General features: G+C 39.2%; 2 protein-coding genes and 1 long non-coding RNA gene across 4 annotated transcripts; 1 reads left to right on the forward strand and 2 right to left on the reverse strand.

Annotated features, from left to right (window-relative positions):
* Nucleotides 1-21,965: 21,965 nt before the first annotated feature.
* Nucleotides 21,966-45,910, reverse strand: LOC141464175 (uncharacterized). Its single transcript, XR_012463248.1, has 4 exons — nucleotides 45,828-45,910; nucleotides 39,301-39,440; nucleotides 37,288-37,525; nucleotides 21,966-22,751 (listed from the first exon to the last, which is right to left on the reverse strand). It is a non-coding gene; the product is annotated as an uncharacterized lncRNA (long non-coding RNA).
* A 115-nt stretch (nucleotides 45,911-46,025) lies between these two features.
* Nucleotides 46,026-67,875, forward strand: PRP4K (pre-mRNA processing factor kinase PRP4K). Its single transcript, XM_074146958.1, has 15 exons — nucleotides 46,026-46,117; nucleotides 49,963-51,156; nucleotides 53,863-54,036; nucleotides 54,308-54,463; nucleotides 55,186-55,267; nucleotides 56,848-57,058; nucleotides 59,543-59,616; nucleotides 61,048-61,138; nucleotides 61,523-61,670; nucleotides 62,861-62,998; nucleotides 64,228-64,381; nucleotides 65,377-65,491; nucleotides 65,964-66,115; nucleotides 66,596-66,682; nucleotides 67,369-67,875. Exons 1-15 carry the CDS (start codon nucleotides 46,080-46,082, stop codon nucleotides 67,570-67,572), a joined length of 3,018 nt encoding a protein of 1,005 aa, XP_074003059.1. The 5' UTR covers nucleotides 46,026-46,079; the 3' UTR covers nucleotides 67,573-67,875.
* A 13,183-nt stretch (nucleotides 67,876-81,058) lies between these two features.
* On the reverse strand, nucleotides 81,059-112,223 carry ECI2 (enoyl-CoA delta isomerase 2). 2 transcript variants are annotated; one of them, XM_074146370.1, is made up of 10 exons: nucleotides 112,098-112,223; nucleotides 95,801-95,963; nucleotides 94,388-94,486; nucleotides 92,711-92,902; nucleotides 91,842-91,911; nucleotides 89,837-89,939; nucleotides 88,078-88,198; nucleotides 84,608-84,697; nucleotides 82,410-82,553; nucleotides 81,059-81,598 (listed from the first exon to the last, which is right to left on the reverse strand). In XM_074146370.1, the coding sequence occupies exons 1-10, from the start codon at nucleotides 112,157-112,159 to the stop codon at nucleotides 81,443-81,445; spliced, it is 1,200 nt and encodes a 399-aa protein (XP_074002471.1). In that variant the 5' UTR covers nucleotides 112,160-112,223; the 3' UTR covers nucleotides 81,059-81,442. The 2 variants fall into 2 exon arrangements, with proteins under 2 accessions (XP_074002471.1, XP_074002472.1); XM_074146371.1 differs by lacking the exon at nucleotides 112,098-112,223 and adding an exon at nucleotides 99,460-99,651.
* Between the last annotated feature and the right edge of the window lie 31,956 nt (nucleotides 112,224-144,179).

Consider the following 144,179-nt stretch of genomic DNA (forward strand, 5'->3'; position numbering starts at 1 on the left):
CAGGAGTCCCAGATGCACTACCCAAGCCCTGGAGAATATCTGGGGTTACAGTGGGTGGATTTTCACAGTTTCTCTCTGCCACGTTGTAAAGCCATCGTCTACTCTGAAACATACAGTACTTGCAAACCGCTTTTGCCAGGGGTTAAATACTTTTTATTCACAACACCACAATGACTTCTCTGTGCAGCAGTGCCAGAAAAGTCTAGGAATTCTGCTTGGCTTCATTTATATCTCTCTGGATGTCGTCCATACTATATTTTCATACATTAAGGATTTCTATAGAATTTATCATTGGCCATAATGGTTTCCAGGAGAATTGCTGGCTCAGCTTTAAGAGTGAATAGCTTCATCTTTAGTTTAGCACTTCTGTCAGGCTAGGATCAAATCCAGACACTTTCAATTTTTCTTTTAGTGGATCATCTACACTTAATCTTAGCCTCTGACAAACAGGATTAAGAAAACTCTCTATTTTTGTTCAAGATCCCAAACCCATATATAAACACTGTAATTTACTACATAATGGCAGCTCTTTCAAGGCATAAGTATAAGTAGCAATAACAATCATGCCTTTTTTGAGAAGTTCTTGTATCCAGAGATAAAAAACACACAGCTGAAGTGGGGTGTGCGTGACCTTCACATGCCTAATCTCCACAATGCACTGAAAATCCTGCTGCAGAACAGGGGGATCAACAGTCCCTTCTCATCTGGAAAATTGAATGAGATTACATAGAACAGCAACAATTTCTCACCTGATTCCTCCTGAAAATGAGGTTTGCTAAATTGCCTTGGAGATTTCAGAGGGCAAATTCACCCACTGAGTTGCAGGAGTTACAGCAGGGCTCAGTCCGGTTTCAGTACAGTAAATGGCTTTTGAGTACTGCTGAGGTTACGGTGTGTGCAGAGGTAATGAGATGAAATCACAGATTAGGGAAGGCTTCATTTGCTAAGGTATTTTAACAACAATAGAATATTCCTAAGAGTCTAGTACATTTTATTAGTTTAGCTGGTGAAAAAAACACCCCAAACCAAACCAACCTAAAAAACCCAAATTATTTTCCACGGAGACTTTAAACACGGCAAGGAAGGGGTTTCTGAAGTAAAATGGTTTGATTTTAATTTAACAAACAAAAATATTTTATGCTCTAAAGACTTTTGAATGAGACATTTTCATTTTTAGTGAAAATCCCTTTTTAGTCAAAATTAAAATTCCAGCTGAGAGAGGCGGGGGAAAAGGGGTTTTGAACGATTTCTGCAAATATTCTGGGGAAGCTTTGTTTTCTGGTACAGCCATGGCAGGCTAGAAGACAGTAAACATTGGATGTTTTAAAAAGCATACATTTAAATTTCCCTGTACTTACTTCCTTTACTGCTGAGGTTGCAGAAACAACAGGCTGAGGGGAGGAAAGACTCTGGTGAAACATGTCTGTGCTCCTCACAGGCTGGCTTAGTCCACACCTCCCCACTCAGTCCCTGACACAGACTGCAGCATCTCCAGAAAGATTCGTAGGCATGGCACTGTGGTGGCTTTTCCTCCATAGTGAAGTAACAACAATTTGTATAAATATTTTTTCTCTATTCCCCCACTGTTCCTGCAAAGAGCTGCAAACAGAACCTGTTTAGATGAGCACTGTGTTGGAAGGGTGAACACAGACATAAAGGAAAGGGGGCAAGGAAAGGGCAATATTTTTTTGTTTGCTTGAAAGGTTAGGTGAACTCTGAAATATAGAAAGTACTCGTTATAATGATTTCTTCAGTATGTGAGGTTTTATCCTAAGAAATTTTAAATAAATGAAGAGCTTTATGCAGGGATAATAAGCCTCTGAATAATATTCCAGCAGGGAATACTTGAGTGAGCCACACAGAAATGAGTATAATAAGAGTTAAATTGCTTCTGCTCCAACAGCAAATTTTTCTTAAAACTAAATGCAATGAAAGTGCCATCCCTTGAGTATCATTTGGTATGCTGGAGCCAAAATCCTCTCTTATTTACACATAAATCTAGGGGCCTTATTCACAGGGTACCAGTTGCCTTGACTCATTTCCCAAGGCATGCTCTTTCCATCACCCCAGGTACAACCCAACATCTGCAGTCAGAATGTGCATCTCAGTGGATATATTCCAGAGATGTATCAGGATAACAACGTTCAGAGCTTAATTCTCATACTTATGGCTAATGAAAGCCCGATGTTGCAGAAGTTTATGTACCAGCAGAGGCCAGCAATATCTGAACAGAGGTAACTTAAATTACCATGTTCAACAGTGTTCAGACTCCTTTTACAGCAATAAGGGAAAAAAAAAAAAACCACATTTGAATCTGACTCAAGAAAGGCAAGGTTATTACTCATATCCCAAGGAGATACGGTGTGTGTGATGAACTGAAAATGCTATTAGAGAAGAATAGATTCCTGTTATGATAGGCCAAGTAAGCGCTGGTTTCACTGGTACACTGTTAATTACACATTCACTCTTTCACATCATGAAAAAAAGTCTCATGTAGTGTCTACAAAAGGGGCTTGCACATTTGCATATAATGAAACCAGCAATGACAAATGTCAGCAGTACCATACACTGAAGCCATGAATAATGCATAACGCAGAATTGTGGAGCTAGAAGCAGAGAAATAATCAAAACCGTTGATCTTCCCCTACCTCCCCCTCCTCCCCTTCCAATCTCTCTCTACAGGCAGATAAAGTCTAATTTTCTGAGCACTTCAAACCCAAATGGTTTCAAGGATTCTGATTCAGACGGAGGAAACTGATGAATGGTCATGGTGGCTTTCACTTTTAGAGCATCAGTTCAGGGCTGGTCAGTCAAGCATTATCTGTCAGCTCATGTATCTGCCTGTGGCACTACCTGGGACACTATTTGGCCACCCTCAGCAGAGGCCAGGATTTACCTGGTCACTTCCCTCCAGGAGCAGTGTCTTCATAAAAATGGTGGGGCTGACGAGAGGAAACATGAAGAGTCACCACTCCCTGCTGTATTTACATTGGTTTCTAAGATTTTTCCATTTTTCAGCTGGAAGCCTCCTGAGAGGCTGGTTTAGAGCAATAACTGAGGACAGAGAATCAACCCTCATCTTCTGCTCGTATTTATCCATGCTATATCCTCAAAAACACTGGCCGGTTTACTGAGCTGTGCTTTCTGACAGCCTGGCTGGACAGATGGTACCCAAAAACTGCCAGGTCAGAAGTTAATGTTTCCGCACTGGCTATAGGAAGCATTGCAATTGCCCAAGATGCAGGTTTGCTTTGACAATCATTTGATTGTCAAATGATTTATTTAGCAGATGCCCACTGACTTCAGAAGGCATCAGCACATGCTCCTACAGAGAAGTCAGCATAACCAGCCCCAACAGGGGAGAAACAGAAACACCCCACGTGGCAGGTGGATACTGGCGGGAAGCTGGAGGAGAGAGGCATTACTGGTCTGCAAGGATGTCTAGAAAGAGACTTCAGGTTGAACAGTTCAGTAAAATGCTTTCCTTTGTTGCAACTAGTATTTAAACTGAAATTTGAATAAAGTCTGACCTGAACAAGGCAGCACTGATCTAATTCTCCACCGATAACACCTCACAGTATCACACAAACAAGGAAGGTCACCACTGCTCCACAGCTTCCTCTAGACTAGAACAGGAGGGAGACACCATTTCACTCACAGCCAAAGCACGTTCACTTCATGGGAAGCTGCAAACTTTGTATGATCTTACACTGCTGGTTATCTCCATCACCTATGTTCTCCACTACACAGTTTTTTAATATATGTGCTGGCCTGTATATATTATATAACTTTTAATTACTGGTTCACACTCCCAAGTACCACCCGCCTCTTCCTACACAGAAATCCACATTAAGAAATCCGATGGGATTTTTAATCATGTTTCCACTGCACTATACACTATGATAGACTTCTTAAGCATTTGATCATGTGCTGTTTAATTCATAATAACCTGATCTTGTTCCCTCCACAGAAAAGATGTTGTCTGCAAATGCAGTAATATTTTAAAACAATTTAATTTCTTTGTGGTTCTGGGTGTCACATTGATACCTATCTTGCAAACACTGTTTGCTGCACAGAGCTGTGTAATTTTATCCCACCTGGACACTTCTTTCTATAGAATTAAAACCATGGGCTTCAGTGAAAAACACTGAACTATAACACACATTGTAAAGGGAGCAAAAAAAAAATTTTTTTTTTTAAACAGGTAGGAAAGTCCAGGAAAGAAGATTATTTTTAATACAGAAATCCAATCATATCAAACAAGAGTATTGGGTCTGGAAAACCAAACCCCTGCCCAATGCAGATGAAAAGCGAGACAGGGTCATTGGCAGCATGAGACAGGACGTTCACTCCAGGAAGCTTGCTTACTTCCACAACCATCATCACAGACAACATTAGCAAGAGCCTTTATATATTAAAATGTAACATTCTTATGCATGCATGTGCAAACACAATGGGGTACTGAGGGATTGTCTATTCAATGAGCATTGCCATACTATTTATGTACGCATGCATGGGCAAAGCTAATGAAATGCAGAGACAACTTGGTTTATTGTATGACCAATAACAGTATATGCAAAAGAAACAGATTTTTAAGAGACTGTTAATTCAGTCCTTTGAGAACTTGTTTCTTCCTGGCACCAAAAGACATACCAGCTACCTAGAGACAGCAGCCCTGTAAAAAATTCAAGCCTATGCCTAATTTCAGGTTAATGCCAATATGCTGCAAGTAATTTTTTCTTTCTTCTTGAAAACCTGTTAAACTTTCAAAGAGAAAGAAAAAAAAACTGTTGACGTACCAAGAACAAGTGGGACAAGTATGAGCCAAAGAAGGAAATGCTGGATTAGACTATCTGAAGAGCGTGAAATGATGCTTAGCAACCAGCTGAGGACTTGCATCCTCCCAGATGCCAAAACAAACTGGCCCAGAACAGAATATTCATTTCCCACATTTCAGCAAATAACACTTTTACGATTCCTAGTTTTCAAATGGAGACTCTAAATTCCCTCCCCACTGCATATTTTTAAACAAATAAGTAATAGCAAAGAGCAAACACATCGCAAAAAAATCTGCATTAAGCCCAGAGAAGATGTAATTTAATATACACTGCATAGCACTAAGGATCTTGGGTAATTTGATCTTTTAGCATAGTTCTAGCATTCTGCTCTGCAGTAATTAAGTATTGGGCATATGCCTGCAAGGCAGAAAAAGCTTTGAAGAGAAGCTGAGGACTCATATACTTTGAGGACATGCTCATCACTTCAGAGGTTGGGATTTAATACTGTGTGGCTCAGTTTTGACCACTGTAAGTTGCAAACCAACTTTCTTTCCAGAAAATTTATTACTTGCAATGCGGTCCTCAAACTGTGCTATGTGTAGTACTGAAGGGACACAGGTCCCTTCAAAGTGGCAAACAGTCTGACAGTAGAGGCACCATCACCACTGATGATGTATTTACACATGTACCCCCCCTAGAAGCTGCTTGTTGCATACTCCAGAATTGTTTCTTAGCCAGACAGGTTGTTACGGGTTCAGCACAAATAAGCAAAAAGGGACTGACCGGAAATGAAACCCAAAATACTCAAAATTACCTTACATTGCATGTCCTTGCAACTGTACTTACGACATCAACATGAACAGAGAATTAAGCTGACAGAGAACAGAAGCAGAGCTGCAGCAGCTCCTAATCTCTGTGGGTCCCTCCAGGCTTTGCTATCTGGGGAGGTAGGTGTGTCTCGCTCCCAAAAGCTTTGGGTCAGAAAGCCTGAGCTTGAAACTGAACTACTTTAAATACCACTGTTCCAGGGTGATAATTCATACTGCATTTCAGGTCAGGAAGTCAACTGGTTGCTGTATGATGCTTAAAATTTATTTTTAAGATCAGGAGAAGAGTCAGTGAAGTGCTATTCATACAACCTCCTATTCTCATTAACCAAAAGTGAGAGCTGGGAAAACCAAAGACAGCCAAGGCCAGATTGCTGTTGCCCTGTGCTGCAGAGTCTTCTCCTGCACTGTTTTGCCTTGGTAGAACATTAGCTGCTTACACGGCGATAGATGCAGGTCAGCAAGGTCTCAAGAGTTGCACCTATCCTGGCTTTCTGTCCATCACCATACTTATCCCAGCGCATCAGCACCAGGGCAATTTCATCACATATACGTGGTGTGAAAATTGGTCTACTCTGATACAGCCTATCCTGCTGCCAGGACCTAACGGAGTCCAAGCTTGGCATCCTGCTTCACTGACTTTGAGAGCAAAGTTTGGAAGCAGGTCTGCTAGATTGACCATGAACACCTAGGAATATAGTTTTCCAAACGCAAACTTACAAAAGCTAACAAGAACCTCCAAGATATGTCTTCCATTTGGCCTACACAGCCACAGTGGATGCTCTCAAACTACTGCAGCTGGTTAGGTGAGTTATGATGCACCAGGAATAGCCCTCCATGGAGAAAGCCAGAAGAGCAATTATAACAAGCTTACTGAACATTATGAATGAACCATCAGGGGCCTTTCAGAGAGGTGGCCATTCCATGTCTGCCTCCGGCTTGCATTATGCATTTCTCAGGCTAATGAGAATGACAGAGTTCCTCCAACCAGAGTAATTCAGGACTACATTATACCTCTTAAGAAAATATGCACTTCCAAATGCTGCAAGAATAGCTCAAACATCTGGACAGATCTTGTACCTTCACAGTGAGTAAAATGGAGTGGCCTCCTGAACTTTCTTTTGGGGCGCCTTCCATTTCCAGGTGAGCTGGTCAGGTTTTTTCATCATGTCAGATCAGCACAAGCTTTGGCAGTTCTTTTTAAAAAAGCTTTTCTTGCTACTAGTTTTAAATCCTGTATCTTCTTTTGCTTGATGCAGTAAAATTTTTCATCTTCTTATCCTCACATAAAAGTCCCTTGTCAGTTCCAAGTAGCTAGTTATTCCTGCTCTATACTTTACATTTTCCAAGTGAACCTGTTTTTTAATTCCTCCATCAATAAGAAGGGGAGTAAGTTTGGTGACAAAAGGACTTACTAGGCTGCCATCTGGAAATCAGATTTTAGAGAATTCGATAGTAAATAAAGAGATCTGCAACTTGTATAGTTATTTGAATTAATAAAACTCACTTGGATATCAAAACACCCCTCTCCTTTGGAGGATTAAGCTTCCAAGCTCACTCCCCCACAAATCAGTGCTGTCTGGAGGCAAAGGGATGGTTCATTGGCTTTTCATGCCAGGAAGGAAGCAAATTCAACCTTGTACTTCCAGACATTTTCAGTTGTTTATGAGTAAACTGTGAATTAAAGCCATATTTGCAATGCAGGCCAAATCACATAATAACTATCGAAACTACTTTCTTTTCTCCAGGACTTACTAAACGTAGCATGACAACCACATTGACCCACTGGTAAGATTCAGGTGAAAGTCCAGAGTTGGCAAACACAAAAGCCCTTTCCTCAGTAAGCGTGTGGAGTTCTAACATTTTCTACAAAGCCCATCTGACATAATCAGAATTTGGTTTGTTTAAAGTGTAAAGATCTCCCTCACTCTCTGGAAGTCTGCATGTTCGTCTCCCACAACGAACATGCAAAACAGGGCAGTAGTGCCAATCTGAACAGCAACACAACAGATACCAAACAACTTCAAAATCACTTTCCATTGGCTCTCACAAGAGACACTGTAACAGCAAATAGAAAACTTGAAGGGTAAAACCAGAATTCATCCCCCCTGAAGGTCACCTCCTTAAGAGATGGCATTCTATAGAAGATTATTTTTAAAACATAGCAGAGATGACAGTTTTGGATCAGTGAGAGGACCTTATAATCTTGCTACTACTTACCCTGAATGTTATTAGCTGGTGTGTTTTCTTACTAAATATCTGGCTGTGCACTGGATGATCTGTGGGAGTCCATCTGGAAAAAGTTCACTTTTCTTGTCTGCTTTTACTGGATGATATTGGAGAATACTCACCACATTGCTGGATCAGGCCCTAGGATCATTTACTGTATTACACTGAAACGAATGGCTGAGCCTCATTTTCCATCCTTTTGCCTTAAAAAAAGGGTTTAAGTGTCCCAGATGTGTTGCAGAGCAACAGAGCCTAAAGGTTTCCGCATTTGCCTACCAGAACCAGTTGTTCCACCACAGCTCTTCCCAGCAGTGTTGACTGCAGCAGTTTTCCTGGTGGTACATCGCTTCACTAGTTCTCAGTCCCGTTTCGGATCACACAAACAGAAACTTCTTTCTCTTGCCCTTTGGCTTGAGAGGTTTTTTCCTTCTCTTCTGATATTTTTCTCTGCAATATCTTAATTAGGCAACATATTCAGGGAGATGCTTTAAGAAGCCAGAGTGAAGGGGCAGAATTAATAAAAGTAGCTTATGCAATAAGAGATATTAAAAATTCAAAGGTTGCTTTATTACACATTTCAGTAGAAGTCTGTTTCAAATTCTACTAGTAAGTGGCTACAGTCATGAGATACATGCCCTCGCTGAATAGTAAGAATCATTGCAACCTATCTAATAAGGATTTATGCCGCATTGACTGGAATGTAACAAATCCCAGACACATGGAGGCCATATTTGGAGGGGAGGGATGTGAAACCTTCCAGGCGCATATAAACCAGAGATTAATGCAAGTGTTAGTGCACATATAAAAACAAATTTGTCCCACTCTTCCCATTCTGCCATTGGTATCAGTGCCTCGATTGTCCAAAACAACAACAAATTACAGAGCAGAAGAATTATAACTCTCTAAGAATCCCTGCACTGAAAGCAAATTGTGTTGCTAGAATAAAGCAAATAGAGAAAAAAAAAAGAAAGAAAATCTAACTTTTTTCTAGCTAAGACAGCAACTTGCTTATTAAATATTATTATTAACCCTGTTTATTATTCATTTCTGGAACTCTATTTATTTTTAACTAGGCAAAAGATCACCGGTGCTTTTTCCAGACCAGGAGAAAGGCTCCATAAATAAGGAAGGGGAGAGAGAAAAGAGCTGTTAGATGTGAAGCATCTGCTGTTCCCAGGGAGGTATGTGGTTTTGGGATTGGGTTCATGGATGGGCTCCAAAAACACTGGGAGTTAGGCTGCAGCATAAACATCTATACCCAGATGAGATGCAGTATTGCTTCTTCATCACTCAAACCAAAACACTGTTATGCTTTTAAATTCCTGCAAAACATTTCTACTTCCCTTAGTATTATATGTCATGTATTTTGGTAACTCTTGACAACAATCACCACAAAAAAACTCCCAAAAACCTATTGGTTTATTAGTAAGCCATAAATTTTTCTTCCATGTTGTGCTTGTAAGGGGAGACTGCTGTTAGTCCTTCACAAGTGCCATGACACACAGGCTGGTTTTGGCAGCTTCAACCTGTCTTCCACAGTTTGCTGAAAAACTCGGATCCTCCGTTTGTGTAAAGCCTGCTAACCATTAACTGCTCTGATAAAGGTGGCAAGTCTTAGAAGATACGTATCTGATCTAAACTAATAGGACCTTTTCCTGGAGTAACTATTTCAGCCTGTGCTACCAGCAGAGCATCCCTACCATGGATGTAACCATGGCAGAACCACTGTATTTTGCAACCCTTCTGAAAGTCACCCTATAACTATATAATAGTTACACTGGCGTAACTGCATTTGTATTAGGAGATTTTCCTTGCCTGGCTCCACTAGCCAGAGATCACACCTTTTCATATCCCTGGCTGATACTGCTGTGCCAACAGAAGTCTGCAGCAGATCTCCCTGCTGTGTGGCTCTCCGAAGGGATTTTGTTCATGTCAAACAGCACACCTATATTTACAGCATATAAAGGGATTTATAAATTACCATCCTAACCTGACACCACCCCTTATTGGAGAGGGAATTGTGATTCTATAGAAGAGGCCCAGACACTCCAGTGGAGATCAGTCTCTTCACTTAACACAAGTGCAGAAAGAGTGCAAGCCCACTGATTTCTTCGGATATGACCCAAATTTACAGCAGTGCAAGAGCAGAAGACAACTTGGCTTTAAATCCAATGCTGCTGCAGTGTTTGGTGCCAGTGATGCTGAATTCTGAACTACTTTCCGCTAAAGTGATTGGGTTGGGTGGTTTGCAGCTGGACCTAAGCTGCAAGATGTGTTGGGTTTTTTTACTTAAATTATGCAAGTGTTTAGGATTTTTTGCCTCGTGCTAATGAAGACAAATTGCTTTGCAGTTTCCATGATTTAGAAAAATGAATTAAAGATTATGAGGGAAATCTGCATCAACATTTTTTTTCACTGTCATGATTTATACCAGCTGCAGACCTGACCTCAAAACCCCATACTGATGTACACAGTGCAAGTCAAACTGCACAACACAATGCCAAACAGTGTCACAGTCCCAAACCTCCTTCTAGCAGCGCTGTATTTCTCACACTCTCTTGGGAGACTCATCAGTGACAAAGTTTGGGGTATATATTAGTTTCTTCTGATTCTGTGGGCTTCTTACTACTTCTGCCATGGACACACAGTGCTAGGATGAAAATGGTCCCTTAACACTTGTTGTCAGCACTGAGGAAACCACCAAGCCACATGCCCCTCACGCTTCCCAGAATTGCTTAGTAGCTCCCAGGTTTTGTTTTCAGTTGTCACCGCTTGGCAAGGTGTTTAAATTGTTCTCTCCTTTCCTGGATGACAGCCAGCACAACACACAATTTCAGGCAGGGTCGATGCAGAGCCAATGCTCTGCCTAACAGTGTGAAAGCATTTAATGAAAAGAAAATAAAATAAGAAGGAAATGACTTATTGCTATTGGCTTAATCCCTTCTGCTTTTTAGCAAATGACATCATAACCAAACCTGGGAGTCTCTAAATCCAGGAAGGCAAAGCCAAAGAGAACCTGGGAGATTTACCTTCTACCTGACATGCACGTGCACTGCATTCTGCTACTCAGTATGCAGAGCACAGCACCAGAGCTAATAATACATGACCTGAAGGGAGCAGAGAAAGATCCCCAGGGTGAAAGACGGGGTTTGGGGATGGGGGGGAGAGGAGGGGTGTGATGAAGGGTGTAGAACTACTCTCACAGTCCGAGCAATTTGCTTCAGCGTATGACTGCACTGTCATTGTCTTACCCATGCCTGAGTCACAGCAGGGCTTATTTGTTTTTATCCCTGTTCTGATTTAGTTAGAGCACCACAACAAAGACAGTGGGATTTGTGAAAAGGCTGAGATTATACAACTGTCCTCCTATGGCAATTTACCAATTCAGGTGTGTACAGTCACTCATTATGGTCATGCGAATTGTAAAGCTGGAATGATATGCCTTTAAAAGATTTGGGGTTTTTTCTTGGTGAGGAGAAAAGCCACAGCCTTCCAGCAAATCTACCCGAGGGTGATTTGGCTCACTCACCACTTGCACACTCGAGTAACTGCCATTTCTACTAGACAGCTCTAAAGCACTAACAGCTAGGTCTTCAACCAGCACTTTTATTCAAACTCCATTCATCACCTCAAACTCCTCTCCCAGCCACAGAACAACGGAGTATTTCTTTCAAAAATCTCAAATGCTGTTAATGACACCCCCAAGTAGCCAGCAGGGAAGTGCAGAAATGGAGCTCTCAGTGAATAGCAAACATCTTGGTCTCACATCTAAGGATTTCTCTACAGTAAGAAGAAACATTGAAGAAGCATCACCCTTAGTTAACACATTGAAGAATCCCTTGCCTAGAGAAGATACAGGGAATGTGTTTTTCACCTTGATTTCTGCCAGATTGTGTAAAATCTGGACAAGACCCTAGATACTCGTACCCCAGGTCACACACAAATTGTGGAGTCAGATTTTAAGTGACTTAAATGGGAAAAGAGTAAAATGCAAATTTAACGGTATACTAAAATTAAGCTCCCATTAGTTTCAATATTAACATTCAAGTAAAATACCAGGGGCCGGCTTCTACCTTCTAGAGCAGGTTTTCAACATCCAGCAACACAGGCAGCCAGCGTTTCACCTGGGGACATTTTGGGACACAGATAACACACCTTACAGCCAGAATTTCCTCAATAAATTACACTGCATTCGAACAGCTGACTTAACAGTCACATTCATTCATATATTCATTTTCTGACACTGCACACCTATCCCTCCACCACCAGCAATGCTCTAGGGCAGACTTTAGAGTTTCAGAAAATCAACAAATCAGCTGCCACTTGCTGGCATCTGAACTTATACAGGGTTACAAGTAGCTGTCCTAGGCCTGGTACCTGGGTTTTCACTAAGCCAAGAGTCCCACAAAAGCCCACAGGCTGACACAATACATCCTCAGTGACAAGTCCCTCATTTCTTCTTTGCTGAATATCTCTTGCAGACCCACAACTTTTGATCTGAGTGTTCCCATTATTATTTTCCCTCACCATTATAATGACAATCTAAAAAATACTTTGAGAAGCCTAGAGGGAAACCACATGGTTCCAATCCAGAGGAATGTGTTTAAAGTTAATGTAAACATGTTCTTAAGACTGTGCTTTTCTTGAACTTATCATCATTTTTAAGGTGTCACGCACAGTTCATCAAGGAAGTCTCACCCAAAACAGTGGTCTACCAGACATCACAGAGAAGTGTTCCTGTTGCTTCTGGTTGCTTACAAGCTCTGCAGAAATGTGCTTTTCTAGAGAGTGTGCTTTCTCAAAAGAAGCACCAGAGAGAGAAAGAAGAGTTCTCAGAGCAAATGCAAACAGACATCAAAATATAGAAAATAGGTCTGTGACTAGAAAATGACTTCAAGGTAGGAAAGAATCAGAGCTCTTGAGCAGCCTTCCAATAGAGCAGGAAAATGACAACTCTCAAAATGAAATTTGATAAAGTAATCAGAATTCATATAATTCTTGGGAGAAGAGGGATGAGACTCAATGACCCAAGAGATCCTTTGCAGTCCTATGTTTCAGAAGTGATAGTTTTGTGGCGATTTTAGCTGACCATTTTAGAACTTAATTGCATATATAGTTGAAATACATCAGCAATGTCCACTCCTTTACATCAGGCGCGTTTTCCTAGTACATTTTGCTCTTGCATGCGACAGGCTGGGAGTGGCACTGGCTTCACTCCTAGCTGACTTTTAAAGGATAGAGGATGAGTACATTTCTTCTATGTAGGACTCCTGCCAGCAGTCCTGGAAGCTGGAGCTGTTGTCCTTATGCTTAGAAATACAGATATACACCATCACTTCATTTCACTGTAAGGAACATATGGTCTGTCTAGCATGTGCTTGAACCACTGCCATTTCATGCCAGCCTGGCTGTTTTGTAACAACAGAAGAATCTGACTTTCAACCCATCCATTTTGTCAGTAGCGTCGTCCTAAACCCGTACAACTCATCACCCAGCCAGAGGCACAGCCACAGCCAGCTAAGTTTAACTTTGCTCTGTGGCAGTACAGGAAAAAAATGACCTGCCAGCACTTGATCATTGAATGCATAAGGTTAAAGTGTTCCCAAAAAAAAGGACGCTAGTACACTCTGCATAATTAATGTTTAGCCATAAGGTGAAATGGTTAACTTGAATCTATTGATCACCCTCAGAGAATAAGGATTAAGCATATCACCATGTCTGCGTGAAGCAGTCGCTGTTCCACGAGCAACAGGCCTCAGCAGTCAACGAGATGACACTTCCATGTGTCAGACAGGGGCAAGCAAACAAAACCGGTGCAAGTATTTACCTAAGAAAAACACAAACAGGGTGACCATTCTGGATTAAACTGAGACAAACTGTAAACTTAATCACATTTGCTTATTATTGTACTTTAAAAATAAACAAATTACTACTTCAAAAGGCATTTTTAAAAAGAGCAAAATCTGGTCAAACACATACTCTATCTGCTTACAGCTTTAAATCTTTTGTGATGCTAGTTTGCCAGACGAGTTAACGTAACAGAACAGCCCTGATGTTTTCCCTGTGCAGGGCAAGGATTTGAATCAATCAGGATCGCTAACCGCATGTGAAGAAATACACCATAGAAAGAAACAGCTGGCAATAATAAATGTCAATTGATCTTCATAGAGAGAAAAATAGAAACACGTTGTGACAGGCCAACATCTTCATGAACGCACACACTGCTTGGCTTTGAGCAGGGCATTTGAGGATCTCAAAGGAAAAGCATGGTTCGACAAACCCTTCCTAATGAATGCAGGAGTTGTAAAAGAAAAACTAAAGATAAATATTATAAAAATGCAACTGCATAAGTTAGCTGGTTTTACAGCTTGCACTAAACTAGCATCTTCCCAGCCACATTGAAGAAAAGAAAAAAACCAACAAAACCAAACAGTTGATGTTGCCATCTTTACATTATCATGTTTTTATTATGCAAAGCAGATAGGAAATAGGGTATTACTCTCTTTCTCCAGGTTCTGTGCCAGCCAGAAATCATATTATAGACAGAATCTGACAAGTAATTTATAAATTGTTTTTTGACCACACTGATTGCAATTACAGAGTGAAGAGAAGAGCCAGAGTATAACGAAGACTACAGAAAATGCCCTACCATAGGGGCGTAGAGAGTCCCATGAGCTTCGTTTATCAAAAATGAAATAAAGAATGATACAATTACAGCACACACACACCCCTTCATAGTGAAAAACAGTTGGTTTCAGAGGGTTGTCTAACCTAGCACAGAAATGCATTGCAAGAAACAACAGTAAAAAAACTAAAGCTAAAAATAGCAACAAAAATTTAGAAATAAAATAAGCGACATTTTAACTATGACACATTACTGAGGTTATGAACAGAAGCAGTATATTTCTTTTTCGGTTTTAAGTGATATAGTATTTTCTTGCAACACAAGCCACCCCTTGTCTGGTGGAAGCTGGCACACAGAATTTCTGTGGAATGGACTACAGAGAACAGGCAAGGCAGATCTGACACAGGCACCTTTCTGTGCTTTTTGGGGCCAACCACACTTGAAATCAGTTATTTCTTAACACGTCACCACACCCCTCACTCTAAACTTGTTGCCAGGTTTCCTATGAAAATAAAACATGTGTCTTTGTGCTCTACATAGACATGGGTCTGTCCATGGCCTCTTAGTAATTCCAGAAACCAGTAGCAAATTTTAATCAACTTTAACAGAAAGGTAGGGGGTTTCTAAAATACTAAACCCTGAAATCATTTATGAGATCCTCTCTCTTGTCTATTTTCACATTCCCCACAGATGAACTGGCCACAGCATTAGACACCAGAATCCACATGGGAGCAGGCGACATGCATATGCACACTTTGGAAACAAGGCTTCATTAGTTTTCCTGTTCATGGAATTGCCTAAGTGAGAATATTACAAAAGCAGTTTTGTACTATGGCTACTGATAATTTATCTTCTGAGCTAAATAGTCTGTATGATATCTGGGAGATGTTGATCTGTTGATCTCTTTTGGCCTTAAAATCTATACTAGCATGTTACTTTTTCTTCAAATCTGTCATATAGTTAAGGGTCTTTCACCAATCTTAGTCTCAGGAGCTCTCTAAAACATAGTAGAGAAAAACACAATGAACAATTCTGCTTTTCTTATTCGTCTGAATTCCACATTCAGCACTAGGCTGCAGGGACTGGGGCTTTTTAAAATGCCATTGCAATTTTTGGACATCCCAAAGACAAGTTTTAATAACCAGTTTGAGTACTGACAGCACTTTATTTTATTGAAAATCTAATCTGGAAAGATCCCTCAGCAGATCCTGTTGCAACATCAGGTTCACAGAGAGCAGAGGTGCCAGCTGTTAGAACGCTTCCTGCTGTGGCTACATCTGGGAAGCAACCACCTTGCTATCCCACCATCCCCAGTCAGCGTGGGATTAATTACCCCCAGGAAATAAATACTGTCTCCATTGGCTCTAGAAGGAATCCAAGTGCCCAATTTTAGACAGAATGCATGACTTCTTAGGCTACTAAAGTTTGGAAAGATCAATCACACATCTAGCTCCAGGAAGAGTTCAAAGTTAATACAAGATGAGGTTGGGAAGTTTCTGCAGCAGCCAGCATGACCCCCTTCAACAGGGTGGAGAGTAAAGCCATTGCCTGCAGACATGGTGCATGAAATCCTGGCTTCACTCTCAATAACATGACTGGTACCAGCATTTAACCATATCTGTCATCTACAGGAAGTAAAATACAATAGAAGGAAGGCCATGCAAAGTCCATCCTTAGGAAGCACGTTTTTAGCCTGAAGAGATTTCCCCAAATCTTTAACAGGATGTGTTTGTCTGTTTTATTAGAGACAGTTTCTATTAAATGACCTGTTTCTGCCTGTTCCTCCAGCAGTGACTAAGGCAGGTGTAATTGCATCTTGTGAAAGGTGTGCTGCGTTGTTCACTTTCTTCTAAGGAAACAGAAATTAAAGCTGCTACATGAAAATGGAACTTCTGCACCTCCATGCAGCAGCTGGCAAGTGAAGAAAAGGCATTCCAATCACCAAGACGTCATTTCCGAAATTCAGACAACAATCAAACGCCTTGAGTCAGTCACACCAACTTACACTGTGGAAGTGATGCTTTCTGAGTGTGTAAAAAGTTTATATTAGGTTGTTGTTTCCTTGTATTTGTGTATGAACAAAGAGTAACGACAATAAACAGTAATGCAGCTATTTACCATTGCATGGCATTTTTCTAATCCTGTAACACTAACACTGGACACACACACCCGTAAAAACTAGGAGCCAGAGAGACACTGTCTCACAGTAAGTGTATCAGTAGCAAAAATCTGGGAACCTCCTGAGCAATCTCATTCTGGGCATGAGCTGCCAGCGCGCACACCCCGGTGGCAGGGCCACTGGAGAGATAGGAGGAACAGGGAGCCACGATTTCTTGCCAACCCACGCTGGCAAGAATAAAAAAAAATTCTGGCCAAAGTATTCCTCATGACACAAAAGAGCGCTACAGATTTCTTTCCCCAGGGATAAGAATTACTAATAATTGTAGCAGCACACTCTGTTCTCCAGCAAGACTTGAACTGACAAGGTTCTGAGCCCCACCTATAAAAGGAAAATTCCTCTGCTCCTGCTAACAGCTATTAATCAGTACAATTCAGACCAGAATAAATTAACAGCAATTAGATGCAGTCAGCACTTTCAGCAACAGCTTATGGGCATAACTTTGAATACGCCGGGTTAGGAAGACAAAAAGAGCTTCCTTCTCCCTGGGCTATAGTGGCTTGTCACCGCCATATGACTGTATTACTGACTGGGTGTGGAGTTATCTATGCAATGACCCAAAGGAATGCCGAGTATCAGTTCACGGCATGGAACTTTCACCTACCCCATGTCTGTTGGTTCATCTTCACATGCCATCTCTTGGCATGTGTTTTTTGTATCTAAAAGTCCACAGGCAGCTGCTTACTGTGAAAATAATCAATACGCTGTAAATGAGGAAACATAATACATAAATGTTTTTGAGATATTTTCTGCACGCTGCTGCTGTGTTTGTAGCCAATTTATTTCTGTTGGCCTTTTACATTTCCTGTTATATGCAGAATGACCTTTGAAAAGAAGAATGTCAAGTTAAAAATGTTGATTTAGATTTTCAATAAACTTGAAAAATTATCCAAGATGCTTTCTAGCCATGTAATCCAAGAATGTACATCATCATATACATCACTAAGGTCTGCTTAGTTATGATCAATAAATTAATAAATGTACTAATATAATGCATTACCTTGCAGTTAATCCTTTAACTACTGGTCTTCCAATAAAAAAATCAGGTTTTAACAATTCCATCTGGGTCAGACTTCTCCTTCCTACCTTTTTAGTTTTATTAGCTATCCTGAATTTGTTTTCAAGAATTTTTTTAGAAAGGAAGTTATCCTTCATCTCTTACTACTGTCCTACAAAGAGAAGGTATATTTGAAAAGACTGATACATAAGACAGAAGTGTTTGTCCCTGCCTAACTTCTGCCCCTGACTTGCTTTGTAACCTCAGTAAGAAAAAATTCAAAATAGCTCTTCTGCCTGATGATATCCCCATGACCCCTAAAGAAAGGGCCGGGACCATAAAGCTAGATTGCTAGTGAAACCGCTGCTTCAGACAGAAATTAATTCAGTCATCATTAGCCAACAGGAGAAGAAGAGAATGTCTGCACAACATCGCATTTAAGACGTGCTACACAGAATGATGAGACCTAATCCCTGTTCCATTTAACACAGAAGATTTAAATATTCTCTGTAATAGAAATTAGAAGCCTGGTTTCCTCATGCATAAATAACACTTTCATGGGATTGCTTGATAAACCTCATTTCCAGAAGTTTTTACCTTTCTGCACTCTCTTGGGAAAGACAGAATATGAAACCCTGTCCTCCTGTGCAAAGGAGTGATCTGAACCACCACGGGATATCTACACACGGGCAAATAAATTCAAGTAGGGGCTCCATGACTTTCCCTGGTTGTGGTTTGTCAGAGCAAACTCCAGCCATCAAACAAGGAGGTAAGAGTTTGTAAGTGAACCATGACCAGCCAGAGGTACCTAAGCCTGAAGATTAGTGATAAAACTCAAATCCTACATTCAGCCTTGCCTCTTAAGTGGAAGGCTCCCTTGCTCAATGTCAGCATCTTCTGGATTGGACTCTGAGGCACCCAGCTCACCTATAGCTCAATACACACCCATGGTGGGACACTGGGTTGCTCTAGGCGCTCAAAGGTTTGGATCTGGTGTTGCTACAGCTTTCTAAAATCAGCCTTCAGTCACTTCTGGAAGGATTGCACATCACTTAGGAGTACTACACATTTAAAACCTATTTTAATCCTAAATTCTACTTCTTGGATGCATTTTAAGTATCTGTTGCTCAGGCTTGCCCACAAACAGCAGAAGATTAGAATGCCCAAACTGGAAAGTAATAAAGTGACATAGGGGCAACCCTAACCTGTTTCCCCTTTTTTCTACAGTTCTGCGAGGGGAAAAGGGATCCATTTACTATTTTAATATATATAAGCTACTAAAAAAAAAGTGCAAGATTCATCTTGACACTGTTAAATGGGTTTAAAGCAAGCCTGGTGAATACACGCAAACAGAAATTATCCAAATTAAAGCAAAAATCAATCTAGCCCAAAGCAAACTACCACAAATCTGTGTCAAGGCTATTCACACATGCACCATTTAGGTAACTGTGGGACACCTTTACTGAAGTTGGTAGGATGTTATGCTTAGAAGAGGCCTTAAGGTGTGGTTTTAAACCAATTTAATTAAAATGGTACAAAAAGTTGTGCTCATCCTCTTAGATGTGATTAGCATTCCAGCTTCATGAATTAGCTAGGTATCATCATAGCCACAGTAATTGTACATGCAAGCCTAAACCTGTGGCTAACATCAGGTACAGTGTGATTAATCCCAGGGAAATCTGGCAAGAAATGTGCATGTTTATTATCGGCTTTTAAACTCATTCCCTACTAATAGTTAAATTTATTTTCAGTAGGTACGGTGCACAATCCTATTAATACTGACGAAGGGAAACAGAACCTAGAACACAACATCAGTGGGTACTCAGTCTTGTAGTAGTGTTTTAGGCAAATTTCAAAATATAGAGCAATAGAAGTTCTCAGATCATTAGCTAGATATGACATTTGTCTTAATTTATAGAAAGAAACTCACTAGCACAGGTAGTACTAATAAAAACAACCAACCACAAATTTGGGGAATGTGTTGTGTGTGCATGTAAGCACAATCCACCCCTAACAGATTATATTGAAATCAACGAGTCCGTAGAGACTGATATTTCCATTTGCAGTTTCCAATTAAAACATGCATTATTTATAGCAGTAGAACCTTTGCCTGAGACAAAGAGTCCTTTGTCAACACTGTTACAGCCCCTAACCTATGCTGAGGCTGCACTTTGTGGAACTACTGCTTGTCAGGAAAGACCTTTCATAGAGCAAAGGGAAGTAAGAAGGAAAGGGAATGCAAGGGACAGTTTGTTCAAGAGGAAGCACAGCTAACAGCTTTGTAACAGTCACACAGGAAACCCACCCCAGCTTCCCTTCAGAGTCACATACGCTGGCATTCACAAAACCACACACATATCACTGCTGGTTTACAAAGAAAACAAGGCAGACTAATTCAGATATTCCTAGAAATATTGTACTTTGAGCCAGAAATAGACTTGGAAGATTTCAAATATATGTGACAGTTGAACTAGAAATGAATTGTTTACTGATTTAACTATACTTAAAATATTTTATATTAATAAATGATAGGCTTATATGATAGCTACATGACTTTTCCATTGATAGCCATGCCTGAATGACCAGGGTGTGTGGACTTTTGACAGAAGGCTAGTATTCCAAGGTGTCTTACACAACAAAAAAGAAACACGTCAGGATTATTAGTTTCTGTACCAAAAATTTGTTCCTTTTCTAGAGAGCAAGGAAGTATTTCTGGTAAACCACATAATATTCATATTGAAAGATCATTTACAAGGACATACCAAAATCCTTCACTTTACTGCAGAATACTGTACTGCCTGAGGCTGGTATAAAGAACAGATTAGAGTTTGGTTCTATAAAACATAACAGGTTTTTTACATGTAAGGTATCAGCAGTCAGTCTTTCCAGTAAACTAACTAATGCAAGCCCACTTAAAATAGGCCGATAAATATACCCCCCCAAAAAATGAAATAAAGCACTTATTTTACATTCAAGATCCCATTCCTAATTAACTTATGAAGCCTACTATACAGCCTGCACTAACAACAGTGCGAAAAAAAACCCTCAACACATTAAAAATTCTAGTGGGCATGCAACTGCACCATGGTATGCATGCAGCTCTGCTGCTCCAAGCTGTACTCCTCCCTGCTCTCAAATGCTAAGGTTGAACTTGGTGTTTACATGAAAGATGTAAAAACAGGACAGAATGCTGCCAGAAGTAATGTCTAGTAATTACTAGTAATTTAGTAAGTAGTATAGACCATCCTTCACAACATTACTGAATAAATTCCCTAGAAAAGTAGGTACTAGATTGCTTACACTGCAATTGTCAAGGTGACATCAAAATGAAAGCTCAGTTCACTCACCAACTATTAGAAGTCCCCTTGTGCTTTTTGGAAGATTGGGACTGTTGATCTGAGTTCTGGCTGAATTCCAGTTTGGTTAATTAAATTCCACATATCTACATCCCCCTCCGCAGTTCACATTTTTTGCTACTGCTAAATGCTATTAAACAACCAACATGTTAAGTCAATGTCCTCTGGGCCTAACATCAACAAGGATCAAAATATTTCCCCAATGCAAAGTTAGCGAAAAGCTGCTGGAATCTTTCAGAGTAAAGTACTGCTGTTGTTGTAAATGAGGATGTACAATTCAAGCAATTTCAAGTTATAGAACCATCAAACTGTTGTACAAATAAGTTAAAATGCTGCAATGTAAAATGTTTCAAGAAAATATTTCCCATTAGTAATTATGTACGTGCTCGGTTGCAAATGTCCACCTATTATACTTCCAGATGAAGAGGATCCAAGTGTTCATGTTTGGTATGCATTTCCAACCTTATCTTCTTGTTGCACAGTTGGATCGGAGGTGGTCTGTGATGCTCATCAGTTTCTAACAACACGGGAATTTTCTTCTCCGAAAAAAATTTCACTTTAATTCTTTAATAAAGATTCTACCTACAATTTGGCAGTAGCTACTCTCCATAAGTCTTTTGCTAGCATTTTCCTGTAAATCAAGAAATCTACAACTTACCTGAAAGGAAACTTTTACCCTATTTTAGTAGTATATTCTTTAAAATTGTGTTTAAGAGAACAGTGTTGGCACACTTCAGTCACTATTTGCTTCTGTCTGGTAGGAGGTTGTGATATTAGGTTTTTTATTTTTAGCAAGATCTCAATTTCCTGAATAACATTCATAGCTAATAAAAGATGCCACAAAACCACCATAAAATTAATAAACAACCATAAAACAACCTAAAATTAGAAAGTATTCCATTCTTCTACTTTAATCTTTTTTTAAGTGAGCAATTTCTATTTGGCTAAATAAGATACAGATGTATTTAATCACTGAATTTTAAGTCAAGTTTATTTGATACCATAATTCAATAGTTTATATTTATAATTCAACATTGGATTAGCTTATGATAATAGACACATTTTGTTATAAAAAGTAACCATGAAGAAATTTAATTTTTTTTTTTTTTTTTTTTTTTTTTTTTTACAACATTTAGTGGTACGGCATCAGTAGATTTTCTTGAATCGCTTCCTGATTTATATAGAGACCTGTATTAAAAATGAGAGGTACTACAGAAACAACCTGTAGGGTTCATTCAGCTTTGGTACATTTCAGCAGATTCTGCCCTGAAATGTCAAACTCTTCATTTGTAAGTAAGTAGAATACGTCAGCAAGAGGTAACCAGAACAAAAATCAACACGTCCACTCTTCGTGCAGCACAAATCTTCATGTTCCTCTCAGGACATTGGAGTTACCACCTGGAGCATAACGCACACAAAGCTTTTTGGGAAGTTCATTCTAAGTGCCACATAAGGACTGTTTCTTCTCTTCCAGATAACCCCTGGCTTTCAGCACAAAAGTTTGACAATGCCAACAGCTTCTTTATATGCTGGGATGCTCTAGTCGAAGTTTAAGCATGAAGAACCTTCCACAGGAAGTGATTTGAGGTTAAAAGTGGGCTGGGAACTGGTTAATGAGGTTCCTGAACCCAGGTGATATTTCTTAATGTGTTTTCAGATAAGTTGTTTTGTGAGGGGAAGAACTGCAGCAAAAACTACAGCCAAATGCCTCACGAGAGTGATGTCAGCATATGTGAAGGTCCAAACTCTTCTTCTGAATGCTGTAAAAAAATTAAAAACATATCAGACATTAGTACCATCAGTAGCAGGGAGCACTGCACGAACACAGGCACTCAGTCTCTAGCTGGACTGTTCACAAATCCAAAACAGTAGGTCAAGGGATGAGTCATGCCTAGCAAGATCTCATGGCTCTGTCCGGTGGACACACAGCTCTCCTGACTCCTAACCCAATGATTTCACTTACAATTAGCTGTATTCTCAAGTGAGAGTTTCTAAACCTAAAACGTCTCTCATTTTACACAGGAGAGATGACATCTTTCACCATTTTTTTCCTACCACTGGAGTAAGTTAGTGGAGCTTTGCACCATGGTTTCAGCTGTATTTCTATGTTAGTGTTGGTTGCGCACCTGTGGACATATCTATCCTTCAAAAAGAAATCTTCTGTACAGGCAATAAGAATCTAAACGCCTACAAACACAAGTGTCCCGATTTACTTTTTAGTCTTAACAGGACCTATATGCATGTACATCCTTAGGATACAATTGCCCCAGCATGCAGCCACACACACCTGAGGTTTACATGTTTGCATGCATATCTGCGTATAATCCCAGCTCAACGCAGGGAAAGCTGCAAACCAGTCTGAATATACTGAAGTTTTAACCTTGCATTTGTCATTTAATTCTACCTATTTTGCATTATGACAGAGGGACATACCTCAAAATAAAGAGCTTAACCATAACAAATGGTTAGGAACAGGCTGCCCAGGGAGGTTGTGGAGTCCCCTTCTTTGGAGATTTTCAAGACCCGCCTGGATGCAGTCCAGAGTAACATGCTCTAACATGCTCTAGGCAATCCTGCTTCAGCAGGGGAGTTGGACTAGATGATCTCTATGGTCCTTTCCAATTCTAAAAATTCAGTGAAATACAGTGAAAATACTTTCAAGGATTCGTTCTATATTAACATGTGAGGTCTGCTACATACTTACTATGGGTCTAAATCCTGCCCTAACATAGTGGAATTATTATCTGATCCTAATCAAAACCTCAGTTCTTTTAGGTTCAGGGAATACCAGATCTAGAATCTAAACCTATGGGTTTTGACACTTACCCCATACAAGGCCAACCTAGAATACAGCTGCATACAGGCTGTAAGAGACTGCTTAATCTCAGCACTTGTTACCTAGCACCAAACAATCAGATTTAAAAACTGACCAATTTTTAGTGTAAGCTTCTCTGAATTTAAGGTTTCCCTTCAAAAGATATTGAGGATCTGTTTATTTTGGCAACAACTATTTGCAGCCCTATGAGCTAGGAAATTAAAGCAATCACCCACAGTGGGATTCATCCCACATTAGCCAACAGGCATGCTATCTTCTAGATTTCCACAGTAAAATTAACTGTAGGCAGGCAGTAAGTAACCCTAACGGGGGTGAATTAGCCCACACATTTAAGTAATGTCTCATGTGATATGAAGATGTCTTTTGGGAATGCCCATCATTCTCCATTGAGTATAGAAGGGGATCCACTGAGAGGTCAAATTAAACAACTAACTTGGCTAAAATTAATTCTTAGACTTAGCAATGTATACGCCTTACCAGTTTAAAAACCTCACAGCTAGTGCTGCAAACATTTAAGGGTTTTCTATATTCGGGGCTGTGGTACTTAGGTGGTGGTGTTATTTATATGAATGCAACAAGCAAAAAACTCTAGACTTCCTTAAAGTATGCTTAATCAGAAAAACATACCTTAACTCTCCTTCCCCCTCACACCTAACAAAAAATGTAATTGGTTGATCTGGCACGTAACGAAGTATTTTACTACACAGGCATAGAAAAACTTGTGTTTTCAAACTAAGATTTACACAAAACATTTTCCCATACATTCTTATTAAAGCAGCACAGAACTCTCCCTACTTCTATTATCACCAGGAACACACAACTTTCAGGAAATCCTCTTGCAGTCTTTGACAGCAAAACTACCAAAAATGTGAACCTGTCGGATTCTGTGCCATCAGAAGCAGTCATCTGACTCTTCCAAGTCACTAAGCAAGGCAGATATCTCAAGCAAGTTTACATCTCTTCTTCTACATAGCTCTAAGTTCTTGATAAAACAAAAGCCTTAAGGTAAAAAGACTCTACCTGTTGTAAATAGCCCAGTTACGTACACATTTCAAGTCTTGAGTTCATTATACTTACACACACATAAATACATATACACATCAACACACACACAGATGCTTTTTAAAATTAAGTTGCACTGTAATCCTGAATTTTGATGAGCAGTAGCCACTGTAGATTTCACTATACTGTTTTTCATTCAATGTATCTGGTAAACTCAAAGCAGAAATAATCTTAACAGATTAGAGCTTGAATAGTGACACTCTTTTCTAATTCAGTCTCAGTAAACAATGTATATTTATTCATGAACTAAATCAGAATACTGGACAAGTCTGGAGATGACACTTTTCTGTATTTTCATCACTGCAGTTACACCATTGTTAGTCTTGCTTACACAGATCTGCATGTGATTTCTACCCTTTACGCCTCACTTTTGACTACAGCCCACTGAATCGGTCAAGGGGATCTATGTGGGTGTAAAGTATATGCTTGGGGACTGGAAAAGGGTTGCGTTTGCTTAGGGGTTTTTTTTTTTCTCCTTTTTTTTTTCTTTAGTATCACTACATTTTGTTGTATTTTTGATACAATTTCAGAAACAGAGCATGTAATATTCTAGTGTACTTAAAAATCTTAAGACTATCACAGACCTGAACTAGATTAAGAAAAAAGCCTAACTTAACTGTATTTACCCAATTTGGGTAAACTGGTTCAGAAGTGGCAATTTCAAACATCCAAACTGTTTAGGTCTGGAACATTATGCAGGCATTTGGCACTAGGCAGACAGGAACTAAGCATTTTGTAAGCATAGATTCTACATACAAGCGAAGAGTGCTTTCAGAGACTGTTATCGTTTACTCTTATAGACACCGGTTAAAACATTCACTTCCTGATCTCATAAACTCTCATTATATAATAAGTTAAAAACTTATTAAAGAACAATTCGACTAACTTCAAATGGAACTAGCTCCATCACAAAAGTTAAGCATGCAAGTATTTATATTATGATGGCTAATGTGCATCTAACAAGGCAAAGCAGGCTGGTAGAAGGGGGCACATTGTTAATTTGCAAGCAACAAAATCTTTGATCCCTGTAAGTAGGGCCGACTTATTACAAATGAATTACTTGTAAAGTAATACTGCAAAAAGAGGCAAAATACTATGACAGGTACTACAGAATGTTTTATTAAAAAACAGATTTTTAGTAGTACAGGACTTAAGGACAGTCCCCTGTCATGCTTAGCTGTATGCTATAATTAAAGCCTTTTGACAGGAAACTGCATTTCTTGTGCCTACTACAGTAATGCACAAAGACTAATAGGTTACCAGTGTTCCACTCTTTTGTCTGTGGAGTTCACCACTACCATTCCTCTAAAATTTTCCAACCGCTATTTTCTCCTGCTCAAGTATTAGGACATACACGATACTTGCTAGAAAGTAAGTATCTGTAAACAAACAAAGTGTCTTTATAACAAGGCCACTAAGTGACCATCCCATTATACAAATTTCCTTCATTTTTTGTTACCACATCTGGATAATATTTACAAATCTGCATTTTTACACAGCTGCCACAAAAAATAGGAAAATCCTGTTTTTCCTGTTATTCCATTACCGGGTACTGAAAAGCTCTCGGTGAAGGGGGAATTTTAAGCTCAAGGTATCTTACCACTTTTGATAGATGCATTTCCAGATTTTAATTCTGGAATTAAATTAATTCTGGAACTAATTTAATCAAAAGACTCTCCAAAAGGAGCACTAGTTTCATAATCAGAATTACCTTTATTATGATGGATAAAGAAACAGAATAAATTAAGCTTTCCCTTACATAAGTAATAAACCAAAGCTAATGAAGCTGTCTCTTCACCAACCACTGTACACCTCAAGAAGTTACTTGTGGACATCAGCTATTCTTAGTTTAAACCTTTGGGCTTAAAAAAGCCCAAAGCAAACAGTACATCATTTAGCGTACAGAGTTTAAACACACAAGAATTTAACATTTAAACAGCCTCTAAGGATGGTAAGTACATACTTTTAACATGTACTTTGGCTTTACTAAGACTAGCTAATGCTCCCACTCATCACATGACACACTCTGCCAACACTGCAAAATGAAATGCATTAGCACTGTCAGAAAAGTGATCATTTCCTCAACCAGCGGGGGTGGGAGGGTGGAATCAAAACATCACAAGCAAAGTCACAGACAAAAATCAGTGTGAAAAAGCAGCATGGTGCACCTAATACAGCAAATTAAGGCATGCAGTTAGTGAATGAACACATTTTTGTTTTACACAAGTCACATACCATTTGTTCCAGTACCCCTTCACACACAGACTGATACTATCATCTTCTACCGGATATTTTTGTATTTAGCATATTAACGTTCCACACATCTTCCAGCACAGCCTGTGCAGTTATATACAGAAAGAGCTGTTAAGAGGGGACATAAAGCAATCCTTTTAAACAAAAAAGCCTTCATAGAGCCAAGCTCCCAACAGGAATATATTTAAATGCTTGACGTGGCTTTTATTAACACATACGAACACATACGTTAAAGTGTGGGGTTTTGTTGTTTTTGTTTTTTTAAAAGCCAACAGATTTACAGAATGTGTCTGACAGACGGATTATTTACACTTTACAAACAGAGTCAATGTGTGTAGGGCCTCTCACTAGCGTCTGTTCGGAAGTGCTGCTCCTGAGAGCTTGCATCAGTGGAGGCATAAGAGCAGATCTCGCATTTGAAGGGCTTCTTGCCTACCAGGAAGTGGAAAGCAGACATGAAGGATGTAGTATCTTCTATGGGAACATAAAGTGTGTGCGAAAAATTCAAAGAAAAATCAGTGGATTAGCGTTTACAGCACATCGTCAAAGCCACAGCTCATCTTTCACATGATCTTGTTACTAATGAAGCAGGATCTCAGATAATGGCCTAGGCAGTTAAAGGTTACAGTCTGTTTTAACCAGTAGGAGATCTACTGCATCTAAATTTGGCTTCCACCATAAGTCAAATCAAGAAAAACTGGAAGAACCATTTCCAAAATTAGTTTTGATCTTTTTTCTGAATCAAAGTTCAGAAGGCAAAATTTCAGCATACTCTATGTCACCAATTAAAAACAAACTCGCTCAGAAAGAGGAAATGTAGCACAACAGGAAATTCACAAGAAGCAAAAGGAAATGACATTAAACGAAAGTAACTTTAACTTAATGAAGAAAACACACAAAGAATTTTCTGTGGAGAGGGCAAGGACAACATTTAGGTCACAAATACAAAGGAAAACAATGACTTGCAATAACAAAAACATTGAGAGGTACATTCTTAAAGGACTAGCCTCCCCTTCCATCTACCTTCCCACTGATAATTTCTGTTTTTTTCTGATGTACCAAAATTCTTAAATATTAGCCTTATAGTGGTGAACCTGTGTCCCGGTTTGAAGTAAAACCGAACCAACTTTCTGTTCTGTAACTTTACACCCTAGCTAGGCCTCCTCTAACTCTCTGAAATTAACGGCATATTGTGGAGAAAACTGCTCGTTCTCAGAATGATAAGCCCAATGTTTGTGCTCCATGCCAAGGAACGGTATGCAGGGAGGCCCTTGCTTATACTTATTGCTATAACAACCAACGTCAGCCAATTTCGTTATTTGCCCCCTTAGAGGGTCGGAAACAGAAAAAACATAGAGGGGTCACACCGGTGGGAAGGAGTGGACAGGACAGGTGACCCAAACCTGACCAACTAGGGTATTCCATCCCATCTGCCCCATGCTCAGTATAAAGGCTGAGGGATCAAAGGGTCAACCCCCTTCCTGCGATGGCTGACGTCCAGAGAGGACTCTGTCTGTTCATCTGGCTTTGATCCTGATCCGTGTGTTCCTGACTCCAGAGCTGGAATCCAGTTCCCATTCGTCACTGAGTCCAGTCTGGGACTTCCCCAGTGCCTGCCGGTGATGTGACTGTCATCCTGGGAGCTTGACATGGTTTTGTATATATTGTATCTATTTCATTATTTTCTTCTTTATTTTTATTTTAATATTAATTCTTCATTAAAGTAGTTTAGTTCATTCTAAACTTCTGAATCTCCTTTATCTCTTTCTCCTCCTCTCTCCTCTTTTTGGGGGGGAGAAGGGGGGGAAAGGGCCATCTGTCGGTCCAGTTTTGGTAAATTCAGCCGAAACCACGACAACCTGAAACAAACCTAACCAAAAAGAATCACAGAATCACAGAATCTTCTTGGTTGGAAGGGACCTTTGAGATCATTGAGTCCAACCACGGTCATCTAGTCCAACCCCCCTGCAATGAACAGGGACATCTTCAACTCAACCAGGTTGCTCCGAGCCCCGTCCATCCTGGCTTTGAACCCCTCCAGGGATGGGGCAGCCACAGCTTCTCTGGGCAACCTGGGCCAGGCTCTCACCACCCTCATTGTAAAAAATTTCTTCCTTATATCTAGTCTAAATCTCCCCTCTTTCAGTTTAAAACAATTCCCCCTCATCCTATCGCTCCATTCCCTGATCAAGAGTCCCTCCCCATCTCTCAGAATCAGAATCGTAGTGGTTGGAAGGGACCTCAGAGATCATCGAGTCCAACCAACAAAGAAATATAAGAAACCAGCTTATAAGAAACCAGCAACTGAAAAAAAAGAGCAAAACTCCTACCCAAACAGAATCACAGAATGGTCGGGGTTGAATGGTATCTCTGGAAATCATTTGGTCCAACCCCCAAATAAGCAAACCTATAATCATTTTTGCAGCCAAAAGACCCAACCACAAACCAAATAAATACATTTGAGTTAAAAATAATGAAAAGTGAACATGTTTTAAGAATTTAAGTCCTAACACCAACCCTGGCATAGTAATAATTCTCCTCAAGACAGCATTTCACACCAGTTATTACAAGTAACTCTCCAGCTCCAGTTTTGTTAGTGTTATCTTTAAAGAATTAATGCAGGGGGTATCACATTATACGATCACTGAACAGTCAGTGGAAATCATAGCATTTTTTTATTTTCACCCCCAGTTGTCAATGGGGAAGCAAATAGGAAGAGGCTGATGACACTTTCAGGAGCAGTTGTCAATGGCTTGATATCTAGATAACAAATTACATTTTCATAGGTAATAAGCAGCTTCCTAAAACTCATTAAATGTTTGCTGTAGGTTACATAGCAGGTCAGCTGCAGAAAAAGGAATAGGAGACAGTTCTTTCTGGATTTGTAATCATTCTTCTAGACAGTGACTTATTTTGTTAATTTTTTGCAAAAGTTTAATTTGTTCTGCATGTTTTTGGTCACTTGTCTACTTTTGCACCACAAGTTCATGAACAGTGCCCAGTGACTCTGCCTAGCCAGCCTCCCAGGAGAAGTTGGTTCTCTCTGCTTTGGGTATCACTCTCCTTTTCCTGTACCTTTTGAAGCCCTGTCAGTTGCCTTCTACATAAGCTAAGAATGTTTAATAGAGCAAATGTCTGTCTTGGAACATGGCATACTTGCTTCCACAGAGATTGAGAGCCATCTGTCCCAGTAGCATAAGACGTCTATCAGCCCCCTTCACACCTGTGTTTCTTGCCAGACATCTGCCTACTCCCCTCTGCTGCTGTATGTGATGCCACAGCTCCAACTCTGGGAGATGGAGCACCACCCACACTGCTCAAGCGTCAGAACACCGCACTCCTGCCGAACCACTGCAAGAGCATTTCATTTCTTCAACTCGTTGAAAAGTTGATTTTGCCAGTGTGGACAAAGGTGGATATTTCCTAGTCCTCCACAAGCTGATTTATTTAAATATTATCACCAGCAGCTATTAGCTCCCCACTGTTCTGTTCACCCACTCAGCAACACACCAAGAAACAGCTTTCAGAAAGCCATTAACACAACACAGCACGTTCCCACCCTATTCATTCAGTTAAACTTATTTTCTAATCCTGTAAAACGCTTAGTTCAGAAGAAAGGAGAAAGGCTTCAGTTTTTAAATACCAGCAAGATGGAGCAGATCCAACAGGCCCAAGCAGACAGTGATACAAAGTACGTTCTTCTGTGTAAATTCAGAATTTCTAATGCAAGTGCCTTTTTTGGCAGACTGACAGACTTAATATAACCATGGCAACGTAAAGTCTATGTAAACAAATCACTTGACCAAGACAGAAAGAACCCCAGAGCATCAGTCAGAGAGAGGCTGGGCCTTTGATAGAGGTTCAACACTGAACTTGAAAACAGAAAACTGAAGCAGGAGGCTTTCCAGAAAATGGAAGGGAATGTAGCCAAGGTAGACAAAACACAATGTATTATATTAAAAAAATTGAAATATGCCAATCTGTGCAAGTTGATTTAAAAAGCTTTGAGCAGACATTCCCACTCTTTCCTGGCCATAGAGTAGCAGTATGGAACAAAAAATTAAGAACTGTCTGAAGTCCACATCCATCGGAACCAGCAAAGGCATCCTTCTTGGTTAACAAGCCAGGGACATAAGCTCTCCTTGTCTTTGAAGTATCTATACCTTTACATAGGTGTCTTCTGAATATAAATCCTAAACCAGGACCTCCATAAATATACCTATATTCAAGAAGGCAAATCAAACATATCCTTAAAGATCAATATCCCTCAATGCCACAAAAAACATTTAAGTTAAAAATTTGCCTGTTTTATTAAATCATGATCAGAGTGTTTGGTTTTTGCATATTCAACGCAAAAGGGATAACTACCAATAGATAAAAAAAATACCTCTTTTCTCTAGGAATCCTTTCAATGGCACAAAAGGAGCACTCCTACACAGCATTCAATATTCAACTATACAGCACTTTTTTTTTTTTCCTACCTAAGCAGTTTATCTAAGTGGCAACATAAAGAACATGTATGTGTAATCCACCTGTATGCAGTAGCATATGCTGTATCAGAGAGGCCTCGAGCCTTGTTTCGTACTCAGCGCTGGCAGTGAAAGGCTTTCATGCCAGTATGTGTCCCCATGTATTTCTGCAGAAATAACTGTAAGAACACTTCCTCTCAGAAAGGAAATGAACTTTGTCACAGCTGGAAAATCATCATCTATTCTTCCTGTGTAAGCAATCTGAATGGACAACATTTCTCAGATTTAGGCTTTTAATGTCTTTTATCACGACTGTTTAAAGCTATTAGTTAGTAAAGATTGCTATCATTATGGAAGGGATGAGACCACAAAGAGTCCTAGCAGACCTGGCTACAATCAACTATATCAGTTATTATTTTATTATCTTTCAACTATTTATTTATATTTCCAGAATGACATACTTTGGGTGTGTTGAGAAATTTACTAGCAGCCAATACTGCATAATGCAATGTGATTATATTAGATTGTTGTATTTTGATGTTTGAATGGTCCATCTAAATCTTTTAGATTATTCTTTTTTGTCTGGATGAAAAAGACAGATTTCACTTTCTCAACTGCATGACATACTGCTCTTTCAGGTCAGCAAGTGGAATTTATTTAGAAGGAAAAATAATGCACATGAAAATTATATGTGTGCGGATACAAAGAGAAGAACAAAATTGTAAAAGGCCTGCACAGATCACAGATATGCTATTCCAAATTCCTCGATTTTCCAGATTCTTCCCCATACCATGCTTAGAATACCTCAAAACCTATTAACTCTATGTCTCAAGCACTTAAAGCTCCTCAAAACTGAGCAACAACAGAGGAAGCACTGGTTGTTCACAAATTCAAACACAAGTCTATAACACTGTAAAGTCACATCTTTAACACACAATAATTTCAAAGGGAGAAATATAAACATCGAAGAACTTTAAAATCCTTGTCCTGTGGAAGTCAACTATAGCATATTTAAAAGGCACTTACATCTCTATCCAGATTATTGCTCAGTACTCAGCAAAAGGAAACAGTGTACTTTTGAATCATACCTGTAATTAATTAACTACTAAGTCAATACTATTTCCAAATACATGCACTACATTCACATGTTAGATGTAATAAACAGGATTACTCATTCTTTAAACACTATAAGGAAAAACCAGCTATTTTCATGACACATTTGTGAAGGTAATTAAAGTCCTGCTACTTTGAAAACAAAGCATTTTAGAAAACGATTAAATTAGTTTATATTACACTCAAGACTTCTACTGGTAGAAGTATTCCTGCTAATTCTAAATTAAGAGTGAATCATACTGCTGTTATTTTATGCAATGGTATTCAAAACAAGATGGATGCAAAAGAGGATTTAATCCTCAATTATTTGTGTGGATCAACACTTTCTTGCATCAGAGAAAGAAAGTTTACATTGCTCAAAAATTAAAAGCCCTTAGCTTGCATGAGGGAACTGAAGTACTCAGGGGTGTTGCTGAAGTGTTTGATGCAAAGAAGGGATGAAAGCTAAAACAGTGATCTCAGTAGAACCAAAGGCCTATATGGAAAAATCTGGGATTTAAACAGCGGGCTTCAAGATGAAAACCAACTCTGAAAGGCAAGCTGTGCCATTCTAAACTCTTTGTAATAGTTCTTCCCTTTTCCCTAAACATTTGTGGAGGAAAAAACATCACAAAGAAATTGTCAAAGATCTAGATTCCAAACTCCTACATGACAGACTGAACTTTTTTTAGAGCCATGAAGCAGAGACCAAAAACGCAGTGGCTAATTTCTGTAATATCTGTGTGAATCCACGTACAGTATTTCAAAGATAAGTTCATGCCGATTCACAAAGTAGGAAAATGTTATCGTTTCTACTCATTGAAATCACAATTAAAATCGTACTTTTTATGCATTTATTAAAGGACATGTCTTTCACAATGATGTAACAAGTTTCCTTTGTTAGGTGATTAAATGCTTTGTAGAAAAGTAGAGCAATTTGGATTTTCTGCCTACTTGAAGTACTCCTTTAATATCATGTGAGCATAGCTGCCTACTCCTAGCACATGTAATAGCTTTAAACGCAGATTTCAGAATTTTGATAATAGTAGTAGAGCTTGTGGTGCAAACTCCCCACAAATACTGATGCGTTCTTTTTTCGTTAAGAAGAAAAGACAGACAATACTGTTACTAGGAGGATTGGTTCAATCTTCTAAGTTTAAGGAGTGAAAATCCAAAGAAACCTGGAATTGTAATATGGATGATTTAACCTTTCAGCCTCCAGATATAAATCAGGTGTGTTAGAGACAGTGGGAAATTCTGACCCATTAAGATCAAAGGGTCTTGAGTACTTTTGATCAAGTTTTAAGCTCCATAAAGGTCCCACATGCGTTGTAACACTTCTGATTTCAGTGGTTTCCAGTGATAGGACGAGGGGCAACAGGCACAAGCTGGAACATAGGAATTTCCATTCAAATATGAGGAAGAACTTCTTTACAGTTAGGGTGACAGAGCACTGGAACAGGCTGCCCAGGGAGGTCATGGAGTCCCCTCCTCTGGAGATTTTCAAGACCTGCCTGGATGCAGTCCTGAGTAATGTGCTCTAGGCAATCCTGCTTTAGCAGGGGAGTTGGACTAGATGATCTCTAGAGGTCCCTTCCAACTCTGAGAATTCCATGATTCCATGATTGTCAATGAAACAGTCAGGCAAGGCTATCAATAAATCAATCTTGTTAGGAATCAGTTTCATACTTCCCAATTAGCTTTTAAACACTGATTATAGGCAGCTGATACTCACAAATGCCACTATGACTTTCCCTTCTTTATATAAACTATTGGATAAAACTCAGCAACTGAAAAGCTTAGACTGCCCTCTCTCTATGGCTTCTTGCTAACTACTTGATCTGTAACTTAAACAGAGTTATGGCCACGTGCTTTCAGAGGAATTCACAATTGCAGGTATTAATCAGCATTTTCTCATATAGTTGTAAAACAACCCTGTCTTCAAATCGCTAATATGGTACACTTCCATAAAGTTCTAGATGATCAAACTATACTTTGTTGCTGAAATAAGACAATAAAATCTGGTTATACTATTTAGTATCACTAGTATTCCCTCTGATTTGAGGCCTTTAACTTGGACACACAGTCAAAAGAATGCACAAGCCACCCTTGTACATGAACACATTAATTAATATGTGAATTAAAAGCATCACTATATTTAGTGTAGTCTCAATTTTATTTTCTGATGGGAGAAAAATGGCCATGAGAACATTATTTTGAATTGGAATATTACATTACTTAAACTTGAAATATAGAAAAATATTTGAGAGATGTAAGCAAGACTTAGGTGACATTAACTAATAATAGTTCAGTTGTTTGGCTATTTTATTCTTTAAAATGTACACACCACTAATGCCATAGTCATAAAAATCTTAAACCTTCATATAGAACTGCCTTTTCTATAAACTTGAAGTAGATTTTACTAAAAAAATTCTACTGTCTAATACTGAAAAAAATTAAGACTTCCAACTCATACATTCCAGCTATCCTTGTAGCAAATAAATCAGGTAGAAATCATAATTTTAAACTTTACCGTCAGTAGCTAGTCTACACAGAGGTTTACAGGCAAAGAGGAACACTGAAAAAGCATTTGAAAAGCAAAAGCCAGTGCGATGATGTTCGTTTGCTGCCCCCTTCTGGGGAAAATCAAAACAAACAAGAAAAGCACCACAAGACAGCCAGGAAAAGAACTGTTCCCTGTGTACCATTACCTACACACCTCTCTTGATAATTCAACTGTGTGACTGCAGATCTTTTTCAGTTTAAAGGCCTTTTTTTTTTTTTTTTAAGTGTAAGACACTAAGATATATTTCCCAAGTAAGTCCGTTAAATCTAGGCGTAATGAGCGACTGTTCCGGGAAGAAGAGAAAGTGAGGCTACTTGCTTTTGCACTCTGGAGCTCTGCATAGAGTGCACACTCAGAGTGGCAGTCAGTATATCAGCATTATCTTTATGCCATTCTGCCATCAGCTATTCAATGTAAGCTGCGGGACACAACACTGAACTGACTGCAGTTCACAACAGATTCTGTTCTGCCACTCCTGCCATGAGGCCAGGGCCTTTAGTGGAAAGAAATAAGAGACAGCCACAGGCTGGTAATATGGCTAATTGCTAGTTTCATTAGTCAGCCCTTCAAAGAGGCTGTAAGAAAGAAACAGAGTTAACATGAGGTTTGCTTTGCTGTACAGATGGCACAGCAAAACTCAATTCAGAACTAGGTATGAAAAGTTCCAGTAAGTTCATAATCTTTGCAGTAATTACAAGCACTGTTCCAGGGAGAGCTCCAGAGACCCAGTTCATAAATGGCCTTTTTACTTCCAAAACAGAGAGCTAATGCATTCATCAGATAACAACACATTTCATATGTAACCTCAGACTAAATTTGGATTGCCATATTCCACTGGTTCAAAAATAACTGTTGTAATGCTATAATGATGTTAAGTGCTTAAGCTTATACTTCTCCAACTTACTTAAAACTGAGACAAAATTTTAGGTATTTCAAAATACCTCACTGTGAATATGGTAGCAACTTGTCTACCTGCTTTGTGAATTTAATGACTGAACTGTGCTTTGACTATGACAAGGCTTGTTAAGTGACTATTTAATTTTAAATAAATAAATAAAGACACATGGTTCCCAAGTGAAAGTTATATCACTGGTACATGGGTCTACTCCCTACCTACTAGCAAAGCTGCTAGTTCACTACAAGTAATCTGGCCTTTGACTATCCAAACCTAAATTCCCTTTCCCCCCCCCCTTTCTTTTTATTACACAAATTTCAGCAAGCTACTAAAACATGTATTTATTTCTTTCAATGTGCGCAGTAACAATTTCAAACCAGGAAATCCAGATTTGGTACAGACAATTACTTCAGTTGTAGAAAACAGTGGGGTAAAGAAGCTATTTGGTGGAAAATCTTCGATAATTTGAATTCATTAGATTATAATACAACTTAAAAAGTCAGAAAGCGATTAATTAAACTGAAGGCATATATTGTGAAAATGTTTTCTAATAATGTAACAGACGCATACCCACAAATGAACACAACAAAAAAAAGAACACTGCCAAAATCAAAATCACATATTTAGAAGAAACCTAGAGAAACAGAATGTACACTAACTTTTCTACCTACATACTAGAAAAGCTATCATTAGAATACTGCATTGTGTCAATTCATGGACGGCTGGCTACCAGAGATCTGGTATCTTCTTTATCAAATAAAAAAGAGATTTTTTCTGAATAACAGGAAATCATCAAATGCATTCTCAAGTTCTCTTCGGAAGAGAGGAGGCACTTGAGGTCAAAGTTTTAGTGTGAACTCTTAGAACTGCAGATAAGCAGAATTTTGCATTAGCTGATAAAATTGGTGCTTCAATAAATACGCCTCTTAGAAACGTAGCCACGATGGCAAAGAAAGCTGTATATTGTCACACTTTTTTCATGTGGTTTACGCACAGAATTCTAAGAAGTCTCACAGCATATCCCTGTGCCACATTATCAATTGCTCTGCAATGAAGACCTACGTAAGTACTTGGAGCATAACAAACAAAATGCAAATTTTACTATAATATGGGTCATACCTACCGTAGGTACTACATGCATGTTAACTTGAATCCTTCTTTCTCGTTGCTTTTGTGTTGGAGCACACAAAATTATCTTCAGCCTTCTTCTCTTTCATTTGTTTGTTTGGGTTTTTTTGATGGATTTGTTTGTGGTGTCCATTCATCTGATGTCTGGTTCAAAAACAGGTACTTCATCCCAACATGAAGTCAGAAGGGCTGTAGAAGTTTTGTGATTTTCCATATGCTCCTTCAACTCTGCTCTAGATTGCCAATTAAGAAATAAGATAAGTCAACTAATTCAAAAAGAAACCCAAAATACAGTATCAACCAATATTTTGCATTACCATCAGTGACTGAAAAGACTTGAGAATTTGAGATAAGATACTTTCAGGTGAAAGAGAATGGTAGAGGGACTTCTGAGATAGTTGACTGTATTGTGAGGGTTACGCTAACAGCGGAAAACCCCCCCACACCTTGTCAATCATTCTGTGTTATGTTTGTGCAACACACACACACAGTGTGAAAAAAAAAAACAGCTTCCAAAAAAAACTAGCCAAGCCATTTTTTTGTGTTTGGGATTTTTGTTTGTTTGGGGGAGGGAAGTGTGTGTTTGGGTTTGGTTTTTTTTTTGTGGTTTGTTTTTTTTTTTTTTTTTAAACTGTTAGGCCAAATTAGATCCAAGTTGTTAAATATAGGTAATGTTGAGAAAAGAACTATTCTATTTTACTTTTGCACATATTGTAAATATAATAAGCAGATGACTTACAGCAATGTTTAACTGCCATTCACACCCATCCTAGAAGCACAGATTACCAATTTTGGATGCACGCTTTCGGTATAAAATTGCCATAGTGCTGCTCAGCTCAAAGAGAAAACCAAAGTGAAATAAGCACAAATTACGATGACACGCTTGCCAACACAATAAATATCCCTGTTTTTAAAAAAGTGACAAGGCAGGAAAGAGAACCATGATTTTCAAGAATCTCATTGACCCGAATCCCTTGGGTTTACCAGATTACAATGCATTTATCATACAAAAGCTTCATCTAACAATGCACATTTTAAACAGTTGTCTTTTCTAAGTTTCCTCGCTAAACTTCCAATGTAGAAGATTATACATGTAGATAAAGAACAAGCAATATATTTACATAATGTAACTATTACATTGCAAGGCAGTGATTTATTTTTGTTAGGAATATCCAAATATTAAGTTCCTTTTCTTATACTGTTGTTAAAATAGCATAAAATTCTAATTACATTACTAAGACTACTATCAAGACCAGTGAAATGACAGCCACTTCCAACCTAAAATATAAGCTTAAAAAATACAGTGCTGCGTACACTTTTAAATATATAGCACATTTTGTAAGACATGGGGAAAAAAAATTGAATAAGCCCATTAGACGATCAAGAAGATTGCCAGTGTTCGTGTCAGAGCAAGGGGAATAGTTTCATCTACAGAAAATATCATCTGGCACAGAATCACTTAAATTGACTGAATCTTTTTGGTCCTGACATAGTTTGCATATTACTGCTTTTGTACAAGTTAATTATTTTAGCAACAAAGTACCAAAAAATTCTTTTTTTGCCCCTCCCGACCACAAACAAGATATGAAAGATGATGTTACTTTTTATGTAAATGATTCAATCTTAAAACAGTTGCACCAACTCTGAAGATGACTTGTAAAATTCATCAATTTAAGCAGTATGTATCAAATGTTCCCCTCAAGGGCTTGTTAACGTAAGACATTTCAGCACACTACTGTTTACAGGAAGGAAAAAAAAAATGAAAATTTTTCCTCATCCAGTGTCATCAAGCCTTATCTACTAAATTTCCAATTCCTTTTAACTTGATGGTACAGCAAGTACCTAATTACAAACGCTGCTGGGTTATGGAGCCTCTAGTGACTGAGGGAGAAAGGAAGACAAATTGCCAATTTCAGGACCACTTACAGATTTAAAAAAAAAAAGTAAATACCGTAGCTTTTTTGAGATAGTATATTCAAGACAGCATTATGAATAAACAAACACTTACCCAACCCTACATTTAGTGTACACCAGCTCCATGCTTCAGTGTGGTTCAATGGTCAACACATCACCACCAACACAGTTTATGTTAGGATGTCAGGATGGAGCTGAAGCCAGTGACCCTAAAGGGTCTAGATGTCACAGGACCTGAGGAAGAAATATGTGAACTTTTATACAGCAATGTACTGTACAGTCTCACAGCCTAGTAACTATGAACATACGGCACATACCACTAAAGATGATAGCATTTTTTGTAAATTATTTTAGTATGTTAAGGTAGATTCCGAACATACTTCCCACAACACAAAATAAATACTGTATTAAAACACAAACAAAATCCCAGCTCATTAAGGTTGCTAAACCAAGAAAAAGAAATTAGGAATCGGAAAATTAAAGTTGCCTTGGTAACCTTAATTTCATTGCTTTTTGTGTATATACACTATGGCCACTAAACAGTAAGTCAAGGTTAATAAAACACCACCCGTTCTACACACTGAATTTTGGAAGGATCATGGCGGGGGAGGAGGGGCAGTAATTTGTATACAGACAAGTCAGGCAACTGAAGACCTTTGCAAGGGTACCTACCCACACAGATGAGTGTTTGACTTTGCAACCTTTACTGTGAGTTTTCTTCAATTTTTGTGGGCTTTTTTAAAAAAATGTTTAACATGTTTTAGGCTTTATTTTTTGAAACAAAATACCCAAGAATTTAAAACATAAATTCCAGATTCTACAATGAGGAATTATATTTGGGCTGACCAGCACTGCTGAAACCCTTAGATACTCCAGAAACCTCTGATACTAGAACTAATTGTAATTTGAGAAATCACAGCAATAGCAAATAGAAGTGATTGTGGACCCTGTTACATTAATGCTGGTTCACATATCCGAGACCCTAAATCCTCTCTGCTCGCTTCAGGCCAACAAGTTGCCCAAATTATTTTCAGTCTCTGAGACTCCCCACTATTGTACTCTCTGCTCACTACGCCCTGTCCCAGTAGCAGTCTTCTAACGTACCAAATTCTGCTTGAGTTCATCTGCTTATCTCATCATGTCCTCTAGCAAATTCTCACAGGTTTTCCAGCCCCACTGCTCTTTAGTATCCAAGGTTTTTTATATGCTCTCTATGAAAGAATTAAACAGATTTGCAGCCAGGTACCAAAGAAAACTAGCAAGTTTTCTTAATTCCTGTCCCTGCCTCCCTAAATCAGTCTGTCACAATTAGCTTCCTGCAGTAAGGCATCTTCACTATTCATTGCATTTTTCAGAGGCTGTAAAGAGGCCAAATCTCAACAGACTTTTCCATCAGGAGTGTGCCTTTCATTTATTCTAACAGAAGACACCATATGAAAAATGCTTAGATCTTTCCTGCAAGCCATGGACTATTAGGGCTTTTTAAATAAAAGGTATCCATAGTCTTACTGGTTCCACTTGAAAACACTATGAACAGAACGTTTTCCCCCATACAATTTCTAGAAAACTGGCTGAATGATTTCAGTTTATTTGTTTTTAAAGGAAAAGTGTCAGTTAGAGGCAAAGAACCAACATAAAAAATTTCAGCCAATATAGTTTAAACAAACAAACAAAAAGGCAAGACAGGTGAGCAAGTGAAAACAGTATCTTTTAAATAAACAGCAACACTGGTAACAAAGCAGAGTATCTAGAGTAGTAAAAAAAATGCAGTGCGGTTTTATAACACTAAATATGAAGTAAGCAGTTAAAGTATAAAATAAGCGAGAGATATGCAGGTATGTATCATAAATTCATTTAATCTCTGTTTTCAGAAGACAACGACTTCTTTAACTTAATCTTGGGAAAATATTTTTATCAGCATGAAGAACTGCTACTAGAGACATATAGCCACTACTAAAAAATAAATTACAAAATCAAATTTGATGGTATAAGAATGCTCAGCTCCTGCCTCTCCTTTTGTTCACTTTCAAAGAGACAAAGCTGGATAGAGTCCTTTGAAAGTTGCTTTAGAACTTAAGAACTGCTGAAGTTAGCTGTAAGTTTTGCTCATTTGATGGAACTAAAATAAACATATATTGATTGATAGGCTGCTATACATTTCCCCATCAGATTCACCCTGCTTCAGTTAACAAGATTATCCAAAGACAACACTCAGAAATCAGAGACACAGGGACACTCCACATAGCTCTATTCTAACCACAAGTCCAGGACTTTGTAGGTCAAGGTTTGAGGAACTGGAACAAACAGTATGAACTGTGACATGAGCTTTTGACATCATTAAACGTCAAAAAAGGAATCAGAAAGAGACTAAACTCTGTCAAAAAAAGATCTAAATTGTAGATTGAACCTGGCTGGCCATCATGCAGAATATTACAATTCTGCTGTTATTCCAGTCACATTGACACAAAGCTAAAGTCAGAAAAGCTTCAGACATGAAGCATCCTTCAGCTTTGACGTTTTAAGCGGAATAGTATTCCCCTCCATCCAAGTGAAGGGCCCAGTCTGAATATAAACAAAAAAACCCCACAATAAACCAGTGAGGGTAATAGTGTCTTCCTTACACGAAAGCAAGAATCTCTATCTATTGCAGAAGGAAATAAAGCTCTCACCGAGTAAGATGGAGCAAAATTGATGAAAGAAGATAAACTTGCTATTACTAACTTAACAAGAAAGAATTTCCTTTTAAACTAACAGACAAGTGGTTATCCAACCAAGCAATTATCAATTGCCAAAATAAGCCCATGAAAAACTCAAATCAACATCAAAGTATCCAAACCCCTCATTATGTTCTGCATTCAGATACCCTGCACTAAGTGTTGTCATCTTCTTTTCTCCTTTATCTACTTAACAGCTGCTCAGCTGCAAGCTCAAGGCAACCAATGTCAACAGCCTTTGAGGACGGGGATCCCTGTTTCATAGAATCATAGAATGGTTAGAGTTGGAAGATCAACGAGTTCCAATCCCCTGTGACTTCCAGGGATGGGGCACCCACAACTTCTCTCTTCAGAGTCTTCAAACAAACTGTAAGTCCTTAATCCTCTTCCCTCTCTTCAAACCACAGCTTCAAACTAGCTTAACGAATTGTAAAGCCTTCTTCCACCAATTAAAACAAATTTACTTGTAGGTACACTTGCATTAAGCAAATATTTAGCACAGGGAAATTCACCTCTGCTCTGTAAAAGCAGACAGAAGTAAAACATGTAATCAGAAATCCAGTATGTGTTTATAGTATTTATAAAGCATTTATTGAACTTTCTTTTACTTTTTGTAACTGTTTAGTTTATAAAGAGACCTAGTGAAGGGATGGAAAAATAAAAAAATAACACAAAAAAAATCCACCTGTATTTGGAATTAATATCTCTCACATCTCTCACATTCAGTACATGGATGCAGTCTGAAACTGCAACCATAGTTGCATTCATGTTGTAGACCTTGATCCATTCCTTAGCTGTATTACAAGCCAGTTTGCTATATCATGTTAAAATCGGATTAAATACATTAATTTATAATAGAAGACATTCCTCCATGTTAAACAACTATTAAGAGTTAAGTTTGAACTTCTCTGTTATGTAAAGTGGTTTTTTGCTTCTTTAAGCAATATGAGACTGAATTTGGCTTAGAAGTACAGTATTTTAGAAGAAAGAGCAATTATTAATTATGAAGACACAATTTGACCATGGAGACTTTGGTAGCAAAAGCAAGATTAGCTCAGCTCTAAGGGTGCTCAATGCGCTCCTCTCCCCCAGTGTCAAAACAAACAAACAAACCAACCAACCAGCCACCACCTAAAAAAAAAGAAAAAACAGGATAACAAGCAGTTCTCAAAGATTTCAAACCACAATTGAAATTGAGTTAGCAAAACATACACTTGCAGTGGAGCTATTTTGATGTGACTTATGCAGCATATGAAAAATATTGAGGGAACATCAACATACCCAAGCTTCAAAGGATTATTTTTAGTGGTGAGATGCAATACATTTGTCCGTTTTCTTCTAAGAGCATCTGCTGACAGTCTAAATTTGGTCTGGAGAAGGTACTGGTTGGAGGTTGCAGGTTTTGCACAGAGGACTTGTGTTTAAGGGGAAATGCAATCAAGATCACTATTTCCTGTAAAGGTTTTGATATAAAATCTCACAACTATGTAGCAACTTCTGCACTCTTTTCTAAGGCTTAAGATTCAAAGACCCAAAATGACAATAGGTAGCGTGATTAGTCTTTCAGGTCTTTTGCCTCTTTATCCCAGATGCAGATGGTAAACTGTCACTATACAACCTATACAGATATCAACAACTGTTTTAACTTAGACAAGTAAACAAGGAATAATATCACATCATCACAAACAAGAATCACTCAGCATGACAAATTGATAGCGTCATCCTAAATAAGAAATTAAGAAGAAACTTCAGTATACTCCACTGAAGTATTTTAGAAATTTGTACGCTTTTTTCCACTAATCAGTTCGGCTTTCACGTAGGTTAAAAGTTTTAACTGTTATAAAAGTTATACTGCAGCAAATAATGTTAGCAATTACAGCTAAAACTTGACACTAAGTTAAACACAAGTTTGGTGCTAAGAAACTACAGTTAAAAATTTCAAAAACTATCCTCATAGCAAGCAGAGAGGATCATATACCCATTGCGTCACCTCCATGAGCATAATAAATGGGCAGACAACAGTTCTTTGTAATGTTGTAGTATAACTCCCTTTACTGGAATGAAGCATTTAAAAATACTAGCAAGCTGAAGACTTCTCACAATTTCTTTTATGTTTCATCTCCACCTCAGTGGAGCACAGTTAAAAAAATATTTAGAAAGGCTTCCTTTGCTTACATTTATCACAAAAATGCAAACAATATTCAAAACAAATGTAAAATAGTCACAATTCTATAATACTACCAAAAGCTTTAAAAGTTAAGTATTTAACCTACTAAATTTTTCAACAGGAAGCTAAAATTAAGTAAACTTTCTGTATATTTTAGCAGAGCAATGAATGGTAATGTATGATCTTCAAAATTCATTGCCCCCAGACACGGTAGAAATTTTCAAAGATTACCCCAGAAAACCTAGTCCCAGGTTGCTTTCTCACTACAGTTGTAAGGGAGATAGATTTTTGAGTCTTTTTCCTTCCTTCCCCCCCCAAAAAGGAAGGAAATTACTCATTCGACAACTTATAATTTGTCAATACAAAACAGTTCTTTCACTCAAGAAAACATTGTTTGCATAAGCACTCAAATCTTTTCACTGTTGTAGTGAAATTTCTATTTTGAACTATCATTAATTTCATCTGTCTTTCTATGTGCTCTCCTTCCCAGCCGCTTAGAGAAAAAGTTAGACAGGACTGCAGCCTTGTAGGCAGCTTACAATTGCATACAGTTAAGTGGAGACACCATATGTCATTGTGAAGCACAAAAATACAATTTTCCTTTTAGTTCTAAAAATAAGCCTTTTTTCAGTTACTTTTCCTGCAGGAATTCTGCAATAACGTTCTATCAAAATTCTATCTCCTCTCCTTTTAAACAGTAAAAGCCTCAGAACAACCCCACCTATCCCAAAGACAACTTCAAAATTAGACTGCACAACACATATTTCATCTGAACACTTCAAAATCTACACTGCAACACAGATGCAATGCCCAGCCTGCCTACAATCCCAGGAAGCCCTATTATTCCACATTCCCCAATACTCTTAACTTTGCCTGTTTTCTTATCTGACCACTGCCACAAACTCCAGAGCAATCCTGTAACCCATCATCTTATTTCACATAAAATACCTGGTTTTGCACTGGCCTTACTAAGCAATCAGAATTAAGCCAGTAGTTCAACCCAGAGAGCAAGAATTTGGTCTACATTAGCAGTAGCAGCCATAGAAACCTGGCTAAAATCAATCAACAGCTACAATCACCTGCAACAACTAATGGTTAAACAGAAAAATGACCAAACTATCTTTGTACAGAAAAAACCTTCCAAGATTTTACCTACACAGTCGAAGGTAAGCACTAAACACATAGCCTTATTGAGGGCAAAACACTTGCAACTAACAACAGAAACATTTTTACATTTTTCACTCCTTGGTTAAAGTACAATTAGTAAAAAAGCAGTATCTGTAGTCAATACAAAGGAGAACAGCACTGGAAAACCGGAATTATGTCCTTTTGTGATTTAAGAAATACAGATTATGTTACTCTGCCAAGGTCCTCCCATCTACAAATGAAGAGAATATTTAGCTATGACCAACATAAGACAATTTACAGATTAAAGCACTACTTTTACAGTAATGTTAGAGAGACATAAAAAAATCTAATAATATTGAAAGTATTAGAATATAACGGTTAACTACACCTAGAAATATTCAGAACCCACAATATAAAACGAGAAAGGATTTTGCAGAATGAAAGAACAACACCGAAGAAATGAACACCTACAACGCTCCTCACGACCGCATTTACGGCTCGTACCGAAACTCTCTTCTAAATTTTGCATTGGCTAAATAGAGTTACAGGCTCAAAGAAGTTTAAAGCTGAGTTAAATTCCACAACAATAAAAAAAAAAAAATTTTGACTTACTGATAAAAATCACTTAAACGTATCCCGGGAATGGCAAGCTACGTGAAGACCTCTTGACAACGGCTACCACCCCCGCCCCCGCTGAGGGGAAATGGCGGAACTTCCGGTCCGTTCCCCGCCCAGCGCGCGGGGTTCACTTCCGCCGGCTGCCGCCCCCACCTCAACCCGCCCCCTCCCCTGACGGCACCTGACTGCGCCTGCGCCGCGGCCCCGCGTCTCCCCAGCGGCAGCGAAGGAGTTTGGAAGTTCAAAATGGCCGCCGCGGCGGAGCCCGAGCTGCGAGCCCCCGAGTAAGAGACTGGCTGGGGCAGGCTCCTCACTGTGTGGTGTCTCGGGGAGGTGGAGGGAGAAAGCGCGGGCGAGGGAAGGACGAGAAGCGGCCCGGGTGGATGTGGCGGGAGGAGGGGGAAGATGGGGGAAGGCGGCCGCTCTGAGGGAGAGGGGTTGCTATAGGAGCCACTCCGCCCCGCCGTGAGGCGGCCCAGTGAGGCCGGGGCTCTGGAGCTACCGCCTGCCGCTGGCCGGGGACCAGGAAAGCGGCGGCGGGGAGAGGGGATGGGGGGGACGGACGGGGGACGGGCGCGCGCAGGAGGCCGCGAGCCGGGCGCGCGCCGGCCGGCCCGTTGGGGGCGAGGTGGGGGGGAGGGGAAGCGGAGCCGGGACCTGCCGGCGCGTGTCCTCGGTTCCGCGTGCGCCTTCCCGCCTCGGAGCGGGCGGGGGGGGGGGGGGGTGTGTGCTCCGGCACTGCCCTCCCCGCCCCGGCACCTCCCGTCCCTCACGGGGAAGCGACGCGGAGAGATCCTCGTCCTCCGCTGAGTTGGGAGGCAGCTGCCCTCCCGGGGCGGGCGGGTGCCCGGCGGAGCTCGGGCATCCCTGCGGGGAAGATGGGCCGGCGCTCCCCGGCATCCCTACACACACACCGCGGAGCGCGGCTCTCTGTCCGAGCCGGGCCTCCCCGGTGTCTTGGGGCTGCCCCTCTGCCTGCCCGCCGAGCCGCTGCCTGCCCGCCCGCCCTGCGGCGAACCCACCTCTTAGTCCCGGGCGCTCTCGCGGTATAAAAATTCCCTGCGCTGGTGGAAGCAAAAAAGCGATTTGTTGCCGGCAGCCCCTCCTTCCAGCCCTCCAAATGACTGGCAACTCCCGGCTCCCCTTGGGAAGCGGAGATGGAGCTGCCGCCTCCCTGCCGGATCCGGGCTCCGGGGGTGCCGTTTTCCTGGCACCCCGGTTAGTGTCGTGAGATTTTAGGTTTGCCGATGCTCACAAGCTCTTGAAGACTTTCTTCTCGAGAACTTTTGCCCGAAGTTGACAGGCTAATGCTTACTTTATCGCTGCTCTTCACTATGCAAACGTTTTAGCCATATAAACTCCCTTCTGTGTTTTTTTTCTTCCTTTAAAAGTAGCAATTTGAGGCTTTTGTTGTGTGTGTGGTGGTGGTGTTAATCGTGGGAGTAGAAAGCAGGTGAGGAAAAGCAGTGGCTGTACATGTGAATGGTGTAAAACACGTGAGCACATGAAAAGAGTATTTAGTATTGTATAGAGAAACACAAAGAGGAGAAATAAAGTAAAAACTGGCGACAGGAAATGTGGGAAAGGATGGGTGAAATCTTTTCGCAAATCTTCATAAACTTCCTGTTGTTCTTACCCTTGAATTCAGAAGTAAGAGAAAGCGGGGCTATAACAAAATCGTGTCACAATTCCTCCATACTTAAAGCCAATAGCACTTAAACATATAGTTACTGATTTGCCTCGTCACCTTCTGAAATCTTCTTAAAAGATTTCTCATACATTTCATTACACCTCTGAAGCATTTAAATGAAGTAAAAGTTTATTCATATTTTGATGGAATTACTTGAAATAAACCTGAATAGACTCTGAAATATTTAATGCATATTAATGAAATTAATAGCAATCTTATAGTTGAGGTACAAATGCAAAGAAAGCTGGCCATCTTATTAGTGGTCTATAGTGGCCTGAGGTACTGTTGTGCTGTGTCTCACCTGGTGCCTCTGCTACCAGCTTGCTTTTACGGAATGTAAGGTGAGGTTATTACATAACATTAAAATACATATGATAACAAAATAACTTCCTTATAGATTGCAGTGTCACTTTCTGCTATTAAGAGAAGGAAGGCTTAATCTGGAGCAGCTTGAACGGATGTGATTGTTGTTGTTCTGTAATATTTTTATAATGTATTGAAGTACTGTTAATGTGTTATTGGGGACTTATACAGCATCCTGTATCTGACTAAAAGAAATCTTGAAAGATGCAGAGTTCCCTTAAAATTCTCCTTGTGACATTTCTCTGCCTTTTAGTCAATGTATAGCACTGACAATACTTGCTCTGGATTGCAAATCCAAGTTGAAAAATTTTTACATATAGTACTTTTTCCTTCTTTTTCCTGTCTTCTGTGCCAAATGCAACATAGAGCAAACTCATTTCAAGGCAGTTTGTCCTCTTTCTGTTATTCTGTTGTCGTAATGGTGTGGAGTGTCAGAAAAAGCAACTAAGAAAAACATCCTTCTTTATGCTTTGAGTAAGCAGAAGTAGTGGGAAAGACGTAATAGAAAAACATACAGCATTTTGACTTAGGTCTCTGAATATTGTATATTTTTAACTCAAAACAGACTGCTCCTTTAGGAGGTTTCTCATTTCAGAGCACTAAAGCATTAATGGGTTTATTAAATAATGTATGATGCAAAAAAGTCTGGATTATTTACTAGTACTAGAATTTGCATTAACTCAAGCAGGAGAGAATCAGTAACTGTGCACTGTGTGAAGGTCCTGTCTTTAATTTGGAAGACACTAATCGGATTTATAGTGAGGTGCTATCCCTTAGGCCTGGCTTAGAATACCCCTGATAGATTTCATCTATTGGATCATTGATTATATTCTTCAGAAACATCTGTTGTATGAAGGTAGTAGATTTCGGAAGGTATATTTACATCTCTGCATACATCCCTCCACCGCTCCTGACCATCATGTTTAGGGAATTTCTTTTCAATGAATGAGGCTTGGGAAGGACACAGAAAGTTATTAAAGTGTTAGTGAATTCTGATACAGTAGCTTAGATGGGGTGAGTTTGTAGAAGGTGAACTCTGGCACCTATAATATATGACAACAGATTTCAAAAGGCAAATATCCTTCTTATCACAGACAGTAACTTAATTGATGTTCTGAAGGAGATCAGGAGGTGTTTGCTAAACACTAAAAAATATTAGTAAGCCAGGTTCAGCATCTAAGGAAGGTAAGTGTCAGGACTGAATTTTACAACTTCTGAAGTTAGGAAGTACACTATTTAAAATTGCTTGTTGCTGTGACTAGCTAATTGAATATTTTTTTTTATTTTTTTTTTTTAGAAAAAACAGTATAGGTTATTATTTTAATAACTTGTTGTAGGCTTATTTTCTGATTTTTTTGCCAATGCCGTTTTACATGTCTAAAGATTACGGCTGCTTTTTTTCTTGGGAAGCTGATAGTGTACTGTACTATCAGAAAGCTTTTCTGGAATTAGACTTTCATAATTTATCCTGTTCCCTGTATTGCATAAATAATAGAATGCGTGATAAGAACAGTTCTCGATTTTCTAACAGGCATGAACATTTACAGAAAGAAATAGCAGTTAAGAGCATCAGTTGACTCTGAGATTTTGCAAGATAGTTTCATCGGGTAGTCAGCATCATCCCTTGAAATAAGTTTTGGTCTTTGGAGCACAGCTGTGTTCTGCCATTGGAAAATACTTTTAAAAAGCACAGCTTGGGTTAGGCATCGGAGTGGAGCAGCAAACAGATGATGGACTGACAGGATGCATAAATATGCAGCGTTGTTGTATACTATTAACAGATACTGTCAGTATTGAACCTAAAAGCGTAAGCATTGATTTCACCCACACATTCGTATTGTTAGTGCATATGCTGTATCTCCTGTCAGTATTTCTTTTTACCATTGCACCTGTCTCTTCAGGAGGAAGTGTATCTGCTCTTATAACTTTGTTACATTAGTCATATATTTTTAATTCTCCCAAAGGTAGGTAATTAAATGCCAGTTAGTTTCCATCATAAAAAAGTCTGTCAACTTAACACGTGTAATGACTGCAGTGAGTTGATAGTGCTGATCTGTATTTCTTTACTTTTTGCAGGGTTGAAGATGCTGATGCATCTGAGAAAAGTGTAAATGAAGAAAATGGGGAAGTATCAGAGGCAGACCAACCTCAGAACAAGCACAGCCGACACAAAAAAAAGAAACACAAACATCGAAGTAAACACAAGAAACATAAACATTCTTCAGAAGAAGATAAGGACAAAAAACATAAACACAGACACAAACATAAGAAACATAAACGGAAAGAGGTAGCTGATACCTCTGACAAGGAAGATGGACCAGCTAAAAGAACTAAAATTGATTTTTTAGCTCCTCTGGAAGACTTGGAGAAACAAAGAGCATTATTGAAAGCCGAACTTGAAAATGAATTAATGGAAGGAAAAGTCCAGTCTGGGATGGGATTAATATTACAAGGTTATGAGTCAGGATCTGAAGAAGAGGGGGAGATTAATGAAAAAGCGCGAAATGGAACGAGACCTGCAGCTAAGTCAAACACTAAGGGGAAGTTAGAACCTGTGGACAATAAAACTAGTTCCAAGAAAGGAAGTAAGAGTGAATCAAAAGAAAGGACTAGGCACAGATCTGACAAAAAGAAAGGCAAAGTAGGAGCTGATGGAATCAAAGAGAAGACAACTAGAAGCAAGTCAAAAGAGAGGAGGAAATCCAAAAGTCCGTATAAGAGAAGTAAGTCTCAAGATCAAACAAGGAAATCCAGGTCTCCAATGCTTAAAAGGCGATCTCAGGAGAAAAACAGAAAGTCTAAGTCTCCCCCAGAGGATAGAAATAAGGCTGATGATAAAAGTAAATCAAGAGATCGCAGAAAGTCTCCAGTTGTAAATGAAAACAAAAGTAGAGATCGTGGCAGAAAATCTAAATCTCCAACAGAACTAAGAAGCAAATCCAAAGATAGAAGATCACGGTCCAAAGATAGAAAACCTAGGAGATCAGAGACTGACAAAGAAAAAAAGCCAATTAAATCTCCTTCTAAAGATGCTTCTTCAGGGAAAGAAAACAGGTCCCCTAGGCGACCTGGCCGCAGCCCAAAAGGAAGAAGCTTATCTCCCAAACAACGTGAAAAGTCAAGAAGAAGCAGATCCCCTCTCTTCAATGATCGTAGATCTAAACAGAGTAAATCCCCCTCTCGAACCCGGTCTCCAGTTAGAAGAATGAGGAGTAGGTCTGCAGAAAGGAAAAGACGAGAATCGGAAAGGAGGCGTCTTTCTTCTCCCAGGTAACTTAAGGATGTCATGAACCATCACAAAAATGCATTACAGGATGAACTGTCTTATTGTTTGGTGTTTATATCTTCGTTTTATCCTGAAAATAGCTATTAAAAGAGGTAATCAGATGGTGCATTATATTATGAGTTTACTTTGTATGTATTCAATTTTTAAAAAATACTCCCCCCAGCTGTCAGACATGCAAATTTAGCTTTAGTTGTTAAAGTGCTGAGTTATTTGCTGTTCACACCATTGCTGGGAACAAGTTTTATAGCTGAGGTTCTCCTTTTTGTCACTTGGTTGGATTCAGAATTTGGCTTCTACTTTTTTTCTTAGTAGTTCTGTTGCTTTCAGGAACTTCTGTGGAGCGAGAGTTCCCTCCACTCGTATATGTGTTGGCTAAAAGTGTGTAATAAACCCCTTTTCCCCTCTCAAAAAAAACCCAAACCAACCCTAATGATAGAGTCAGCATGTGTGAATGTAAGCAAATCTTTTATATCAAAATGTCCTTCTCTCAGTCACTTATTTTTCTTAATTTTTTTTTGTATTTTTCATCTGCTAGAGGTATAGTGGAGTTGCTTCATTATTAGTCTGTTGTAGGCCATTACCATGTTTTGCATACACTTAAAGGAGAAAGGCTGAAATATTTTTAATGTATTTTTAATCTTGGCGTTTTTTAAAAAAGACAATTTAGCCTGTGAAAGCAGTTACCTTGAAATTTAACATAAACCATGAGACAATAATTACTAACATCTCTTTCTCAGAAGCTGATAAGGCCTGGATGGTAAGTTCACAAGCAGAGAACAATATAAGCATATATGTTTTTGGAAGTTAATTCATTAAATAAAAGAGGTTCAACAGGCAGGAGAGTTCAGCATTACTTTTGAGTAACGAATAATTTAAAACTTTTTATCGTGGAGTTTAGCTTCACCCACTCCAAGAATTAAGAGCAAAGCAGTATGAATTCAAAACTGTATATTGGAACCACAAAGATCTAGCTCAGTATATAAGCGCCTAATAAGTGTGAAAGTCTTTCTGGCTGCATCACTGAATGTTACTCTGGTTTTAAGTATGGGGTATCTTATACAGGCGCATTATCAGCTTATTTGTCTGTCCTGCTGCTTAGCAATACTGCAGGTACTTTGGAGGATGGCTCCAGTGGTGTTAACTAGAGTAAGCAAGTATTGTAAACACTAGCAGTTTATCTGACTGCGCTCTGGTGAATCAGAAATGTATCCGTGCAACCAATACGTTTCTTTGACATAGTATTTGGCTTTTCTTCCATAGCATTTTGCATCTTTCAGTTTTCATTTCTCATAACAGCTTGCATTGCAGCCAGTTTGAATTAGCTTTCTAGACAGTCTTTCAAGTGATGAATGTGTCTAGAATTTTGCTATCAAATTCAGACTTCTGTAACACCATGGTGTGCAGCATGTGAGTGGGGGACTAAGAAATTTTTTTTGCTGGAAGTGTTTGCAAATCAGCAGGGGTAATCTTTCATTGTGGGGCATCCTGAATTAACTCCACTTATGTTAGAGTTTTAACTGCCTGTAGTTACTCAGGCTGCCAGAGAATTTCAGGAGCTTTAATGAACAGTTTTAACAAAAAAATCCCATTAATTTTATTTTTCATGTTTGTTTCCAGTCTTCTAATCATGTAAGATACTTCTCAGGTCTTTGACTGAAGTTACTTGTTATATGACATTCCTAATCAGCTTCTACCTTTTATCTCATACCTGTGATCCCTGAACTGATTTAACTTTTTTACAGTTACTTTGACTGGGTTTTGGCAGTACAACCACTTTGTTAGCCAGGAAACCTGGAACTGTCAGTTCATCCTGTATTTTTCTGTAATACTGTGCACAAGAACATAGTGTAAATTAAATGGGTTAATGGGATCAGCCTGCTCCAGCATGTGCATAAATTTTCCCTCTGTCTCACTGTTTAGTATTTTGTATCAGTTTTGTATGCCTGGTCATTATACGTAGCTAAGGTGACTGAAGCTGATACAACAGTCTTAAAACAAACAAAAAACCATTACAGAATGGGTGAAATTAATCTTTCAGACCCAAGAGATTTTGTTCATTGATGAGACATAACACCTGAAATAACTTGTCCCAATTTGATTTTAAAAAAAAAAAAGGCAAGGATGGGGAGCAGGAGGTTTCTACAAGAAATTACTGGAGACTCAATTTTCATTTTCAGCTGCTGTATTAGAATGTGTGAAATGTTGAAGCTGTCCAGTTCTGGTGCCCAAATTGAAATAGACATTAAAAGTCATTACTGTGGAGCAGTATGGTCCTAAATTTCAGTAGTGTGTTGTAAAGTTGCTGAGAAAATTCTCAAGAGGTAGTTTTGGGTTTTTTATTTACTATTCAAATTCTGTTTCTGATAAACATGAAAGGCCACTATTTATCTAAGACTTAAATACAAGTTTTGCTTTAAAACCTCTCCTAGCTTTGTTTTAGTAATTAAGAAGTTCTGTTTTGAGAGTTGTCCTGAACTAGACCTATGGATGGGCACACATTTCCCAGGGTGGACAGGCACACACAAGAAGGGCAGCCATCTCTGCAGTGTACTTATCCATCCCTCCCTCAGCAGCCCCTCTGGTGGTCCCTCACCTGCAGTAAGCTTTTAAAGTGAGCTTTTAGAGGGAATTGTGATTTTTGGTTTTGGCTTGCTCCTGATTTTACTGCCATTCTCTTCCTCTATTTTAAGAACGCGGACTAGAGATGATATTTTGTCCAGACGTGAAAGATCAAAAGACATTAGCCCACCCAGTAGGTGGTCCCCATCCAGAAGAAGGTCTCGGTCCCCCATTAGAAGGAGATCTCGTTCACCGCTTCGACGTAGCCGATCTCCAAGAAGGCGGAGTAGATCTCCTCGAAGGAGGTAAAGAAACACTGCATTTTTAAATGTATTTTGTAAAATATTACTAAGAGAATAAAGATTGCTATCTTATGTGTAAAAAGACATTGCATTTTTTGTCTACATTTATACATGCTAGCATAGTTGAATTCATTTTGTTCTCCATTAATTCATTTGTTTTATTACTTGAAGTCATTATGTACCTTTATGTGTTATGAATAGGTTTTCTTCCTTTTCTTTAAAAAACCAAACCAAACCAAAACCCCCAAATCCAAACCCCTCTTATTGTTACCAGGGATAGAGGCCGAAGAAGTAGATCTCGCCTTCGAAGGAGGTCCAGGTCACGTGGTGGCCATAGGCGTAGGAGCAGAAGCAAAGTTAAAGAAGACAAATTTAAAGGTAGTCTCTCTGAGGGTATGAAAGCTGAACAGGAGTCTTCGTCAGATGAAAAGTAAGAATTAATTTCTAACTTGTGCTGATTATCAAAAAATACAGATCTGCTAAAATGGAGTATGAACTAATATTTATCTTCATGGTGTAGTTTTTGGGTTGTCACTTAAAACCTTAATCATGTTTTAGTACTTGTGATCTTGTCAAATTACTGTTGGGATGATCTGGAAAACTTTGGAGTATGCAAGAAATATCAAGTCCTGTTGGCAAGCGGGCAGACCTGAGGGGATGGTATGTTGTTCGGTTTCTAAATTCAACTTGATCAGTATCTTGTGAAAGTATTTGGTCTGTTTCCTCAAGCTTACTGCTTGAGGAAAAACTGTAACAATTGAAATGATTAATTGCTATCTGCAAATTGTTTTTATATTTGCTAAATATCTACTTAATCCAATTGCACAAGGTTATGCATTCTTAATCAAATTGTCGAGGAAGAGTGATGCTGGAGTGAAAACAAACAAGGGGGTTTTGTTTTTTCCTCTTTAAAACCAGTTACTGTTAATTGTTTGCAGTTGAAAATTAAACGCTCAAAAGTCCCAATGAAATGACAAAAGATAAATTTTCTCTGTAAGGAGATGTAAATATACACCTTTGCTTTCCGAGACAGTTGAACAGCTATTGTTTAATATATTGTGTCCTTTCTGTGTTAAAGAACTGCATTTGGTAAAATTCAGTAGATACTTTTATGTTTATGATGTTACATAAAAAGTAATTGTACTTTTATAGCCTTGAAGACTTTGATTTGGAAGAAGAGGATGAAGAAGCAGAGATAAGACAAAGGCGACTACAGCGGCAAGCAATTGTTCAGGTACACAGTTATATTACCATGTGGGTTACAGAAACTAATTTTAGGCTTTTAGTGTAAAATGTTGTGATAAAGGAAGGCTCTTAGCCTAATACTACATTATGTTAGTTAGTACTATATTTTTCCAATTAATTTATTGTAAATGCTAGTCTCAGTTAAACTTTACACTTCTATTGCAACAGCATTGTTTTTAAGACTGAAGCAACTCTTCTGTGAGTCATTTTTGTTCTACAGTTAAACCTTCTCTGACAGTCCTACAACTGTTAAAAATGTTCTTCAATTATCTTAATCTGTAGGTTTTCCTCATAGCTGGATCATTGATATCAGAATGTCAATATAGCATGAAGTTATGTATCAATTAACCTAACTGGTCGGTTTGTTCCAAGTAGAAATTTTTCTTGTCCATTTTCAAAACTTCATAAATCCACTGGCATGTGTTTCCTCTTCATGAAAGTAGATAAAGTATTCAATTACATGTGTGAGTTTCCATGACCACCTTATTCCTGATAAGAAAGTAACAGTAGTGACGGGTAATATGGAATTGACATCCCTGAAAGGAAGCTGTGGCCAAAGGGGATGTAATTCTTCAGCACAAGTTGGATGTCTTTTTTTCTTTTAAAGTTGGGATTTGGCACACAGAACACAGTAAGCAAAATGCTGTAGCATTTTATTTACATATTATTTATTTACTTACTCAAAAATTACTAAGAAGAACACCAGATTTTATGTTGATTAAAATAAGCAACACTAAAAATACTGTTCAGCGTTTGACTTCTATGCAAAGCCTAGTGTAAAACCTTTCATAACTATGACTGAGCAAAACTATAGAAAATAAATTATTTTTAACAATACGTGTTGTTTGTCTATGGAGGAAGGAAATTCCAAAGCTTCATTCCCTAAATGGGGAACCTCTGCTTGTATTATTGAATAGTTCAACCATGACAACTGAGTGGTATCAGCATTTTTTCAGTTTGATTTGTAACTTTTGGGAGAGGAAGTGACATTTGTATAATTTCATACTATGTGAGTTAAAAAAAAATAATTTGTGAAGGTGTTGTCTTGAACTTTCTTAATCCATCTGAAATTTTTCAACAAGAGTGAATGCATAAACGGGATTTCCAATTCAAATGAACAAACTGAATCTGAATACTACTTTTATGTGCCATAACACTAATAAAAATGGAGAAGATTCTGGAATGTAAGATATAATACCATTAATTTTTCCTTAAGGACTTTATTTCACTACTTGTGTGCCAGACTAGTAATAAATCTATTGGTACTGACATTTTGTCACGTGCAGCAAAATAGTTACTCTTCAATAAAAATAGCTTTTTACAGAAATGTAAAAGCCTAAAGGACACACATGAATTTTTCAGCCATCTTTTATGGTCTGGGCTGTGGTGCGTTGAAGCAAAATGGGTTTTCCAAAGCTGTATTCTGCAATAATTTGTTGCCATTAGAGATGTAGGTGATTATGGAAAGCAAAGATTAGGGTTTAGCACAAACTATGAAAGACTGAGTATAAAAGTGTTTACGTTGTGATAGGCTGTGATAGTGAGATTAACAATAAAATTTCTTTTTAGAAATACAAAGGCCAGACGGAAGACAGTAATATATCTGTACCATCTGAACCCAGCAGTCCTCAAAGTAGTACACGTAGTCGCTCAAATTCGCCAGATGACATCCTAGAAAGAGTAGCTGCTGATGTTAAGGAGTACGAACGGGAAAATGTGGACACGTTTGAGGCATCAGTTAAAGCCAAGCACAACCTCATGACAGTTGAACAGAACAATGGTAAGAATCAGAAATCTCTCTGTATAGTGCAATTTATGAAAGCTCGGCTGTTAAGCAGAGCACTTCAGAAGAGACTTTTGCTTAGTTTCCTTATGTACTTCCAGACTTGGAAGTAGACTGACTTTTTGGACAGAACTTGAGAATGTTTCCATGAGTATTATGGTACTTCAAAACATAACATTAAAATAAAGCTTGCTTGTTAAGGAGGATGATATGAATGGAACATGCTCTCTGTATTTCTAATAGCTCTTAACAAAATTCATGCTATAAATTTGGAAGAGCAAGTAATGATGTCTGTCTTCGTAATTAAGAATCACCTGTTTTAACTTCCAAATTTTTCTTTTCACTCATGCATGTTGTTTTCTTAGAAGCTTAATAAAGTCCTAGTCTTTATTTTGGGGTGGTTTGGGAACCATGCCCTTTTTGTCCCTTTTTTTGATCAAAGCCACTGTGTTAGAAGAATATAGGTGAGTCTGTAGTAATTTAGAATGATTAAGGCTTTTGAGAGTTACTGCTAGTAAGTCCATCTTGGTAGCATAGCCATTTCTTCGGCAAGAAGTTATTTCCTCCTCTTCCTCCGTGCACACAGCCTGTTGTACAACAACACTGAAATGAAATACGTGTTGCTATAAAACCTGCCTTGTGCCTGCTGCGGCAAAAGGAACGTAGAGCATCTCCCAGTGCAGCCTATAATATTGAAAATCTGCCCTTTTTTTTTTCTTTTGTGTCTTTTGAAAGTGGATTACTCTACATCTTCCAAGCAGTGAAAGGGTGTGTCTAGTTGCTGTGTGGACATAACTTGAACTAGTTTTAACTATTTCAGTTTCTCTTTAGTTTAATTGCAACGGCGTGCTGTTTAACAAGGGCTGTGAAACCTTCCCAGCCCCTCAGGAAATGGTTGGACAGTTAGCTTGTATTTCCTGTCGTGCCCTACATGTATCCTTAGGGGCTAAATACGCTGTGTTCTAGTGGATGCTTCTCTTCAAAGTAATAAAGCTGCATCTCTTTGGGACTGGTGTACTGCTCAGCAGTTTGTTCTAGTGTTCCCTTGAGCAATGTGTTTTCAGATTGTTCTCCTGCAATGTAGATGGAAAGAACTATCTCACGCACTTTTCCTTATTTGCATACCACAAGTTTAGACTTAGTCGTCTGAAGTGTAACACACAGTATCTTTCTCCTTTTTTTGTCAGAGGCATGTACTGCTTTCTAATTTTGTCCACTAAAGTATACGAAAATGTAACTGTTAACTGCATAGATGTTTTCAAGATATGAAGAAGGTTTGTTTTTAGAAACAGATCAGTTACACTCAAACCTGGGAATTTTCGTGTGTTGGTAGGATTCTGAGTTGGAGTTCGCTATAACAACAGATGGAAGCAGTGAATCATCTTTTTTCCTAAGAGCCATTTTTTATTTTTATCCTGACCTCATTGAGGCAGGATAGTGAGTTGCAGAGGAACTAGTTAATAACTCATTGTAGCCCAGTGCAAGTGTCAGTAGCTGAAACTAAAAAGAAAGTTTGAGGAAGTTGATAGAAGGGTCTACGTCATGAACCAGTGGTGTAACCTGTCTCCTCATAGTGTCAGGTGACACATCTATACCTTGAAACAATGGTGTCAGCATGATGGATGAGGGTTTTTGATGCTGTCAAAAGATTTCAGTCTAGTTATTTTATGTGAAAGTGGTTGGCTATGTGCATCATGAGACCTGAAGAATCTGAGGTTAACAGGTTATTTTTCTCCACTGCTTAATGCCCTAAAGGGAGATTTAGTGTGTGTGTGAAGGGATGCCTCTGTAATGCGTGTTATGAAATAGTTTGAAATTTACTTGCTTTCACTAACGTGTGCTTAATTTATATTTCTTTGCTCTTATCTTATCAACCAAGTAAAATGTCTTTGGGACTTTAAAGATGATTAAAAGGTGAGAAAGGGGTAATCTTGCCCACATTAAAAAATGTTTCTCGTAAACATAATAGTTAACATTGACTAAAATCTGCACACAAGATCCTTTTTGACAGGGTCAAAGAAAGCATTTCCCAAAGAAACAACTTCTGGACTTTACAACTTGGGTTTTTATAAAATACCTTGTGATTAGCAGAAAAGCCAGTACTTGTATATTGAAAACTTACCTATTTTTAATATGTACACACAGTCTTTTTCTTTCTTTTTATACATACGTATAGAGTCATCTGTAGGGATCTTGTAAGCATGTACTTTTTGCTTTCTGCTGTGTGAATTACTTGAAAGCTATTATACTTAATTTTTCAAGGAGGTGTAAATTTTTGAGTGCTTTGAGGAACTTATCCAATCTGAGTTTTGTGTTTCTAGAATGTAAAATGCTATTTGCTAAAAACATTAGTAGAGCTACCTGGTTGCCAGCATACTGATCTTAGATTATATTGTAAAGATACCTAGTCATGAATTGTACCGGTAACAGTTACTCGTTTGTTACCTTTTTCATGTTGAGTAATCTAAATTTCATTTTAAGGTTCATCTCAGAAGAAGCTGCTAGCTCCTGATATGTTCACAGAATCAGATGATATGTTCGCTGCATACTTTGATGTAGGTAATTCTTGGAGATTAAATGTATGATTTTTTTGTTTTGCTTGCTTGCTTGACTTCTGTTAGAGAGTTACTGTCACTTGAGGTTTGTGGGAACTTTGATTTGTAAAAGCATGTGTAACTGGGTGGATAGTACGTTCTAAATCTTTTCATCAGCCAAGGTGGACAAAGTAGTTCTTAATTAATATTTCAGTGAAAGGAAATCTGTGGGAGTTTTACCAGAGTAAGCAACTAGGGAATTCACCTGTTGTTTGAATAGATCCTATAATGGCACACAGTAACAAAATTATAAATAAGTTACGCTTTAGGCTAATGTTACCATGGTGCACTGTTTTAAATATGTGCCTTTTTTTCAAAGGTTCATGTATGGTTAATTAAAAAGTGTCTGTGTAAGATATTTTAATTTGCTCATGATGCTGTGTTGGAGTAATGTAGTGGTTGGTTTGGTGAGGGTGGTTTTTTTGGATTGAGATGAGTTTCCTGCTTTTACTTTTGCACTATTCCAGCAGCTTTTCTCTAAATGTGCTGAAATAGCCTGCAAACCTTGGCTGTCCTGTGACTAGTTTTGAGACTTTACTTGCTGTTCTCTGTAAATCTACCTCGTTGTTGTTGATGCACAACACTGAGAAATAAGTTCAGACAATTTTCTTCTTAACTTAAAAATTCTATATTTAATTTTGATTTATAGCATGCATAGTCTATTACTGGTAATACTGGTAATACTAATGAAATAAAAAAAAAAAAAAAAAATTAAAAAAAACCCTTTTGACCTGGAAAAGGATAAGTACTTGAAGGATAGTGTGTGTGGGGGTGGTTTTATAAATTTGCAAGTTACAAAGAGGGATTTAAAGGGCTTGTAATTGAGCAGTTCCCCCTTCCAGAAACTATTGTTCAATTGGAGATACTCTTTACTATTCATGGATTTGAATTTGTGGCAATACATTACTAAATCTGTTAAGGGATGTCAACAGCTATTGTAGTAATTTTATGATGGTAAATATAATAGTATGAAATCTGTGAAGTGACATTGAATGAACAGAAATTCAAGGCTTAAACAATTACATTTTCCTCATGAATTGCTAAACTTCATTACTACAAACATACTATAAAAAGACTTATTCAGGTGGTCCAAAATGTGTATTCTAACATGACTCGTATAAATTTCTTGTGGATATTAGTTGAAACTTTGCCCATTTATGTTTGACAGTAATTCTGTTGGTTGTTCCCATGCTCTTTCCTTGCATCAGTCTTTAGATACTGGTATGTAAATAGCATTTTGTGTTCAGTACTTTCTCTCTCCTAAAAGATAAGTGTCTTTGTACCGTGGAGAGGAACAATGTTTTGGTAGGAAAAAAAGGCTTTTGATAAGTAAACATCAGGGAAAAACAACCAGAGCACACATGCAAAGCTGTTACTTTTCTTTTATTTCAGAGTGCTCGTCTAAGGGCTGCTGGGTTTGGAAAAGACTTCAAAGAAAACCCCAATCTCAGGGATAACTGGACTGATGCAGAAGGCTATTACCGTAAGTTGTATTCGTTGATTTGCAAGAACAGCAGGAAGGGGGGTGCGCAACAGAAAAGATCCTCGCACCAAAAGTACCGAAATGTTATTTTAATGTAAATGTACTGCAGTGCCCTCACTGAGAGTGTAATGTAATGGATGAAATGAGCATGCAGGTTTTAACCTCATAAGCTCAGTTATAAAAAGACTGCAGAAGTACAGAATTGGTTTGTTCCCCATAATTTCCACAAAGCTAGGTGATAAAAAACATTGTATACTATTGAATTAAGGGATTATACCCTTTACCACTTTTTTCTGCATTATACAGATTGGTATATTGTTCATAAAAAGTTTCATTATGTATGTCCCTCATAAGTCTTTAAATTGCTTGATTTTTATCCTTCAGGTGTTAATATAGGTGAAGTTCTAGATAAACGGTACAATGTCTATGGTTACACTGGTCAGGGAGTCTTCAGTAACGTAGTGCGAGCCAGGGACATGGCAAGAGCAAACCAGGAAGTAGCGGTTAAAATCATCAGGAACAATGAGCTTATGTAAGTAATGGCTTTGCTTAATAATAATAAAGCATATGTAACAGTTGGAAGTTTTTCATGATGTGATTTGAATCTCCCTTTGTTTCAAGTGAAGTAACAGATTACAGCTGTGATTCCTGCCTTTTCTGCTAATATGAGCAGCCAGATAATGGGAAGCGCTTGAGGACTATGTATCTACACTTCTTTACAGCTATCACAGGAGAAGGGTATTTGCATTTTCATCAGGCACTTTCTGATTTGCAAAACTGCAGGGAACAGCGGTAGCAAGAAACAAGGTTACAGTTAATTGAGGCCTGCCCAGCCCTGAGATTTTTGACATGAGAGTCATGGACTGTAAAAAATTGTTTCGATGGGCCAAATTGATTGTTCAGGGTGTGGGTTGGATCCTAACTGATCATCTATAACTTACAAAAAGGCGTCTGTACATTAATTATTTAAATATTTTAAGTCTTTCAGAATGAGTGAACACTGGCAAGTATGATCTACTAAACTACGTTATGTGAGGACTTGTCCATAATACTAATTTTTAGTACTTGCTGTAATATTTCTACAGTCATATATTCTGTCCTCTTCCATTAAAGACAACTTAAATGAAAATCTTTTCCATGCATTTTACCTTGAAAGTTTTAAAAGTTGCCTTGCTGTGTGTATAACTGGATTATTTTCAGTTATATGAATAGGTATCCAGAAAAGCCTAAAAAGAGGGGGGTGATAAGCTATTTCAGTTTATGTTGTGTAGATAATCAGTTTGGGTGTGTACTTGACTCTATAGTCAGTTTAGCTTAAAACTTTTTTAATAACATATATGGTTAAGTACTTTTTTTAAAAAAATAACTTTCTCAAGTGAGTGCTGTTTGAAGCTAAAGTGTCGTATTGCAGGAGGAAATCTAATTTTAGCTTTATGTGCAACCAGGAGGGAGACGGAAAGGATAAGTGGGTTACAAAGACACAGTGAGGATTTTAAAGAATTAAATAAACTTGCCCAATGTGTAGACACTGAGAGCAAACCACTGCTGTGATTTGATTTTTTTTTTTTTTTTTTTTAAGCAGTGGTACCTTAAGTAATGACAGGACCCTTCTCATTTCCTGATAATTATAACCATGCAAGTGAATGACTAGATTTAAAAAAGGTATTAGTGTGTCGCTGATTTTGTTTTCTATGTTTTCTAACCATATTTTTTTGTTTTCAGGCAAAAAACTGGCCTAAAAGAACTGGAATTTTTGAAGAAGCTCAATGATGCAGATCCTGATGACAAGTTTCATTGTCTACGATTGTTCAGGCATTTCTACCACAAACAACATCTCTGTCTGGTATTTGAGCCACTCAGGTAAGATGACAAATGTTTGGGGTTCTCTGTAAAAATTAAAGTACTCCAGAGTGATCTTTTACCTTTATGGTTTTGGCTGTTGTTTTGATAACTTGTTCTACTGCCAAGACTTAAGAATGCAAGGAACTTTTTAAAAACAAAGTAAACATTGGGTTTTGGTTTTGTGGTTTTTTTTTTTCTGGAGGCACAAATCCACAGAATACTGAACTATTTCTGGTTTACTTAAAGTATCACTGTGAGCTTTGGGCAATATTTGAAACAACAAAACTTATTGTTAAATATGGATCATCTCACCAGTGCTGCTCGTAATGATTTTTGTGTGTGTGTGTGTCACAAGACTTTTATTAGTTTTCATAATTCTTTATTTTGGATTAAGAATGCTTTCCCAGAGAGGTTCAGCAAGTGCTATATATTCTGTGAAGAGTGTATACATAACAACAGTCTAAGGAAAAAAATTGTTAGTACTTTGCATGTTCACTTTTTACTTTAACTAATTAAGCTTTTTTGACATGTTAATTGTAAATACTGTTTCATGATAGATCTGGATATATTGGTTGCCTTAGTTCCCATTCCTGCTTAGAGACGTCACCTGTTTGTATCCGAAGTTCTCTGTGTATGTCATATTTTCATTTTTGCCATATTTGAGGTGAAGATAAGCTATATGCTGAAGCAAAGCAAGTTTTATGAAATTACTATTATATTTTCATTAATAGGCCATACAACAAATTGTTTTCTTGTGTTGCAGTATCTCTTTATAACACGTTTGTATGTTATTTATATGCAGTGACGTTTTTGTCCTGACATTGTTGTCTTTTTATCTGCTGCTTAAAACATCCAAAAATTACCTCCTCAGGGCCTCATCTTTTGCATGCTTCCTTTTTTATTTATTTCTTCAGAAAATGAGTATGAGCGGTACAGTTGTTAAGAAAATGCTGTTCATGTGCAAATAAATCCTCTCAGATTAATCTTGATTAAAAATATGTTCTGAACTGAGTATGTCCAGTCTAGTAAGTACTTATACAGTGTATAGGATAGATCTGATTGACCCACATTTTTGTTTCATTGCTGTAGCTAACAGAGCACTATGTATGTTAAGTTGAATGTTGCTTTTTTCCAAAAATGTCTAAAGTTAACTGGTTTCTTCAAATTTGTCCTAGACTTTAGGAGGCCACTATTTTTTCACTCGTTAAACTCTTTTCTATTCTTTCTCCGTTTCTTTCTTAAAATAGTATGAACTTAAGAGAGGTGTTGAAAAAGTATGGGAAAGATGTTGGACTCCATATTAAAGCTGTGCGTTCCTACAGCCAGCAGTTGTTCCTGGCTTTAAAGCTTCTTAAAAGATGCAATATCCTACATGCAGATATTAAACCAGATAATATTTTGGTAAGTAATAAATAATTGAAACTTACTTTTCACAGTCTATCATGTAAAATTAAGTATTTGAAATTAATACCATTCTGTTAATTTGGGTGAAGTCAAAATTTACTTTAACTGAAAATGTTAAGCGTTCATGTTATGAATGGTTTGATCTAAAATGCTATTGTGGTGTGTATGTAAGAAATGTAGTGTATGTAAGAAATACAATACAGCATCTAGATAAAATCTTGTATGTAATACGGTATACAAATCTGCATCCACTTGTATCTTTTTAGAATGCGTATCTTCCAAAGACCGACCGCATTCTTTCTTAGGATAAATTTTGGGACTTTTTCCATGAATAGTTGAAAAATGTTCTTGCTTTCTGCAAAATGGAAGTAGTTTGTTTCGGTCTGGATGGAGAATTTGTGTACGTGCATGAGATAATGGGGAAAAGTCCTCAATGAGTTGTTTGTTTGTTTGTTTTTTCTTTGCTGTTTCCTTTAAACATTCTGGTTAGCAGAGCACGAGAGCTACATCAGAGGAATCAAACATGTTTCCTTTGGTTTTCTTCATGGTCATTCCTGTGAAGAAGTCAGATTTTTACTTTATTTAAAATGTTTACTTTTTGCCATCAGAGCAATGAAATCTCTGTAAGCGTGAGATGTGAATAATATGCTGGTTTATGAGTGGTACTCTGGATACTAGAGCTGAAAGTCTAAACTGATACAATTTCAGTACCTGGAAAGAAATCCAGACCCACCAAGCGTACTTTAATAAGGGAAAAGTACATGAAACTGCCCCTTTTTGTATTTCCCAGGATCTGGAGACATTAACTGTCACTCAATTTAAGAAGGTTGTACGGTTTTCTTAGAGAGGAAGGATTGAAATATGGGGAGAACTTTCAATTTAAAGGCTGAATGTTTTTTTTATCTCTTACTTAAATCTATTGTTACTTGCACAGCGCTATTGGTAATTCTCTGTACAAACAGTGCTAATGGATATTTATGTTTAACTTTCAGGTGAATGAATCTAAAACGATATTAAAGCTTTGTGATTTTGGATCAGCTTCACATGTTGCAGATAATGATATCACACCATATCTAGTTAGTAGATTTTATCGAGCTCCAGAAATTAGTAAGTACATTTGGATTGGCTATGTCTATCGTAAGCAGTAGCAGGATATATGAGTACTAGCAAATGAGAATTTGACTTGAATTTACTCTCTGGAAATATGATGGCAGTCAAAAATTCAGACTTTGAAAGCATGCTTGTGTGACTCTTCATGTATGTTGGTGTTCAGCTCAGACAGGGAGAAGTCATTCTGATTGGTTATAGTTATGTTTTAATTTAGAGAGATTGTTCTGACCTTGTTTTTTACTGACTTAAGTCATGCTGGGCATTAGGTAAAAGCCTCCCTATCGAAAACAGGGATACTGTAAAAGTTAAAAAGTTTGCATCCATTTTTTTTTTTATGGTGACTTCTTATTCCGAAGACGAGGAGCACCAATATAGTTTACAAATCAGAATTTTTTCATCTGTCTGGATTTGTGATGTTATATCTTTTAAGGCTGCCTTTATGGAATTAACTGGAAATGCTCTGTTTCAGTTATAGGAAAAATCTATGACTATGGTATAGATATGTGGTCTGTAGGCTGCACATTATATGAACTTTATACAGGAAAAATACTCTTTCCTGGCAAAACCAATAACCATATGTTGAAACTAGCCATGGATCTCAAAGGAAAGATGCCAAACAAGGTAAGAAAGAAACGTACATGATTTTTAATGAATATCTGAAACTGCTGTGCTGAACAATAGAACATGCTTTCTTTTTTCTCCCTGAATTCTGTTTCTTATCATGTACATCTTCTCTTAACAGCAAGTAAATATCAGACATCACTCTGACTGTATAATTAATATTGGTTTAAAATCTTATGAAGTGAAAGTATACAGCTTCTTTTTCATAGACTAAGTATAAAGTGAAAGCAGAAACCTTCTAAGCACTGACCTGAAAAAAAAAATACGTAAGTCATCGAAAGATACTGTGTTCTTTTTCAGCTGATTTGAACAGTGGTGTTTTTTTTTTAGTCTACACATTTCTTACTGTCTTTTTGATATATTTTTGATTAGTATTAAAATATTCATGTTGCAATAAGTTACTAGACATTGATGCTAATTGTGGAATTTGCAAGACACGGAGAACTTTGCTGAAACTCTTGCCTCTCCCTTGTTTTCCAGATGATTCGAAAAGGTGTGTTCAAAGATCAGCACTTTGATCAAAATCTCAACTTTATGTATATAGAAGTAGATAAAGTGACAGAAAGGGTAAGTCCTTAATGTGTTGACTAACTTATTACTTTTTTCCAAGCTTTCCTGCTATTGTGGTCTTCCAAACGTGTCTTGACATCTTCATTAAAAATAAGATTTTTATAAACTATTAGACTATTGTTTTGCATCAGTACGGACAGGATACATAGTTATAAACTGGCAACAGAGATTTTTTCCTACAGTTTAGGAATGTGTGTAAGAGAAATCTAAGTTTAATTTTGGTAGATATACAGGGGTATCTCCACATAATCCATCCTTAAATTACTAATAAAAGAAATTCTGGCTTCGTTTTAGAGAAGTATGTCCAACTTCAGTATGATGTGCCTATGTTGTAGGAGGTCACTAATACTTTCTGTATCAGTTTAACATAGTACATTTCTCAAGAATCACAGAATTACTGGTCAAATATGGGAACTTTCCACATGGAATTGTGACATTCTCAGTTAGCTGGGATGTTAGGTTCACCTGTGCACCTGCTGTTGGCAAAAGATGCAGCCTGGCCTCCCCCTGGCAGCGTTATTTCCACTCTTCCTTTGCCCGCATGAGGATTTATGAGGCCAAAGGGCACTGCTGATCAGATACGAGAGAGCCCTGCAGAAAAGTTGCTGCTGAAGCTCTGTAAAAGGGATAGGGGGTTCGTGCGTTACTTCTGTTCTACAAGGTTGCCGTTTTTGTATTTGTAGGAGAAAGTTACTGTTATGAGCACCATTAATCCAACCAAGGACCTATTAGCAGACTTGATTGGGTGCCAACGACTCCCTGAAGACCAGCGTAAAAAAGTACACCAGCTAAAGGACTTGTTGGACCAGATCCTAATGTTAGACCCAGCTAAACGGATTAGCATCAACCAGGCTCTGCAGCACGCCTTCATCCAGGAAAAAATTTAAACCAGATGAAGAAGTTCAAAGGGTTTGAGTAATTAAGATACAAAGACTGAAGAAATTTCACAGCAGTTATTAATGTATATAAACATAAATATTTCCCCTGCAAAGTTGAGGAAGAAATGATACATTTGAATTAACATCAAGGCTGATATTTCTTTTAGAAATGTTAGAGTAATTCTGTTTCGTGTCTTATGTGAAAATTTTCACTGTAGAACTGTTTTAATTGCCAAGACTGCACAGAAGTACAATGCTAATGTATATGGTTGCAGTTCGTATATATTATAAAAAGAAAAAAGCATCTGTTATAAAAAAAAAAAAGAAAGGAAAAAAAAAAGAGCAGTAATACTGGGTGGTTGATTTGTTTTTAGCAGACTTGGCTTCATTTTTGTCTTTAAAAAATGGCCAGCATAAATGCTGTTTATATTCACGTTTTCCTAGGTGTGTGTGTGCAGGCCACAGCAGCATGCCCTTGGTGTAGTCAGTGCCGAAGGGGGTCTGTTCCTTCTTGAGCCTGCCCGCAGGGATGGTCTCCTCTTTTAAAGCAGGTTGTGTACAACTTTCAGTACACTGAAGGTAAGCTAACCCATCAACATCACCGGTGTTTAAGCTGTTATTTTACTGGAACGACTGACAAATGAGAGACAATAGCATTGTGGCAGAAGTCCCTGCATGTTTGATAAATGATCTTGTTTTATTTTCTGGCATTGCAACCGTGGCATAGTTACAACTTCTGTTCTGTTCATCACATTTAAAATTTTGAGAGTGCGCACTTGATGGATAGAGCGCCTTCAGTGTACTGTTTCTTATTACTTTAATTTTTTTAATCAACTTGCTATAGACTTTGTATACATTTTGTTAAATACAATTCACTATGACATAGAACCAATACTTACAGAAGAGTTTTCATTTAGTAATTACATATGTTGGGATCTCATTCGAAAGACCTTATATCTAAAGGATAGATAGACGACATAATGAAATTTTTAACTATTTGTATGTCATTTTGAAAGTGTACTGCTTTATGCTAAAAGTGTTTCATTTGTTCATTGTTTTCATTATTTGTGATCATGTTGTCTTTCAATACAGGCATAAACCTTCCACTCTTGAACAAAGCAGCTGCTTTTTAAAAGCGGTAATTGCTTCTTTACCTTTTATTTCTTTTGTAAATGAAGCTTTTCTTTAAGAAATGTGACTTTAAAGTGTTGTCTCTTGCATAAAACAGTTGACACTTACTTATTGTAAAGTGAAGATTGTTCTGCTGCATGTAAAGTGGACCATGCAGATTTCTGTATGTTTTCAGTATGCATCATTAGATAATAAAGTCTTTTGTGAACAAGGCATTTGTAGCCATTTTTAAAAGAATCTGTCTTCAGTGATGGTAAATCAGGTAATTCGTAAGAACCACCCCTGCATTTCCTATTAATCATTTAATTAAAGGCATTATTAAACGTTATGATCTTTGGGAGAGTAATAGGCTATGTTAATTAGATATATAATTATCACTGCTTAAACAAAAAGCAAAAAAAGCCCTACAGATAGTGTCTGTCTGCTTTCATTGTAATGAAATTATTCCTGTAGGACATGGGATTAAATTCAGGCTTTAACTAATGTTTGTGCTGTTTTTCTCACTTTTCCTTTTGATGGTGCTGAAAGAGAAAAAGGAAAGCGAGTCACAGGCCACTCAACGCCTACTCCATGGGTCTGATTTGCTGAGACACCAACTTCACCTTCCTAACAAGGTTATTTCTGACAGCATGTGTAGATAAACATTTAGCAACGAGTTAGAACAGCTTGAAACATTTGAGTTGGTTATGCAGCGCGAGGAAACCAGAATCAAACTTTTCAGGTCCATACTGCTGTTGTAATGTTCTCTCTGACGATAGTAAGAAGTTCATCTTTTCATTTTTATTGATATATTCTGAAAAGCTGTGAAACCCCTACTGGTTTCACTTACTTTATAATACTTCCTTGAACTAAGAAGGGTTTTTGTATCCATCTAGGTGCATAATGGCAACAATCATGCACTCTCAGTGCACTCAAGAATGGAAAAATGTCACAAAGCAGTCATTCTGCTGGTGGGGAATACCCCACCCAGGAGATGTAATGAACTAACTACGAAAACAAGCAGGAGATGGGTGGTTTTGTATGTCTATTTGGAACCTTCAACCTGTCTCTTCTCAATTTATATTGTAAAATTCTTAATAAAAATAATCTCTCCTTATTTCCATGTATTAAGGTATCTTGTTCATACAGGAAATAAATATATAAAAAAATTAGCTTTCACGTTTGATGAAATACTAGTTGCTTGTTAGTTAGATACAGAAAGTAACTTGCACTTTTACAACATAGCCAGCACTTCTGAGGGCAGTTTTACACAGATGTAGTAATAGCTTTGTTCTTTCTGTTGCTTTGTAGTTATTCTTAAAATAGGAATATAAAACAATGAAATGAGTTGGTGATACAGAAACAAAGCAGTAGAAAAGATGCCCCTTAATGCCTACAGAACTGTTTTAAGCTATTCTGGAGAAGCATAAAGTTGCTCGTTTACTTGTTCTTTGTGTTGTAGGTGCAGCTCAAAAGAAGATGATGGCTACCAGAAGAACATGAACAAAGGTTTCTGTCCTGTAAAATATATGAAAAATACTCTTCGTGTAGTTCTGTCTTAATCTTTTGGTTTCCAGCATTCCAATTTAGAATTGATTAACACTGCTGCAGTACTGATAATTCCTGAAAAATACTTACTGTATCAGAATTTGTTGCATTGATGTGCTTGCTTCGTTTCTGGTTGAAGAGACATTTTTTTTTATTGTGATTAAATGTAGGTAAATAAGCATTACTGTTTAAATGCAATTACCTTAAAATGATAGAATGATCTGTACAAAACGTATGAAATTGAGGAAAAAATGGCATTATATTTGGTTAAAATACATGTGTTTTAACTAATAAATATTTAAGCAGATGATGCACTCTTTAACTTCAGCACGTTTGTTATTTTAATTCTGTCAAACTTTATTGTTGATACAGAGATTAGCTGACAGGGATTATTCAAAACAAATGGATTTCAGTCCTCCATCCACTATCAGCGTCAGTTGGTACTTGTTGGCAACAGTAGAAAATCTTTAGTTCTAGCTTCCAAAGCCTGTGGAATTGAGGTGATCTTGACACTGTTAAGTAACCTCTCCAGTTGTAGGCACTGGCTGTCCCAGTAGCCTGTGATCTCTGAGGAGAGCAGAGTAGCTGCCGTGCCACTTCAGTCAGCGGAATTCCTGTGGCTGCAGCTTCTGGCAAACAAAACAGCTGGGCAACGGAGTTTTCTTGTGGAACTATTTCTCAGCTGGTCTAAGAGGGAGGATAATTTTATCTCTTCCTCCTGTACATGAAGATGTAATGTCTATCTTCACCCGAGGTCCTACTTACAGAAAGTTTGGCTAAATCTGCTGATTTCTGTTTCCTTCTCCCTCATGGTGATTTAACATACTTAGTTTGCCAAGCATTCATCAAAAACAAGATACCAGCCCTATGCAGTTAGAATGTGTTATTACCTTGGTGTATGCTACTCTTTAAAAATTAAGAACTGTTTAAGAGCTTTTGATAGAATATAATGATTCCTTTAAAACCTTTTTAATAATACTTTATCTCCATACATAGGGTAAGTGGCGTTAAACTTCCGAAGAACCTTTATGTGCTTATTGACCCATAACCAGAAGGCAGACCGGTCTGTGATACCACTGGAGATAGAGCCATCTTCTACAGTATGTGTAAAACTGTAACTTGGTTGGAGGATGTTGGGCAGCGGCAACTGCTTGCAATTAATAAAGTACGCTTAAAACTTACTTTGTGTCCTGTCTTCTATTGTATGACATTTGTAAGCAATACAAATGTCATACAACGCAAAGCTGCCAAATATATATGAGCAATTTTGAAATACACTAAAAGCAAAATATAGTTATTTGAATGGGGTTGTCTGCGTAGCTATCAGGTATTAAAGAATCTGTGGAAAAAGTCTTCTTGAATATGTGTAAAATGTTGTCTTTTGTTAAGTTCTCCCTCTCCTGGTTTTGGAAGCCCTGTAAGTGCCAAAGAATTCATGTGCCTTTTTTTTTTTTTTTTAATGTTTTACAGGGAGGTAGTACCCTGGGTGAGTTAGGGGATGAAAGAATTACATTGTGTTACAGTGAAGGGAAGCCAGATCTATTTATAGATTAATCTTTATAAGAACAAACTGAGGTGAGTCAAATGGGAGAAGCAGCATGGTGAAGTGGGAGGCAGTGTGTATTTTCATTTCTTAACTTGTGGATTATGTATCAAATTATGAATCTAAGTATATTTGTTGTACTAATTTTGTGGGTACAGAAGCAAAACTATCATAAGACTTCTAGTCTTCTGTGTCTTAGTTTTGTTGAGCTAAATACTTCAATAACTAAAACTTAAAGTTGTGACAAATAATTACTTTATCTGAAGTTAAAACTTGGCCCTTCCTTCCATGATGTACCTTTTGAATGCTTCATCATCTCAATTATAAACACGAATCTTGATGAATGGAGCCCAGATATTTCTATAAAGATCATAATTATTCCTAAAATAGTGAAAATGCATGAAGGATATTTGCAAAGATTTAGTGTTCAGTTTAAGTTAATGAGACGTGATGTAAAGTTGCTTCTAGGCAGGTAGAAATAAAGAGATCCTACCCAGAAAGTAGATACTGACATAGCCACTGTCTGCTTTATCCCTGCTCATGGTTCAGTCTCAAAAGCGTGGCTTTTCCTGTAAAAAGAAACTAGGAGGGGGTAACTGAGGACAACTACAGTACCCCCTATTAAAAGAATGGGACTAACAGTTTCTGCTGAGAAAGCAAGTCACAAGTCCTGCCAGCAAATCTGCTCCAGCGTGGGCTCCTCTCTCCACAGGGCCATTGGTCCTGCCAGGAGTCTGCTTCAGTGCCAGCTTTCCATAGGGTCACAGCCTCCTCCTCTGGGCATCCACCTGCTCTGCTGTGGGGTCCTCCACAGGCTGCAGGTGCATATGTGCTCTGCTGTCAACTTCTGTGGGCTGCAGGGGGACAGCCTGCCTCACCAGGGTCTTCACCATGGGCCACAGGGGAATCCCTGCTCCTGTGCCTCCTCTCTATTCACTGACCTTGGTGCCTGTGGAGTTCTCTCATGTATTCTCACTCCTCTCCTCTGGCTGCTGTTGTTCAGCAACTTTTTCACCTTCTTAGCTATGTTATCCCAGAGACGCTACCGCTGTCACGGATTCCTCAGCTTTGGCCAGCGGATGGTCTGGCTCGGAGCCGGCTGGCATTGGCTCTGTCTGATACAGAGGAAGCTTCTGGCAGCTTCTCACAGAAGTGACCTCTGCAGCCCCCCCGCTACCAAAACCTTGCCACGCAGACCCAGTACGTACCCCTCAATACATTATTTTTGTGCTGTTCCATGCAATGAGTGAGGTTTTGGTTCTAAAGCAATAAAAATATTTATGTCTTATCCTTTCATAGGTGACATACCTCACTGTTACCATAATTCTTGCCAATTTATTCTAATTCAATTAGAATAAATAGAATATTCTTGCTGCAGTTTATTGAATTCCAGCTGAACTCTAGCAAAGAGTGGTGCCGAACACGTTGCGAGAAGCAGCAGCAGAACTAATATTCATGATTTCTGGCAAAAACAAGTTTCTTCTGCAAATACTCTTGACAGTTGCTTTGAGCAGTCACACTCACCAATCTGTGAATTTATCTGTATTCTTTCTGCTCCTAAACCTTGTTCCTAACTGAGGAAGCTGAACTTCACATGCTACATATAAGAAGAGCTTTACCTTGTCTAAATGCACCTCAAGTTCAGATGTTCTACAAATCTGTCTCCTGTGTTAAAATAAAAGCTCATCCTAGAAACACCCAGATGAGAGAATCCATTCAGAACAGCCCTACATTTGGGCTCCAGTCTTTCCATGGGAAAAAAACAAGTTCTGCTCAACTAAAGCCGAGCTGACCTTCATGCTGTGCATACTTGTGTATCTACTAGACACCTGGAAAGGTAACACACAGAGTTCCATATATGTTCTTACCAAATTTAGTCTGGATTTAACATCCAGACAGATTAAGCCGGCTGGCTGGAGCCGGTGAAGGCACCCTTTCCCTTCAGCCTCTTGAATGATGATGTCTCATCGGGGCCAAACAAGAGGACTGTCTGCAATCACTCTCCTTTGAATGGTCTCCTACACGCAGGAAAATCACGCGGTTCAGTCACTCTTTCTGGGAGTTTTTGGGTTAGAGTTGAAACACGTGCAAAACCTATCCGTCTTCTTCCCCTAGGAGGCTTAAATTAAATAAATCTGGCAGAACTCATTTAGGCGTGGAGCTCCCTGCCTCTTTTACAGACCATCCAGGCACTCTGGCAGGACGGGAAATGGGTGATTTCACAACCTGACCCAAACCGCTCTGCTAGCTCATTAAAGCTAATATACCAAGTACATTCCTGTTTGCAAGTAATTAATTTATTTCCGTTCAGAAAGGCTTAGTAGAAAATTCAGCTATGTTTACGTGAGGAGTCCAAATAATGCCTTGAGCAAAGTGCTTTTTTTCTTATGGCTTTTCTTCTTTAAAAATAATCCTGAAATTCTCTTACCACGTGGTAAACTATGCAGTAGTTCCATATACGCAAGTAAGAGCGATTTAAGACGTCTCACAGAAGACCTGCATACCTGAAGCAACGGATTAATTTTAAAGGGAAAAAACTAGCAAAATTAATGTGTGGGAAGCTCCTGTGCACAGACGGACAAATGAATGAAGTCTAAATACATAATTAATAGAAACAACCCTCTTATAGACAAAAAGATGAAATCAAGTACCTCATTTAGTCATAAAAGTTTAAGGAGGTTTTCTTGGAACAGTCATCATCCTCCAAAATCCAAGAGTCCACAGGAACATGTTCTAGTCCCACATTCTGACAGAGGGGTAAATGTGTTTACTTAAACCACGTATGTATTTGACTTACAAGGCCACCCGTTATTTGGTCTCGGGCAACAGTCAAGCTACCAGTAAACTATTTTACAGATTATTCTATTTATAGAAGGTAAATACAAGTCATTCCACTGGAGCCTGAAAAGCTTTCAGCCCACACCATTTTTAGGCAGTTGGAATGTGGTCCAGAGACTGTATCTAAGTCACATCACCCCTTTTACACTATTTCAATGTATTTATGTTGTCATACAACTGTAATTAACAAGCAGTCTGTATGCTACGTTTTATTACTGTTTAAGAATATCTGAAAAAATATGTAATCGTAGCCAGGATGAGCCTTTTGGAAGACAGGTATGTGCTGACTAATTTTAGAAAGAGGTCTTAGAAAATGTCTCAAGATCCTGGCACATAAAATGAATGAAATTTGGTATTCTTATTTTTTTAATAACACAGTTGTATTCAAGTCCCATGAGATATTACCCATCGCTTTTAAAGAGTAAGAAAACACTTACTGACTTAATAAACAACACTAAGCCAGCAATGCTGAATGAGGCTCACTTGTGACAACAAGCGGGAATTCAAGAAATTACTATTTTTCAGTATTAATGTATTTCAGCTTTGCCATGGCAAGAGAAAGATTCTGCCTTTTTGACAAGACAAAAGCTTACTCATTGCCAAGCTCATTCTGAAGAGGTTTGTGTCCTATACTGTTCATATACAGTCATATGGAAAGAGCAGGTGGCAGCTGTATTTGGTGACTGTAACTTTGAAGCCGCTACAACAGTGGAATGAGAGCTTGGTTCAGCAGTGGATCCGGAGGAAGATCTCCTCACAGGCATCTGTTTAACACTGTAGACATCTCAGAAGTCTCTGGAGCATCATGTGATGCTCTAACATCCCTCATGGCTGAACCGCCAGTGGTGGGTTGTCCCACTACTCACCTGCCTGTCCCACAGCAAGCACATTTTGAAGAGCTCCGCTTCACGTGTGCAGGAGCTGGAATTTTTTCTTGATTAGGTGTCTGAAGACAGGGAGAATGGGGTAGCGCCGGCTGACTGATGCGTGGACTTCGAAGAAATAGGTCGATTGCTGACAACGATCAGGGGAAGAGCTGTGAGGTGTTGGTCTTCTCCTGGAATAGAGGCAGACGCTTCTTTCCTTCCATTTCCAGTAGATCAGAGAACAGTTTCCCATCAGAGCCTTCTGGGGACAGATGAAAACCTAATTTGCAATTATCCTATTTTGAAAAGACTACCCTTTGTAAAGACCAATTAATGGTGGGGGAAGGAGGAGAGGGGAATATTTTGTTTTCATGTCTGGATATTAATTCCTCAGTTGTTTTCTATTGTTTACAGCTTTAACTTCAAATCCACAGTTTTGAAATATTTAGGCATTTATACCTTTCCATTCTCAGATGCATTATTTTCTTCCATTAAAAGACTGTCCTCTGTGTTACCATTTTGTAACCCAAAACTACATTTGGAAACAGAGAGGGTATCTTCAGTACTACATTCAGCAGCAGGCTCAAAGTTAGAAATAACAGCTTCAGTTCTAGTATTGAAAAAAATACCTCGGTCTCGTTTTGTCCAGCAGATTGCTATCGGTGTCTGCTGAAGATCAGTGTAAGATGCTGTTTAATATTCATTCACATTACCTCCCACTGCATGATTAGCAGCAAAGAAGTTTAATAATTACCATGTGAGCTGGAGTTCCCACTGGAGGCTTACTGCTGTGTCTGAGGAAGGAAAAAAGACGGAAATAAACTGGAGATTCTATTTAGAGGAAGAAAATGTACCAGAGGTGAAATAGTGGCCCCACTGATCTCGACCTTTGTTACACTCTGTGTGCGAAGGGTGTGGCTGTCGATATTCCATGTCATAAGAAGGAAAGAAGTACTCCACTAGATTTATTTGGAATTTGCTGCTATTTCGATTGAAGTGTATTCTAAGTGTGGACTGACTGCTGGGGCTGGTTTTCAGTGCCTACAAACAACTAAGAATCAACTCTGCTTTCCTCACACACGTATAAACACAAGATTGCTACTTTAATTAAAATATCAAAAGCTAAATGTCACGCTGAGTTACCCGTCTTCTGCTTTGCTTTTCAGGATGTTACATATTGAATTTGCAACTCATCCACTCTACTATCAAAAAAATGTAATGTGAATCTTATTTGAATAAAAAGTTATCCTGTGTTCTTTATCTCCTATATGAAAATGGGTGTTCCGAAAAGGAACATCCATTCTTGTAATCTACATGAGCCCTGTTCAGCTCCAAAGACCAAAACCAGTCCTGTATAACAGACTTCCAAGTTTCTTCTAGACTCCCACAAGAAGGCGCACACCCGGTTGAGCTTCTTATGCTACTATGCTTATCCGCAACAGGAAAGGTAAAAGGAAATGAAGCCTGAAAGATTTTAAGCTGATTTTGCAGCAAATGCAAGTGAAGGGAGTTTAAAAAAGTTTAAGCCTTTTTTTGGTTTACCATCCACCACAGAAGTAAAATATTACCTGCCTTTACTGAGCACTGCTTAAGCCACCGGACTTCCTCAAGGTTTTACGGCGTAGGGAGGAGAGACTGGCAGAAGCCACCATCATGGTTGTTTCCAGTGTTTCCCGGTACAGACAATCAAGCTTATTTTCATTGCTTTCCTGATTTCCTACAGAAGCAGAAGGCACAACTGCTACAAGAATGTCTTGCAATGAGAAGTGCAAGCTCACAGAGATTCTTCCTAAAACTTTTGAAATACATTGTTTACAAAAAGCTTGCAAAAGCATATGAAAGACCCTTCAAAAAGTTACCAGTGTGCTCTCTGCTAGCTACAGCAGAGAATAGCAAAGCTTGGGAGAATTCCCCGCTCTACCCCGTCAGACTCACCTTTCTCCATGTTTTCCGACAAGCACAAAGGAAGAGCACATTCTCAGAGATGAAGAACTGTGAAGGAAGCGGAGGGTTGGGAAAGAGAAGTGCTTCATAGAAGTGGGTTTGCATGTATTTTGGGTTCTTGCCTACAGGCAGAATTTGTTCTCCCTTTATAGGTAGAATAGTGAGAACTAAATTTCAAACTAATGTGCTTGAGGTTTTGCTAAAATAAGATAACCGCTATTGAAATAGTTCTAGGTTTTAGAGCAATTATGTCAGTTCTTGGGGTATCTAATTTCAGCACCAGCAGAAGATAATCTAATCATCAGTAGAATCATCAAAAGAAAATTCACAGTAGCAGCATGAGTGGAAAGGTGCTTCTCTTTATTGAAATTCATCCTGTTGCTTATGAACAATCCAACTCACCAAGACCATCTTAAAACTTGGTGTTAGCCACATATTTTATAATCTAGTGCTTTCTCCTGACATCCAACTCATTCATGAACACATTGAGCAAAAGCAACACCAGAATAAACTCCTGTCAGATCACAGTCTACGCCCTCTCACTTTGATGACCTGATGGCTACTGCTTAGTCCAGAGTTTCAGCCAATTCTGCCACTCTACAATTGTGATTTAATCTAGATCACATTTCCTGGAATTGTTTACAGCAGCTGCATAGCAGAACAGCACAAAAAACCTTTCTAAACTTTAAATTACATTCACTGCTGTTTGCTTATACACCAAGCCAGTCACACTAATGAAGGAAATTAGATCAGTTCGATATTGTTTGTCCTTGACAAATATAAACTATGTTTTCTTCTGTTTTATTACTGCAGAACAGGGACATTTCCTAGAAACTCTCTCCACTAACTTTATTTACTTAACTCTACCTTCTGCTGCTTCTCCTTGTACAATTGTAGACCTTGATAAAAACACTTAGTATTCTGTCCTTGGGTCACAAAAGAAAGGTAAAGTCACACATATTTAGAAGATGAGGGCTAATGGAATAATATAATCAGAAGTCAGCTTCTGCCCTTTTGTTGCTCAGATACTTTTAAAAAAAAAAAAGTTTTAAAAAGTTACTCCAATCTAACCACTTTAAATGTCAAAAAGAAATAGAAAAATATTCAGCAGTGCTGAGACAGCAAAAATATCTCTTCAATCAATGTAAATTGTAACAATTTACAGATTTTTTTGTTATCTTCTTTTAGGTATGTTGTTACAGACTCCATGTATTTTTCTCTAAGTACTTTGATTTCTAAATTTTTAGGTTTTTTTTAATCTATGCAAATCTTTTCTAGATTTTTAAATTAACCTTCATGTCAATAGGTAAAGAATTTCTTATTTCATATCTGTAAGATTAGCTATATTACTTTCATCTAAAATGCCAAGTGAAAAACACATTTGCAATAGATATTTTACTGGCTGAAAAATATGAAAGGCTACACATCACAAAAGGTTAATTAAGGTGAATATACACTATCACGAGGGATACAAACTGGAGATACCACCAGATTATTTATATATACATCTAAGGAAAACAAAGTAGTGAACTATTCAGAGTTCAGGTTGAAGTTTTCAATCTGCATAAATATTTCCTATACGTTAGAACATGTGGTGCATAAGAAATATTGTGTGTAATCAAAAGTACCAACATGGTTCTTACAGTTCTAGGATCTTAACTAAATTGGAAGAGAAAGTCCAGTACCAATAAAAGAGCCAAACAAAAGTCTCCCTCTGCTGTGTACTGCTCCTTTAGTAATGAAAACCAGCATCAGACAGAGTATATGGAGAATCTACTGAAGAAATTACACTAATAATGGAGTTAGTGAATTGTATACTACAAGCATCCTCGGGGTGTAACTACAGTACCAAATAACAAGCTCTAGAAGAGACTAAAGGCTTTTACTTGAACATACTGTTTGTAACCTCCCAAGTGCCCTTCTTTAGCTTTAATGAAAACAAATTTACATCAATTAATAAAAGCTCTTTGAGGGCTCCAGTTAGAAAAATATATAAACTGATAATTACCTGTAGATATTTAATTCCACAGAGTACTAACATGTCTTTGCATGCATTGCTCTCACCTGTCAGCCTGGCTGGAGAGCTGTGATATTAACTACTCACTTTAATCTGATATAATTATTAAAACATTATTTTACCTGCTCATAGCAATTTTGCCTTCATTATGTGCCTTAATCCGAGCATTAAACATTCCTTCTTTGCTGGTGTTTTGAGTTAGCTACAGTAAGGAAAACAGTTTTGTTTTAATATCAGAAATGCGTTTCAGAATGAGCACACAGAATACGAGCCACCAAAGCCTTGACAAGACAAAGCCACGTTTCACCCTCCAGGCCTGAAAGCACATCCCCTGTGCTGCCCCAAGCCCAGGGCCACAGCTCCCGGCCTCCTCCTCGCCCTGCACAACTGCTGCCATTTTGCAGCCAGCACCAACCCTCACACCTGGGCCTCTGTCTCAGCTTTTTCTCTCACTGCCTCCATCACCACCAACCCCTGGGCCTCGGCCACCCCTCAAGTCCCACCACTGCACTGGCCTGTGGGTGTGGTCCCACAGAGACATCCTTCCTCCCACCGCCATGCCCTGGGGCCACATCCCCTCTCTGGGCACTGGGAGGGAAGGTGGAAGAGCCCCACTGTCCCTTGGCTGTTTCACAGCATGCCCTCCCCGGCCCTCTTCCATGTTATTTCATAACAGGAAATTATTTTGGCTTCCTTCTCTTTCCTGTCAGCCTGGCAGACGGCTGCTCCCTGGTCTCCTTGCCCGATTTACCCTCTCCTCCCTCCCCTGTATCTCTCCACCGCTTCACCCTGTCCCCGTTTCGCTGGCCCTGCTTCTGCCACCCTGTGTGTGACAGCAGACTTGGTTTTGCTGGTAATCCCGTGTGCCAGCACCCGCTCTCCCAGAGGGTTTAAGCAGGACCCTAAATACTTTTAATACTTCTCCGCATCAGATTCCACTGCTGTAGCAAACACTCCTGAGCGTTGCGCATCCACGCTGCTCCTTTTCTTTTTCCTCCCCTCCCATTTTTCTTTTTCTTTCTCAGTAGTCGAATCCCAAGGGCCAGGTGCCACTTTGGAGACAAAAGCCTGGATTTTAAGACCTGCCTACCATGCGAGGCAGCCGTGCCACAGCCAAGCAGCCGTCCTGCACATCCTTTGTGACAGCAGCACCACAAGCCTCAGCACCCAGAGCCATCCATTTCTGCCGCTCTGCTCCAGCGGCACTCCCACCCAGACGAGAAATGGGCATCCAGCAGCCTCCCGTAGGCAGCCACAAAATCCCTGCTTTTATGTACATACCCGCCGACCCACGACCCTGGCCTCTGCAACGCCTGCTACGCTACCCCAAGGCATCCATGAAGAGTGGAGAAATTTTCTCTTGAAAAATAATTTTGTTAATTTAACTCCAAAAGGGCTACAGTAGAAGGTCACATCATCTTCAATGGGATTTTTCACATAAAAAGGGCAATATGAAGCAATTAATGGAAAAAACATATTTAAGCTTAGAACCATAAAGCTCACAACAAACATCTCTCAGAATCTCAAGCAAATAGTTTTTTAAGAGTATTACTATATTAATACACCTCCAGGAACTACCTACTTTCCCTCTCACTGAGGATGTTTAACAGGAGGAGTAAGAAACAGCACAACAGTAATTAAATACTTTTATTTATTTTTTCATTAATACAGTATTTCCTTCCCCACAGAATCACTCATCCGATTTATCAAAGAGATATCAAAATATAGTCCTATTGAATCTATCGCTTCTTTTGGAAGACAATCTGCTTTTAATTATTCAGAAACATCACTGCTGCCTATAGAATAACGAACCTTTATTCCCCAATCTAAATATCCATAATGGATCCAAGGCACGTAACATTGTATAAATTTTATGAACCGGTTTTAACCCAGTACTCAGAATGGAAATACATCACATCAAAAGGTGTAAGAATATTACTTGAAGAGAAACTTTATTAACAATAAGGGCAGACTAAGCTATTGCCAGAAGGTGAATTATTCTACTGGTGAAGATTAGAGTTTTGATTTCTTCTGAAAGAAGCTGACAATAGCATTTATACATTCATCAGATATCCACCTCTCCTTCAAGACTTCACACTCCTTACTGTTGACTTCATGGAGCTTCTCCTTTTCTGCACTTCGTAACAGTTGCTTTGACACTGCCAAGGACTGGAGGAGAAAGAGAGGAACATTGAGAAGTTATGTTTTCTATACCTTAATTTAATGCTTCAGACAACAGCACAATAAACACACTGGAATTCAGATTTGTATTAACATCATACTTTTTAGCTTTTACTCAACCTTTCTGCTGCAAATAATTATGGTATTTAATTACTAAGACTGCTAATAAGGTGGAGGTTCATGGGAAGCGAAATAGCAGTCCACTAAGTGCTCATAATGAGAGTAGGTGGGCATAAGTAGTGAAACCTGCTGAACTATTTCCAGCGCCAAATGCAACCTACGTTATCAGCAGCTGGCACGAGTGTCTCCTCTTATCTAATGTAACCTTAATGCCATTGTGACTCAAGCAGTTTTGAAACCTAAACTAGTGAGCAGGATGAATGAATTCAGCAAAAAGGAAAGCCACCCCGCGTCATCTTGAGCGCCCACAGTGCACACAGTACAATTGATATTGTAGAACCAGTGGTAAGGCCCTTAAACCTTAACTATCGCCAAAATAAAATTCTAAGAGAAGGCACCCAGGCACAATCCCCTGCAAGTGGATTAATTGGTTAGTTTTTATGGCTTTTCAGCCATTGAATCTGTGTACAGTGTACTGTCTTTGATCCAGCCATGGTAGAAGAGAGGTTTCTGTTTCACAGCAGCAGAGGGACAGGGGCAGATCTGTGCTAAAAGGAAAATATATTGAGCCTTTGTACTTCAATTAAGGATGACGTGAAACCAAGTAACTGGATAAGTTCGGCAGGAGGACTGGGAATGCTACAGGCTTACAAGGTGTAGAAAAATTTAAAATACTGACATTTTTGGGGAGGCTTGCATAAGCTTCTAATCTTGCCCAAACTTCCTTCTGAAAAGTCCTTTCAGGGAAGACTTCAGTCACAAGTCCCTGGGCACAGGCTTCTGCTGCAGTCAGCTTTTTATTGAAAAGCAACATCTCATTTGCCTACATAAAGAAAAGTAGAAAGTGTGATTCAACAAGATACAAGACTTGAGTAATCTATCAGGAAACGTACAAGCTTCCAAGTTACATTTATGTAACTTTCTTGTTCGTTAATGTCTGCCCTCTGAAAAGCTCAGAGAATAGCTGAGGTTGGAAGGGACCTCCAGATACAGTCTAGTTCAAACCCCCTGCTTAAGCAGAGTCAGCTGAAGCAGGCTGCCCAGGACTGGGTCCTGTTGGGTGTTGAGTCTCTCTGAGGATGAAGACACTTCTCCAAGTATGAGGACTTCGCATGATCTCTGCAAAACCTGTTCCTGTGTTTCATCACCCTCCCTATAAAATTTTTTTTTTTTTTTTTTTTTTTTTTTTTACATTCAGATGGAATTCCGTGTTTCAATTTGTACTCCTTCCCTCTTGTCCTGTCACTGGGAACCACTGACAAGAATCTGTCTCTATCTTCTTTACACCCTTCCATCAGGTATTTATAAATACTGGTAAGATTCCCCCAGGTCTCTCCTGCTCCAGGAAATGGAGTCCCAGCGCTCTCAGCCTCTTCTCACATGTATAATGCGCCTGTGTCTTAATTATTTTTGCAGCTCTTTGCTAGGTCTGCTCCATTATGTCCGTATCTCTCTTGTAGCTGGAGCCCAGACCCAAACACAGCACTCCAGCTGTGGTCTTACCAGTGCTGAGCAGAGGGGAAGAGTCACCTCCCTCACCCTGCTGGCAATGCTCCACCTAATGCAACCCAGGTACTGTTGGGTCTTCTTTGCTACAAGGGTGCCTTGCTGACTCATGGGCAACTTGTCCGTCAGGATGCAGACATCCTTCTCTGCAAAGTTGCTTTCCAGCCCGTGAGCCCCCAGCATGCACTGGTGTGTGGGATTATTTCATCCCAAGTACAGGACTTTGCCTTTTCCTTTGCTGAAGTCTATGAGATTCTCCAATTCCCCAGACTCTCCAGGTCCCTTTGAATGGCAACACAACCGGTGAATCAACCATTCCTCTCAGTTTCGTATCACCTGCTAAGGGTGTACTCAGTCCCATCATCCGGGCCATAATGAAGAGGTTAAATAAGTATCAGACCCAGTATCAACCCCTGGGCTACACCCTTGTGACCGGCCTCCAGCTCCTACTGTTCACCAAGAGTCTACATGTCTTTTTGAGCAGAGCTCTAAGGCTGTCACCTGAAATTACCTCATCATAAATGTGTGCGTTCACTTCCTGCAGTGACTCCAAGATTTCTAGAACACGTACTGGTAGGTTCTCTCACACTGAATAAACCACCCTTCATACTTGGATGTTTATGAAGCACTTGCTCTACTCCTTACAGATTTAAACCCTGCTCAAGAGGCAGTAATACCAGGTAAGTATTTGAAACTAACCAGTTTTTTTCTGCAAGATATCAAAAGAAGCAGAAAGGGAATTATCACATTCTTAGAAAAGAAAATTTAGATTCTGTTGTTTCTTTTTTCTTCCTTTTTTTTTTTCTAATTACTATTACTTGGTTTCTTTATTTCTAGAGTAGGCAGAGAAAATAAGAGTATGGACAGAAAACCAATATATATTAGAACAAAACAGATAATCTAAAAGGTCTGGAAGTAAATACATAAATGGATTGCTTCACATTCAGAAGAATGGTTGAATACAAGTTTCCCACAGGGTTGGCAGAAACCACTGCAACACTTGCTCCCCTGCCCAATAAAAGCAGCCTACCAAGACATCTCTTAAGAGTGCTCCTATTTTCTTTTTTTCACCCTTCTTTACATCATTCCCTCCCATTCCTGGAAGAAAGATACAACTTTTCACCATACAGAAATTGTCTCAAAAAGGTGGAAGAAGTCCTGAGATAGAAAACCTTCACAGTATGGCTTTACAAGTGGTCACTACTTTGTTATGGTGCCTGTGCTGACATTACATTTCCTGATCCTTGTTCCAAAAGGGGCGAACAGGAACTGTCTTTGAGGGCTCTTGCTGTGACTCCACTTGCTCTTACAGTTGAAGGATACCAACAGACAAAGGTCATATGATCCCACATACAGTGTAGACTTTCTTACCTTAGCTAAGCCCATGATTTTTGGAAACAGGTAAGAGGAACATCCTTCTGGGCTCTGTCCAAGTTGACTAAATGGGCTGTGAAATGTAGCCTGGGAAAAAAAAAAAAAGAACAAAACAAAACAAATCTCACAACAGAGCACAAAACGAAAGTACTAGGATTTAATTTTCATTTTAAAACTTACACTGTGAGAGAGTTCACCAGAAATACATTTGAACTGTTACCATAATAGTTTTTCAAATACCATCCGGTAACACTGCTTCATCCTCTCAATGCACCTAAGAGCTGACTTTGTATAATTCAATTCCCTTATAACAACCCCATTGAAGTTACCTTATTTGAATATAGTGCTTAAAGAAACTGATTTGCATGTGCAAAAATCTTTACAGAAGAGATGTTAATACACATCTGTGCTAAAAGTTATTAAATGCATAGCCCAAATAACTTAAGAGGTGAAAAGCAATTCGCTTTCAGAAGGCACACTGAGTTTATTCTACTCCTGAAAAATTCAAGTCATTGAATGTTATTTCCTCAAATTTTATGCAAATTTAAAATGAACCTGTGGCAGAAATACATCATAGGATCATACAAAACCATACCCTAGATGCAAGTTAGAACTGAACTGCAGAATTTTGTTTTGACAACTTATATCAACTTTAAGCAATGAAAACAAAATGCTTGCCTTTATTTCCATTTGAAAATATGAACTGATACACAAAGAGTGCACAAGTTGCCAATGCAGCTTTCACTGTGATAGAAGGCAATCATCTCTTACTGTACTGCAGATGGCCATACAGTAAGACAGATCAATAGACTTCCTAGGAAGAAAGTGATAATTATATCATTGCAAGAAAAGAGTAGACAATATCTGCCAGGATACATGCTAGTGTAATTAGTCCTGCTTTAGCAAGAGGACATGAACTACACCAGGGGTACAAACTGGTGCCCCAGAAACCGGAGCAAAATCCAGTGCAGAAGGCAATGTTAACTGACTGCCCAAAATGCTGATCTGTTGTCAGACTGGGCTGCGCAGTGTCCTATAAATGTGGCCGGTAATGATCTGCTCTGGGAATACCTGGCTGAGAATAAAACCAGATTCTGGATGTAACAAAGCTGGCCACTTCTGGAGTAGGTAGCCAATGCTTAAGGCACCTCAACCAAACTACTGGAGAATGTGAAATTAAGCAGTAATTTGGAAGAGAATGACCTTACTGCACTGGGGTTCACGTTCCTGGACAGGGAAGAATAGGGAACAATCACCTTCGAGAAGGCTTCCGTAAACTTGAAGTTAATAGGAAAGCTCTCATGAAGACTAATCTAAGTGAAAAGCTAATTTAGATCCTACAGGAATCCTCAAATAACCGTTACCAAGGGCACAAGCAAAAGCTGTCCCAGTGCAGGTAGGAAAATACTAACAGATTGTCTCAGCTAAATCACGAGCTCATCACTGACTTTAAATACAAGTACACAGAAAGTGAAAATTACATCAGACAACTAAGTATGAAATGAATATAAGCATGCACGGATTTTAAAAAAACAGAAATACAAGGCAAAAATAAGATGCATTTACCAATTATGTATACAAGTAGTAAAAGGAAGTTCAAGTATGAATTTCAAAGTATAAATCCTTCAAGAAAGAAGGATACTAGTAGTAGGACAAAACATTAAATGCTTATTTGGATTAAACTTCAACTAAATCTATATTATCGTATGGGTGTAGGAGATACTATGTGGAGGGGTAAGTGATGAGAATTCAAAATAGTCTTAAGGTGGAGAGGTAACAAGCTGCTGTTTAATACAGACAAGTTAAAGCTTCACACAACTTGGCATATGATATATGACAGGGACACTGTTTAACTGGCAATTCTACAGTAAGGGATCCAGGTGTTACAGCAGATCACAAGTATGTAACCTAAGTAACATTGTGGGATGTCAAAACAGAAATACAGTCTGCAGAATGTGGAGAAGTTCTTCTGCTCTATTTCACATCAGTACGACATGAGCTGGAGTGATGTGTCCAGTTTGTACCACTATGCTTAAAGAGACACAGAAGAACTGGTAGGAACCAGAGGAATGTGACTGCAGGCAAAAGAAAGCACATGACGAAAACCCGAATGAATTGCAGCTGTTTAGCTCAAAAAAAGAAAAGATTGAGAAAACAGATGTAAACCTGAGACATATCTAACAGTCTAAGCACACCAATGGCTATTGTAAGTGAGGATGAAAATAGTCTGTTCTTTAAATTCGGGAACAAGAACCAGTAGGTTCACCCTGCAGCAAAATAAGATCAGATGGAAGGGGAGGAAGACAAAGAACCCAACAATTTTCTAGTAAAAGAAGAGATATAGGGACCAGAATAGACTGCATAAATTACGCACATTATACAAGCATCTATCAGGAGTGCCATGGTCCTAGCTGATCCTGTACAGGGGAAGCAGAAAGAGTTGGTCCCTTGCAGCTCAATTTTTCTAAGTCTCATAGTGACAAACCCAATTCAGCAGAGACTTTGAGGAAAAACGCGACAGTGCTGAAGCATGAGTCAACGCATCAACGTACCACCCATCATAGACAGTTCTGCAAGAAAAAGCTTGCCTAAAATTACTGAAGGCCTTGGGTTAAGTTCTGTACCTGTTTAAGTAACCTTATATTAATGAACAGCACAGAATATAAAAAGTAAGCCATATAATGGGATTCTGTGCTATGCCTTAATATAGCTTTTGGTTGTGTATTTAGCAAGTTACCTTAAAAGGAATCTTAAGCTGAATCTTTAAGTTCAGGTTAGATATTAGGAAATATTTCTTTACTGAAAGGGTTGTCAGGCATTGGAATGGGCTGCCCAGGGAGGTGGTTGAGGCACCATCCCTGGAGGTATTCAAGAGAGGAGTTGACATAGTGCTTGGGAATATGGATTAGTGTTGGGTGGTGTGGTGGTGTGTGTGTGGGTTGCGTGTGTGGTGGTTTTGTTTTTGTTTTTTTGTGTTGTAGTTTTTTTTTTTTTTTTTTTTCATTGGTTGGACTAGATGATCTTAAAAGGTCCCTTCCAACCTCTGTGATTCTGTGATTCTGTGAATAAACCAAAGCTTTTCCAAGCCTACCTTGGAACACAGATTAGATAAAATGCCAGTTACTGCACTTCCAGTCCATAATAAACTTTTGGTCTCCCTCCCACACCTGAAAGGGGCCTTACAACCATTATTTCACATCAGCTACTCTTTTCTTTACCCACTGATAAAGAGTTTCTAAAGTAGAGTCAGGAACTTGATAACCATGACTACCACAGGGAAATTCCATGCACGTTAACCGCTGGTTGATGCACCCCGTGCCAGAATTAATAAAGGTGTTCCTTAACATGATATAAAAAGCCTTTACACTTGCGTGTTATTTTCTGTCAGATTACCACAAACCAAGTAATATTTCCTACAGAAAGAGGCTTAAAGACTGCCTTGGGATCAGCTACGTTAATATACTTACCCTGTCAGAAGCATAGACAATGTCACACAACCCAAGGACTGTTACACAGATTCCAATTGCTGGGCCGTTTACTACTGCAATCAGTGGTTTGGGAAAATCAATAAAATGACCCACGAACTCTCTAGGGAGAAGGAAAAACAGAATGTATGAGACACATGCTGCTCTTTTACATTAAACAACTTTCAAAACACATGATTAGATACTGCATAACAAAACCCATGAGCTAGATTCTACATAGCATGTTTTTGTCCCTCTCCCAAACGAATTCTGACAAAGAAAATAAGAACTATTTGAAATACCTGCATTGCCTTACCCACTAAGAATCAAACATGCACGTCAGCACAGCTTTCCTAGTTCCTGCAATCGAGTTATGAAAGCGCTGTCCTCTTCAGCTACAGCTACTGAATACAGCTCACTAACAAGAACAGCCTTTTGCCCTGCCTATCTACCTGCCTATAAATCCATCCCAACTCCATCCATGGGACATCCATTCCCTTCACACATCCTGTTCTGCAGTGAAGCCCCAGCCCCGGCACCAAAACTGCGACCCTACCACAACACAGGTTTCCCAAGTGCTGTTCTCCCTGGGTTTGAGAAACAGCGTTTTGTTTTGCTTGACAGCTACTTCTCCATCCAAGAAGTGCAAAATACATTCTCAAAATATAATATTTTTTCAGAAGTAAGCAGTGCTGTAAGAACGCCACTTCTCTGGCTTCTCTGTGCATCAGCTGTAATGAAGCACTGTGCTTGTGTAATAGCGACAGCATAGCAAATACAGTCTTCTCGCAAGAGCAAGATAAAAGACCATAAAGTACACGTGAGACTATGCATCATTGAACACCCTACAAAACACTGCGGGCTGGAACACTTGCCAGATACCACTGAGTAACATCTTTGCAACAGATTCGGACTGCAGGATTATCACTTTGTAGGGGCAACTGTGATCCACAGACAGCTTGCCTAAGTAAAAGCTGCAAAACGGAGTACTTTACTTGCAGTTCATTTTTAAAATATAAATCAAAACCGTTGTTTGCTTTTCTGTGTGTTTTAGATTTTCCATCAATTGCAAGTGCTTGAGGAAGCCATTCAACTTGCAAGCATCCTTCAGATGTAATCACCACATACAGAAGTAAAAAAGACAAAATCTGCTTCACTAGGGAATAAAGAAACATGTTGTTTGTCCCCAAAAACCATTTCAGCCACCGTGTCAGATGATGCCCCTGATCTCTTTGGCCTTAGAAAATAAACTAGTTTAATAAGTAGATTCAAACTCAAAGATGGAACCAAGATCTCAGAATTCCTGAGCGATTTCAAACAAGTTCCTTACACCTCATCTCTATTCAAAGAAGTCTGACGACAGCGAAGGTATTTTGGCATGTCCTGCTAGTGTAGACACTGTTGGATATCAAAAACCGCCCAAGTTTTTCATTGTAGCTTACCAACTATACAATCAAAATCAAGCTTTTGTCATTATACCTGCACATACTTTGGAGACTAAAAAATAAAATCAAGTCTTTAGCATCACTGTACTTAAAAAAAATTATATTAATCTCATTTCCCCATTTATTTCACGTAAGTAATGCTACTTCTCCCACATGATCTTTGTGTTTACGCACATGGTGAGGCCTTAGACCCAGTCATCTCAATGGACGTATCGCAGCACAAATGGGTCCCTGCTGTCATAGTTTCTAACAATGCTTGCCAATTTTATTTTACCGATTACAGTAACTTATAGATATATGAAAACAAGATGTTCTACTTGAGTAATACTGCTCCATCGCTTGCCATCTTCTTCATTTCACCAGGTTGGATATTAGTAAAATTATTCAGATCGTTTCCACTACTATAGTAGTCTCCTTTTCCTGCAGAGAACACATATGAATAAATGCACCAAAGGTTTCTGAGTAGGTAAGAGAAAAGCTTCCATTTATTACATTTACAAAAGAATTTCATTCTAAGTGTCTAACACTGTTAAGTAATTAGAGGGATTTTCTCAAAGTATACACACAACCTTAAAGGACATGTACAGTTTAAAAGTAAGTTTTGACTGACAATTCACTGAAAAACAATGGGTAAAAAGCCAAAGAATATTAAATTTGAAAGATCCAAGTCAGGGGAGGGAAGAAATTCTTTTTTTTTTTTTCCATCTGTAACAGTGTCAGATTAAAAACAAAAAATGTTTTATTTCTTTCCCTCCATACTTGCTCAGATTTTCTTTCTGACAACTCACAGTCATTCACACAGTAAGATGCGAGAAACTTACTTTTTTTTTTAAACCAGAAAATGGAAATGTAAGTTTATGCATCTCCCTTCATCCCCCTTCAAACTGATGAAGGATCAAAAGTAGACAAAATAACCTATTTAATATGCAGTAGAAGTTTCACATTTTTTATGACCAATTAAGGAAACAGCACAGTATTCTAAGGATAAGGCTGACAGCACTACATTGAAATCATTGTACTGAAAGATGTATTCTTCAACAAGAAGCAGATGACCCGTTAGTGAATGTACGAGTCAGTTTGAGGCACCATCAAAAAAGCAAGGAGTACTTGAAAGCTGGACTACATGATTTAATTGTCTAAATTATCCTGTGTTCCATGAGGACAGGGGACCTTTCATTGGCTAGCACATCCATTACTTTAGACTGCACTGCTCTTTCTAACTATGTAAAATGGAACAGAAAGGTTTGTGCAGGGGTGTTCGCTATTTACTCCTAGCTGTACACGTGTTAGACATCCCAGTTGTGTGAACTGCCCTTCTCAGTTTGTAAGGGCTGTGCCTAATCATCGCTGCTGAAAGGAAATTCAGCATCCTGAGAATACCAGGTGCTAGTAAAGACGACAGGGGGAAGAATATGTATGCAACTACCTCAGAAGTAACAAGTAAATGGGCTTACGCCCAAATTCACTTTGCATCCACACTAAACTGCCAGCCAAAGCTCAAGCTTTGGCTAATTTCCTAAACACGTGTTTGTCTGCAGCAAGGATGGGCCAGACAGGCAGCACCTGCCCTCAGCCATTCTTTCCCTTCTGCCTGCTCTTGCCACTGTGCTGTTCAGTCAGCATCAGAGACAGATCAGAGTCCTCTAGAGGTTCCAAATGACATGTCCCCAGAGCCGCTAGAGTTTACAAGCAGCATGAGTTTGGGGTGCCCTTTCACATTGTTGCTGCAGTCATCCAGCTGCACACATCTGGTGACTGGGATGTATACAGCTGTGCCAGGTTGCAGCTTGCATAGCCAGTCCCTTCCTATGGCAACCACAGATAAATAAATAATAATAATAAAAAAAATCAATATAAAGCATCCATTTTTTCTGATGATCGCAGGTAAATATGCAGTATAAACTTTCTACTGGCCATGCCAGTGCAGGATTTCAGGGGCTTGTTTTTAGTATGTTCCAACGTATCACAGAAGCAGAGAAAATTGACTAAGCCCATACCAATGAACTTCAAAAGCAGTAGCGAAGATGTCGTGGAGCAGATATATCAGCTGCTCAAAAGTAATAAAGTCCTTAGGAGTATTCCAAGTCTATGTTCTCATCTCAGAAAGATGTTCTGATGTAACAGCAAGCTTGCTAAAGAATTTGAAATACCACCATGAAAAAATGCTGCCAAAACACTTTGGAAAATCTTTGGTCTACACTAGAAGAAAGAATTCTATCACACAATTCTATCTTACTCTAAATACAGTTACATAGCTCATGTCAGTACTGCACTTTGGCATAATATAAAACAAATCTAAAAGAGGCATATGAAGGGTGGTACCAGTAATAACCGCTATGGTAGAATCATCTTTTCCAGCTTCTTCAAGTGCTTTGATAATTTCTCTGTACATCTGCATAAGAGGAAAATCGACAAAGTACAAATGTGATGAAGTAAGAGATCATAAAAAGGAGATTCATACTAACGACAAGGAACTTGAGAAACAGATTAACTATGGTCCTTTTAAGTATGAAAAAAAATTGCATCCACAGAAAGCAAAGTATCACATGTGAAGTATTTCTGACCATAAAGACACAGTTGCAACACTCAAGACTTACAATGCAAATCTAAAGGACAAAAAAAGGTCCTCTGGAAAACAGCTAGTTTTAAAATCTGAGAAGTAGTTTAAGTGGGCAAAATAATATATTAAAGAACTAGCAGAAGTCCCTGTTCTAGTATCTTTGCAGCTGTGAAATGGGATGATCACATTTCCAATAGGATGGACCTCCTCATGAACACAGCTATGGGAACCAGAAGAGTCTCTAGATACATACACAACGGTGCTGAGCCAAGTGGGCTGCACACGTGCTTTGTTATACGTAGGGCTACAGTCAACACTTCTATCCACAAAACAGGCCACTCTTCCTCCAGTTTGCCATTTTAGCTTAGTGCAGACTCTAATCCTGTAAGTCTGCAAAAACCCAAAAGACACAGAAAAGCCCAATCTGTAAAATTTTAGCTGAGTGGTTTAATTTTGTACTGGATATTTATTCCTTAGGTTGTCATTGGAGTCAAGATACTAAGCCCTCATAAAATTCAGACCACCATGCTCCAGTCAGTTCTGCTAAACCTGTAGTAACAATTCTTTAAAAACTTAAGTAGCTTAAACAGGAAAGAAAAAATCATGAATCCTGCCAAGTTAATTTCTTTACCTTATGGTTGATGGCATTTTTTCTATCAGGTCGGTTAAACATTATCTTTGTGATATTGTTTTTGGTGGTAACTATTATTGTTTCATAGCCATCGTGTCTGCCCTCTTCTGGAGATGCATCTTCCTTCTGGTCAGCAGATTCTGCAGAGAGCAGACTTGAGACAAGTTCAGTATATTTCTGTCTGGCATTATCCTATAATGAAAGAAAAGAAAAAAAGTAAGATTATCAAAAGCTGAAGTGGAAATCAGTTTGTTATGCTATTCATAAAATGGGTACCTGGAGCGTGGGGGAAGGGGACTCTGCTTCAGGACAAAAGGGAAAAAAATCTCAGCTAGAAAGCATTTTAATAAGGATGCGAAGAAGAGAAACACACTGTATTTAAACACTACAAATCGTGCTTAAAGTCATCTGGAAAGCAGCAGCAACAGATCCACAAAATAGAAGTGCATAGATGCTGGGATGAAGACATTTACTTCGTTGGAGAAGTGCCCCCCCATCCACACCTAAGATTACCAGAGAGACCTTTGTCATATTCCCAGCATTTACACATTCCTATGGACACTTTGATTCTTCTTCCCAGTTGGACACTTCTCCAAAACAAAAATTTTTATTTTAGAACACGTTACTGAAAATGAGAGTGCTGAAATGGGTCTATGGCATTTTAAAATTGCTTGAAGACGCTACTTTTCATTTAGCACAAACATGACATGCAAAACCCTAAGGAATCCTGCCTCCCTGTTTCTACAGTAAGCAGGGATTTAGAAGAATGCTAAGTTCTAGGTTGTTACAACTTATTTTCTTGAAAATATACTTTGAACAATTCTATAATCCATAATCTGTAGTGCATGAAATTCTCTATTCCCTCTCCATTATCACTTCAAGAGCAGATTCTTTGCCTTAAGTGTTTGTTGGTTATTCCTAAAAGCTGCAGAGCCATTTCAAAAACAAAACCACCCCAAAAAACCTGAAGCAGCACAAGAATGTTATGTTTATGAAATTATGCAAAAAAACCCCCTCTGTATTAAGTAATATCTTTGACTGACCTCAGAAAATACTCCTGAACAGCAGGCCTAATGCAGAAATGACACATCTGGTCTGTAAAGCTTATGCTTCCTTCATTTAATAGTAGCTGAAGAAACTGCGGTAGCTATGTGCGATGTCAGACTTGCTACAGTCTGCATAAAAAAAGAACACTTACGTATTTGAAGTAAAGACTTCTTTAAAGGTTATCAAAGGTATTAAAGTTGTCAAGATATACTGAGAAAGAATGAAGAGAGAGTCTCAATACAACACTTTTTCTAGTCTTTTAGTCAGTGGCATAAAAAAATGACTTTTTAAAGTGACAAATTTATCAATATGCTGGATTCACAAATTTGCTCTTTAAGAGCTGAGAAAATCTTTCTTAAAGGAAAGAGCAGAATAGAACACAGTGTGAAAAACACTATTTTTAAAGTCAACACATGTAAGACATCTTACACTAGTACAAGCTGGTAGTAATAATGTAGAACTAGTCTTACAGAGTGAAAAAAACTCCAAACATTGAAGCAGTGAAATGACTCTAGAATACAGAGCAAAATGTTTTGGTGTCAGAAGGAGAGCCGCTCTACTAGCACAGACCAGGCATTTCAAAGTAGAGTAATCTATAAAGTATCTACATGAAATTATAGGCATTGTCACCTGAGACAAATTGCCAAGAGAATTCCATGCATCCCACTTGGCTTTCTTGACGAAGTCCAGCATACCTGGTTTCGGGGAATTGCAGGGACCTTCAGTAGCCTGAAAAAAGAGTGAAACAAAACTTATTTAAACCTTTGATTAAAGTTCAGATGGCTTGGTAGAAAAGATGACAACTGCTAGGAATATTTATCTGATCAGTATAGAGAATTCAACTCTGAGACAGAAGGAATACCTAGTGGTTGGGCAATATTCAGACAGTTCACACACCATGAAGTTTTCAGTGCCTGCTATTTCCTAACACCTGGTGCTGGGCTTTTAGAAGCACCTAACTAATATGAGACACTAGTTTCCAAAACACCCATACATGTTAAGTTCTCCTATCTCAAAAAAATGTGTAAGTTTTATACCTTAAAAGAAGGTTAAAGACTTGTAAACTGTGTGAATAAAGAAACCATTGCACAGGATCTATTAAGCTGGACCTTACTTCAAAATTGGCCCTTCTATGAGCAAGGGCATTGGACCAGTTGAACTGCCAAGAGTTTGAGCTATCCTGAAGTAGTTTACTATCAGTTTTCCTGAAGAAAAGTACACTATCAGAGAGAAATAGTTCAAGTGGGAGGCAGGAAAGAAAGAATACATTTTTGAGCTCATTATTATTAGTTAGTAAAACTACCTGGAACAGTCAGCTGTCTAATTTTTTATTTAAAGGAGCGATTGCTTGCCTTCTTCAGTATAACAAGCTCCAACCTGTACTGACCCTGCAGCCAGTCTTGATCCACAAATACTTCCCCAAATACCAGTACGAATCCTGCTAAGGACTTAGAGCTATTTCTACAAACGTCTGCTTCCATGCTGTAGTAAAGCTTCACCTAAAGTGTGGAACAGTTCATTGAATTTAACAAAAACCAAAAACAACAACAACAAAAACCCCAAAACCCAAACTATACCACCACTATACAACCACCATGCAAAAAAGAAAGAAAGAAAAAACCCCAGAAGTCAATCTTCAAATGTCAACACCATCGTATTACAGGCCCAGCTGACTGTAGATACAACAAATTTAAGAGGAAGCACGTGGCATACTCATTTTTCCTAGGCATAAGCCAGTTTCCAGAGCTGCATCAATATATTCTGTATTATATGGAAGGCATCACACAATTGATGTAAATTGGCTCTATTTCTTTGAGTAAAGGTTTCTATTAAAAGCACGATTTATAAGATGAAACAGGTTTGGCTTCCCTCAGAATTCAGGCAGGGTTTGAGGGGCTGCCATTTTAAGAACAGAATTTGAGCACTTGAAGAGCCTGTTAAGACACAATACATTTGAACAATCCCTATTTTAAGTAAATATTTTACAGCTCCATCCCCTCAGAGTATAAATGCCCCTTATGGAACAAAATAAGCCAAGCCCACCTGTTTAAACAAAGCGTAGAGCTTCAACTTAGTTTCATTTCCAGGATCCTTTTTCAAAAGCTTAAGTTGTTCTTGAGCCTTTTCAAAGTCTTTCTGGGTGACTTGCATGGTGGCTGCAGTCATGTGCAGGTGAATTGCTGGAATACAAACAGCTTGCACGTGTCTGGTAATAAATGGAGACAAAATCCCATTGCTTGGTTTTTGTGTAAGGCCACAGGAGAAACAAATATGCTGCTTTTAAAGACATTTAAAGTAAATGTAAATCGTTAAACATTTGTACCTGCACTGATTAAAACAGCAGCAATAAAAACCAAGATACTAAACATTACAAGAAAGTTGCTTGAGAAGTTTGTTTACAAGAAGTTTGCTTTAGCTGCAACATAATTAACCTTTGGAGAACATGACATTAGCTCTCTCTATTATGTAAAGTACTAGATTTAATACTGCCAGATGACAAAGAAACTATGCAGTAATATACCAGATGATCATATATAGACCACTAAAAGGCAGTAGTGGTAAACTAATGTTTTACTCTTTCTGGAATAAATCAGAGCCCTACAGGTTCTGTCCATGACAAACAAATAAGAAACACATAACATTTTTATGACTGGTTTAAATCTCTGTATGCAACATTAACAGCTGTATATGTCTATGAGTACGTAGCCCATCCAGTTTTTGTGATCTTTGGAAGTTTGCGTGTTTCTATCTAGGAACACATCAATCTGAAAGCATGGTTCTCCACTCAGGACAGTGTATGTGAAGGTTAATTTCAAAATGTACTCTGGAAAAGGACTAGCTGTAAAACTCTTTAAAAAAAAAAAAAAAGAGATGGTCAAAATATTCTGAGAGAACTCTCCACCAGAAAAAAACGTAATCCCACCAAAACACCCCAAAACCAAAAACCAAAACAAAACTCCAAACCCTGCTCCAAAAAACCAAACCTAACCCAACCCTATAATGCTTCATAAAAGCAGGTTTACGTCAGAGTTTGGAATCAAAAGCCAAGAAAGTCTAATAATTTTGGCTTGTTTCAATAGGATAAAAGCATGTTGTCTCAGCTTTCTTTGGTAAAATTGTAACATGTTAAATATTTTTGCTATTTTTAAAACATTAGCAGGTTGTAAAAAAAAGAACAAACCCCCCAACTTTCCCCAGTCTAATTTACAAACACAGCTGTCATGTTAGAACGTCATATATGATAGATTTCATAACCAGTCACATTTGAAAAAAATCAATGACTGTCTCAAATGCAAACTGATAGAATGTTTAATTATTAATTTATTCTGATAACATTTCAGTTACAGAACCATCATTTAAAAATCACACCTAACATGAAAATTGTGGGTTTTCTATACTCACCTAATGAAAATTTTAGAGAAATTCTACCGCCTACTTTGAAAACATCCTCATTGCTCTTATTTCTTAAATAAAATTTATTTTCTGTTGCAAGTCTAAAAGTTGCAGGCAGGAAGGTGAAGAATGTCAATTATGTCCAATTAATTTTATTACTCTTTCATTTCATGCAGATAGGTTTTAGCTGCCTTGTAAAAATGTTTGTAAGATCAATTGGTTTTATTTCCTACTACAGCCCTTGTGTATTAATAAAATCTAAGTTCCTGACATTTTGTGGCTACCGAGTTAGAATGACAGAAATGGAAAGAATATGTTCTGTTATATAAAGAAATGCTTTCAAAAAGAAAGATTTCTTTTTATTAGCATAAGATTTTGAAGCAGATCCTGGAATTCTATCTGAACAATACAAAATGGAATAGGCTATCAAAAAAGGCTGCAGGAACAGAAAATCTTCTAAACTGATCAGCTGTAGCCCTTTATTAACACAGCAGTGCACCCAGACAGACCTGGGTTAACCATCTGCCAGTTTAACTAACATTCAAACTGATGTGTTCAGAAGACTGTGTCAGAGTTTAACAAGTTTATCCAACTGGGAGGCTATTTAGCCAACTTGTGGACTTCACCTCCAGCACCAATAAAAGCCCTTTGACAGGAAAAGTGTACCTAAACGGATACAGATACAAGTTTTTTAATACTAAGTTTCTTTGATTAGTCTGTCCTGGAGTGACAGAACATGATGCCCACTTTCAGATCCTATCCCCAAACATGTTTTTAAAGTCACATTTACAGGAAGAAAAAAGTGGGAGCGCAGGAAGGAGACTAGTGGTTTCTGTTGGGTTTGGGATTTTTTCCTCCAAGTTCGCTACCCTCTTTGGAACTTCTTGAATGCTGCTGCTCCCAAGATGATCCATGTATCTGGTACAATTTTTTTTTTTTTTCAGTCTAGACAGTAACTATACTAAAGTGTATTCAATGTTTAAAAAGGGAGACTGGGGTTTACATGTTCAACAATCTGGACTTCACTCCAGCTTGGCTAAGGTCAATATTACAAATAGGCCTTAAGGATCTTTTTTATATACAATTTGATAGTCACCACAAATTAACAAGAGTTGAGGATGGGCAGCTGGGGAGAGAGGAACAACATCACAGCCCACCTGAGGGTATGTATGCACATATATTCAGGGTTAAGGGGTTTTGGCATTTAGCAGATCTTAAGTTCTCTTCCTTATTAAGGATGCAAAGGTGAATTTTAATAGGTGAATTAAAAAAAAAATCTGGCTGGGGAAAGGTGAAATGATCTTTCAGTAAGTCCAGACTCAGAGCTACTTTCCTTTGCTGTTTGGCTATATCCAGTTTTACTTCTTAGCTACAAAAATGGGTAAAATACATTATCTATCCACTTCAAATACTCTCAAATACTTTCATCTTTCTTTTCCTCCTTACCTACCGCTTTGTAACAGGAGACTGTGCAACTTCACTGTTTATTAAAGCCTAAAGTTTATAAGAAAAGGCCCTCTTTTCTTTAGTTCTTCGTTGCTGCTTGTAGCTCAGTTCTCTGCAGGATATCTATGATTCACTCCTTTCTCCCTGCCTTCTGATCTCAGAGGACATTTACTATACATTAGTGATGATCACCAGTTCTCCACATGCTAAGGTTAAGCTGACTGCTACTATGTCTCTATTAAAATAATAAAGGATGAAAACACAAAGGAAAAATTAAGTTATTTCACCATTCATTCATCTTGGGCAGGACCTTATTCCTCAGGGAAATGATACACAAATAGCAGGAGCAGAGCTCCTTGACCTCAACTAGATCACAAAGAGTGAGGAGGAGATGACTCGCCACCTGTAAGCACATGTAACAGCACTGCCATCTCTGGGACCACACAGGTATGCCATGCCATGCCACAATCCCAGAGACAGAGGAGCCGGAGAGGCTGCTGTAGCCCACTACAGGCAGGACTCCTTCCCTCCATCTGCTGCTCCCTTGCTGTCAACACTGAATCCTTCTTCCTCCCTCTCTGAGCAAATCCATGCCCCATTTCAGCAGCCTCACTGAAGCCACCCAAGACGAAACCACACAGGGCAGGTAGAGAGCCTGGAACTTGACCTACAAACTACTGGTGTTGAACCTGAACTTGTTTAATCTAAGCAGAAAAAGAACCCTAGGAAAGGCAATCAAAACCCCCTCTGTGTTCCCCCTTCTCATCTACTTGGTGCAACAAAGCCAAATTATTTCCTTCAGAAACCTTCCTCTTTATTGCCCAGCACCTTGTGTGCAATTAGCTGCCACTGCTACAAATTACCTTTGTTGTACCGACACCCATGGAAGAGTTGAGGGCCCAGCAACCTCCCCCAGTTGGGTACAAAGCCAGTTCCCACCAGAGAGACAGAAGCAAGAGAAGTCACAACTTGGCAGAGCAGCCAGAGTCCACTACAAGTGCCTGCAGACTTCTGCAAGATCGATCATTCACTTGGTACTTCGCAAGTTGTACACTCTGAAAAAAGAAATAAATCCTGGGCATCACTGCCTGAACCTGAAACATCCAGGCTGACAATCATTTCACATTTATTCCCTCACCTCAGACATCTCTCTGTTGCCGTTCAGTCATTCAGGGTATCTTGCAAGCCAGCCATTCGTCCTATTCACTCTACCTGTACACATAAATGTCTCTTACCCTGATAAACATTTAAACATAAGGCTCTTAATTAAGATTTTAAAAGTCAATTTACACTGAAAGTAATTTCTCACTGTTTAAATTATTATCAAAGACTGCAAAGCCTGTTAAAGACAGGGCCTCTCATTACAGTGTAGTTCTGTCACTTGCATAAGGACTTTTATAGAGTTAAAAATGCCAAGTTTTTGTAAAACGCTGACTGCTCACTTTCTAACTTTTAAAGCAACTTATCGGTTTCCTCATTAAGACTAAACAGAAGCCAAAAGATCTCTTTGCACAGGAAACATCAGACATACTCAGCAAAAGAAAGGGACAGATATACCTGAAGTCCATCTTCCATTTATTTAATAAAGGTTTTCTTTTAAACGTTAGTAGATCCTGGGAAACAAAGCACAGACAAAAGCAGTTAAAATTCCTATTAGTATTAAAAGCAGCGGGTGGTGCTAGAAACACGTGGGTTTTAAACTCCTGACAGAACTGGAAAATGCTCATTTTGCATTATTGTAACTAGCTTTAGACAGACAAGGAAGAAAGAAGAATAGCAAGTGTTATCAGGCAGAAATAAGCAGTACATTAAACTGTCACTCAGATGAATCCGGGAACATGTTTAACAGAAGATGTGGATATCTTTTGCACATTATGTGTAATACTTCAGATAAGGCGTACAACATCACTTCTTTGCTATGATCGCTATCACAAGGCGCTGTCATCTTTTGTGCTGCTCTTTCCAGACAATCCTCACGCAGAACCGTGACCAGCACGATAACTGCCCCTTGCCATTCCAAATAGGCCTGGTATTACAACTTCATAAAGTGGCAACATTTCTGCTCATGTTCTTCCCCTCTTAAGAGAAAGTTAAGCAAAATACTGTTTTGCTTCTGCTACTGTAGAAAGGGTTGTATGGGTTGTTTGTGGGGTTTTGTTTTTGTTTTTGTTTTTTTTAGTTAGGATACAAAGAATCAATTCCCGCAACCTCAAGGTGCCAAGTGCTTGTTTACAATCTAAAACAAACTTCTAATTCAGCGTAGTACCCCTCTAGAGTCCAGCCAAAGAGGAGACATCACACGTTGCCCAGCCCAGCCTATCACCATTTCTGAGGTGCCAGCCAGAGCCTCAACTGTTCTACAAGGTTCAGGAGTCCAAAACTTATCCCAAACACTTCACTGGGTCTGCTCTGGCATCCGCAACCACTGCTCTGAAAGGCTGCTCCAAAGTCAAGCAGTGGAGCAACCAAATGAGACCTCTTCGCTCCCCATCCTCCTGCTGTTGGGGGACACACATCCACAGTAGAGGAACAACAAGCCCTCCCTGGTGGTAGTCCTTGCCTGCTGGTGCCTGGCCATGGAGTATTCCTGATCCAAGCAGAGTCTCAAGCTTTGGTCCCCCTCTTTCAGTAGCGCTTCTCCCATTTTGATCCTCCCTCAAAATTATGCTGATTTTTCTTGACTAAGGAGAAAGAAAGGGACCTAGAGAAGGAATAGCAGCCTTTGATCATTAGTTCAGCTACATCAAGGGATGCAGGAGCAGAGCTGGTGGGAAAGGCTGCCACCATTGTCAACAGCAGCAACTATCAGGAAATGAGGCATGTGAGGGGAATAGAAACCTGTATTTAAACTGTAACCATAAGAAAATAAGTGGGCCATCTGGAAAAAGAAATTCAACCTGTGACACCAAATTCTTCCCCCCCCCCCCCCGCCAAGACTTCATATTAGAATCTCAGAAGATAAAAAAAAGGAAAGATTGATAACGAAATAATGATAACGAGCAAAGCATTATAAGTACCACTCTTTTGTAGGTTTCTCAGTAACTAAGAAAATAAAATTACTGTTTTCCATATTCAATTGCAGTATTTTCTGCATGCAATAAATTTAAAGTTGTATTTCACTTCATTTTGCTGAGCGACAGGAAGTTACTGTCTATGCTGTCAACATAAAAACCGTTAGAAAATGTAATCTGTAGGTTGCCCCGGTTACCATTCATGATGCCATTGCTTATATTCTACTGAAGCCAAAAAGACATTTACCTACATAATAATGTAACATTAAGGATTCATAAGTTTTCACACAGCCCAAGCACTTGCACAGCAATATATGAGCTTTCCTCATATAGCTGAAGGTGGAAAGGGCTAACACCAAATTTCTGCCATACCTCTAATTGCTCCAGTTATTATCTCCATAGAAGCTACCCAGAGCTGAGATGGAAAAAGAAGGGGCACCAGACAGTGCTAAAGCAAACTGAGCAGCCCGTGGCATGTTTGGAGCAATCATTCCTCCTTTGCTGCTGGAGGAAAAACAGGAGTGATGTGGATGGATCATTAATACAGAAATACTGGGTGGAGGTTCTTCTGGCTACAGAATTAAAGCAACCTTCTCCTTTATGTCATCCTGTTACGGCCTTCTCGCACAGAACTTCAGATCATTTGATCTTACGGTCTTTTTTTCCCCTGCAGAATTATTTTGTTTCTTGTGAGTGTCTATCAAATGAATATGATGCCTGTTACAATATCTTGTCATACTTGTACAGAGAGACTTTCTTACAAATAGGAGTTGCATAGTAGGCAGTGACAGTGCATACTAAAGAAACCTCAGCTTGACAGTTTTTACACTAATAAAGTCAAATTACTTCAGCTGTTAATTTCTAGTCCTGTCCTTTTAAGTTTCTTCTCTTAAACTGGGAAATATGGAATAACCAAATGTGACACATGAACATCTACCTTTGCAACTTCTGTCACCTTGAAAAAGCCGGCATCTGTTTCCGCAACCATCCGATGTGAAAACTTCCACTTCCCCTCATTTGTATCCACCTCTTTCAAGATTCTCTGCCATTCATTAAAACTAAAACAACTCAGAACATGGGCCAATGAAATTCAGTCTTCATTCAGAAGATGGAAGAGGAGTGATTGCTTCTAACAATTTTTGTCTGTTAAAATTTCAGTAACTGGTATATTTTCTAATATCCAGAAACTACAAAATGAGGAAGCACAGCTAAATAACTGAGCTGCTCTTTCAAGTTGAACCCAAACCCTCACGCTTTTCATGACAGCAACTTTTACACGTTACAGTCAACAAGTCAACTAACCTCCAGTAACCACCGCACGCAAAGCAGCCTGTACTTTCCCCACATAAATTCACAGGCTCACTCTGTTAAGCCCAGCACTGCTATCCCCTGCACCATGGCAGTAGGTTAGTAGTAATCCAAGCTAGTAGGTTGCAGCAAATTAGCAGTAGGTTAACACCAGCTTAGCAGCCCAGAGTGGCTTTATTTCTTTGTGCAGCAAGAACTAATACACAGGTCTGTTTGGTAAAAGCGACGCTTCCATTCACTAGGCTCCTGCAAAGACCTATCATAACAAGCACATGGCCTCTCTGACAAAAAAGAACAGTAGCCTAAGAAAGTCTTCTAGAGAATAACCTCGGTGCTGATAAATCAATGCATTTGGTTCACTTGGGGAAATACAAAATTTATTAATTGTGGTGATAACATGGAAGTGTTGATGACTCAGCAGGTAGTAGTAACTCCATTTCCTAAAAAATGTAAGAAAAAAACCTTTCCCTTCACATTCTACGAGCACAGTCCATGGCAGTACCCCATTATACTGTAACTAGTGCAGAGTAACTAAAACGTACTGCTATCAGATAATAGAAACGCTTCCAGTATTATGGTTTTTCCAATATACGAAACTAGCAGAAAAGATCAATGCAAATACTCTGTGAATCAATTCGCTTACTGCTGCTTTAATAAACAGGAAGAAATGAAAGTCAAACTATTTCTTCCTTTACACTAGAACATTTCAATAGTTGTTCTAAACACAAGTCTGGTGTCCGAATCCTTATCAGCTTTTATTATTTTACACTCCTACACTGTTTTGACATATAAAAACTAGAAGATAATCATGTGTCTGTTGGCAAATTGAAGTGCTGAATCACTGTTGTTTAGTTTAAGTGGCTCAGCTGTGCTTCATAGGTTTGTTGGGTGGGTTTTTTTAAAAAATATTAAAGAACAGCTAAAAATCAAAGATGTAGATTACCATTCACTGAGATATGATGTGGTCTGCTCTGTGCTCTATACAGCCACAGTTGATACTCTCTCATCACAGCTGCTGGGAGGGAAAATGGGATCGTCTCCTGAAATCTCTGCAAGAGCTCTCTCTTTCCAGACTTAAGTTGACTGGAAATGGTGAATGACTAAAGCCTGAGAGAATTTCCTGTACATCCTCAGTCCGTGTAAGACATCTCTGCAAGCAAGAAGATTTACAGACAGATATCCTCTGAAATACATTCAAAAATATAAACAGGAACGTTAGCAGAAACTACCAAAACAGTAGCTACTTTTTTTGATGGGCCAAAGAATCAGCAAAGAATTCATACAACACAATCTATGTCTCAATAAATCATTTTTTAGTCCCAATTAAAAATGGAATCCCCTCTACTCAGCACTGGTGAGGTCACAGCTGGATTACTGTGCCCAGTCCAGAGCTCACCAGTACAAGAGAGACACAGACATACTGGAAAGAGTCCGGTGAAGGGCCATGAAGATAATTAAAGGACTGGAGCATCTCACATACAAAGAGAGACTTGGAGATCTGGGACTGTTCAGCCTAGAGAAGAACAGGCTCAGGGGGATCTTATTAATGTATATAAATATCCAAAGGGAGGGTATAAAGAAGATAGAGCCCCTAAACTACTGAGTGCCTAGATTAGTAACGAACTTTCACAGAGCCAAGTGCACTATGAACTCCTTGAAATCATAATACTTGCTAAAAGCAAAGTTCCCCCCTCTGCCATTGCTCAGACAATCACAGACCAGGCTGGGATGGAGGACGGGTGCATGTGCCCTCTGCCACAACGAAAGAGGTTCATCTGCAAGCTGCCCTAGCTACAGGCAAAATACATGAAATACAAAGAATTACATCATGACCTACAAGAGACAACTTCTGTGTGGCTTCCTTCTCCAACCTAACCTTATTTTTGGCAGAGCAATAGTGTTCATTCACTGACTGGATCACAGAAGTTCCCACTCAGAGTACTCCACTTTACCAGAAAAAAAGATAGCTTTCATACACATAGCAAAACAACAACATAACAAAACATTACATAAGTTCTCTCTGGATTTCAGCACAAATGAAATCTGCCTACCTACTGAATTTACCGCTATGTAGTGCTGCTATCCTTTCTGTAGGTATCTAGGTCAACATGAAAAGTCAGTAGATTATGAACAAAATAATGAATTTATTAGCTCATCAATAATATTTATGGTCTCCTTTCCATGGCTGGCTAACCTGCATTACTTAACACTGCTCATATTAAAAGCATTAGCTGATAAAATACTATTCTGACAACTCTAAGAGTCATTTTTTTCTTTAATATAATTGCTTTCAGTGATAAAATACTACTGCCAGCATAATTTAAAAACCCAGGATGTTGGCAAATTATCAAGTTGCTACATGTTAATCACTGTCAGACCTCTCCAAAGCCAAACAAATAGCACCACTTATTCAGTGACTTAAAGCCTGAGTTCTGATGGAAGAGAGAAGCCTTCCAGAACCCATGCCAAGAGAGCTTTTGTTTCCTCTTTTCTGGTGGAGCATCTAATACTGAATTACTTGGCAATGGTTTCTGTTTCTCTGTGAAATAAAGAATGGCTTAACAAGACCTTTAAAATATCAGCACACAGTTTTTGCTGGAGTTTACTGATTACAGTCTAAATCTTATTATCATGAACTTCAAGGGTACCTGAAAAATGGTTGCTGTAATCAGCGGGCTCATCACAATAGAAAGGCTCAATCATTTACACCCTCAGAATAATGAAGAAATATGCAACCTGAACTGAATATCTACATATAATAGTTTTAGGCAGATTATTTCATACTGATCAACATTTAAATTATTCTTTTAAAATAGAACAGTCAGGAAATAGGGAGAATAATCACAAATATTCTTATGCTGAATATGACAATAAAGTGGAAAAAATAAGAGATTGATATAACTGGTTCAATCTTCTGTATGCGTTCACTCTAACAAAGATAACTACCAGTGAAACCTCTGGGGTCTACTTTGGCATTACTATAAATGGAGGTTACTTGTAAACAAGGTTCATTAGAGTGAATTGAGTCTGCATATCAAGCCCAGGTAGAATATCGCGTTTTACAATATGAATTCTGAATTCCTGACATTCAAGTGGTTTTTGTTTCTTCATACATTCAATGTTCCAAAAAATTTGCTAAATAGACCAATTTTCATCCTACTGAGGACTGCTATGCAAGAATGAAGTATAGCTTGCTTCCTCACTTCACTAGATCACAGTTGCAGTCAGAACATAATTTGCACAGGGGGAGAAGTACAAGGAAAGAAAGAAATAAGTAGCTTCTTAGAATGGCATTATTCAAAGACAGTATCTTTTACCATAGCAAAAGTTCAAAATGAATTTCTAGCACCGTATTAAATTTTTTACAAACCCCAAACATTTGAAAATATATCTACATTCTCCACAAGAAATTCATAACTAATTTACGATGGGGAGAGATATCTTAAAAAGCAAGGGCAGAAAAAACACCTATGGTTCCTCATGTCAAGTGGGAGCTACTTGAGAACCCACTTTGGAAAGAATAGCTGTTCAAGCCTAGCAAAACACAAAGAAAAAAAGTATGGTTAACCACCAGCTTATTTGCATTCACATTATCAGATTCTTTTGAACTCTGCAGCAAAGCTGCTACAAAACCACCCAGCAATGACTGACTTAAGCAGATGAAGCTGACAAGGTCACACTGACTTCAATGAACAGCTGCTACAAAGCAAATTAACTACAACAGAAAGCTGTGTTCCAAGCCAATCCATCTTCAAGACTTCCAGACACCTCAGCTTGATATTAACTGTGAACTGTCAAATCCAGCTCAATTACATACAGTTAGCGAGCTTGCTGCTCCAGATTTCATTTTGTTGATTTTAACTGCTGTGTGTATTTCTGTTCAAAACAGTTTAAGAGAGTGCCTAAATAAGGACTTAAGTTTATTAAAATGTTTTTTCAGACAACTGTTCGATCATTTCACCAATACCTTTTGTCCTTTAAGTCGTATTGGTAAACCAGCATGTGAAAACAAGATGTAGTAACTCATGCAATTAACGTTAGTGTTTGCAGAAAGAGCCTCCCATTAAGAGATCTAACTGTTCATCTTCCATTGTCTAGTTAGGTTCAGTATTCAAAAGACAGCAGATGAGTTTACTCTAATGGCTTTGTTTCAAAATGCCAGCCCTTAAAAGAGAAATTCAAGATTCATCAGTGGTATGAAGACCCTTTCTGAAAGTGCCTTAGAGTCTTAAGATTTGGGGAAGCTGATTTTACCAGTATTTTGCAAAAAGTTACCGCAGAAGTTAAACTGGGCAAGGTTTCAAGAAAGGAAAGGTGTCTTTTAATTATTTATTTTTTAATATAGATAAAGAGACAACTATCACTGCTTAAAGGTAAGGGAAATATGATGAGCTCTCTAAACTTTTTATTGATCTCCAAAACAGAAAAGACTAAGCTGGGGGGGGGGGGGGGGGGGGGCGGGGCGGAGGGAGAGGAGGTTTAAAATCAAGGCAGTTATGTGCTCTGCTTGCTCTTCTGGCGGTCAGGCAAGGATCTGTGGTCCATGGTTAGTCAAAGGTTGGGCAAGACAACTTGGTTCACAAGCATCAACTAGAACTAGAGGCCTGACCCACCGAAGGGAAGTTTGAAAAGACAAGCACAGTTATCTGAGCAGGAGAAGCAGAGTACCTGAGACCTACAGAATCCAGCGTAAGGCCAAGATAAACAGAAATCTGTCACAGAAAAAAAAAAAAAAATGTTGGCTGGCTGATAGAGAATAGCAAACAGCTGAGCAAGGCAAGCTAGTTCAGCCTGAGACAGCACCAAGAGATATGACTTAGGCTTGGAAACTAAAACACAAGAACCCTTGTAAGACAGCACCAGGGAGTAAAAAGCATACTCCACAGGGCATCTCTCGAGTAGGATCAGGGTATCCGTTTTGTGCTGCGGATAGAACACAGCACTGTACATGGACACATTCCCTATGCAAACATGCCAGGATGCATTCCCACCCAACTGCTAGCGGGTGGGGAAGTTGGTGGGCGGATGTTCAGGAGGCTGCAAGACACCAGCTGCCTCTGCCACAGGTCAGGAGGGAAACCATATCCAACTCAGGCAAGACCTAACATCTGGGCAAAAGTTTCAGGCATAAAAGCAACTTCTACCAGCACCAGCAGTTTTTGGTACAGACCCAAAGAAGAGTTTAGCACACACGGTTTTTAAGAATATAGCCTGATTTATTATTTCAGAGCAACACTACAAAAATCCAGTCCTCCTCCTTGTAAAAGGGGATTGGATTGGGGGTGAGAGCAGACGGTAGGAGAGAGAAGGAAAGCAGCTGCCGAAATACAGAAATAGTGCCTGGCAGCGGAAAAGTGGGTGAGAAGTGAAGAGGCAACAGTGTCCTTGTTGCTCTGCCATCTTGAGAACATCAGAACAAAGCTACTAAAATTTCTATGTCTGTATCAAACCACAGGTATCTGAATAGCATTGACAGAAAGGACTAGACGTTTCCCACTCCAGGGATACAAGGCAGACTCCCTCTGAGGCCGATTAACTCCTCATGGCCAACCCTGGATGAAAGAAACAGGGCAGAAGAAGGGATACCACTAAACTTACTGGTCATCTCCAGAATGACCGTAGCCTCAAAGACGTTTTCCAAGCTTACATGCACTCTGGGTGTGTTGACGGCAATTACCCTCAAATGAAGAAAACTTTATTGCATACCTGTGGCAGTCGAAGACTGTGTTTCCATCCTTCTCACATATTAAAAACTAGCAAACAAAAACCCATGATGCAGTTGATAGACCATTAACAGCAATGAAGAAGCATTTCCAGGGAATGACCTGGAATACCGAGCCTCTTCTCATTGAGAGAGGCCCCACAACAGCCATTTGAAGCCAGAAATAATCTCTCAGCTGCAAAAGATCAGTTCTTCCTCCACCCTCAACAGAGGAGTTTCCTCCTAAAGCTCGCAGTTCCAGGGCAAAGACAAACATACTGGGTCCTTTCCCAAGACCTTACATCTTACTGGCTTAGTGGGAGGGAAGGCAGAAAAGAGACATAAGAGCTGCAGAGACAGGAAAAGGAGATGCAAGGGTTATAATGTCCTGCTTTGCCATAAATGTATCAAAGGGCCCTTGTTACAATGACCAAAGAATGCAAGTGCACTACCAAGTAAAGGATAAGCAATGCAGGGAGCAGGTTCAATTAATTCCCAGATAGAAACATAAAAAGGGCTGTGGAGACTGAATAAAGGCTGTTACATATTGCGCTGGGACTTAACAGCAACAGCCCAAACCATGACACTCCTGCCATGTGGGTGGGCTGTAAACATGCAGATGTCTTGTCAGAAGATGATGCAGGGAAGCCAAGATGAGATTCGGGACTCTGCTCAAGAGTCAGAATGGAAGTGAACTTGAACCTTTAAGGGTGCTGCCTCCCAAGCTGAAGAGCAGATACTGTAGTAAAGACAGACTTACTGTAAGCAGGAACTCTTCCAGGCATGGGCAAAGACCAACGAGGTCACATAAGCAAGGACAAGCCAACAGCTTAACAGAAAGTTAACCATTTTTCAATCCACTATTAAAGACCAGCATTTAATAGTGGTCCTCTGAAAAAGGTTCTTCAGAGCTGCTGAGAAATAAGAGTAGCTCATGGAAAGATCGGTCTTTGATAAGATCTGACCTTTAAAGTTGCTGAGATAACTGTACCAACTAGGATGTTATGGTGTGACTATGTTACTGTCTTAGTTTGGACCAGGAGAATGCTCTTGGATCAAGGCTCTAACATGATGCTAACTCTATTCTCCTGGTTTGTGCTGCAGAGCTGTCTTGGCACATACGAGTGAGATCCCTTCCAGATTACATCAAATTGGGACATGTCCTCCAGCCACTGATAGGCCTTTAGTGCTATGATCATACTACAACCAGCCTGAAGAAAACCCTCAAAACAAGAATAGCACGGATGCAGGTTTCCCAGCCGCAAGTGTCCTACCTCCCAGTGGGCCCTTGAATGCCTGCCATGAACACAGATACAGCCTGCCTCATAGCAGCAGACCTGTGGTGGCTCTTATCTCAAACAGCTGAATGCAAAGACTGTTGAATGGCTACAGTCCCAGTAAGACTCTTCTGAACGTGGACTTGTGTCAGCTTGTCCCTCCTCAGGCAAATTAAAATTTGGAGAAATTACATGTTGCAACAGGGCAGGACAAGAAGCAGGCATATGGGAGAAGAGCCTGCGGAACTCACAGCTCCATGTCTGAAAGGATTAGAAATGTCCTGCTTAGGGGGGAAAAAAAAATAAATCAAAACAAAGTAAGAGGAATTGTTGCATTTTGTCCTTATATTTGTACGAGTCTTCCTCCCTCAGTACTCCAAGGACATTCCTCTTTTTTCCAAGTTTAGACTGCAAAAAACCTCCCTAAATTCATTGGTGCAGCAAGGCTGCCAGTGTCTTTGATACAATTCTGCTTGTATACTGCTGATACAGAAAATAAAGCCCACCTCTCAGCGTTGAGCCACTGGAAAAAACTTGCACCATTTTCCTATATTACATCTGATTATATACTACAACCATTATCCCATTATTAATATTGATTTATGACTTTATTTCACATAATCTTGCCGTTTCAAATACTTCTGACTCCACTAGCCTAATGATGTCCAGCAGGCCAGTCTTCTACGTGTCTTCCAATTTAGAATTGCTTTCCCTCCCTCTCATTGTAACAACTTAGCTATATTAAATTATTTACCCATAGAAAGGTTGCCTACAGAGTTTTTTTTTTTTTTAAATGAGGGCAGAAGTCAGGCTGATCACACAATTCATGTTCTCTATACGTGTAAGTACTTCAAATAATTTCTCACAAACCCTTGTGAGAAAAATACTACAATTTAATGCATAAATGACTACAGTTTTCTGGTCAAGATGCACTCATGCCTAACAGAGATACTCGAGTAAAAGCATTTCATTTATGAAAGTGTGCATTATAACAGTCAAATTTGCATGTTGTTAACAATCAGAGTATCACAGGTCCTTAATCTACTAGTATAATGAGGTCTGCTTCACTATTCTATTTAGGAACTTGCTTACCGAGTATACTCAACACACCAAATGCTTACTTTTCTTGAACTGTGTATTTATTAGGCTATATTTGATAGGAAGAAGAGATTCTACAAATTGGCATCTTCCACGATTCTTACTCGTACACAAGCAATTTTACAGTGCAATTTCCAATTTAACCCTTTTCAATAAAAGCAAAGCGTCACTCCTGCAATTCCTTTCTGCTTCCCACAGCCCAACTACCGCTGAAGGTGCACGGCTGCCACAGTGCGCACTACAGCATGTGGCACTTTTACTTAGAAACAGCTTAAAAGCAGTACATAATAAAGGCAAACGGCAGGAGATACTATATCGATCGCTATTTAGAAAGCCAGAGTAGCCCTAGGAAGAAGCCTTAATTAGTTGAACACAAAATTAAGGTTGTTTTTGATGGACTGATGGGGTGGGGGGGTGAAAGGAGGGGGAGAACAAACAGGAAAACATAGAATTACACTTTCTTCTCTGTATTTCGGTAGGGTTTCAGATGCCTTACCCCCAGCCTAACCAACAATTCCTTCAGTGGTTAAACCTTTGCCCCAGGAGATAGAAACAGGAGGGTGTAGGCCCTGTTTGAGGAGGGCATCAACTGCAGGTCTCCCACATCCACAGCACGTTCAGTCACCCCAAAGGCAGGCGGTATGGCTGGAAGGGCCCCTCTCCTAAGAAGAAAGCGCTCTCCTGCGTCTTCAGATGAAAGCAATGTCTCGTCCTGCCCATTAACCCCACAAGTGTGGGACCGTGCAGAGACAGCTGAGACTGCTAACACCGAGCAGCACAGCCAGGAGGGCACCCGGTTTCCACGCCGGGCCCCGGCAGGAGGGAGATGCGGCTGCCCAGGACTGAGGCAGCGGCCGGCTCTCCCGCCGCTTACACCCTCGGCCCCGCCGCCGCCGCCGCCGCCTGCCCCCGGCCTCCCCCGACACCTGCGAGGGGGCCCCGCCGGAGGAGCGGGGCGGTGGGAGGGGGGAAGGCCGTCCCGGCCCCGCTACCGGCCACTCACCGCGGTGGGGAGACAGCGGTTCGCAGAGCGGTCCCTTACCCGGGATAGGACGGCACCGGAGCCGCCGGCCGCTAGGACAGTACGAGGACGATGGGGGGCTCACCTTATATCGCAGAGCGGCCGCCAGCACAACCTCCGGACGAAGGTCAGGGCCGGGGCCGCCATGACAAGGGAGAGTGAGGGCGGGAGGAGGAGGAGACGGCAAACCCCGCCCCGCTGGAGCCACCGCGCCCTCAAGTGAGGAGATGGCGGCCGCCCACTCGCTCCCTGGGGGTGGGCACTGTCTCTAGCGCTGTGGGAAGGCCGGGCTGCGGGCGGTGGCTTCGTCGGGAGCCGCTGAGGGGCAGCGGTGGGGCTGGGGAGGGTTCCGGCGGGAGCCGTGAGGCGGCGGTGTGGGCCTACGGGGTCGGGAGAGGCCGGGTGGCGGGTCCGCGCTCCCGCGACGACGAGCGAGCAGGCAGAGCTGTGTGGCAGCGCTCCCGAGCCGTGCCGCCAAAAAACGCACTGCGGGGTCAGAAATTACACGGGCGGTTGTGCAAACCGGGCGGGCAGCCGAAGTCGCCAGAGCGACCTGACGGACCGTGAACGGCCATTGAAACCAGAACTCCTCCGTGGGCAGAAGTGATGGACTCGGCTCAGCCCCCCCACCCCCCGAAAAGTGCCTTGTAGCATAGATCTAGTTATTAATTAGGGCCATTACTTGTATTATCTTTCTATTTTTTCATGCTGGGTAGCTCTTAAAAATGTTTGAGTCGTCATTTTTCCATAGGAACCACCCGGGGGGCTGCTGGGCAGCCCCGTGTCTGTACTTCGGTAGGGTTGGCACCCTGCAAAGGTGGAATAAACGCTAGCAGCTGCCCCGTCTAACTTAAAAGACAGTGTTATATATTGCTAAGCTTTTGCTCTTTTAGCTTCATTTCCGAGAGTATATTTAATTTTTCCTTGCCAACATTATCTGCTCTGTGAAAGATGTTTCTGTGTTCAGTCGCGTGCTGGGAAGATCTTTACGATTCAGGTACTCGGCTCTGTCAGTCTCCAGTCAAAACACATCCAATAAAATCACCTTTTAGTCCTGGGTTGGGATTTTTTCTTTGCTTTTTTTTGTTGTTGTTGTTTCCCCCCCCCCCCCCCTTTTTGCCCCTCTCCAAAAGTAAGTGCATTTAAGACTTTGAGTTATCCGTCAAGGACAAATGTTTCCAAGCCATTAATGAACTGTGAGGTTCTTCTTTCTTAAATGTTTGATTACAGTTTTCCAAAAGTGTACCTAACTGTTAGAGCATTAATCTAGGATGTTAATAAACAGGAGTAGCAATTAGGATGGCACTTTTTTTTCCTCATACTGCCAAGGTGATGATGTGTGACCCTGGTCAAATCGCACATACCTGACTTTCTCTAACATAGCCTCAAATTTCAGGTACAGCTGTTCTTCTTTGAACTTGATACACCTTGAATTTTAAATATGATAACAGTTCCAAAAGCCTAGCATTTCTCAGTTTGAGACACAACCTTACTGCTTTGCACCTCTAGTTTACCTATTTAAAATAGGTATTTATTTGTGGTTTAGCCTCTCTGGCAATTTCCACCCAGGGCTGTGAGGTGAAATTAATTCATATTTGTAGAAAACTTTGAAAACACATTCTGGAAAGTATCGTAGTAAATGCTATTTGTGGTTGCAAATGTATTGTCCTTACTTAGCCATAATCAAGCAAAATTCATGGCTTTTAAGTATGTGTCTTGTTAGACACGGTGTTTTGAATGCATAAAACCAAACTATGGGCTAAATTTTGCTCTGAGATATAGGAGTGAGGCCTTCTGTGAATAAGAAAGAGGAGAATTTGGCTTTCAAATGCTAGCATTTGTTTTGTCAAATTATAACACTTTTTTTTTTACTGAAAGCTTATGCACACAACAGTTTTAGTCTTGTAGCTTGAAAAGGCCAGAAAAATCATTGCAGAAATGTAACATAATGAACATCAGTTGAAAGTTTACTGTAGTAGTATTGTTAGCACTAGTGTAATGAGTCTAGAGAGGACTCCCTAGAGAACTCATTTGGTAAGTTTCTTCAGATTTATTGTTTGACAAACAAGTCCCTAATGACAGCGCCCTCTCTAGCATTTTATTGTTAATGGTAAGATGAAGGGGTTTTCGTGGCTGCATTTTTATCCTTGTATAAAATTCTCATATTCTTTCCTTCACGTTTTGTGCTACAGTCTAGAAGCTACACAAGGAGGGGAAAAAAGTGTACTTCTCCTGAATACTCTTTGCCTTTAAATTATTACCTACTTAAAAACATAAAAGCTTCTTATATATGTGCTTAGTTGAAGATAACTAACAGTAATGAAAGAGACCCATTAGACCCGGCTTACCCATTTCAGTTCCAAGGCAAAATAGTCTCTTGCAGTATGTTTTCTACTGCTTCTGTGCAGGTGAATACAAAGCACAGCAGCTGTGCTTTATTTGGGAGCTTCCTTCTCACCAAATCACACTTTCAGAAAGCTTTTGCTGTTGAATATCTGAGATTAAATATCTTAAATTTTATTTTTCTTTATTTCTTTCTATTAAATGTATGTCAGTTTAAATAGGTCTGCCTTCTTAATAAAGTCACATTGGAACTTGTGAGAATGAATGAATATTTTCCAATTTTACCTGAAGACAGCAAAAAGGCATCTCTGTGTTCAGTCAAAGATAGATTGTATGCTATAGAATGAAATACAGACACCAGCAGTATTCAGTGCTCACTGGAGAGGGTCATAGAGAAATAGTAACTGCAGTGATTTTTTTTTCTCATCACCTCTCTAAAATACATATCACAACTCATGTATTGTGCCTACAAGAGTACAATTTAGTGTATGTGTCTGTCTTTAGAAACCTATACCTCCAGTTGTCCTCCTTTCTTTTTTCTTCTCTCTCTCTTCTTCTGTCTTCCTTTCAACTACTTAGCTACTTAGCACTCACCTGACTGCTCAGGTAAGCTAAAATATTAAAAAAGCATTTTGTGAATAGCATGTCACATAAACATCTTTCTGTTCTATTGGTGTTGTTACCTTTCCTTACATACGTAATATTACTTATTTTCATATCATGCTTTTAACTGTTTCTTCTTTGCAATGTATTCTTACTACTGGAAGTGGGATCTTGGGGCAGCAAAGTCACATACCTCACAGGATAGGATTTAAATGTGGCTTAACGTACACACTTTTGTTCTGGCCCTTTGTATATGTGCATGTGTGCATTTTACCATGTATGTTCTGTCATAGTAATTATAAGCTATGTATATGCTAGAGGAACTATTGTGCCCTTATTATGAAACACAAATCACATAATAAGTTTTCAGACCACTGAATCCTGATGTTTTGGTTGCAGAATGAGTGGTTTGGCTGTTGTAATCTATACCTAAGTGCTATGTGTTTCAACATAATTGCAGGTTCTTTGACATGCTGATGCAAACCTGAGCAAAATGTATTTTGCGTAACTTCACAATGGAAGGGAGGAATGGTGCTGATATCATGGGACCTGATTCTGATACATCAAGGCGATCGCTGTATCATCTGCATCTCTGTTTTCTTCAAGATTGCAAAATACTCCACAATCTGACCAGCACAATCATCTTTTTTTTTTGCCATAATGATAATTCTTGCATCTTTGCAATAATTTCTGAAGTCTTTATGTCAGGTATTTGCCAGATTTTCCCATAGATTTTCTGAAAGATGCTTTCTGTAATGTCACTGAGCTGAAGTTGGTATTAAGAAGTTGAATATTTGTCATCCTTTACCATGACAAGGCAGCTGTTCTCTCTTTGACAGAAATTGTTTATCCAGGAAGCAGATGTGTCGGGTACTTTATTATTCAGAATTTGATTTCCATGGCAAATGATTTTGCATTATCACTACAGGGAACTTTAATACATATTTAACAGAAAGTTATCTTGATGATTTGTTCACCTTCCCCTTGAAAATCAGTTCAATAAATCCTGCAGGACTTATTTGTGTGATGATATTATTATGTTTTTTCCATTGATGATGACAAACCATTTCATACACGTGGGAAAGAGGTTTTCATGCTTTGCTGCAGTGTATGAAACAGCCTAAGAAACTACAATGTTAGCAAAATGCATTGATCACTGATGCCTTTGGAAGCCTGGTTTTGGAAACCTCTGGTTATGTAGACCATCTGCTTACCTGAGCATGAAAGATATGCTTATTTCCGAACACCCAAGAAGAAATTAGACTTGGACACATTTACTTAAGCAGTGATTTTTATCTACAGAGCAATATAAACATGAACTCTAATCAGGAGCTAACTGATTATACAGTGCTCTACTCCACTTTTCTTGGCTGGGTTGCTGGTTCATTCTCAGGCAATTCTGGAGGAATAGCCTTTTTGCATCATTGTTCTTAGTCTGGATCTAAAATACCAAGTTCTTAGTTCACAATTCTCATTAATCACCTCCACTGACCAACTGGTGCACACCTTGAGCTGTCTGTGTCATCTCGCTTTCTGCAATAATGTTCCATCCAAAAGCATCCTTGCTACTCCAAATCATTGCAGTTCTTTTACCACAAATGCAAATTAATTTACCCCATCCAACTGCAGATTATCCTCGTCTAGTAAAAACGTAATCTCTTCTATCTTGAATTGTGAATCTTTCTAAAACTCTCAGCATTCAGTTGGACAACACATATCATTTTTATTAAGATCGTAGGAGCTGGACTACAAGTTTTGGCCTACCTCACCGAAATATTTTCACAAACGAGGATCTGAAGGGCCAAGCCTCATGTCTGGAAAGCACTGTAATTATTTAGGCACTTTGCCACTATTGAAGGACTTGCCTCAAGTGTGCTATAAAGTTAGCTGTCAGGTATTTTTATTGCTTAGTTCTCCTCTCTATGTGCTGTACTGTGTCTCAATATTTTCTCTCAGTATTTCACTGTGTAATCTTTCTGATCCCTTTACAATACAGCTACAGGAGATGTTGTGCAGGGTCTAGTGCAGTTCTCCTTAGAACAAGGGAAGATTCCTATTTACTTCAGTATTCACCATTTGCTTCCAGTATTAAGAGACAGGAGAAGGCTATATACTCTGCAGTCATAATAACTTTTGTGCTTCTTATCACCAGCACTAACCTGCTCTTACAAGTCACTATTGCATGTTTAAATAAACTATTTGGTAATCTTGTTTTGAGGCTTATAACACTTGTAACTAGTGTGTTGGTGTTCAGAAATTGCTATACTTTCTTCAGCAGGTTGCTCAGTGTATTGACTGAACATTTAAATGCATAGGAATATTATTATTAAGATGTTTCACCAGAATAGATACAAGAGTGCAATTACAAATAATATTTTTTCTTTGAGGAAATAACAAAACAATTCCAAAGAGATTGTATAGAGGATTACCTGCTAACCACCAAATCTTTATATTTAGCTTTCAAAAGACCTATGTTTTAAAATATGTTGTAGATTTGCAACCCCTCTTATGTGTACATATTATGTGCACAACCCCTATGGAATGTGTACATTCTCACCCTGCTGTTCTGAAGTGTTACAATTACATGTGAAAGGTTACATATCGTATCCTCTTTGCCAGGGCTGACAAGATATCCAGTTAAAAATAATTTGCAAAATGTAGGAAATGAGAAAGTACTGTTTGAATGCATCTAAAGTGGTATGTTGGGTTGCATTGGTTTTTCACACTAAGAGCACCTGGAAAGAAACATTATTGGCAGGAGTTCAATCAGAAGATGTGGTTACAGGAGTCTTATTTTACATATGAATCAACTAACAACAGAATTGTTGTTAATTAAAGGAATTGAAATCTTCCTAAGCTGGAGTCCTTTTTAGTTTCCTGAACCATTAAATGATGCAGGTGGTGGCTGTGGGCTCATCAGACTCTTTTGCCAAAGAACTGGTGCTCCTACTTTTTGTACTTTCACTTAAAAAAAATAAAAGTATTTGGGGCCACCATTTCACAGTTTAAACTTTAAGCCAGCATAAGCAAACACTGCTTCTGAAAGGAGCAGTCTATTTTCCCCAGTCCCTCCCAATTCACTCCCGTGCCATCTTTTCTGCTGACACGGCTGTTTTCATGGCCAAGCATTGAACCGGTTCAGGGAATTGATCTGAGTTACAATTAACCGGGCAAAACCAAGTAAGTAAATGAATAAAGGTGAATTGTGACCCAGATCAAACCCTTGATCCTTTTCATCACACAGCTGAATGCATGCTCGTGACGGTGCCAAGGAGAGAGATGTAAGGGAGCCTGACAGGCCGTAGGATTGCTTCTTTCAGCAGCAGTGCTTTGTTACGTCAGCTTATGACATGAAAGCATTAACCCATTGCCTCTGAGGGATTTGTTTCACTTTCTGTCATAGCCTCCAAGGGATTTGCTATGCTTTCTGTCTTGGGCTGATTATACTGCTAATACGTTTTACTCACATATAGCAGAAAGTATCTCTATAAGTAGGTATAAATGGGGCTGTTAGCTTGCTCCTCTAGGGAAGTGAGTTATAAAGCAACAGTAATGTGCATCTATTAACATGTTAAAACCAAAGTTGACAGAGGGGTAAGGGAAGATATTAAGTCCCTGCATATTTTCTTGGCTGACAGAGGAAGTGAAACTATTAGTGGTCCCAGAAAGCAAAGGACTGCGTCATGCCCTTCACCCTCTATCAAACAATTGTCATAGTAAACACTTTTCTCATGTGTGGGATTCTCTGGGCCATGATGTATCATATGTGCCAGCAATCTCTGCTTGTTTGTATTCACCCTTGCATAGCCTGTTGTGCTGTGCCAACACCAGTATCTGTGTGAGCATTCAGTGAACCAGATCAGAGAACTGATGCGGTTAAAAAACAACTTGCCCAATGAAACCCATCAGCTGGACCAGTTTCCCGTTTTGATTTACTCTTTCCACAAAAACAGTGGAGCTCATGCAGCTCAGACCATAGTCACTATTCAAGATGGCATGATTGCTGAAACATTTATATTTGGATTACATCCCTATGTCTAGTAAGACTTAGTTACTTCATGAGGTTAGTATATCTCACTTTCCACAGGGTGAACATAGTCTAACTGGGGTAGATCTCTGCCTGGCTTTGTTAACATGAATATTAGTGAAAAAGGTATCAACTCTCTGATGACTCCTACCAAGCTGCTGAACTCAGGGCAGCATAAACATAGAGCAGTTAAACTATTTAAGACTTGGGTTTACCAGTGTTGGACTGCACTGCCTACAACTCCAGCACTTCAGCAATCCCAGTTTGGCCCAGTGACTGCAGGATGTATGTGCTGCCTTTTGGCTGCTCAGTGTGTAATTTGCTTTGCAGGCTGCCTGTTGAGCAGGACTGGTTTACTTACCAAGGACAGAGTTTTTTTCAGAATGGTCTCAATTAGGCTCGTAACTAATTCAACATGGTTTTTGTCTGCATGTTCCCAAAATACTTCGGCACAAACTTAATATATCCTTTTGCTAAGGGGGGATTTCTGATCTGCTTTTCTTCATCTAGGGCAATTCTGTTCCAGTAAAGGCAAAATTAATCTCAAAACTTCCCTTGTGGATCTCTTTAAGATAGTAATGTCCTTCTCATTTGAGGGAGGGCAGATCCCTTTCCCTCTCTCTCTGTATTAGTTTTTAGTAGGTCATAGGTAATCACAGTGTCTCCTCACAAAGTTTAACAGTTGGCGTTCTTTCAAGCTGCAACTTTGCAATCTAGCAAAATGTGTCTGTGTTGCTCTGATCTTTAGTGTATGCCATTATCCTCTTTTCTGCCCTCAAATCTGGTGGACAGTTACTCATCCAGATCTGTTACAGTGCTTTCCTGCAGTTCTCACCTTTCCTGACATAAGGCTTGGATAATATGTTCAAACAGTTAATCAACATCAAAACGCCAAACTTTTAAATAAACTATAAAATAATGTCACTTCAGTAAACAGGTTTCATGCTGTGCTCTGATGATTGTTCGTTGATACCTGCATTGCACCTCCGCAACCTTTAATCTCTCTCTGCTTTTGTCTACACCAGGATATCACCAGGACATTCACCTTCCTTGATAGCATCTCTCCTGCTTTCTTGCAGAAATGTTTTTCATGAAACTAGACAGCCAAAGGAATCACAAACGACGTCTTTAAAAATAATAATTAGTAGTGTGAGTTATTTTGGATTTTTTTCAGAAAGAATATTTGTGAGAATGTTTTGGGCTTGTGCACCACAGAGCAGCTTACTGGAATCCAGCCAGTTTGCTATTTATTACTTAGCAATGGTCTTGAATGGTAGTAAATTTCTGGTTCATTTATTATTTTTTCGATTTTTTTTTTGGATTTATTTTTTTTTTCAAACGAGGACTGCATTCCAGCTGGCATTTTCAGATGACAGTGCTCATACTTTTTTTACATCTTAGGATTTAGGTGATTTTTAATTACTCCTTGATTTATTCAGGTGCATGCTTAAATCATCCCTTATGATCAATACATATGCATAGTTTAGTTTGCATTTAGCACAAAACAGCTCTGAATTTCTCAAGGGGACTATGCAGAGCATTCATCTGTTTCGGATGGTTGTTAAGCCCAAGTTTTGTTTCTTCGTTGTTTAATGGTTGTCTTGTGGCAGCACAAGTCATAGGCTTGCTCCCCATAGTGGTAGGTTTTTACAGACACAAGAAGACATTCCATGTCAAAACAAGTAAGTTTTACAGTGTCTTGTAAGACTGTGAATAAAGAGACAATGTACAAATACAAATAAGAGAGACGAGACATAGCAGTGACACTGGTCAAAGGAGCAGGCAATAGTCTCAGCATGTCAGGTGGCTCATATTTGTCAGGTACAAAATAGAGTATTAAAATGCTTATATTTTATAATTTTTGTAGTCTCAGTTTATTTTATATTGAGAACTGGATCCATTCTGAGGTACTCTGGTGATGATACTAGGGAAGGTTAATAAAACAATGGTTCTGAGGAAGTGGTGGTAGATATGCCTGAGCTGTCACAAATTTTTAACTAGATGGAAAAATAAAAAACCCAACAAAATAAATTCTAGCCCCTGATCTTCTAAAACATTCTCAGAAAAGCATCTACAACCACAGTCACAGTGGCATACAAGTCTACGTACCTGCTGATAGGTTCAGCATCCAAAAATGGCACATAACTTGCTTTCATTTTAAGAGATCTATACCTCAAAAGGATTGAAGTGCCTCCTACTGTTGTCCAACCTTTAATTTCCCATGCACTTGTACAAGAGAAAAAGACCTCAGAAGCATTACGTTACAATTTAGCTGCTGTTATGGAGCTGCCTAAAGCTCACCAGCATGAATTACTAAACTTAGGGGAATGCTTTCAGTCCCATTTCTCTCGGGAGCTGACACAAGGTTGCAGACAGGATGACCTTCCAATGAGGGGTGGCGTGCATAGGATTCCCCCAAGGGGATGTACCCATCTTCAGTTCTTGAGACAATTTTACAGAGCTTGTTCTTGAAGGAAATGGCAGGGAAAGGGTCGGGGCAAGAAAAGTAGGGTTTGCCCATGTTATACACATTACCTACAGGTGAAAGTACTCAGCCAGGCCTTGAGAGGCTTAGCTTCAAGCTTATATCTCTTACAAAAGAGCCTTAAATTTATTTAAGTGTTGCTTTACTAAGCATTCTGCAGTTTGCATAGCACTTAAATCGTGTACAGGCCGTCCTCTTACACTGATTTTAATGGCAATTGAATTAGCATAGAGCAGATGGAAAAGAGAACCAGGCAACTTTGTATCTTCAGGGAGCTGCAAATGTGTTTTGAGCTGTCCTCTCAGCCCTGACTTCCTCAAGCTCCCTGCCTGCAGTGAGTGGCTGGTTTCTGCAGGATGCCTGTGGCTACTGCCCTGGCTCCTGCTGGCTGATTACTGCTGCACCTGTGACAAATTAAATTAGCCACAGCTGGGCTGGCTGGAGGCCATGGCAACAAGTCGTCAGGCAGTAATAGCTGGTTCAGATTTGGCCTGGGTTGCAAGCTCAAGTCAAGACAACTGTTATTTGTTTTCCTTCCAGGTAAGGATTTCCGTATTCATTAAAAAAATTAAAATTGCCACTAGATCTTGGTTAAGTCTTTTTCATTGGAAGACACCAGTCTTTCCTTTTGATTGTAATTGTGCTGTATAGCTCATAATTTCCAATTGATTAATTTTCCTAAGTCATCAATTTTGTAAAGTATGAAACTGTAACATGCTTTCTATTTTTGCTGATCTCAGTGGGACTATTCAGCTGAACAAAATAAAGTACATGTGTGCTGGCAGCATAGCAGCCTTGGTATAGGCTTATTTAAGTGCTGTTTTGCAATTATGTTCTCTCATTCTTGTTGATTAATATCAATATTTTCTATATATTTATTCAAAAGCATAAGAACGACCCTCTTATAGAGGGATAATTGATCTTCCCATGAATATACTCATGTATCAAAATCTTCAAGGATCTAAGAGCTAGAAGACAGGTAGTGGCAAGCTAGGGAAAGAAGGAATTTTAGCAGTAAATCACAACTGTGTTGGAGGTAAGTAGGGCAGGCAGCTAGGATCCAGTGAAGACTTCTGTTAATTCACTTCCTCCCACAGCCCAGCGCTCAGATGATCTAGCAGACTGCAGGACATCACAAGCCTGTTGACAAGGGTATGATGTAGGTCCATATCAGGAGCTGTGCTTGAACAGCTTGCAAAGCTCAGTGCCAGATGTTGGTCACCCCTCTTTAAATGTGAGCTAGTGATTTATATTTTTTTGTGTGTTGATGATTTTCTTGGAAGCTACCCTAATACATAACTTTTTTTTTCTTTGTAATTTTTTGCATTTTCTTTTGGGTTTAAGGCAAGTTTAGTTTTGAAATGCAATTTTAGTCAGTATATACTAAAAAGACCTCTTAATTATGTGCGATTGATAGATATTATTAAAAAAAAATAGAATTTGTAAGGACATAGATATATATATGATCTATTCTTTTGGCATATTTTTTCTAAAGAGTCATAGAATTAAGTTTGGAAGGCACCTCTGGAGATCATCTATTCTGAGTGCCCAGCTCAAAGCAGGATAAATTTAAAGTAAGTTGCTCAGGATCATATCCAATTTGGGTTTTGAATATCTCCAAGGATGGAGACTCCATAACCTCGCTGGGCAACGTGTGACACTGTTTGACCACTGTTACATAAAAAAGTTTTTTCTTATGTTTAAATGAGATTTCCTGTATTTCAGTTTGTCTCCATTGCCACTTGTCCTGTCACTGGGCAGCACTGAGAAGGGCCTGGCTCTATCATCGTTACATCCTCCATCGGGTATTTACACACTTTGATAAGATCTCCCTGAGGCTTCTCTTCTCCATAATCTCCCAGCCTCTCTTTATATGCCCAGTGTCCCAATCTCTTATTAATCTTGGGCAGTGGACCCTCTCCAGCATGTCCATGTCACTCTTCTACTGGGGAGTCCATAATTGAGCACAAAGCTCCAAAAGCGTCTCACCTGTGCTGAGCAGAGGGGAAGAATCATCTCCCTCAGCCTGCTGGCAACAGCAGCCCAGGTTGCTGTTAGCTGCCTTTGCCACAAGGGCACTTCTATGGCTCCCCAAGTCCTTTTCTGCAAAGCTGCATGCCAGCCACTTAGCCTCCAGCCTCTTTTGGTGCATGGTCCCAGGCGCAGAACCTTGTTGAACTTAGTAAGATTCCTGTCTGCCCATTGTCCCAGCCTGTCCAGGTCCTTCTGACTGGCAGAACAGCCGTCCAGGGTATCAGCCATTCCTCATGGTTCTCTATTATCTGCAAAGTTGTCATCCAGGTTAAGCAGTACAGGTCTCAGTATCAATCTTGGGGATGCACCGCTAGCGACTGGCCTGCAGGGAGGCTTCATGCAGCTCATCACAACCCTTTGAGCCTAGAAGTTCAGGTGGTTTTCAGTCTACTTCACTGTCCCCTTATATAGCCTGTATTTTATCATTGTGTATGAGGATGTTGGAGGAGACAGTGTCAAAAGCCTTACTGTGGTCAAGATAAATAACATGCAGTGCTCTTTCCTCATCCACTGACCTGGGAAGTCCTGAAGGAGTTATTCACAGTAGGAACAATGCATGCCAATGGCAAAGATGTGCAGAAGGACATCATGATATTGAGTGACTGGATGATAGAAAGGCAAATTAATTCAGTCCAGATAAATGTTAAATGATATATGCATATGAGGAGGAAAATAGTTATTTTGAATAGAGATGCTAAAATGTTATTTTTACTCAGGGTCAAAATTTGGGTTAGAATAGATAGTTAGAGTTATAATGGATAGTTCTGTGATAATATCAGCTTTGTGCTGAATAGCAATTAAAACAGCTGTCTCTATGCATCTTTGTTCCACATCTGTACAAACTGGGTTGAGGTTAAGTTGAAGTATACCTTCTATCTAGATGCTTTGATTCTAGGGGGTACATTACTCTGAACCGATGAGGTATTTTGTGTAACTAATCTGACTGATTGCTTTCATTTGTTTTAAAACTATAAAATTTTTAAATTGGGTTGATAAGCAGCTCATATAAATGAATCTGTTAATCGTTAGAATACTAGCAGTACTTTCCTAGGGAAAATCCGCCCCTTTTAAAGAATCCTGTAACTTGAGAATTCAAGTAAAAATTTACCATACTTGGTCAAAATTTTCAAATCTTGATACTTAAAATCTAGTCTCCCTTCACTTTCTCTTAAGTAATTTCTTTTCTTGTAGGTTTTTCATCCCTTTATCTTCTTTTCTTTTCTCAAATTACCCTCTCAGTCTTTATTCTCTTGCACTTGTCCCTCCTCCCCACCCAACCTCAGGCTTATCCCTTTGTCACCAGTTGTTTTAAATCAATTCAGTCAATAATAATCTGAGACAGCCTAAACTACATGGTGGAGATGCTTTTCTTAGAGGGGAGTGTTTATGAAAATGCCTTTTCCCAATTATGTTTTAGAAAACTTTGGTTTTGGTGCAAATCCCTGTCTGCTATAATTGTGGCAAAAACCTTTAAATCATGAAGTAGTTGTAATGGAAACTGAGGCTTTTACCTGCAGTTATCCTTTTGGTAATGAACTGACTCTCCATTGCTACTTTCCTTTCTGTTGCGTGGAATCACCACTAATGAAATCAGGAAGATCTCAGGACTATGAATTGAGTGAGAACTTGGGCTCCAGCTTGATTAGAGAATGAACTGGTGCAAAGTTGGGGCACTGTACCTCTCATTGAGAGAACCTGAGCATCACCAGTAAATGGCCTTGAGTTGTAGGTGAAATGAAAGGCAAGACTGCTTCTGCTCAAAAGGGAAGCCCAAGCTGCATGAAATGGATTTGACATAGACAGGAGTGGAAGTTAGCATTTTTCAGTCTAACATCGCCTGTTTTGTTCCAATAAGCAAGACTGTTTCTCAAACAACTAGGTAAAGTTTGCTGGAAAACAAAATGCCTCCTTTCTGCACATATGTACTCAATCTGTGCATCCCACCAGTGCTATAAACACTGTGAGCCATAAGCCTTGCCTCATTCTTAAAGGGGAAAAGTATGCCTGACAAAGCATTTAGTCTTGTTGCACTAAGTCAGTAGAATTTTACTCTTTGTCGTGGTGGAAATGCTTGGTTGAGGAAAGGATTGTGGCGTACTTATTCCAATATACAGTGCATACCTTCATTGTCTGACTCTAAAACATGCTTTTAGTCATGTGTGGAGAATGTTTTCCAGGTATTTGCCTTGATATTGGACTATTATTTATTTGGATGGTGCAGAGCCATAGCATGCCTCTCAGAAGATTTGAACTGATTTATCTTTGGAGAGCCTAAATATCTGTTGTGGATTTTGGATTTATTTTGGCAATACACAAAGAAAATGGAGTGTTAGTTTGTTGAAAGACTACATGATGTATGCAGTTATATTCATGGTAGCAGCTTTTTTTTATGTATAGCTCCAATTCATATAAGGGCCTCAGCATAAGTGACGAAAGCTATTAGTAAAACATCTCAGTGCTACAAATTATTCTGTTTATTATATCACTGAAAACAAAATTGTAAAGTTCCTGCAATTAAAATGACAATTCATTGTTGACTGAATGTCCTGGGATGATATATTTGATGAACGTGTCAGGTTTGGAAACGGGAATTTCTTTTGCAAAGTAAAATGCAGTCCTAAAGTGGCATATGATAGAATTAGGTCAAGCTTGCTTCTAATTCCTAGCAAATGGGTGTCCAGATCATACTGGTCACTAGCACCCGTTGTCATGCTGGTAGACAGCAGCATGCAGTAGAGAACCAAAAGGATGAACAGACCTGAAGAGTGAACTGATTTCTGCTGCTCATACCTTGTGGGGAAAAAGAATGAGAAGGAGAGGTCGGGACAGAAGAAATACCAGCAAATGACTGAAGTATCTCATTCAGGATAGAGAAGGCTAGATGCTGAAACACAGAAAATAGGATTCTATGATTCTATGATATAGTGGTATTAATTAATTTATATACTTATTTCCTATTAATTGGTGAAAGAATTGTGGTAATTTTCTCATGCTTTTCTACTTCATGAAGAAATGTGTCATTAATCTGCGTTAGGAAAAAAGTTACAGCATTTCAAAGTATGGTTAACTTGTAAAATATTTGTTATGACTATGGCTTTGAATAGTGTGTTCACAGTATGCTCTTGGTTTTTTACATCTCTACAGCTAAATAGTAAAGCTGCTGTAAAATTGAGCAGGAAATAACATAAAATTCCCTAGGCTTCAAACAAAATTCTTGACTAATTTCCCCTCTGGGATTTAAAAACAATGTGTACACTAAATTTTTAGAAGACATTAGAATGTAATATATGCTAATCTATTTTCCCTTCTTCTCTGGAGACAACTCATCCAGTTTAGTATGGGCTTCAGCTTGTGTTAGACTTGCCTGCCTGAAATAAAACCACCCCTCCCGCGCAGAAGGGATGTTTGCATGCCCACACGCATGTGACTCTACATGAATCCCGGTGCTAACAGTTGGTTCCACTCATCCTGCATTTGGAGAAGAAGTGGAAGCTAGGATTAATAGCTAACACTTTATATTAGTAACCTCAAAAGTGTTGGAGTTTTTTTAAAGAATAGAAATTGCATTGTAATTTTAGGAGACGAGAGTCTACTGTAGCCTTTGATTTTCAGCCGTGCTAAGTATTCTGAATATAAATGTTGCTGTAAGCAGTTGGCTGAAATGTTTGTTACCAGTAGTGGCTGAGTCTGGAGCGAATGCTCGCTACTTGGGCGTTCAAAGATAAATTTTCCGAGCGTTCTACCTCTTTACAAGGCGCCTTACAGCTCCTCCTAGTGGTGAAGCACTGAAGGACAAGAAAGGTGTTAAAACGGTATTCTTTGTACTGCAGCAGCACAGATAATCAAATACAATAAATATAAAAAACTAATAAAACGATTCATAATCTGTCAAATCCTTAAAGTAATTGAGTGTGGAGAAAGAAGAGTGTTTTATATACCTAATTTCCTGTAGAACAGCTTTCAGATTGCAAGCTGCAAAGAATAGAAACATGGTCTTCAAGAAAATGCGGGGCTGAATGGAACCCCAGTAAGTAAATGAAGTAAGATCAGAAACATTAGCAATTTTTAACATCTGAAGCATAAATTCTAATGATAGTTTAGATGATTAGTTATAATGATAGAAATATATCTCTACGTCCAGGGTTTAGTAGCCTTTGGTAACCTGGGACGTAGCAGCACTGATGTGTATTTTTGATGACATTACACTCCCCTCCTACTGGCAAACATAAATTGTGATGCTTAAGCTGTGTTTCTTCAGTAATTAAAGATTCTTAACACAATCTAGGAAATATAACACATATCCGCATTTTATAAATAGACATGGTATCTTTCTTCTTGGATAAAGGCCACTAGATGTACTGTAAGTTATAATAAGGAATTAGGTGTAAACTTGAGACGACCTACTAATTCTCTTTCCACCAATCCACTTCAAAATGATCTTTAGCACTCTTTATTTCACTGGTCTTTTGAACAGTGTAGGTTTATAGCTGATACAGCTCTAAGTTCTAGGTCATTTGGTGCTAGCCAGCCAATTAGTTGTCTGCAACTGATACTGTGGGCCAATACAGCAGAAATCTCCCAAATCCAGCTTTACTTTTTCATAGCGCACAAGCTGGTATAGGTAGCTTTTGCACAGCAGGAGCTGTCAGGAGTGAAATAGCAGCTTTTTGGAGCAGAAGAATTGCTAATGGCTTTCGCTAATATCAGTTGCTGCACTTCTAGGGACATATAGATGCCATGTGAATTCCTGCAAATTCTGAGACAGAGCTGGGAAAACTCCAGACTTGCTGAAGCCCTGAAGAAGTCTGCTGATAAATTCACCCATTTGCAAAAACTAGTGTTTTCAGTTTTCCCCTGCACTGCTGATGCACGTTGTAAACAGGAATTTGCAAAGACTGGTCACTTGTTTGCATGTATTGATTCCAAGAGAGGGTACTATCTTATTAAACTTTGGTTTGATTTTCCCACTTCTCCCACCTTTTCTGGTACGTTGTACAGGATTTAATTGCTGTGCTCCCCTGGTTAGAGTACAGGGGCATTTGTGTCTTCAGAAATGACTGATTTGTTTGTACCTGCTGAGAGCAAAATAACAGGAGTGCATCTCTTCTCCACAGATAATTTTGAGGAGCTAGGCTTCCTCGTGGTGATCTTTGGCTAGCTTAGAGCAGAGGAACTGCTTTAAGTATTATTGAAGTATTATAGATATCTTTGTCGTGCTTATGCTTGTAATGTCTTTTTAATGGTCCTTTGGTCAAGCATTTGATAAAATGCAGTTTATTGATGAAGCTATGCAAAAAAGTATTCATCTATCATGTTGTGATCTGTAGCTGTGTTCTTAAAATAAACACTTTTGTAAGTCTCTGTTGTACCTGTCAGCACATTTTATTGCTGTGCCCCAGCATGTATGGATTACCACATCAGTTCTAGGTTTTTGCACCGTTTTGCTTTGCCAATGACCAGGCGCTTTCCACAAACTCTGCAAATTACTATTAGCAGTGTTTGTTCTTTGGCTCAGACTTATGCCAGCAGTAATACCAACCTGGCCTGGGGCTGGTTTTAGCATGACTTGCGTTCTTTGCTGCTCCTTTTCCTGAAGTTGCTTTGTTCTGTTTTTTTAATCATGCCTGTAGAAATTGAGCTTACTATGGGAGGAGAAGGGCAGTTCTCAGAGCAAAAATAGGGCATTAGAGCAACACTTAGCATGGTTCCAAAGAAACCTGTCTTGTTTGACTCTAACTTTATTTCCTGAGAGCTCTGCACCCTTTTCTTTCAGATGCAATCCAAAACCATGTAAAGTTCTAGTAGATGCATTACTATGACATTTCTCTGGGGTTTTTTTTTGTTTGTTTGTTTGGTGTTTTTTTTTTTTTTCCCCAAGGCAGATTTGGAAACTGTCTTCTCTCTGCTCCTAAGAAACATATTTCAGGACGAGTTTCACAGGCTGACAGCTACCTGATCACTGCTTGCTGGATCCGTCCAGTTGTTCTTGAGTATTTTGAGCAAGGTTGCAACATCCTCTTGATGTCTTTGAATCCTAGGCCTCTGTAATCTGCAAGAGTTCAGATTAATTATTCAGTTGTATGCAGACATTTGTATAAACACAATACAAGTACTCTGGTGGTCAGCAATTCTGTGATACCTAGTCCTCTCATAAAACTAAATCCTTTTAAAACCCCTGAAGTAGGAGAAGCATTACTTACCACCTGGATTAAAGGAGTACTTTCAAAAGGGCTTTGAAATACAAAAATCTTCTATTTCAATATGCACGTAGGCAACTGGTTGGCTAGCTGACAAAGGTATTGTATGTACATTGCAGACAAACAGATATTGTGGATAGTTCAGCTTGTCTGGCCTCTGTGCCTTGAATCTCTGATCCTTTAATAATTACATTTGTAGCATCCAGTTGCTTTATTAGATGCCTTCACTTGTATGGACATGATGGGCATTATACTGAGGAGAAACATTCAAAAAACTATTAGGTTTCCATTACTATGATGGGTAAGAAAAGAATGCTTCAGTAAATGTATGATTTGTGAAAATGAATAAGTCTGAAAGATGGCATTAAATTTTTCTTAGATGTCATAATAAGTACTGCTGATTGGTTGAAGTGCCCACTTCAAGTAGACAATATCAGTGAAGTAATTAATCCTTTGTGATTCCTTTGGGCCTTGAAGCATTTGTTCCTTGTCTAACAAAAGAAACTTTCTGCTTCTGTATTGTTGTTTCACATAAAATTTGTTTGTTGCTCTAGAAATTTATTCCTAGCTGGAATTATAGCTGTCTTGCTCTTTTGACAAAATAATGCTGAACACATTTTCACTGGGAACAGGGACGCAGCACTTTATTGAATCTGTTTTATTTAAGTCTAGTTCAGGTGTTCAGGCAATATGTGGATTTACAATATAATTGAAGTTCTGGGGAGCTCGTAAGAGTATCCCATGAATTACTGCTTTGGTGTAACACTAGGTGGACACCTGGATCTTCTGAAGCTGTGTGAATCTTATGTTACACATTCTCATTTAGAATGGCATGCACTACATCCTCTGTCATTGCTACTTCCATACCTTCGGCACTTATCCTTCAAACATGCATTCAGTATTATTGTAAGCAGTTAGTATTACTATTAGTAATTTAGTATTATAGTATTACTATACTAGCTAGTATTACTAGTATTACTTGCTAGTATTACGGAAATAATTGCAGTACCAGTAGCTGCAGGAGCAACGCTGAGTTTGCTTCACTCAGTGTTAATTTCCATGACTGTCTCGAAAAAGCTGCTCATATAGAAAAGCCACCCTGTATACCATAAGGCTCTGGTAACCCCTACAAATAGACTTGGCACCGCTGGTGATTCATTGAACTTTTATCACTCTAAGGGACTTGATGTTGGCTGGGAAAAAGCAGCACAGTTTTCTGTCTTGCATGATGTCCTGATATGGCCAGTACTGATGGGGTGAGGTAGAAACTGTCGCTTCATTAGTCTCTTTCCCTTTGTGAGTCCTCAGCTAAAATATGTGGGGTACTGCGAGGTAGTAGAGATGTGAGGGACTCCATTCTCAGTGTAACACAAATAAGAAAAGTCAGCCATGTAAGATGCACAAGAATCTTTTGCTGTTTGCAGGACCACATAAATCGAACTCAAATTATCTAGCTGTTTCTTTTTCACATGCAGTAAAAGGAAGTCATGTCTTAAAGTGGTTATTATGAGCATCTCAGAAAAACTGGCAAATTGGGAACAAATTATTAAATGATAAAAGAAAACTCTGAGAGGCAGACCTTACATGTTTTGCATATGCAGGCTGCAAGAGCTTTACAGCTGCACTTCAGACATAATGCTAGTTCCTTAGTTCTTCAAGCTTTGATAGAATTGCATGGTGTAAGGTAAATGTGATGAATTTGCTTCAGGAGTTTATTACAGACACATTTAATACAGGCCTAAATAGCTGAAATCTTAACAGATTCATGTGTCATAAACCCAGGTTTCAGAGCACAAGAGATTCTCTCAAGAAAAATACACACAAAGTACAAAATACTATGCAAGTCAGGCTTCAAGAGAGGTTGACATTTAGTTTTGCAGTTGCTTAAAAGTGTTGGGAATTTATTCACATAGCTGAAAGGAGAGGACCATTGAACCATTTGTGGTCAATGGTTCAATGGCCAATTGGTGGCCAGTGACGAGTGGAGTTCCTCAGGGGTTGGTACTGGAACCAGTGCTGTTCAACATCTTTGTCGGAGACATTTGCAGTGGGATAGAGTGCACCCTCAGCAAGTTTGCCGACCACACCAAGCTCGGTGGCGCGGTCAACACGCTGAAGGGAAGGGATGCCATCCAGAGGGACCTGGACAGGCTTGAGAGATGGGCTCGTGCAAATCTCATGAAGTTCAACCAGGCCAAGTGCAGGGTCCTGCACCTGGGATGTGGCAATCCCAGGCACAAATACAGGTTGGGCGGAGAATGGCTGGAGAGCAGCCCTGAGGAGAAGGACTTGGGGGTGTTGGTGGATGAGAAGCTCAACATGAGCCAGCAGTGCGCACTGGCAGCCCAGAAAGCCAACCGTGTCCTGGGCTGCATCAAGAGAAGTGTGGCCAGCAGGTCGCGGGAGGTGATTCTACCCCTCTACTCTGCGCTTGTGAGACCCCACCTGGAATACTGTGTCCAGCTTTGGAGTCCTCAACACAGGAAGGACATGGACCTGTTGGAACGGGCCGAGGGGGGGGCCACGAAGATGATCAGAGGGATGGAGCACCTCCCCTATGAAGACAGGCTGAGAGAGCTGGGATTGTTCAGCCTGGAGAAGAGAAGGCTCCGGGAAGACCTCATAGCAGCCTTCCAATATCTGAAGGGAGCCTACAGGAGAGCCGGAGGGGGACTCGTTGTCAGGAAGTGTAGTGACAGGACAAGGGGTAATGGTTTTAAATTGGAAGAGGGGAGATTTAGATTAGATATTGGGAAGAAATTCTTTACTGTGAGGGTGGTGAGACACTGGAACAGGTTGCCCAGGGAAGTTGTGGATGCCCCATCCCTGGAAGTGTTTAAGGCCAGGCTGGATGGGGCTTTGAGCAACCTGCTCTAGTGGGAGGTGTCCCTGCCCGTGGCAGGGGGGTTGGAACTTGATGATCTTTAAGGTCCCTTCCAACTCTAACCATTCTATGAGAGAGTAATTTATTCAAATCTTACTCAGAATAGATAGTCACCACTGAAACAGAAAGATGTTCCACCCAAAGTGCCACCACAATGAAATGATTCTGACATATAGACACAAATGAGAATGAGTCATTCATCAGCATTCCTGAAATCACGTGCTATTTTGATTATGCCTGAATAGACTACATAGCTGTAGACTCTGTTCTTAAACACTGCAGCTGTTGGGATGAGAGTGACTGTCAGTAATGAACTGTCTGAAAAACGTGGGTCGGGTGTGAGGTAGTTGAACCACCTCTCTGTTGACCTGAGTAGTGTGATTTCCAGAGCCAAGAGGTATATATTTTGTTGCTTCTCCCCAGCAGATACTGGTGTTCTAGGTAGCGCTTGCTAAGCTTTGGAAGGAACTCAACTTACCAACTAACTGTAGAAGGGACAGTGCATATCCCTGTGAAAAGGAAGACAGAGAGAAAGGGGAAACAAAGCTTTTAGAGGCAAACTGGTTTTACTTTCTTCACCATCCATGAAATTTACACCTATGCTTGTGGGGAGTGTGCAATTGTTTTTAAAGGTGAGGTTTATTCTTACATGACTGAGTTTCATTCAAGGCATGACAAAACACTGGTGTTTTGGTGTTCCAAAGTTTCAAAATCCAAAAGTAACTTTTCTCTGGGCCTAAGTGCATACTGTAAAAACCTATATACAAATATGCCAGTTCTTCAGTGGCAGTTAACAACTTTCTGTCTCATGAAGATCAATATCTTGTTCTTTTCAATTTGTATTTCTGTTATTTTTGAACAAACCGACTCACTGTAACATAGATCATTTTGCACCCTCTGGCAATAGCAGCCCTTAACTTGGTCATCTTTTTGTGCCTCTGTGTCTCTTCAGAAAGCTGATTATATCTGTAGGTTACATATAGGGCAGTATTTACATTACATATATTTGAACAAGAGCATTTGGAGCAATCATCTGCTCACTGCAGCTGATATCACTATCTTTGTGAAGATGTGTGTGGAGCAGTTTCTGGAGTTTGGCTGAGCTGGGTAAAAAGGGTCTAAAATGTCACCTATATAGATACAAAAACAGGGAAAAAAATTGATGAACATGCGTTGCTTAGAGTTATGGTAAAGCTTAGGAACCTCACTCCTCATTGTGCTGGGTGCTGTCCAAAAAAAACCCCCACAAAACAATGAACAAAAGGCTTTTCTGCCACAAAGAGCTTACAATTTAAGAGACAACAGGGTGGAGAAAGACAGTGAAGCATAAAGAAATAAACAGCTGCCTCTGAATTCATAGGAGACTGGTACAGTTGTCATTGCTGGGCATTTAAAGAAAGTGGATAAGAGCACAGCTTCAAAATCCCCCAGTGCCCTATTCTATAAAGAATAAATGTATTTATGTGACATGTCAGGATTGATAACTGTATCTTGTAAAAGCTGATATAAATTCCCCTAAATAATGGAATACATACGTGCACACAGTACAGCCATTGCCATTTCTTACATTTTTTAGGAAGGAAAAGAAAATAAACATATTTTCTGCTGCACAATGAACATTCTTCTGCAAATGTTTTGAGTTCTGGGACTTCAGCCTTACAGGAGTGATCTCTATTACATGTGTTGTAGGACCGAGTGCCTTAGCCATTCGAACACTATGATCTGAGATGATGTGGTTTGTTGATGAGATCAATGGCAGCCTTTTCCCTGGTGACCATGGAACAGCGATGTTCATAATCCTGAGGTGGGGAGATTCCTAAAGAACAGGGAACAGACCCTGAATTTCAGAAGAGCAGACTTTGGCTTATTCGGTGAGCTGGTAGGTGGGATCATGTAGGAGGCAGCTCTGAAGGGCAAAGGAGCTCAAGAGAGCAGACTCACTTTGAAGATCTTGTCCTAAAGGAGTGAAGACTTGTCCATGCCAGGACTCAGGGAAATGAGTATACATATCACAAAACTGGTTTGACCAAATAGGGACCATGTGACTGTGCTCCAATGCAAAAAGAACTTATGTAAGAGGTAGAAGCAGGAGCAGACCACCAAAAAGGAATATAGAATTTGCCCAGGCTGGCATGGGTGGTAGTAGGAAAGCAAAAGTTCGGCTAGAGCTGAAACTGACAATAAACATCAAGAGCATGCTTATCGCTACATTAGCAGTAAAAGAGCAAATGAGGGAAATGTAGGTTCACGGCTAAATGTGCTGGCTAAATTAGTGGCAGCAGATACAAGTACGACTGAGGTACTAGACACTTTCTTTGCCTCTGTCTTTAGCAACATCTCCCATGCCTTTGTGCCTGCAGACAGGGTCAAACAGGAAAGGAACTACTTGTAGAGGAAGAGGATCAAATCAGGGTTCTCTTGAAAAATCTCAACCCATACAAATTCATGGGACCAGACTGGTCAACCTCGCTCGCATCCCTAGGAAATTATGTCACAAGTCCTCTTGGAAGCCAGTTCTCAGCACACGAAGAAGGTAGTTGAGAACAGACAATGTGGATTTGCCAAGGGTAATATAGTTGACCAACCCAATTCATGTTATGATGAAATGACTAGATCTATGGATGAGGAAGGAGCAGCAGATGTGGCAAGGTCTCATGCACGTGGGTCTTCTATCCAGCTTGGGGTGTTATAGTGTAGGTGGGAGAAAAACTGTCCATTCTAACAGTTTCAGTTTATTTCTTCAGTTGTTGTTTGTGTGTTTCCAGCAGCGCAGCTTCTATAAATGGCTTTTATACTTATTCCAGTTGTTCCTACCACTACAATTAACATCAGGAAATATTTTTTTCTATAAATGTTTCTTTTCAGATGTGAACCTCATGAGGTTCAACAAGGCCAAGTGCAAGGTCCTGCACCTGGGTTGGGGCAACCCCTGGAATCAATACAGGCTGCGGGATGAAGGGATTGAGAACAGCCATGTGTAGGACTTGGGAGTACTGGTAGATGAAAAGCTGCATATGAGCCAGCAATGTACACTCGCAGCCCAGAAAGCCAACCATATCCTGGGCTGCATCAAAAGCAGCGTGGCCAGCAGGTCGAGGGAGGTGATTCTGCCCCTCTACTCTGCTCTGGTGAGACCCCGTCTGGAGTACTGAATCCAACTCTGGAGTCCTCAGGAAAAAACATAGACCTGTTGGAGGGGGTTCAGAGGAGGGCCACAAAAATGATCAGGGGGCTGGAGCACTTCTCTTGTGAAGAAAGACTGAGAGAGTTGGGGTTGTTCAGCCTGGAGAAGGCTTTGGGAAGACCTTGTTGTGGCCTTCCAATACTGAAAGGGGCTTATAAGAAGGATGGGAACAGACTTTCTAGCAGGGCCTGTTGTGATAGGATAAGGGGTAATGGTTTTAAACTGAAAGAGGGTAGATTCAGACTAGATATAAGGAAGACATTTTTTATGATGAGGGTGGTGAAATACTGGAACAGGTTTCCCAGAGGGGTGGTGGATGCCTCATCCCTGGAAGCTTTCACAGCCAGGTTAGACTTGAGCAACCTGATCTAGCTGAAGGTGTTCCTGCTCATTGCAGGGGGATCGGACTAGATGACCTTTAAAGGTTCCTTCCAACCTAAACTATTCTATGACTCTATGATGTAATGATATGAAATAACTTACTCTGCCCTGGCTAACAAGTCATCCCCCTGTCCCCCCATGCCCCACTTAGGGTAGATAGTTGTTGCATTTTGTGTTTCCCCCTCTGTTGACTTTTTTCTGAGTTATGTCATTATTGTATTCTGTGGTTCTTCTCAGTGTTAATTCATGCAATACTTTTATCACATTGGTAGCATGCTCTTCTGTGAATTGCCTTCTAGTTTCAATATCATTTTTGTTGTTGAGTTACCAATAGTAGTATTGATTTATTGATCCTGGATAAATAAATAATATAAATTTCCCAGTCTTTAGAGTCATAAGAAATAATTACATTGCTGAAACAGCAATGAGGCTCTTACCTTCTGAGGTTATTCCTCCCTAGACCGGTTTTTCTGCTGATGCAATACTACGGACTCAGACACCTTGATCTTGGTATATGCAAGTTTGTGTCATCTGTATAGGCAGAACCATCTATGAAAAACAAATTTGCAGTTTCTGAAAGTCCTCTCTGCAAAGAAGTATCAACCAAATGTCTTGGAGTACATAACGTTCATTTAACAGATGATTCCATGGCCAAGTAAACTTGGAGGGGAGCTAAGGGTTATCAAGCATTGGAATGGGATGCCCAGGGAAGTGGTTGAGGCCCCATCCCTGGAGATATTCAAAAGACGAGTTGACATGGTGCTCGGGAATATGGTTTAGTGTTGGTGGTGGGTTTTTTTTTTGGTTGGTTTTGGTTTTTTGTTTTTTTTAAGGTTGGACTAGATGATCTTAAAGGTCCCTTCCAACCTAGGCAATTCTGTGATTCTGTGATTCATGAGTGTGGGTTTTAAGTGGGCTGGCCACAGGACATCTCATGGATTTTTAACACAGTACTGCAAATACCTATGAGTACTTAAACTTAGATTCATATTCACTGGTGTGATTCATTGCATATTCAAGATTTGGTGCAATGGTGAATTTTTTGCCTTTTATCTTAGTAGATGCATCTGAAAATTCATTTCACTTTGCAAATTTCCTTGATCTTAATTCACATAGTATAAAGGAACAAAATAGTCATGAATATCTTAATAAGGCTGGTTATAAATTAAGATTGACTTATATTTTAGTGTACCATAGACACTTATAATCATTTATGCATTATAGAACAGGATTGGTTTTTGAAGAAAACAGTTCTCTTGTGACAGTCCTTCACTGTAAAGAAAACACAGTATTCATATAATTCACAAATGCCTCTTTAAATGGCTTCAACTTTAAAGGGTTTTCACATTTCATTTTCAATCTGAACTGTAGCAGCATCCACATTCATAAATGTCAGCATGAATTTGTCTCCTAAATTAATTTAATTATCTAAATATCAAAAGTAATTTCACACCTGCAACTCTTATCTAATTCACAAAAGGCAACATAACTATCCTGGCTGCAGTCTTCCAAATAAACTGTGGCTCCTGAGTCCAGCTAAAAGTATTACATCTCCCAGAGTTTGTCTTAGTCTTCCTCTTCTTGTCTTAGCAGGTTTGGTGGCTATAAAATAATGTTGCTTTAACATCTGAAAAATATGTTTAAAATATACCCGTATCACAGCATCTAAAGGAAAGAATACTTTACCAGCTCAGAGCATATGAGTAACCCATTTGAAATAAAATGGTTGGCAGACAGAACAAAAATTGTGCTGTTTTTTTGCTGCATCCTGAAAGACCAAATGCAGAGATGTATCACATCACTGTCATAATGTATCATTTTAATTGTGGTGCTCAACAATGATGTGGTACTGTTATGACTGCACTACAAAAGGTTTTTCTAGTATCTTCCTATATTTAACTTTCCCTGACATTTGAAGAAAATTCTAATTTTTTTAAAAAAACAACCTTTTTAATAAAGTAAAAGTGAAAAGAAGGTCTTGACTATTTTGGTTTTGTCTTAAGATTTTTGAGGAGAGAGCAAGGGAAGTATAAGAACTGGATTTAATTAGATAAAAGGCTTGCTTAAATAAAAATGAAACAAACATCTTGCTTTATCTGCCTTTATTATCAACAAGTGAGTGCTGAGTTTTAAATAAGGGAAAGGCCATATGCTTCTTCCCAGTCTTGTCCCAAGAACAAATGGGTATACAGTGGCAATCAATAAAATAATCTTGCGGTTAGAAGGAATGCCTTAGCAGGGCACTTGGATGCATTAACTTACGATGCTCCATCTAGACCTGTGTTTCTCTGCTAAAGAAGATGAGAAGTTACTGTCCTCTTCCTATCCTGAAAAATGGTGCTTCCCCTTCCTCATTTCCTTCCTTCCCTTCATACGTGCCCTGGAGCGTCTCTGCTGCTGTAGCTGGTGCAGTAAGAACTTGCCCTTCCTGTCTCAATCTGTCTCAACCTTTGTGCAAAGGAGTAAGTCACAACAGAAACTGGCTACCTCTGAATTCATTGTGGGTGGCTTGACACTTTATTTAAATAAAATTTGCAGGACTTTTGAAATCTTATTCCATCTAGGAAGATCCTCATAAGCAGGCCAAAACCTTATTTTTCCTTAAAACTGCTATTAGAATTATGAGAGTTGAAAAGAGTGCACAAGCCATTATAGGAGTCTGAGATGCAGTAAAATGAGGCTGGATACATGAATAATTAAGATGTATAGTGGGAGGAGATGCTAAAAAAGCTGCGGGAGTTGTGTTGCAAATAGACTGATGTAGGGACAGTCCTATTTTCTCCTGAATTCTTATAGTTTCCTAGAAAAAAATACTGTTGTCAGCTGACTACCACTGTGATGGTACAAATGCTGTTTCAAAGTCGATCTGTATCTGTCTCAGAATGGTGCCCACAGCTTGCCTGTATCACAGATAACAACACAGTGTTCTCCAAACTAGTCCCCTGGGCCACTCTGTGGGCTGTAGCTCAGCGTGGAGTACAGATTCTAGCTGAGATCTGGAAACAGCATAGCTGCACCAGCAGAGGTTTTGTACCAGGTTTTTTTTTTGCTGTCTTCGGTGGTCTTTGGCTTAGGTTCTTACGGACCAAAGTTTGAAAATGTCATTTCTTAATTTGTTTACTCACCCTCTGAATTTTCTGCAAAACTGCTGAGGTTGTTCCCATGACAGCAGTAATTTCCACTTCCTGAAACACCGAGGAAGTCTCCTAAACACACCAATGCAAACTATGCTGTTCATAAAAAAGGGGATTCAGCTACTTTTACAGGAAGTACAGCCTGATGGAGCTGTGTCTGATGGACACAAAGGAAGTGATGGGGTAAGGGATCCAGACCTGCCCTCCTAGTGGTGATGAGGCATAAACCAGGGCTCAGCTGGTTTGTGTTTTATTTTAATCAGAATTCCTCCAGACGCTTACCTTTGGCTGTCAGTAACGGAGGTCGAAGGTGCTCTGAGTTGTAACAGAGGTCATAGACGTTTCCCTGTTTCCTTTTGGTCACTAGCCATGGTTCTCTGCTGTCCCTGCTCGGTTCCCCAACAGCCTGGCCTTTAATAGACTTTACACGAATACCAGTTCCTGGAGCTGCTTATTTTACTATATAGCCTGTACATGAGAAGGTGGGAGGTGGAAGTGAGGAGTTGGTCTGATGCGTTGTAACCCAGTCAGTGCAAGTTTGGCAGTAAATGCCCACAGAGAGATTCAGGAGGTACAAAAGATGCTAGTATTCAGCTCCCTGCCTAGTTTTTTAAGCTTTGAAGCTCTTCCGGAGGGGCTTTCCATGAGTTTCTAGGCTGGAATATTTCCAGGGAAGTTAACTCCTTGCATTCACACCAGCTTCCTCCTGCTGTAGCTTTGACCTGGTAAATTGGTCTGTCCTCCACTCACACATGCCAAAGATCATCTGATCTTTTCTGCATTACATCAAGGCTGGCTAAGAAATGCATGAAATGTGATGCCTGTTATGACACTTACAGCTGAACTGTCCTTGGCAGCTTCTGGAAGTGCTGTGTAATTTCTATGTACCTCTGAGGAAAAAGAGCAAAAGAGAGAGAAAGAAAAAGAGAGACTTCTTCTGCCAGGACTTCTAGGAATAAAAGTGTAATATGCATGAAGGGAAAAAAACTTTTAAATAAAAGTTGTGAAGAGGTTGATACGGGACTCAAAAGGTGTGATTGTGGTCTCACCTACTAATTTTACACTGCCTTCAGTTGAATTACACATCGCTGGTGCTGATAGAAGCGTAATCGGGGCCAAGATCTTGAGAACCAGCAGACTTCATTATAAATGATCCCATAGTTTCAATCAGATTACTTGGTTGTTTAGCCTTCCAGGAGAATTAATATTTTGGACAAATTTAAGGCCCAATTCTTTGATTTCCCCAGTTCTTTGACTTGCCCTTAACTCCAGAAGGATTCCATAAATGTAACTAAATAGAACTTGGCTTGTTCTCAACTCAGCTATTGAAATCTGTAATAATTGTGTTTGATATTAATATTTTATGAACAAATCATAGAGTAATTTGTGCCCTTCCATCCTTTTTGTGCAAGTGTGAAACAGAATATCACAAATATTAAGGTCTTTGTGCCTTCCCTTAAGTCAATTTCAGATATATTTAAGTATAGTAAATTTGATTACTTTTTCAAATGCATGTTAGTTTGTCTTCCATACCATTAGTTGGCGGTGAATGCCTTCAACAAAACCATCATGAACTTGAGTTACTAAAAGTCAAGTGTACTAATGTGTTGTAAACTGCAGGACTAATTTGGGAGGACATTGTTCTGAAACAAACTTCACAGGCTGGAACAAATCTCCTACCTATAATTATAAAACCTGATATTGAATAATAAGGAGGTGAGTTCAGTATCTTTAAAGATAAATCCATAGTCCCTTGAGTATCTTTAAAGATAAATCCATAGCCTTATATAGGATCCAGAATTTGATACTCCTCAGTTTTACTGGAAATTTTACTCTGCTAACTGAAGTTTAGGTGTTCCTTTTGATGGAAACCTACTTAAGTTAGTAAGTTTGGTGATAAGATATTGTTTGCCTGGATAAAAATGTATAGTTACATTTTAAGGGGAACTCTTGGAAACTGTTCTGTGTAGTGTATGTTGTTTGATTGTTTGTATTTCTACTTAATATTTACTTATAAAAGAGCAAAATGGTTACAAATTGCACTTTTTTTCTTTGGATTAGAACAAAAGTTCAGTGCATTGTTTCCAGTCTTGATCTTTTTGTGCTCCTGATAGACAACATAGACTTGCTTATATGTGCTTCATTTATTGATTACTGATTACAGTTTTGTTGAAATCAATGGATGTTAGTGGGATCAGCGACTGCTTTTGACAGTCCTTCAAATAGATCTTAAAATTCATTGCACAAGCTTGGTAATCTGTAGTTTACAGTATATGTATTACTCAGTGCACTGCAAGATTGGTATCGTTGCTTTTTCTGGGCAGTTTACTGTTGCTTTGGTTTTGCTGTTAGTGGTAAGTTGCAGGAGCTGTCTAATTCCATTTACGATTATCAGAGCCAATGTCTTCCCAAATGAATGAGTTCAAATTATAAACAAGATAAGAAAATTAGGAGGGATGTTATTTTATAGTCTAAGGAAACTCAATTCCAGTGGAATCCAGCATCAAACAGATGCTTTCAGTCAGGCACTGTTTTGTGTCCAAGCTTTTCCTCGTCACTAAGAGCATTAGTGCATATCTGAGATAAAAAATCAGCAAGCAGACCTAAAATTGGATATGAATGCAATACTTCCTATCCAGAGTGTCTTCCACAGTAGTCTTTCATCAGCCTCAAATCACTGAGAGGTATTTGTTGTAAGTGTTATTGTAGATGACTGTATTTGGCTTGAAGGAATTTGGGATGAATTGCATAGACTTCAAGGCTTTGCAGATGCATATGGCATAGAGGAGTTGCTAATCCAGTGCACATAATGCATTTTTTCATGAAGGCTTAGGGCGGAAGCAAAGTGAACAAGCAAAACTTGCAGTGCCCCAGCACCATCAAACAGACCTACACAAATTAATAGACTACTTCTATGTTGAGGTCTCTTACAGTGGACAGAAGCTGAGAGGCATGTGCCAGGAGGTGTGGCCAGCGCCATCTGTCATGCAGGAATCTCTCATACAGTTGCCTTCCATTCAGTCATGGCAGAGATTAGCAGAACGCATGAAGTATCTTTTGGGGTTGGTTGGTTGGGTTTTTTTAAATGCTTTATACTTCCCTAGGAACAAAAAAGAGTATTTGCAGGCAAATTATTTTCTAGTTTTTTAAAAAAGAACTTTATCTAAGAGATTTATTTCACAACACTTATACTAACATTTGAATTAACATCTCAGAATACTATTTACTTATTTAAAGAAATGGCAAAATGCCAATAAATCCTTCATATTTGTATATACAGTATATATTCTTAGACAGATATGCTTAGTCACTTGAGGTGGGACTAGAGAACTTAAGAGAACCAAACATGATGCCTTGACTTGCACAGCACAGTGCCAAGTCATATTTAGAAAAGTTTCAGGCCATCTGTAGTTACCTAAGGATGTAGCAGAGAATATTCTGACAAGTAAGAAAAGCAAAGGGAAAGTGACAATTTCCATCTAGCTTCTGGAACAGAAACACATCATAACAGTGCATGAAATCAATGGGAGTTAGGCACCTAGATTGCATGTTAAAAATTTGAGAGGTCTGAGACCTTTTATGAGTCTGCCTACCCATCAAAAATCCCATCCTGGAATTTTAAGCTTATATCCATGGAGGCCATTTTCTGGAAATCAGAAAGGACTCCTAATTGGTGGCTGTAAGTACTTTAATGTACTCTGCCTGATACTTCCCTGAAATCCCAGTCACAACTGACTCTTGAAGCTGCTTCTCAAACAAGATAAATAGTAGATTTGTTCCCTGCTCTGAAGTGTCCAGGCAGATGAACAGCAAATAGAGTGAGGTCAATATCAAGTAAGTTCAATTTTTACAGATTGGATGTGTGTTGTTATGTTTCTTTATGCACCAGTCAATAGAATTATACTAGGACTATGTCCATTTCCGCCTTGAGGCTCTATGGCCAAGATCACGTCCTGTTGCTAGTAGTGCATTGATAACAGACAATGATTGGTTGCGTCCTGTTTGTTAATGCAGATGTTAAGCAGTACCAGTATCACCACCAAGATCAACACCTTAGAAACGTCACCAGTAACTGACTGCCCTTTGGACATTGAGCTCTTTGAGACTGGCAGTTCAGCTAGTTTTCCACCCACACAAGCCATAGCTTCCCAGATAGGCTGAAAAGACTGACAAAAGCCTTACTAAACTCAAGGTAAATGATATCCACTTCCATCCCCTCATTTACTGAATCAGTTATTTCATTACCTTCATCTCTGTCGTGTGTCCAGAAATGACGTTCAGGAAGATTTGCTACATTTTCTTCTCAAGGACTGAGATGAGACTGACCAGCCTGTAGCTTCCCATATATTTCCTCATGAAATAGGAGCGATGTTTGCCAAAACAGCCTCCTGCCACGCCTGCTCGACTTACTGCACATCAGAAAGGACTGTTAGTCCATGTTTTGAGTTTGCCCTGGGAGGTCAGCCATTCTTCTGTTCTCTGTCTTGTTAGGAGACATGGGAAATACTATTTTGACTGTAATCTTATTAAAATCAACAAGACTGCTTGCATGCTTAAAAATTGGACAGGGTATTAAATATGTGTTCAGTTGAGGTGCTGAAGCACTCTCATTTCTAACTGACAACAGTTAGACACAGGCATTAGCTAAAAGATATCATATGCAATGTCTGATTTTGTGTCTCCTTTTCAGGAGTCAGAAAAGAAATCAGAAAACCAAACCCAAGTGTTTGCCAAGTTTTGAGGAAAATTGATCTTTGGAGCCAGGCTTTTCTCCTTAGGTCTGTCCCTAGTCAGGAGACCAACTGATAATACTTAATTTCTGAAAGATATAGCAGTAGGAAAATTAGTTTTAAACTATTTCAGACAATCCACTAGGCTAATCCTAGTCTGGATTC

The sequence above is a fragment of the Numenius arquata genome, chromosome 4 (genome assembly GCF_964106895.1).
Source record: "Numenius arquata chromosome 4, bNumArq3.hap1.1, whole genome shotgun sequence".
Taxonomy (NCBI): Eukaryota; Metazoa; Chordata; class Aves; order Charadriiformes; family Scolopacidae; genus Numenius; species Numenius arquata.

Coding starts and splice junctions, on each gene's coding strand:
- ECI2 (XM_074146370.1), bottom strand. CDS start 112,159: ATGGCGGCCCCGGCCCTGACCTTCGTCCGGAGGTTGTGCTGGCGGCCG. Junction 95,964..112,097: donor CGGCCGCTCTGCGATATAAG/GTGAGCCCCCCA, acceptor ATTTATTACCAG/ACACGTGCAAGCTGTTTGTA. Junction 84,698..88,077: donor TTGTCTATGCTTCTGACAGG/GTAAGTATATTA, acceptor TTTTTTTCCCAG/GCTACATTTCACAGCCCATT.
- PRP4K (XM_074146958.1), top strand. CDS start 46,080: ATGGCCGCCGCGGCGGAGCCCGAGCTGCGAGCCCCCGA. Junction 62,999..64,227: donor CTGGTATTTGAGCCACTCAG/GTAAGATGACAA, acceptor TTCTTAAAATAG/TATGAACTTAAGAGAGGTGT. Junction 66,683..67,368: donor TAGATAAAGTGACAGAAAGG/GTAAGTCCTTAA, acceptor TTGTATTTGTAG/GAGAAAGTTACTGTTATGAG.